Here is a 116781-nt window from a genome sequence, read left to right on the forward strand (position 1 = left end):
CCCATTACAGACGTCCAGTCATGTGTCGTCGCGACAGGTCAGTTAGGCGGCCGCCAATCGCACAAACAAGGTTCCGTGACGTCATAGAAAAGTTGCGGGAAATTGGCTAGGGGGTCGCGACTGCTCCACACGTTCTCTTTAATATCTCCGTTATTTGTTCGACGATTCCGATGACATTGGTATCATTGTTATCGGGACTAAGCAGTCTTTCTAATAAACCCAACTTGGATTTTGTCTTCGTGGCTCCTTTAAACGTGAACGCCTATTTTGCATGTTGCTTGGTGATGTATCGGTTAGAGCAAGCACAACGTGCTACCCGGTATGTGCGATATCTAGAAACGTTGGTATGTTCGGGTGACAGCCGTCAATGACAGCAGCGTCTTTTTTGTTTTTTGTTTGGTTTTATTTTAATCTGATCTTTGCGTACAAAGTACACGTGTAAAGGATGAGAAGGCAGCGCCGTCTCCTTCCGGCCAGAGCGTGTTTTTTGCTCGTTCAAGCGGGCAGCTCACAGCTCCAGATGCCAAATATTTGTATGGGATCTTTTGAGCCCATCAAAGCGGTTGAGGAATACTTACTACAACTACAAAACGACTGCATACTGCTAAATTATGAAAGTGCAGACCCCCAATGAAAAGTCCCTACAGTTTGCTGTCCTAGCTTCACGTTCTTCGAAATTTAAGCAAACATTAAAACATTTTTTTTTTCATCTGTCATTTACCTGATTTAAAATACAGCATGCATCAGGTACAGGCGTCCACAATGATCGAATTGATCGAAGGGTCTCGGCAAAGTACTTTTCGTCAGCTGATACAGCCGAAACTGGTATCGAATTCGAAGGAGATCGCAAAACACTTTGATGCATGGGTAATTATATTGATTGGAAAAAGTTTGCTAGCTTAAGGTCTAATACAAACGACGTACGCGGCACTGGGATGTAACTATCGTAGTGTTTTCGCAAAATTCAAAGAGCACCCCCGCGCGCACACACACGCTCACACATACGCGCGCGTGGACACACGCACACACGCGCCAACATCTAGTTTACACCACAAATCAACGTCATCAGCAACGAAAAGCTGTCAGAAATGCTGCCAGCTACCATCGACCACGAGTAAAGATCAAACTCCAAGCCTGCCTTGACCGGTTGTAGAGGGTAAAGAAACAGAAGCGCTTGCAGCACAGATCCCCAGAAAGCGCCGTAGTCAAAGATCGAAACCAGTCGCGAATATAAAGGGTTTGGGGGGGGGCAACTACAATTGCGAGAAGAGGGCAGCGTGGCGCAAAGGAACGTACGGGGGCCCGTCTCGACCGACGTCTTTATGTGTTTACTTCCCGTGAGCAGTAGGAGGAGCTGTCCCTGCCCCTGGCAGCTTCGGCTGGTGGAGAGCTGGGACCGTTGCAACAGGAGTCTCCGATGGAGTCCTGGACCGAGGACTCCACCTTGATACTCACAGGCCCTTTCTCCCCCTCTCTGTCAACGTTTGGCCCTTCACCAAAGAAGCCTACTGTCAAACCGACCATGATGTGCTGGCTTGAGCTGTCCATTTTCAGAGCGAAAGCACTTACGCGTGGCGAAAGTGTCCCTCAATGATTTCACTCGCTGTAAAGCATCTCAGGTGTCCGGAGTTTGAAATTGATTTACCCTGCTTCTCTACTTTTTTTATGGGATATCCTCAAGGGTATGTTCCGACCCTTCGATGTAAACGATAATTCGAAGTATGCGGGTTCGATATCAACGGGTCCGGCTGTACCCCGCGTCGTGCTTTGAGTAAACGAGTGTGTTACAGAAAAGAAGTTTCTTGTCCCGTTCCTTGAACGAGAGAGGCATCCTTGAACGCATCACCTCCTACCCGCACCTTTGCAAGCACTTGCCCCTCAGCCGAACCTAAGGAATATTTGGCAACGACGTACTTGACAACGCGGCCACTACCCGTGACATAATACACAAATGGCAGGCCCTCGTGACTAGAGGAAGGGCATATTGACACCTTTGTTCCCCCGAATAATAAAGCGACACACCGCCACACACACTTTCTCTCTATGTGCACCTTGTGTAACTCCGCCTGTGAAGCCAACACTGTCTCATGCTGCAACGCTCCGCTTTTGCCCTTCATCGATACGACCGTTGCAAGCCATGCAGTCGATCCTGTGCCCTTGCCATGCAGAAGTGTAACCGAAAGCAATGTGCAACCGTGCCTTGCAAATGTGGACAGGAAACTGAGGCATGTGGCAGCTTGTCACTGTATGCATATGCAACTATTTGATCAACTTGATGTTGTGCACGGATCAGTTTAGGGGAGCATGGAAGATTTATGATATTGAAGGCATGGTGGTGCGAGCTTTCGAAGTATTCATGTTTAAATTTACCGCCGGCAAGAGGACAATGGTCTGACGCTAGGCAACGCACCTTACGGTTTGCAATGTTTCGAAAAACTTTCTTTAAAATTTCGGTTCTCCTAAAAAGTTGAATCGCATTATTTCTGACTAGGAAAACAAACAAACAAACAAACAAGAAATAAAACAAATGTCGTTTTCTGCAGCTTTTGTGTTTGTACACAAGAGGGCGCCACATGCCGTGGCGATACAAAGCAAAACCTGTTGGGTGCGTCCATGCGCTTTTGCTAACAAGATGGCCGCGCCCATACAGCTTTCGTGAGGCCGCCACAACTTGGACTCGAGTTCAGGACCTGCTTGCGTCGCTTCTTTCCGATCCGTTGACTGTAGATCGGACTCCCTCGCTCTTGGAAAGGATAAGCAGATGTCATGAGTGTTGCCAGTGCCTCCTGTTCTAACGGCGCCGCCGCCGAGGTTCCTCCAGTGGATTTGGGATTCGGCACCTATCAATTCTCGCGTCACTTCAACGGGGCTGCCGTCCATTTCCTGGTGCTTCGCATGGATTCCAGTTTCTTCCTGTGGATCGGCTCTCAGAGCCGGACCATGAGCAACCTATCGGTGGCCATGTCTACGGCGTACGAGAAGGCGCCCATTGCGAGCCACCTCATGGGCGACGCTTCGGATCCCACTTCAAATGCGCTGGCGTCCAAACTGAGCAAGCGTACGGGCTGCCAGGTTTTTGTGAGCTACAACCTTGCCAACACAGACGCGGCGACGGTGAACTTCGTGCACGAGTGCCTCGTGGAAGAAATGACACTCCACCCCGAGAAATTTCATTGAAGAGCGTCTGCCAGTGCAGTGTTAATTTAACCACCGCACGTTCGTGTTGTTGAACGAGAGTTGTGGCTACGTTGTTCAGTGGTAGCTGAGTTTCCCAGAAATAAAATCGAAGTTAAAACCTGTTTGGGCTTACCGCGCCATTTCTACTGTTTACAGAAAAAAAAAAAAGTGTGACGTCATCGCCAGTGTCTCCTCTATTTACACTGGCTTTCGGTTGCTTATCAAAACCGCCAGGGGTTGTCGTCGCGGTTCGCAGACGGCGAAAAAAAAACGGAGTCGGCGGTCGGTACTGGACTTGATGCGCTGTTGGGGCGCTGTGTGAATTTGATGCCCGAAAACTGGCATCGCCGCGCAGCATGTCAGAGACCTACGGTGAGTAGCGGGTTTTTGCTCGCCCCCCATCTAAGCCTGCCCGGTCGTCGTTCGAAGTGAAGAAAACAAAGTCTCACGGGCGCTCGCTTTGCCCCCCTACCGCCGATTCCGCCAGCTGTGTGTGCGGAATCTCTCCGGAGTAGGCCTACACGACCGTTTTCGCTGTTGCGACGGCGGCCGCTGCGCCGTCTTCGGCCGGGATAACCTCTTTAGGACGCCGTTTTCTGTTCCTCAACGTCGGAGAGGATCCCCGGACGGCGCTTAGTCTGTTAAAGCTAAACCTAATACCTTTTTTTTCGTTCCTAAAGGGCGCGGTTCCTTCGTTCCTACTGCTGCGCTGAAACCGTGGCGTCGTCTGCGATGCTAAAGCGCAGGAAATCGGGTACGGAGCGTGTCTGTTTCTGTCTCCTCGGCATTTCCGTGCCTTTCCTTGCCCTTTCTTTCTCAGATTTTCTTCGATCCACGAATCATTTCCAGACATCGCGCGTTTTCTCTGTGATAGGTTTCTGACCCAGCGTGCCTCGCAGTCAGTTTTTCAACCCCCCTGTGGTGATCCGAAAGCGTGGTGTGTCGTTGCCGCTTTTGATGCAATAACACTCGCGTTATCACGTGCAGTATTTTCCCCCGTAGCGCGCAGCTGGCTGCGTAAAAAGTGCACCGAAGTCGTTGCTCACGCGGTTGTCCTTGCTTGTCAAAATCGCTAGTGACCGTCTCTTGTGCCTTTGTACGGGTATACTAGAAAGACGAATCGTCGGGGTGCCTGACTGTAGCGACAGCGCTTGCTTCTCTATCGTGCACCACTTGTGTTCAACCAGCTGACACGCTTTGTGACGTAAGAGCTAATCGCTTCCGGGGCCAGCCTCTCCGGATCCCGACCGGCCGTAATTGTGTTTGCGGGGATTAGGCGCTTTGTGCGAGCGTATAGCACCTGTAGTCGCGCCGGTATTTGTTGTCGCGTAAAATTACGCTTTCGTTTTGTTGCAGCTTGCTCGCGACTGAACGCGCTGTTCATTTATCTCTTTTCCTCGCAGACTACCTGTTCAAGTTCTTGGTGATCGGCAGCGCGGGGACCGGGAAGTCATGTCTTCTGCACCAGTTCATTGAAAACAAGTGTAAGTGTGCCCCTAACCACGATAGCATTCTTGTGAGAAGCTCCACTAGTGTCTTAACGTGCGGACTTGCCTATTTTTCTCCGGCTGCGAGAAACATGACCGTCGTCCGAGGGAAAAAAAAAAACTACGAAATATGTATTAACGCTAAGCAATTCAATTTCTGACTCTTCTTTCTAGTTTCTGATTCACGGGTCTGTCTCTCTCTTCGGTGATAAGAAAAACCTTCCTTGCCTAGAGCAGTGTCGAACCAATTCGTAGCAATGGTCGTTTGGCATTTTTTCTCTAGCCAAAGTTTGCGATAGGCACCCGAACACATAACATAATGATAGTGCTTCTTTTTAATGAGTGGCTTGAACAATTACAACATTCTGTTTCAGAAACTGTGTAGTGGTGTACGTCGTTGGTGCATGCAGTTGAAAATGGTTCCGGATGTGTCCGCTGGTAAAGATGAGTTTCCAGGGAATGTAAGATGAGGTTATGAAAAAGCTTAGCTAATCATGCCAGGACACTAATGTCCTGATGAAATGTTCTTTTTGGATCGGCAGAATGCTTTGAAAAAACAAGGCGCGTCGTGCATGGGGATATGAAGGTGTATAGGTCGCTTTATGATTGGCGAATCTAAAACATTTGTTCCCAGGTTGTCTCTAGCTAATTCTAAACTGGCTGCCAACGGACAGTGCGGAATCAGTAATTAAAGAAGCTGAGCGTAGGGAACTGCCCCTGCATCCCTTGTTCTGCCTTCTAAGCCCTGCAATGCATGTCTTGGGGGAGGGTCAGCGGGGATACTGGGAAGAGTTCTGCTATTACGCGCGTACTGAGGGCGCACATACAGCCAGGCAGAGACATTGGCAATGTGTGGCTCAGCCTATTATTGTACTTGTGAAGCCCTTACGGATGAGAAACTGAACAAGCATTGCTGGGACTGCATGGGTTTGTATCTTTGTGAAATTACTACCCGCCCCGTCTGAAGGTTTGAACAGATCCAGGATATTGTTTCAAGCGGACTTGCGCTTCCCACCCTCTATATGGTGGTGTGTGTGTGTTCTTCCTCCTGACAATCAACTTTGGCAGCTGGGTTGTATTTGGGGAGCAGTTCACATTAACCTAGCGATATAAGGGACCCCCCTGCTCCTAGGCTTTGGTGCTGCCGTACTTTTACCGTTACCATTATTGAAACCGTGGCTGCCCTTATGGAGGGACATCAGGCGCAGCTTGGAACCCTGATTGCCAGTTGAGAGTAGTGCGTCACTTAGCGAAAATGGAAGCCCCTTTGGGTGTGCTTGTTTGTCGCAGATGTTGGGCTGTGACGCCCAGCACGCGTGCTATTCTTTGAGTCCTCCTCGCTTATTTTTTGGTCCCCTTCTCCTCCCCCGGTGTGTGCAGTCAAAGCCGAGTCGAACCACACCATTGGCGTCGAGTTTGGCTCCAAGGTGGTGAATGTGGGCGGCCGGTCGGTCAAGCTGCAGATCTGGGACACGGCCGGGCAGGAGCGATTCAGGTGAGGCACGCCCCAGGCTTGGCACCGTACCGCGATTGTGGGCTGCGTGGGTCACTCTGGGACTGAATGGCACAATAGCGGGGAAGCTCACAGATGGTGGTTGCCTTCGTGCCAATCCTTTGTTTGCTGGCACGCCATCTATCACTGGTTTCAGTGGATGCGGCGTGATGAAACTACCGTTGCTAGCCAAGCAGGGAGGACGTTTAGCTCAAACGTACTTTGCTACTCGTCCAGTTGCTACTCCTGAAATTAGCATCCTCGAGTTATTCATGTAGGCCCTCAACACGTGTTGTGTTTCTGAGTCGAGGGCTGCTACACATTTACTAGGTCCACCTTGAACCAGCAACACTAGGATGAAGGCTGGAAGATACTAATTTACAGCAGACTACGATGGGTGGCAACAAAGAATGAGGAAAGCTCGTGGGATGCATACAGAATGAGTGCAAACCAACAACTTCTTTATTCACAAAAATACAGGCGGTTGGATAGGTAGTGTTGAGGGAGAAAGCGCAACAATGAAGCAACGTAACAATGAAGCGACGTAAAAATGTATGACTTCACTTCCTGACATCGTTAATAAGTGTTATCTTACACTGTGATAAGCTTGTAGCAGGTGTGCTGACGCAGTCGACCTGTTTGGAAAATTTGTGGTCACCTTCAGTTGGGCCAGTGAGTAAAGCTTGCCACATTTTTTCCGTAACGGACAAATGCACCAGTACATCTGCTGTTATCTTATCACAGTGAAAGATAACACTTACTGTAGAATAAAGTCGCACATTTCTATGTCGCTTCATTGTTGCTTTTTTACTCTCACTACCACCTTCTGAACCATTCGTATTTTCGTGCATACAAAAAGCAGTTGTTAGTTTGCACTTTTGTACACGTCCCACGTGCTTTCTGTCTTTTGTAGCCACTGAGCTGTCAAGACGTTAAGGGGGTGTGGTGCTCGTATCGCATTTCGGAAACCCGGGGTTGGAATTCCGTTCAGACCCAAATTTCTTTTCTACTCAACTACTTTACTTTGTTTTAGGGGGTTCCCCTGGGAAATTCGGCGTTCATTTGCACATTCTTTTATGTATGTCTTTTTATGTCAACAATTTTGTGCACCATCTCTCGCTTTAAATGTCGCATTTTCTACGTACTGAAGCACCAGCTTCTTTCGATTCAAAAGATCATTTAGCCATAGTGTACAAGGAACACATTCAGAGAGAAATATAAGACCGCAAAAGTGCTAGTACGAAGCGGTGAAAACAGTTGCTTGCTGATAAGCACCTGTCCGAACGATCGAGCGTTTTAACTACAGTATTGCAAGTTCTGGGAAAATGCGCGCATGCACATGACACAAGCAAGGAAAGCAGCTCATAAAAATATAGTGTAGCTGCAGCAGGCAGGCGATTAAGGCTCCAGCAAAGTCAAAATAGAGGACCAGGGAAAGAACTGTAGATCTACACAAAAGAAAAGGCAGCAGGATATCTTTAATGTCTCCATCAGAATCTCATGAAACCTGCAAGCCGTTCCATTCAGTAATTGTGTACAGGAAGAATAACTTCCATTTAACATTCGTGCATGCTAAAAATGGAAGTTAATTAAAAGTCTGCTGAGTATCCTATATGGTGAAATACATTATTGGCTGTAAAAATTTTAACCTATGTCTTATTTTCAATGGCCTTCTCAGCCATAATGTTCAGGTTCTTGGCCCAGCTGTCTTCGGATGTCTCGGTACAGTACAGCGACATTTTAGCTTAACGTCGGAGACCACCCAGACTTATCAGCCATTGGGAACTTTTTCGTTAGCTTATCGCTTCGCCCTCCGTTCATGCTATCAGACCTGATTGCGTGAGGCATATCTTGTTGCTCTAATCTGGTGGCTTTCCGTACTGGTGGCAGGTTGCTAAAGCAAACAGGTGGGCCACTTAGCTGTCTTCCGCCGTTGCTGCAGGACTCATTGAGAGCGAGGGTCTGTGTGCCGTATTGCGGAGGCAGTTTGTGCGCTACTGCCTGTTAAGCTGGCGGCACTGTCGCTTGGACAAGAGGTTTCTGATGCATCGTGCGTTGCAGGTAGCTTTGTAGCGCTGCTCGAGCAGGTGTCAACCACTGTCGAGTTGCTCGGCTGTTTGCTGTTTTGTGTCAACAACTTCACGTTGTAGGGGTGCTTATCTCAATTGCTTGGACTCGTTTCGGAGCAGGTCTTGAGCATTTGCCGAGCGGTGGTAGTGGCCTCGTATTTTGGAATGCTCGAGGAGCCATTTTTCTGTCTCATATGCCAACACCATTCACTTGATTTTTTTTTTTTCCCCGCACACAAGCCCTTCAGCGCTTTTGCATGACAAAGGAAAATACGTAGGGGGAATTCAGGTCAGGATGCAAATGGAACCTAGGGCCTCCAGAGCCGGTCATGCAGTTAGACACCACCGCAACTAGATAGCTTTAGCTGATTAAAGGTGGACCTGGTAAATACGTTGCGGCCTTTGACATAAAGACGTGTATTTTAGAGGCATGCCTTGTGGCCTGCATGACTAATTTGAGAATGCCAATTAAAGAAGTAGCAAAGTGCGTCCCCTTGAAGCGTCCTCTGTGCTTGACAATGTGATGCAGGTATGTCTGGCCTGACATTAGCAGCGCCATCATGTGGCATTCGCTGTCACCTGCGATTGTACAGTACTGGAAACAGGGGGTGTGTGTTTAAATGTTTGTCTATCATCATGCAGTTTTTTTTTTTTTAATAATAATTTGGAGGACTGACTGAATGGTTATGACACTTTTTCACTGATTGAACAACGCAAGGTGTGTTGTAGGATGATGTCAGGTTGGAAAGTTAGCTAACGTGAAAAAAAAGAAAAAGAAAAACGCCTTTGCAGGTACTGGCGCAGGGAATGAGGACAAGGGGCACAAGCAGTGATAAAAAGTGTTTATTCAGAGCAGGGACATTCAGAAGGAAATGAGTACAAGATGAAGCAACTGGAGCAACAACCAAATAACGGGCACTTTTACCCTGTGATGTACAGGGGGGGATTGAAAGAAATACGAACAAAGTAGGGCTGAGCATCTGGTGAGCAGATGCCTCAAAATAAATTACTGGCGTTGCTACCTGATCAAACACTTCCCCTAAGAGTAGGCTACCCTCTCAAGATATCAGCAAGAACGGCGCATTTGTGCAGGGTACCGAATTTACAGCCATACGGTACAATATAAGTCGAAGGCTGTGCGCATTCGTATTTCTTTTAATCCTCCCTGTACATATGGATTCCAGTAAAGCTTTTGCTGGAAGGAAGTTTCTTGATTTCGTGGCTCGTGGAACATCCCCCCCCCCCCCCCCCCCTTCCCTCTAAAATGAAAAGCATGTACATGTGAAAGTGTTCTGTGCAAGGAAGAAAATGAGGCCAGTGGGGAAGCAGGTATTGTAACTTGGGACTTGCATAACGGAAAATTTTGAGTTTTGCCCATTTCATCTCCAACTCGGACTGTACATTTCGAGCGTGCGCTAATGAGCTGCACAAGCAACGCAGGGCGGGGTGTCTTGTTTCTGTGCATGTCAGTGCAACTACGTCACAACTGAAATGAACACGAAATGGATGTTTTTAAAACTACAACTCGGAATTCTGCTCCTGGGAACATTTGTGTGGCAGGCAGGCAAACACCTGAGGTATTTGCAATTGATTGTTCTCTTGGGTGTGTACTCTTTTGAGGGGTGGGATTTGTGATGGGAGCAGCAACCCGTTCAGATGCATATTTTGGTGCCTGGTAAACTGTGGCTATTACTGGCAGCAACAGTTGTGCCAAAGCTGCTGCTATTGTCGGCACATTGTCAGGGAAGCAAAGAGCCCCACAACTGTTTAACCCATACCTTGTGCAGAGCCAAAAGAATTCACAGGCATTTCGTGTTCAGTTTGTGAAGTTACAACGCCAGCTACATCACGTGTGCAGTGCAAGCAAGATAACGGCTTTGGTGCCCACTTATGACCATACACTACGCTGTGCTAAATAAAAGATGTCTTAGTAAACGGCACCTAAAACGTGCCCGTTTTGCGAAACATGGAGCCTAAAAAAAGACTGTAGTGATTGAGTGGGGAATTGTGTTTTTCTTTGTCCCTGCTACCAGGTCTGTGACCAGAAGCTACTACCGCGGAGCTGCGGGTGCCTTGCTGGTGTACGACATCACAAGGTTAGTGTACTGTGTGGGTCGTGGCATTCTTTTGGACCGGGTGCGACTGGGGCGTGTGCATAGTCCACTTTTGGCGGAAGTTGTGTTGCTCTCTCCCCCCCCCCCTTCCATTTTCGGGGACGAAGGCGAAACACAAGTTCAGTTCGTCGGAAAGGCTGCGGTGTCCCGATAACAGTGGTGGCAATTTTGTCACAAAATTCAAACAAATAATCGAGATATCAAGGGAAACGGACAGTACAGTGGCAACTTCCCCAGTTACTTTCTGGCCATTTCTCTGGCATCGCAGAACCTTGTTGCGCGATCGGTAGCTGCCTACTTGCGCCACTGCCAAGAAACATTACTGGGCAGTTATGGTTGGGCCATTTGATTGCGTCACTTGAATGCTAACATGCAGTTAATGCACTGATAAAAAGAAAAAAAGGCTCAGTGGCTAAGGCGTGCTGCTGAGCACGAGGACGCGGGTTTGATTCTCGGCCGCAGCGGTAACTTTTCTTACGGAGGCGAAAAGCAAAAACACTCATGTGCACGAGATTTTGGCGCATGTTAAAGATCTTCCCGGGTGGTCAAAATTAATCCCGGAGCCCTCCACTACGGTGCGCCTCATCGCCTGCGTTGCGTCAACGTGTTAAACCCTACAATCAACCAATCACTCATAAAAAAAAAAAAATTCGTGCTGCTGACTGCTATTGCATCACCCCTGCCGGTATTACGTCTGTAGCGTGAAATTTGAAAGTTCTTAATATTTCTTGTGTTTTTTTTTTCTTCACTTAAAAGAAAATGCCTTTTGTGTCGAATGGAGCTGAGTGAGTTACCTTAGGCAAGTTGTTTCCAATTGAACACAAGTGCATTTTGTCCTGGTGGCCTCATTAATGGCCCAATGCCTCATTGTTCCTCAAAACAGAAATAAGCTTGGCTTGTGTGTGGGTGTGTCATAGCAGCAGAGGTCCTGCCTTGGCTGCTTTCTTTGGGTCTTTCAGCAGATTAGCAAAGCCACCTTGTCTGGATTTCAATGAGCTGGTGACGCTTTGAAGTTGGGGAAGGTTGAGGTTGAAAACCCTGCATCAAACCTACTTCTGCAGCGGTACATCGTATTGCCAGTGCACACGGTGTGTGTTAACCTTAGCTCTGTAGTGTGGGCAAGCGTGGTCACATCTTGCTGCTTGCGTGAAACTGCAGTTAGCGAAACATTCTCAGTTTTTTGTCCTTCAATGTAGCGGGTTATATGGTTCACTCCAGCTCGTAACAAAGATTCTTATTTTTATAAGGTGCAATGCAGCGTAATTCAAAATTAGGGAGAAGGGGGTTTTAGGAAGGGCTTTTATCTCTGCCAGCAGCCACCGCTGGACGTTGCGATGCCTGCACAACAAAAAATTTTCATGGGGCTTAACTTATGAGGGCAGGCAGGTTCTCAAAAAGACTCATTCGTGTACAGTAGAAAGAAGCCTGTTAAAGGGGTCCTGAAATACCTTCCGCCGATGCGTGGATGTACATGTAACCAAATAAAGCAATGTATTATCAATCTCTTGCCGCAAGAATTTTGTTGAAGCGATGAGTATTAGCTGAGAAATCGTAAATCAAAAACCGCGCATTATCTCCGCGCCGCGTTTCCTCCTCCTTTCAACTTACTCTCCGCTGTTGACGGCGAGAGAGCCTTCCCTCCCATGATGCTGCGCTCCTCGGCGGTGACGTACTTCCGCTATTGCGCTGCTCACACAGCCGTCTGCTACGGGCAAGCTTTGTTGACACCATGAATCCCACACTCCGCTCAAGGCTGGAAAAGCGAACGAAAAATCTGGCCCCATGTGTGCGGCGGCCTGGCCTTGCCCTTTCGCGGTGTACGTTGCTGGAGAACTTTGCTATCGGCGGCACGCGACTTTTTATCGGCGGCGAACTCGCAGCCGCACGGGGAGGGTCCTGCGCTCGCCCCCTTGGATGCACAGCGCACTGTTTATCCAAAAAGCGCCGTATTAGATGTGGCCCCGCTGGTGCCGGGTCTTATTTTGTGGCGGTGGTAATTCCTGCCGGCGGCATGTGACCGATACAGAACCCGTGCACAAAACGCCAGTTCAGCTTGGGGCGACGCGTGGTGGAGAGCGGCAACGTTGGCAAAACATGCTCCGGCGCGGCTCTGAGCTTTCTAGCGCTGGAGCGAGCACCATTTCTTTGACAATATCAAACATCGGTTGCCCTGGCAACAAGGCACAAACCGCTCTAGAAGTCAGTTACGGTTGCGTGATCCCGGTTCAGCTTGGGGCCCCACCTCGCGGCATATGGGCGCTGCAGGCATACTACTCACTCCCATTTGGAAGTGCGAGATGCGTTTGGCATTACAGGAGGCGATGGTGTGTGTGTTGTGGACGCCTTTGTTTCGCGATGAAATGCGACGTTGTGCTTCTGCGGGTGGATAGTGCTTCCCATGGTCTGGATTATCTTTCTCAAGCGGCGTACGACTCAACCTCGCATGGGGTATGTGCAGTGTGCGTGGCTAAAAGCTATCTCGGCTTGTGTGCTGTTCGTGCCCGCAAACCGCGCGCGAGGTGAGTGCCGAATTTACGACGGGCAGGAGGAGGCAACCCATCGTCTGTCAATCGCGGTTCAGACTTGCAATGCATGTTGTGACGTTGTGTTCGTTCGAAACGCATCTCTGGATTGTTTGGAAGTTGAATAAAATGTGTGCGTCAAACCCGGGCATTCAGCTCAGGGCGTTCTCTGCGATTGCAAGAAAGAAGTGCCACGGTGCTTCAATGCTTTCTTTATGGAACGTACTCAAGTAAGAGAATATTCATGTCGTGTTATGGCCCTGTTGCATTTAATACAAACGGTTAAGCGTTTGTTTACACTTGTTTCGTTTGTCGTAAAATGTCCAAGCACTCCGGCACTCCGCTGGCAGATCAGCCGGCGAGCCGACGCTGAGCAGACGACTCATCTCTTTGCCGGAAGTGCGTGAAAAAGCCGCCCAATAGCAGGATGTCTAGCTCATGACGAACATCTGGGAATCGATGATGTAGACGTGAAGATGGCGGCGTCCAAAAACACGAAGGAAAGGGTGAGAAAAAAGCGACTAACTTCGCAACAAAAGTGTGAGCTTTCCGCTGCGCGTAAAAGAGTAATACTTGGCACAGATGATGTTGACGACCCAATCTAACGATTGCGCTAGTCAATTTAGTGTGCTCAAAACGCCTTTCAGGGCCCCTTTAAAATGATTTCCTGTACCACTAAGCAAACTTGCCCCATCACGACTGAGGTATATCTTCAATTTTCTTGCAAATGCAACTGTTCTTCTTTGCGGCATAATCCTCTAGAAGATGATGAGGCCTCTGGTGAAGTGTAGAAACCGTAAAAACTGATTAGTGGCGCCAATGCATGCAGCCGGGAGACGTACAATGCTCTGACGAACTGGCTGACGGATGCGCGCACCCTGGCAAGCCCCAACATCGTCATCCTGCTGGTGGGCAACAAGAAGGACCTGGAGGACGACCGCGAGGTCACCTTCCTCGAGGCCAGCCGCTTCGCCCAAGAGAACGGTAAGGGGGGGTTCTCGAGATTTCGGGGAGCTCGGGGAGCATGCATAAAATCTGGGTTTGAACTTCTGCACAAACTGCGTCATTTACTGCACCAAAAAGCAGAGAAAATTGGTCGAAATCATGCCACACTGCCCCACGGTGGGTTCAGCATGTGTGCCCGGCAGTGGCCAGGAACATTGAGCGCATTCTCTATGCCAAGTGACGATGCCTCCTGCGCAGTTTTTCGTCATTTTCGCGCTTGCTGCGGTAGGCTTCTTGGCACTTCCAGCAAGTACGTGCAAAGCCACACCTGGCTGTCGTCGCTGCTGTCTGGTGGGCACGTACAAGAATGCTGTTGAGTTGCTGGAGCGGGTACTCTCCAAAGCAGAGTCGCAACGCGACGAACAGTAGGCTGAGGGCGCTGTGAGCACACTGGTCGTAGGGGATCATGCACTGCGGCGGATTCAGTGGGTATTCAGTGGCCTGAAAAGTATTGCAGTCTGTTCCTATGACCATATGGATGATGTAAGAGCCATTTTGACTTATCACAAAGGGCTAATGTCAGATTTGGAATGAAATTAATGGCAATCGGACCTCTTTTGGGTTTGTTTTGTGCTTTGTTACAGAACTCATCAGGGAAACCTTCAACACCCTGTGCACCTCTTTTGCACTGTGCGGGCTCTCCTATTCCTTCCCTCCACTTTTTTCTTTCAGTGTCTTTCCCTTCTGTTGCATTGCTGCTGATAGTGGATGCCGTGCACATACATATTGAGGGCTACCTGTTAGTCAATTGCTCCTGTCGCATTGTAGATGCTCAAGCTGCGGACCAAGGGTTAAGGAGAAGGTGCCCTTCACACTGAGTTCTCATAGTGGCGCTGGCTACTACCCCCAAGTGTGGGGTACTGTTACCTTAACATAAATACCCCATAAAGTGGGAATATATACAGCCGCTATGATAGATGAATTGATAAGGCGTTGACACCTGATCATAAGGTTGTGGTTTTGGGTCCCACCTGAGGCGCATGTTTGTTTCCCACTTGAACCCTTTGAAATTTCTATTTCCCAACAAAAGAAATGCCTAAATATATCCCCCTGTGCCCTACTTGGTGGTCTTGATTACTGGCATTCTTTCCTCCCTGTGTTCATTCAGCGCTCCCCTTGTTCTCAATTACAATCAGGTATATATATATACCAGCGTGTTTATGGCCCGCGCAGGTAGCCATCCCCGTCTTGCTACACTGTAGTCCATTCTTTGCCTCCGAATAGCAATTTCAACCCTCAATTGCATTAACCCTTTAACTGGCAAGATAAGAAAAAACAGCGGAAAATTTTTTTTGCTGGTTTGTTTCTTCTTTAGAGCAACCACAGAACCAACAAAACAAGTTTCATGATGTTTCATAAAAAACTAAAAAAGATAGCGGAGGTCAACAATTTTGTTGATCTGCCAGTTAACGGTAAAAAGGCGTGGCTTAAAAAACTTTTTTTGTTTATCGACCTTTCTGACGCATTTACTCTGGTGATTTTTTTTATCAGTTTTCACCAAATGGTAGCGGGCTCGAAAAGTCAGAAAGCAGTTGTTTCCGCTCTTCACACCGCATTTAGCGCACTTGAATCCAGAGACGCCCTTGCAGCACATTGGCGAAGCTACCTCTTGTCTGCTTTCCTTGGTGCGACGGAGAACCAAAGGCACGTTCTAGAGCTGCAACTGGCCAGTGGCTGGCCTTGTCGTAACAGGTATCACCAGAAGCCATTGCGTGTTTCCTCTTGGGGACAGAAAGCATCAGGGCTTTGATGCGAGGTCTTCCAACTGTGCTTGGTATGAGAACTTGGTTCGCTGGTTTCTGTGATTTGCAAACCGAGAGGCGAAAATCTTAGAGAGGCATAGTTTTTTCGTTTAGGGCAAAGCAGTCCCCCTTGCAGAGAAGCCGAGCGTTTCCTATGCTAACGTCCAAAGAATACGCAAAAATCGGAAAGTGCCATCTTTGTCGCAATCATCATCATCGTCCGAAACGGGCACGAGGACGCGATTGCGGCCATTTGCTTTCTTTTATGGAGGGCAGGAGCTACTACCGACAGTGATCATTTTGAGAGCCCTAGACTGGTTCTCTTAGAGCGATCAGGGCATCTGGTCAAGCCATCAGCGTGGTTTGGTGGCGCTTCTGAGGTATCCACGTGCACAGTTTTATGACTTGAGTCATCATCATTGGAGTCAAGTTCAGAGCCACTTGGATGCTGCAGAACAAGAGCAACACCCCTTTCTGTTCTCCGCTTTCCATAGAAGATGTCTGTCCATTCCTGCAAAGAAACAGATCACTGAGTTACACGAAAATCCACTGGCTCCGTTCCACTCTCAAACATACCATATTCGCGGCCCAAAGCTTTGATTGTGAAAAACTGCAAAGTAGTTATGGCTCTGAGTGCCCACGCAATAGCTGATCAGGCTTTATCTGCGATAAGAATATTACAACCACCAATAATTAAAATGATAAAAGCGCCCGAACTGAGGCATGCAGCAGCCAAACCCTTTATACAGCACGTGCGGCGTTCCTCAACCTTTGCCTAACAGGCCAACAATTTTGTGGACCGCGGTAGCGGGCTGCTGTCTTAGCGTCTCTGCTAAACAACACCACGATATTCATATAGCGGGTTCCTCGTACCTTGTTCTGCGTGTTTAAAAAATCTCGATTTGCTTACCTTGTAGGAGCTCTGGGAACCCGAGGCAGAATTCCGCCGTGGTGGTGAACGTCAGCAAACCGCTAAATTATTGTCAACAAGGCATCAACTGGCGCCGTCTGTCATCTTATTTACCAACTGGAATGAAGAACATGGGTCCTGTTGCCGCTAAACTTAGCGAAATAAGCTTACGTTAGGGTGGTTTTTTTCTTGGGTCTACAATATTGTTGATCTGCGGGTTAAAGGGTTAATGCTCTTCCTCTACCTCTAGTTCCATCTCTTGGTAGCTACCCTGTTACGCTATGTGGGGCACATCGACATACACGCACACACGCCTGGTTTTCTAGGGAAAAGCAGATCTTTCGTGCCAGCATTTTTCTGCAGCACCAGCAGTTGCATTTGTTTCACAGTGACACTCATTGCCGCTTCTCCCCTCCTCTCCTCTTGTGCAGAGCTGATGTTTCTGGAGACCAGCGCACTGACTGGCGAGAATGTGGAGGAGGCGTTCCTCAAGTGTGCAAAGACGATACTGGCCAAGATCGAGTCGGGTGAGTCGGTCGCTTGCTGCCGTGTTGATCACCTTTCCTTTCGTGTACGTTCATGAGCTTGGCGATAAGCATGAGCTGCGTAGAAAGGACCAAGTGCAAGAAGGCTTTGGTGTGTGACATTTCCAGCCAGCTTATTGAAAGCCTTGAAGCAGGCGTGGGGAGGAGGGGCCGGCTAGAAAAATGAGTTCGTCAAGGATGAAACGAGATTCTAACACCCAGGCAGGCTCGAGGACCCTCTGGTTTCTTTCTTCTTTTTTTCACTATCACAAATCGCATAGAAGCTGGTGGTGATGTCAGAACAGTGCGACATTCACCATGAGAGCCTTGGAGCACGGTATAAATGACCCCGCATTCCCTTCGTGACCTTTGACCTCCTCGCCAACCTAGTGTGCTGTGGGTGGGTTGTGCGTTTGCACCAAGCACACCTCACAGTGCAGTGGCAATCGTTGTTTCAAGCGCAATGTTGCCTGCACCTACTGTGAGCACCGGCCAGCTTGGGGGGTTTCCGCCAAGATTGCCAATAGCAAGCACGTTCAACAGTTTCGTGAGCATTGTACATTTCAGTTGCTGAAGCGGGCAGGGTTGTCTCGGGTTATTTATTCCTTTAGGCAACTGTGCTCCACCTTCAGTCTACTTGCAGGCAGGAGGGAGCAATGAAAAAGACATGAGGACATTTGTGATACAGACCGTGTAACCACTACGCCCTTTCAATGTCCAGCATTGCATGCATGTCGGGCCGGTTTGGCTTTGCTGCGCAGCATGATCCAGGAAGGACAGCGTAAAGTGGCTAAGGTCCAACTGGCTGAGGGAAGCCAGGGGTATGTTTTGCCAGCATTTTGCAACGAGGGGGCCGTACTGCAAGTGCGGTGAATCAGTCTTCACGGATAAAAAAAGTCCGTACGGTCGAGCCCACTTAAGGCAGTGGCATTACTGTATAAGCTCGAATATAGGTCGACCCCCTTACCTCGCAGCCGTGAAATGGGAAAAAGAAATTGGCACACAACATTGAGGCTATAGGGCTCCTGCGCTGAAGTTTGGCAGCGTGCAGCGTCCTCTCGTGTCCATGCCTCTGGGTAGTACATGCGGTTTCAATTACAAGCCAGAGCGAAAGTTGGTTGTGATTATTTTAATCATCTTGTGGCGTGTTTAAATGACGGCATACTGAATGAAATAGCCCTGAAAGTCGTTGCAGAGGCTAAACAAAATAATATCTGCTACAACAAGCCTCTTTTTTTAGCAAGCTGTCATGATCGTTGCGATGAAGGTCAGTATCACCAGTTCGGGTGGTCTAACTTCCTGACGATAATTATCGTTTGTTCTTCTTGCGTGCGGACGACAAAGGAAAGTTCACAAGCAGCATAAACAGAATGTTGCTGAGCCTGAGGTAGCTGTAAATGGTCGCTTCAGCAGGAGCATGCCAGCGCACGCGAGGAGCGCAGCCGATTCAGTGGACACTGCTGGCCTGTCAATGCCTTGAAAATGAGTGGAAAATTTGTTTTATATTTTCACAAACTAAATGATTCTTCCTTAACATTTTACGCCATCTGTCAACACGGGATCCCATGGGACTCCCACAGCTTTGTACTACCCGGAAGTACTGCCCGGAAGCCGGTTTCGCAGCGCCCCCTGGGCAGCGCAGGAGCCCTATAAGCACTTAATTTGTCTAAGGCTACTGCGAAATCTTGTTCTCCGAAATCTTGTGGGACGACTGCTTCTGTATGGTTGTCTTCCACATGGGAAGTCATACTCAGGGCAGTCCAGGGAGTTGTTTATGTAGCACTTCTGAAACACTCACATAACCATGTCATCAGGAAGCTAGCGCCAAGCAGGGGGCACCCATGTGCAGACCATCACGAGAGATGGTCTTGCAGGCGCCTTGGGGATGTCGCCGGCCATCCATTCGTAGCGACATCGCGCGATGCTTGGGGACGAAAATCGCCACCTTATTCCCCAGTTCCAGATGCACAGCGCAGCATCTAGGAAACAAGGTCTTCCAAGCATTGCATACGGAGAGGCGCCCCTTCAGCTTACGCCAGGAAGGTGCACTCTTTTCGATCACCTCGCTAATGTGGCATCTTGTTGGCTCGGGCATACGTATAATATTTCTTGTAAAGGCTGTAGGAAACTGGTGCAGAAACTGGCGCTGAACTTACCTTGAGCAAGAAGAAAATACACACGCCCTCTGACAGCGGGAGAAGCAACAAAACGAAGATGATGGCGCGTCTTATTTTGGTGGGAGTGGCGCCTTTGCGGTTTGGATGGGCCCGATGGGCTGCCTGGTTTCTAGATGACAAGTAATGTCAAGTCGATGACCGGTATATTGGTAGAGGGGTGAGTGTTCGGTAAAATATTTGGTAAAAAATCTCGACCTATATTCCGACTTATACGGTACTTTTCAAGTGTAATGAACGTGCGTGAAGGTGCAGCTCGGGCACAGCGAAAAAACGACCGTCGCTTTACTGTGGCAGCTGTCGCCAGTCACCAGCTCGACTGGCTTTCCGCGCTTATGAAGCATCCAATGTGCAGTCTAGTCCACTTATAACAATATCCAAGTTCCAAGGAAATGCCATCGTTATAACCAATAATTGTTATGAAAAAAAAAAAGTGGGTCGCGAAATAAAAAGGCTAAGCAGACCTCAAAACATTTTGTTCGCATGTGGGCAAGGTTGATAAAAGAAGCCATAGTCACTCAGCTTTGCTTGCTGCACGCAAAGCTGGCGCACATCTTTTTCAAGAGCATCTATAAGAGCTTCACCTAGCTGAGCGAAAGCAGCAAAAGGTCTTCAGCGGATACAAAGTTCCTGAGGACTCTATCGTACATTAGGCCTCCTGCGAAGTCTATAGGCTGCGCAACTGCCTCATCAAAGTCGTCACTGCCAGCGCTGTCCACAGCATGTTTCCATACAACAATAGCCTCTTCAGTGAGGCACTCGGACGTTTCCAAAACATCTGCCCTAATATCTCTTCCACAGAAAAACAGAGGCAGTTGAAGAGGCACCCAGTCAAATTCAAAGTGGCGCGCACGTGACGGAGCAAGCGAACGCACGAGCGGGTGTGGGGACGATGCCAAAGCGCCGGCGCCGGGAGGGGGGGTTCAGAAGGAAAACTGCTCTCCTCCCCTCCCTTCCTCGCAAGTGGCCCAGTCGACTCGTTTTCTGAGGGGTGGAAAGGATGCGAGGCGCATCGCGGCTCACAGCGCATGCCACTGGTGTGGTCGGTGTGGAGAGCTGGTGGCAGCTTGTATTTTTGGTGCACGCTGTAACCGGATTCAATTGTTCTGATATCGCAGTACTGGAGCATTGTAATAAGTGGTTTAATTTACCATAGAAAGCATTCAAAAGCGGACGGTGCCATAGTTGTTCATCATTGTATCCGATACATTGTTATAAGTGGACTTGACTGTACTGCAGGGGATCACGCTGTTGTTTTTTCAACAATATTGTATGGTACCAGCGAGCAAAAGCAAACAAAGGTGAGAGGAAACGTAAACATAAGAGGCAGGAAAGGGCAAAATGGTTTTGGTAGAGAGACTAAATAAGCGACACTCGAGTTTTCGGCATTTTCCGTTGATGTTTGCCCATGCACTTGTGTCCAGTTGGGTCAGGAGAGAAGAGATAGGAAAGAGCAAGACAAGTCTCTGAGAATACAGAATGACGGTGCATGAAGCTAAAGTATGTCGTGTGCCTCTACAGTGTCATAACCCCGTGAGCACAAAAGTGGGTATACTGTGACCGGTATTGCATATACATGCTATAGACACTTTGTCCTTTCTACACGCCTGCAGCACCTCTGCACAGTGTTTGTGCAAGGGCAAACAATCGCCTAAAGACCGTTTCCAGCGCCTAGCACCGGCACTTGGAAAAGACCTAGTGCGTGCGGTGAAGTGTGTAGAGACGCATGGTGAGCTGAGCAAATAAAGCAAGAATATAACCGGTACGTTCTCCATTGTGTGGTCAGAAATTTGCTCCATAGTGCAAAGGGGGCACGCATGGACTGTTTGCACCATCTGTCGAATCTTTCTAGTAGCTCGTATTTTCACTCACAAACTCTTACAACAGTATATTGCTGAGTACAGAGCAATAGCGCCCACCCTTCGTTGCTGGGGGGCATGGTTACTCCATGCGCTGCACTCTGTCAAGATGAGTGACCATGCAGCACTCGTGCAATTACGGTTGCAAGGATTGTTGTTCTGCCCGCAACGCGTTTCTAGGTGTGTATTTTTTTTTATTATTATTATCATTCTTTTCTCGCGTCTGCTGCGGCAGGCCAGGTTAGCCGCCGTTGCCTCTCCAGTAGACTGAAACATGACTCAATTGCGGCTTTCACTCACTCACCGTGTCCTCACTTGCCGCTGTCAGCAGCAAACGAGGTTGTTGTATCCCATTTTTACTTCTATCTGCCATCATGATTTCGCAGCGAGTCATTTCTATGCATTGTGTGGGCTGGTGAAAGTGCTCCCTCCATGTGTGTGGTTATTTTCGGTGGAGTGATGGTTCTTCCGATTCTGATCCGAGTACAAGCCGAGCTCGTATTCGCATACCGAGATTTTCTCATCCGAGGAAGGGGTGTGAGTTCCACCGCATCAGATTCTGATGTTGAAACAATGGGGTCGTCGTCCGGGAAGCGTGCGCGGCAATCTGAAAATATCTGGAAGGCAATTTCTCAGCCATGCTCTTTCCTTTTGACGCGTTACGTTCCGGACGCTATCATAGTCAAATAAACTACGATGCTCCTTCCCTGACATTCTAGAAACCAAGCTGACACTGGGGGTGCGTCACGGTCAGAAACACCCGACAGGGAAAGGGTTAAAGGCTGCGGATATAACGAACAAAATCAGTGTGATGATCGAGTTTGCTATAAGTGGGCTCGACTGTATTTGAAGGCTGTAGAAGCGCACTTGTTTAGACTGTAAGTTCAACGCACTCTTATTTTGGTATGAGTGCCTCTAGAGTAGCCTGTGTTGGGGTACTTGTACAGGACGCTCTCTGCTGTTGGTCGGTGCAGGCGAGCTCGACCCCGAGCGCATCGGATCGGGCATCCAGTATGGCGAGGCGACGCTGCGCAAGCTGAACCGCTCGCAGCAGCAGAGGCGCCCGGGGACCGACTGCGCCTGCTGATGCCCCAAGCCGCCTGCTGCTGCTGCTGCCCGCCCCTGGGAGGAGGATGACGACGACGACGATGATGATGATGGTGTCCCCGTTGCGCGCACACCCTCTCCGGATGCCACCGTTGCGGCGTCCACTGTTTGCCAGCTCTCTCTCTCTTCTTTTTTTTACCGCTGTGTTGTTTTCCGTGTACTTGATCATGAGCTGTCTGTCTTTTTGTGCCTTGCTCTCTCTCTCATTTGTCTCTTGCCTTTCTCGGATTCCCAAACATGGTTTCTGTTCAGTGATGTTCTCCGAATTGGGAGGTTTAGCGAGATTCTACAGAGGGCTTAGTTTTTATTGCTACGGCTTGGTTCGTCTGTAAGACTGAAGTCCCTGGGAAGGTTTGGGTTTGAAGCTGTTTTTATTCTCATTTTTTAACACACCAGAGATCTTTTTCTTTTTTAATCGAGTCCTTGACTGGGTGTCTTAAAAGGTCTCAACATTGCGGAAAGGCTAGCCCAGGATGTTTGTAGGAAATCGTAGGTCAGCCGTAACAATCCTGTCGTGAGGGTAAGTGTAGCACAGCCTATTTGTAGAAAAGGAAACTGTTCCGCAAGATTGTGGTCTGGCACAATTTTTTTTCTTTTCTGCTTAAGAATTGTAGCAGTTTTATGTAACTACCAAGCCCTGTATGGAAGATGTGGCATGGGGTCTGTGTGCTAATACTCTTTTGTTTCTACTCTCTCGGAGTATTTTTAACGGTGGTTGATGATGAGCTTAATGTGGTACTTAAAATTACCACGGTGGCTTCAGAAGGCGAGCCATGCTCTAAAGGGGCCCTCGATTGTCTGGCTTGTGAATTCTTCCTGGCTTGTCGTCGTGCTTTGGTTTGTCACTCCAAGAACTTGTGCGTCCTGTGTGACGCGCGGGGTGTGTAGTTTATATTGCCTGTCCCGAGGCAACCTTGGCGTGCGTCGAGGCCTTGCCGAAGGTATTTAATTCTTCGCCGGTTACTCAGTGTAGTTGATGCATGGATGAGCAGTCAGCATTGCCATTCTCGCGAGCTTTGAAGCTTTGTTACGAGCCACATATCACTGGATGCGCAGAAATGGCTTGCGTTGGAGCAGTGTCCAGTCAAGTTATATCTGCTGCGCGTGGTCTTGCAGGCCTACTCCTTATTGTATGTTATTGTTGGAAAGTGCAATGCTATGTGGCTACCGTACTGAAGCTCCAGCTGTGCCCCCCCCCTTTTTTTTTTCTTGTGTTGTATTATTAACCCAGCATTTCAGTTGTATTGGCAGTCCACAGGAGTTAAAAAGTTGAGCACTGGGTTTAGTGGGCGAGACTGCTGCATAGCTCTCTCTTCTCTTGTTGTCTAGTCAGGTAGTCCGTTAATTCCTTCATCTCTCGTAAAACTGGGTGCTGTCATCCCTAGCTTTTCCCCAGCTAGGTACTTCTCTCCGCCCCTAGCAGAATTTGGCGGTTTTATTATTTTTTTAACTGCATTTCAGTCGGGGTGTGCTCGATGTGGCTCCTCCATGTGCTGTATTTATTTTACACGGATCTGTGTGTGTGTGTTTTATCCGATTGCGTGTGTTCCGCAGTGATTTTGGGTATGCCTTGCGACTTTGGCCTCAGTCGGCGCAAGCACGCGGCAACCCGTAAGCTTGTGTGTGTGTGCTGCTTGGTTATCCTGTTTCCAAGTCCTCCCCGCCTTCGAGTCTGCAGTTAAATTTAAGTCTCTTTTCAACATTCCATTTGAACCAAGCGCAGGCGCTTCTTTCCCTTTTTTTCTTTTTTTTTCCCTCTGTTTTTGGGTGCGAGTGTCGGCAAAGCAAACCGTGCAATAATGTAGTGGCGCTTACGAGAGCCCAGGCTGGGAACGGAGGAGTTGGCATTGTTTTCTTTTCTGGCTCTGCCTCAAGCACTGGGTGCGTTTCCGTTTCCCGACCGCGGTGTTGGAGGGAAAAGTTGCCTTGGAGTCTTAGGAGCTCAACCTTGTAGCGTGGCGTTGTAAGAAAGCTGCTCTGATGTTCGAATGCACGCGTTTGTTCACAGGGGGTGTCTTGTTTGGTCGGTACAGATCGACAGACTTGCATTGTCGGTGTGCCGTTGCATTATGGAGGCCCTTTATGAGAGCGGCTCCATCACTGGATATCCAAACGTGATGCAATTCGAGGAAAGCATTCTCTCTGGGGTTATTGGCAGTCCTTTTCCAAAGGGAGTGTCGAGTCTTCCACTGGGGCTGTAACGGGGTGCGAGACGTTGGTCACGTGCGCTCCGTATAATTGGAATCTCGTGCTTTCAAAGCAGGCCTGCAAGCCTGCTCGAGCTGGCCTGATCTTTAAACAGTCGCACCAGTGCAGGGCAACCTTTCTGGAAACTGCTCCTGCAGTGGTAACAAAACTTGAGATCTGCTCTTTTTTTTTTAACCCTTTGTGGTGGTTGTTTTGTACCAGATGCTTCTGTAAGGGCCTTCATAGTGCACGTGCACAGTGCTGCTTGCCCTCTTCTGAGTGCACTCTCTCTCTCTCTCTCTCTGTCTCTCTCTCACGCCTGCTGCATTTATACGCTGCCGAGCACGTGTTTTCAGAAGGGAGTAGCATACCGCGTGTAGTCGTTGTTGCACTACTACAAGCTTGGTTGTGATCGATAGTGTGCCTCCAGGCTGTGATTTGGTTTTCAAGTCTGTTGTAGACCGCAGTGTCGGGTAGGTTCCGTTTTTTTCTTCCTTTGCGTACCGTCGTGCAGTTCTGAGAGGAGGCGAGGGGGGAGGTTGAGTTGTAGTGTTTGTGGCTGTTTTTTTTTTTTTTTGTCTTTCCCCTCGGTACTTGGGTACAACAAGCAGTCATTGTTACGAAGGCTACCAGTTTATTTTTCGGCCTGTCAAACACACACTTATACATATTATACATATATATATATATATATACATACACATGCAAGATACATAGGTAGCAGCTGACGTTCTGTATATAAGATTTATCTTTTAATAAAATGATCCTACAGTTCAGAGCTACTTGAATGTCGTGTGCTGCCTTTGTGTCATCTTTTTTGCCTCCAGTGTTTTAAACGGGCTGTGTCTAAAGTGCCGTACAAAGGTACAATCAGCACTCCGCCAAAGCAATGTCCACCATCGTCTTTCAAAAAAAAAAATGCAGAGTCTGTCCCTACTTTGCTCTCCCCAACGTCACAGAATGCACTGTAACTTAAGAGCACCAAATGAACAGAAAGTAGTCATTTAAAACGCTGAAAACTAACCCAAGCCTGGAAAATTAGTGAATAAGAGCCGTATAAAAGAAACATGGTTAGACCAGACTTAAAGTCCAAACTACTAATTTCCTTTGATTGCGCCTGAATGGTGCAACTGGATAGACGCTGGCTTGGTAACATGAGGGACCCACGTTTGATTCTGACTAATCGTAAACAGGGTCCGTTTGGGTCTTGCTTGGTTCAGGTGGTGTTGGACTTGGCTTCAGAAAGCTACCGGTTCCCCCATTGTTGCTTGCTGCAAAACACTCATCGCAGTATTTACCTTTTCAGAGCAAGAGAACTGAAAGTAACCATTGGAATTATTTATCACCCGTTATCTACAATGAAGTACTTAACCTAATTGGGCAACCTATCACTTTCCAGTGAAGTTGGCCGTGTACCTGCCACGGTGGCTAAGGCGTTGTGCTGCTGAGCACGAGGGCGCGGGTTCGATTCCCGGCCACGGCGGCCGCTTTTCTGATGGAGGCGAAAAGAAAAACGCCCGTGTGTACGAGATTTCGACGCACATTAAAGATCCCAAAGTGGTCAAAATTAACCCAGAGTCCTCCGCTACGGCACGCCTCATCGCCTGCGTTGCGTAAATTAAAATCAGTCTGCCGTGTGCCATATCAAGTTTGCTGAATTGTGCTTATGTCTAAAATGGATGTATGAAAGATGGCCAAAGGGTTTTTAGCGGTGGTGGATGATATTTAGCTAAATTTGCTCTATTGCAGGCAGTCTACACGTGTAGGTAGGTATGAAAGGAACGTCTCTGCGTACCCACAGGTGTTTAGATAGCACCTAATTCCAACTCCACAACATAGTGGCGGTGGTGGTGGCATGGTTGGTGGCATTAGACTGCTGTTCTGCCATGTACATCCATGTTCAGCTCGTGGATTCATGTGGATGTACCCCTGTGTGAAGTGAGAGGGCCATGAGGGTTGCACTCGAAACAGGCTTTTGTTGTAGCAAGCTTCCCGGCTGACCGCTGCACCACAAGGGAAGAAAGCCTGTTGCGCAGACCATTCAGACGTCCTAGAAGTGTGAATGGGAATTCAGCGTTTCTTTCCTCGGATGATTGCAACTGAGAAGGCAAGTGTTGGCACAGCTAGCGATCTCGTGCACCACAACAGCAGGTGTGGGTGCAATTCCCACTGCACATTTTAGGCTGCACATCCTTGCAGTGTGCCAACTGCCGTTCTGCCTGCACCTGTATTCTAAGTTGCCCATGAGCAAATTGGTATTTGCTTTATCACCACAGTGACTGGCACATATGTAAGCATCTCAAGGCAGTGCGCAAGCAACACAACACTGCACATTTTTTCAACTTTGCACCCTGCATATGTGTTCTGCGGTGTTCTGAATTCTTGGGGCACGCTTTACCGGCAATTCAGTGCAAGTGACTGAGCCAATAAACTATTTCGACGGAAGCAACTGTCCTATACACGGCGCCCCTTCAAAGCCGGCTTTGGTACTACACAGAACAATATTTCTGGGAAGACATTTTTAGTGGCAGTCAAATGAAAGTCTGAAAGCCGTATGGCATATATTAAACACCTTCGTAAGACCACAAGCTAGTGCGCAGTGAGCCCTGTTAAAGTTGGCCTCACCACTGAGCGTGAGTGTACTGCTAGGAAGATTTCATCACATATTCATAATAGGCAATACAAGGGGTCATGTATGAAAATGTGGAAGCCTTTCATTAAACATAAAACCCCATGTACAGTCATGGACAAATGAAATGAAATTTCGTAACTAAGCCATGCGTTATTTTGACAATGCATGGAAAGAAATCGTGCTGTTTGTACGTTCTTGTTCATATTGTGTTCACGTTTCATGCGGCCATGACTAACCCGACAAAGTGCTAGCCACCAAGCCCCCTTGATCGCCTTCACTACTACACACAAGTGCGTTGCTGGAACACATCTTTTTCAGGGTCAGTATAAGCAGGGTCATATAAGAAGATATCAAGGGTCATGTGCAATGAAAGCAGGACACATCCATCGCTACAGACGCGTGTTTTTTTCGTTGATCAGAGGGCGCGTAGAAATGTTTGGGCATTTAAAAAGATGTTGCATACTTCTCCGCTAAACTCGCTGCTGGAAGCATTGAGAAACAGGTGGGGCGACCAGATGATCAGCCCAAGGTGCTATGGTGACATATGACTCGGCAGTTTGACTGGAGCATTTCCACTGTGTTTGTGTTTTACATGTTTTTATTTAAATTTTTCTGAGGGCGCAAACAAAACAAAAAAACAATCCTAGCTGCTCTTCGAAGAACCTTTTGAATATGACTGTCCCCTCCATATCCAGGAAAATCACAAGGCGGACGCACATTTTGCCATGGTGACCATTTTGTTAAGAAATACTCTGTGTGATAAGGGAGGGGGGGGTCAGAGCTCCCCTGACCTCCCCCCCCCTGATTTACGCCTTTGATTACAAGGACGTATATTTTTACGCGAAAGAACATCCCGAGTGTTGGTATCGTTTGGACATTTGGGTTTCGGCTGGGTGCAGATTAAAGCCTGTGCACATACGTTCCGTCTGTCGGCGTATTCGCCATTTTAATCTGCCTACGCCCATCTGATCTAGATGTATTTTTAACAAATAAACTACGGCAATCAGAATATCGTGGCTATATATTCATTTTGTTGGCCATTCAGCACCAGAAAGCATAAAGATATGGTAAGCATTTTGTAAGCATACCTATTCCTTTTATTATTTGTATTTTTTTTTTGAAAATTTGGGTCCAAACATAGTTCCATAGTAATAAGGTGGCAAAATGGGCGAGTTGGATAGCATTCATGGTGGTCACCGCGAACGAAAACAACACACGAAGAAGTCTAGTCTATGTGTCGTCTATTCTCTTCTTCGTGTGCTGTTGTGTCTATTCTCTTCTTCGTGTGTTGATGTGTCGTCTATTCTCTTCTTCGTGTGTTGATGTGTCGTCTATTCTCTCCTTCGTGTGTTGTGTGTCGTCTATTCTCTTCTTCGTGTGTTGTCAGCGCTAGTGTCACTAAATAAGGTTATTTAGTGACACCAGTCAGCGCCTTGTGTCGTCTATTCTCTCCTTCCTGTGCTGTTTCCGTTCGCGCTGACCACCATGAACAGTTCCATAGGTCTTCAATTTTTTTCTCAGAGCTTAATTGCTTGTGATTTGTGCACTGTATTAGTTTATATTCTCTTACGTACATGCGCACATTCTCTAGCTGGAATTTGGTTGTTTTTGACATTAAAGCAGTGCCTACCCCTCCTTCCATTTCCAAATTTTCCTACTCTTGAAGAAACAAGATATTGTATTTTTATATGAAAAATGGCAGTTACATAGGGGCCAGATAGGACTCCAAAACTTTGTCCACGGTGCGCCGGACGGAGTAGAGAAAGGTCCCTGTTGGGTCATAAGTGTCGATTCATTTACAGGCCCTAACTAGGGCTGTCACACCGATCTACACTGGTCTTTAAAGGCCACATATGAGGGAATATATTTCAATGTGCTCGAGAAGAGTTAAAAAAAAATAAAAGTTAATGAACTGAAAGGAACACAGGAATCGCACATTTTGAACGGAAGCGCGGTCCGGCCGGCCTGACCATATGATTGGCTCTGATTTTCTCCAACGGCCAATCAGACACGACTTCTTCAGTAAACAAGTTACGCCGAAATTTTTGTCGTAGCCTTCTTATCCCAAGTTCTTGTCACAAAGAACTTTAGTCGTCTTTACTATTGTTTACAACACAGAGGAAACAAGATACAAGAAATGCAAGATTACTAAACGGCGCTGCGATCGCTCACACTCCACGCGCTCTGCATACCGGCTTCCCGGCTTGAAGAGCAGTCTGACAAGTTAACTCCTGTCAACGCAACACCTGTTGCTGAATGTGAAAGTAATCTTAAAACCTGCAACTTTTCGACAAAACTAAGCGCCAACCACGCAATGGTACGTACTGGAGCAATGTTCCGTGCTGTTAAAAAGCAGACTAAAAACTTGTGCCTTCCCCGCAACGTTATTTGTCGTCTGCAACTCGACCGGTAAACAGTTGAGTGGGCAGACGTGTTGCTTTTCTTTCTTTTTTCCCTTGATCGCCTGCTTCACGTGCACCCGACATGTCTGCTTCGTGAAGGAAATTGAACCATCCTCTGGTGTCGAAAATAAGTTGGACGACTCCTTTAGGACATGTAGTTATTCAGCCTGGCACTCGTGAAAAATGCCGTGTTCCCGACTAGTGGTGAAGGATGCAGGCCGCCGCGCACGTATCCATGTGGCTGGCTCTCAACTTACCCGAGTCTGTTCGCCTGTTTTCTTGCCTTTCTGTCGTTGATTTGGACTTGGTTCCTGGCGTTTTTCCAGAACGGCAGCCCGCTGAACGGTAAACATGGTGACTGCCCAAGCATTCAAGCTTCACAAAAGGCAAGCTTCACAACCTTTGCGTTTATTCGAAGAATAAAACGTGGAAAAGAACAATCCCAGGCTATTACATATGCAAGTGCAGACGTAGACAAAAAGTAACGAGATGGCGAACTGTGCCGTGGTCGCTAATGTAGACACAACTGTGACACCAGACGGAAACAGCACGCGTACATCGTAAATACTCGGTGTAACGAAGTCGCCTTATTTGAAATCCCTTCTAACCCTAACCGTAGTACATTTGTTCCTAACCTCGTTGTCCAAACTGCGGTGACTCCGCTTAGTACGAAAGGTGGTCGACCCAGAAAAGGACTGCTACGGCAGCACGCAATGGATCATAAAAGGCAGCATAGCTGTTTTGTCACTGTGTTGCCCGACTTTCCCCGTGTTTTGGAGTGAAAGCACCTTCTCAGGGTTTACACAAAGCAGCTGCTGACTTGATGGCCATGACAGATGTGAAGGGCACATGCCAAGACAAGTGCAGCTGCAATTGAGAACTTATTCCTAAAACGCATACAGAAAAGAAAGGGATGTGCAGTTAGCTCTTCTGGTTAAAATCTGACATGACAAAAGTGTTTTTGATCCGGTGAAGCTCTGTGGTAGTGGGGAAGGGATTTGCATTTTGAGGCGTGCCAGGCTGCTACCTTGCATTTTTCTAGCAGCGTTCATACTGCTAGGGTGCTGAAACCTTTTTTTCATATGAAGGTACAGATGTTGATAGTTAAAAATGGTTGTTTGCTAGAATGCGTGTTTCAAACATGTCAGATGTACTTAGGCACCTTATTTCACAGAACATTTTGAGTTTTAAAGTTGAAAATGCTTAATGACGGTTTTTTTGTCAGTCATCATGACTTCATTATATCATATAAATTATGAGAATGGTCCTTAAAATTTGTATACGCTCAAAAAAACATCTGCATCACCGTAAACCCACCCAATGCAGTTTGTGTGCCATTATGAACTGTATGTGTGCAGATGTTTTCTTGTATGTATACAACTTTTACCAACCATTCTCATAATTGGTTTCGTTAAAATGATGTTGAATGATTAAAATGTGCTTCTGTGGGGTATTTCGAAAATTGAATGTTTTTTGTAATGGCCGATTTGGCTCGTCCAAATCGCAGTCGCTAAACATTCCCATAAATATCCTGATATTTAAAAAAAAGTGAAAGAAAATGTGCCCTATTTTGCTTTTTCATTACTACAGCATTGTTGCATTTCCTACCTATGCAAAGAAACACGTTTTCCTGCCATCTTTGCTGCTTTTTACGTTTTGACACTCGCTGAACCATCGAAAGTCAAGCCAATTACAAAGCCAGTGAAAATTCGCACTCTTCCCATAATTCCCACTAACATGCGGTTGCAGTGTCAGCTTGCTCTCCAGGATACTTTTGTAAGAAACTGCTATATATTACGCAGTAGCCCTGTTACTTTTTTTTACCCGACCTACTCTGATGTGACATCATTATTATCATGATCTCTTGTCGAACTTTTGGGATCTAGTTATGACAGTAACTAAGTTTGTAGTGGACCTACTGAACTTGCATCTGTCAGATGCCAACAAAATCTGCTCCCTCTATGTGGTGGGCCTGTGCAGTTGAGAGCGCTGGGTTCTATACACGTAGAGAGTTGTGCTTCACAAAAAATGATTATGTCACCGATACGTCTAACTAAGGCTTTCCTTGTGTGAACATATCGCACAAATAAAAAATGCTTTGGAACACGTGCCAGTGTACAAGCAAGTTTAAAGAAAAGTCGCATTTAGGACGTACTCGATCGCACGGTTAGGTCAGGCGGTCAATAAAGCACTCAGTGACAGTGGCCTCGTTCAACGGGGATGACATCATCTCTTTAAATCAACGTTCCCGGTGAATTTGCAGCACTGTAAGAGGAGGAATAAACGTTTATTGTGCACACCACGATGTGCTCAGCCTCCCAAGTCCAGGAGGCCGTGAGTCCGAGCTGCGTCCAGAGCTCGTTGCACCAGGGCTTGCTGTCGCTCTGGTGCTGAGCTGGTCAGCTCGGACTCCCACTGCTCAGGGTTGGTGGATGGGATGGGGTTAGGGTGGTGAGGACAAGAGAAAACAAGGTGGTAAGTCGTGAGAGGTATGTGACAGTGCGGGCAGTTGTAGGGGAAAAGGGACGGCGAGATGTGGTGTAGGATGGGGTGATTATAGAAGGTTTCAGTTTGCAGGCGGCGATAAAGCGTGGCGTGGTGTGTTGGGAGGGAGGGGTGGGGCGGGGGGTATTTTCTTCGTGTGTGCCTGTAGTGGGACAGTATGGCACTGAAGGTGGAATCAAGGGCAGGGAGCGTGTCTTCAGTGGTGGGAGGGTAGCAACCAGTGTCGGTCCTTGAAGTTGGGAGTGCCCGGTAGTGCAGATCGCGGGCTGCGGCATGAGCCGCTTCATTCCCAACCAGGCCGGCATGGCCAGGAGTCCATACAATGGTCACTTCTAGGTCCGGAGGTAGGTAGCGTAGCAGAAAAAAAAATATTTTAGGTGTCGTCTCCTCAAAAATCTAGCCTTGATATGCACACAGTTTTCTGTTTTTACTTCTTCATGATTTCAAAGTGCCAGCCTGCATGTATGGCTGACCTACTCTGAAGTAAATGCAGTTACCTAGCACACAGTAGCAACAACAAACAAAAAAAATATCCCCGAAGCTGTGTAAAATGCAAAGGGAGACAGGGAAATACTAACATGGAGCCCTAATCTAACTTCGGCAGCCATTATTGAATGCCAGGGGGTTATCTAATGGAGGTGAAAAAAGAAAGCACCCATGTGTTGAGATTTCTGTGGACGTTAAAAGATCTCCAGGTGGTATAAATTAATCTGTAGCCATCCACAATGGCGCATCTTGCGGGTCGAATGTAGCTTTGGTGTGTTACACCTCCAAAATTTGAACCGTGATTTTTTTTTTTTGACTGAGTGCCAGGAAAAAGGAGCTGAAGTTATCGAAGCAAAAGCATGGGATACTGCCCAGAAAATTCTGCAACATGGTTGAAAAAAGCGACAGGCGTGAGATTGCAGTGCAAGTGACGCAACTGCAACAAATCAAAAAGACAGTGCTAGCGAGACATCTATCAACGAAAAATGCCATCTGTTGGTGACATATCCATCTCCACTCTTTCTTCCCCACACATTTCAGCTTGATCAGAGCTGTCTCTTGTGTGCAGGTAGGGCGGCCACATTTGCCTGATGTCATACGTGGCTACGGTACTTGCAGGGTTCACATTACAAGTCCGCACCTTGACGTAACCTACAGATCAGTTGCGGTTTGTTGCCAATGGCTGAACCGCAGTTACCTTTGTAAATATGAAGCTCGTCAGACAAATGTGACCCCACAACACTACGAGCATGACGCGAGATTAGATCACACTAAAAGGCGACCGGAGCAGATAATATGCCATCGCAAGTTACGTCTTTAAGGCAGTGTTTTCACACGTCATTCGTACCAGCAGCTACAGTTTGCATTGGGCCTGATGTGCACACTGTAGGGCACCATTGGAGACACGTGCAAGCACACACACATACACACGGTGACACATGTAAAAAAGAACACCTTTGATCACAGCCCTATAGGGACCGAGCGGCCGTTGTATGGCACCACCGTCGTTTCAGCGAACAGCGCCGCCCGTGGCGAACCGCTCGTCAGTGGAATGCCGGTGGCGGTCAGCGCAGCGTAGTTGTGCATGGCTTTCTGTCGTTTTTCTGCTGTGCGGCTTGCAAAGCGAACGTAACCACACGTGTATTTTTCAGATCGGTAAATCTTCAGTGTGGATGTGACGTTTACAAGGTATGCCATGTGTGTTATTTACGCCCATACTCAGTATTTACAAATAGCAGACGACGCTCAATGCGCCAAGCTGGAAGTCAAGCTGGAAGTGAAAGTTCGTTGCTTCATGAAATTTTTTCATGCCTGCATGCAGTTTTGCGAATCGAGAGTATATTCCCGCTAAATGCTCCCACAAAGCCGGTGTGCGCAACCGATCTAGGAATGCTGCGGCGCAGGCCTTTGGCAGTTGATGACGAAACGGCGCCGACGTCGATCGTGCACAAGCGAAAGACAAAGTTGGGGGGTGTCTTCTAAGATTTACCTCAAAACAGAAATTGTGACGGATGACGCTTCCGTATCTTCATTACCTACGGCTGAAACGTGCTTAATCTCACAGAAATACTCTTACTGCAGTCATCGGGAATCGTTGATATAATAAATACCGCATGATAGTAGAATGTTATTGCCTGTCGTGGAGAAGCATTGTTTTACAAGAATTGCAATGGTTTCTGGCTAGTTGGTAAATGGTTTTTCAAAAACCAATTCCTGCGTGACTGAAGGACGCAAGACAGGAGGGTGCCCGAAACCTGTACTCAGCTTCACACCTGAATGCTGTGGTCGGTTTACAAGCTGCCACCTACACTTGAAAAATCATGCACACCTCCGTCTAACGACGATGATGGTTTATCGCAAAGCTCTATCGTATGGGTTTCCTTGGTCGCCTTCTGGATTTAGTTAAGCGTCGAATTTGACCAGCACGCAGTTTGGTCTTTTGGTCACAGCGTCTTTGACTTTGACTATTTCCCATTCGATTTCGCACGAAGAAAGCTTTGTGTTCAACCATCATAATCATTAGATGATTTTGCTGTTTAATTTTGAACTTCCATGCCCCCACTCCAAATCTAAACTTTTTCCAGTGTGTCGGAAATGTGTCTGTGGTGGAGGACTCGGGCTCATGCACCCATATTTGAGGCAACTAATCGCGCGTTTTTGGTGTCTTCACGAGTCATCACACGATTTTTTAGGTACTCTGTAAAGAATACTTAAGCATTAAAAAACACCGGCTGACGTTAACACTGCCACATTTTTTAACTATTGGTGCCAGCCTTTATTCTACGCAGGGGGTAAAACGGGAAGGGGAGGAGGGATGGTTTGTAGCTTGGGCTGTTGAGTTGGTGAATAACTTTGGCTCTTGATAAAATGACTACCAGAAACGTGGGTTTTCCACTTCGGCTTTCAGGCTCCCATGCTGTCACAGTGTCGCTCACCAAAACCGAAGGTACAAAGCTCACGGTTACAGAAAGTGTAAACTACCGCAACATTTCCATGGCTACACGGTAATCCATCTCGTATGCAGGTGCCTTTCTATTAAAGCACACGTATCGAGGTATCGCAGCGCTAAGGCTGGCGTGGAAACCATAGTCATTGAAACCAGTGAAGAAAATGGTAGAAATGAATTCTAATATTGCTAATACTTTGATTCCTACTCAGATCGCCCGGAGCCAGGCGCAGAGCGCTCCAAAAGCGCTCGTGTCAATGTAGCCCTTCCCCAACCTTACAAGCATCCAATAAGTTTGCGTAGCCGTGAGTGCATTTAAAAAGAAAACAATACTAATAATAGTAGTTTTATTCGTACTCAGAACGGGTGGAGCCAAGCGAATATCGCTGCAAAAAGCGCTTATGCCATTGCAGCCGATACCCAACTTTAGACGCGTCCGACAAGTTTACGTAGTCTAAGAACCCAACACATCTGTTTAGACTTCCTTTAATCTCACATGTCTGCTCACAACGCTACCAAACCATACAAAGCACCGAAGCAAACACGACAAAAACAACGGGAGGCTGTGTAATCCAATGCACCGGCTCATTCCACTGACGAGGGGAGCGCCGAGTGGTGGCGCCACCCGTCCAGCTGCCCGGTCCCTATAGGAAAGACCAACTCCTACATCTCACATAATCTCCTACACTCCTACATTTCTCATTTGTGGCTACATCTCACAGATGAGCACTCTGGTGGTATGCTGTGGCAGTGACAGGGCTTGTGCTTATAGTAGCTGTGCTTTCGATGCAAGGGCAGAGCGTTTTGGGCAAGTGCCCGACTATGCAGATGCTTGTGGAATGTGCTTGTGGGAAGTGTTGCATTGGAATGTGCCTCACTCATAGCTGTCATAGTGCACGTCATTTTGAGTTGATATGGAATAATAGCTCGTTGATCAACCAGAATACACTCGGAGGAAATGGCCTGAAAATATTTGGTAGTTGGTTGGCCGCAGCTGCTCTTGTGTGTGGTGGCAACAGTGTGCTGAGAGCTTAGTGCTGTGTGCTACAATTACAGCTGCGTGGCATGGGTGCTCACCCGGATATAGCCATTGGATGCGACTTTGTCACGTCTTGGCAAAATGCCACTTCAGTTGCCCAGAGGTTGCACCGATGCACGTCTGATGCTACGATGTTTTGGTCGTGGTCGTCGGTACTTACTCGCCAAGTGGCCATAGAGCACCCATGATGGAAGTGACCGTAACCTAAGAGTGCAGTCCTTGAAGCATGAAACATGCTGACTCCCTCAGAGATTGTGCGAAGGGCATTGTGTATGAGATTAAGCTTTCGTGTGGCAAGAGTTGTGTAGAGCAGATGGGCCGCTGCGACAATTGGCTCAGGGAACTTGCAAGCTCTCCACAGTAAAGCACAGGCAGTAGTTTCACTACTGCCTGTGTTTTTCACTATGCAACATGCATGTGCTCTTTGACCTTCGATAGCACCGATATTGCAAGCAGCACATGAGAGGGAAGTTCGCAAGGCCTTCATAATACACGCAGTCAATGGGAGAGTGGTTGATGAGAAGCTCTCTCTCTCTCTCTCTCTAGATTTGTTCAAAATGGACATAAACTGCATGAAATCATGATGGATCTCTTACACTTTTTCTCAACTTCTCCTATTTGTAGTATATCTTCATTTTTCTTCAAAATAAAATTCAGTTTGTGTTCAGCGGAGTGTTCGTCTTTTCATTTTTTCATCTCGATTTAGCGTTTTTTTTTTAATTTTTATTTTTAATTTTTATTCGCCTTACCACATGACAGGGGGAGACCTCTGTTGTCGCTGTGGCGTGGCGGCCAGCGCTGAGGGGTGTACCTGCCGTGGTGGGGGGCCAGGAAAAACGCTCGGGTCAGCTTTGGTTCAATTCTGGCTGATCCCTCAGTGATACAAACTACTGTTACTTGGCTCACTGTGCAGCGATTCTCAGCGTTGGTTCAGTTAATGTGCCTGTCTCCTTGTAAAACGATTTCTGCACATGCAATTTCCAGATGGCTTTAAATGAAATTTTCTGGTGGGTCCTCAACGATTTCAGTTTTCATCCTTGCCCTCTATACTACCTTGATAGTGTCATTGGCAGATTTTAAATTTCTCCCCTCACCCTTGCCCTGCGAAGAAAAAGTTAGTTTGCCCCCTGCCACCCTCATTTTCACAAAACGAATGCACTCAGCCCATGGTGTTGCACACTATGAAGAATGAAGAATGTTTGGGCATTTGAGTCTTTATGCAAGGCATGCATTGGCGAGTACTTTTCCAAAGCAGTTGTCTGGCATCATTTGCTTTTTCCCATCAACGCATACCTAGCTTCAGCGCACATAACCCACTCTTTTTTTTTTTTTTTTTTTGTTAGAGACGCATTGCAATAGACCCTATGCGAAATTGCTTGGTGATCTAGCAACACTGATGTAAACGAGACCGTCGGCCATATTGGTACGGGCGCCGATCGGGAAGTCTCGTATTGTTTACTGTGGAAGAGTAGGTGACGGTAACGCGGTATGGCTCAAACTGGACGGTGTTTTCCGGCTCTCGACCGCGGATTGTGGACGAAGGACTTGCCTGCGCTGCCGACTGTCTGAAGACTCATACCACTCGGGGTGCCGCGCCAAAGACCCATCCGAGCGGCAGCGGAGCAGGGCATGCCGCCTAGCCACCGAGGCGCATTGCTCGCCTTCATCGGTGCGGACAAGCACGTGCGACTCACAGTAAGTAAATCCTTCTTTGTTTTTACTTGACGCGAGTTAACCGGTATGAGCATTTGTAGAGCACTTTGTTCATCGTTGTTTACCACGCCAATGCGTAGCGGCGACCCTGTTGCAGTAACCCTCAAAGAGGAGAGCGACAATCGCCAGACCGTACCGCTAGTGGGTGGATTAGGTATTTTCAAATGCTGTACATGGAATTTACGGGATGATTTTTGGCGAAGATGTTTACGGGAAGTTTGCGGCCGTTTTCCGTGACGGCCGTCCGCCCGCGTGTTTGCCTCAAAGCAATCGTGCTTTGCGGAGAAGTCAACTACAAAAGCGCACATTTTCTTTTTTTGTGTGTTCATTATTTATTGCGCATGCTCTCCGCAAAAATGTGTTTGTGTGTCTTTCTTCTCCTTTTTTGGCGGTGGGGTGGTTGTGTTTGTTTCTAAAGCGCATGTTTTTGGTGTGCACGAATAGATAATAGAATAAAACCTCGTTAGCTCGAACTCACTGAACTAGACGATTTTTTTTTAATTCGATGGGTCATCGGTATAGCCCGAATGTTTACCTGTTTATCTCGAAAGATTCTGGAAGTGAGTTCCAGATAATCATATTATTGCTTGCTTAAGTTATGACGAACACGATTATGCGGGTACTGGTATACAGGGTGTTGCAACGATAACTGGAACACTTTAAAAATTTTTCCTGAGCGATCCGCCGCTCTGTTCGCGCTCAAACTTCACACAAAGGTCGCATTTTGTGGTCTATTTTGTTTGACACCGGGAACAACAACGGTACTTACTTGTTTATTCTGAAAATAAATAAAAACGATTTTCGCCTATGGGAAAATGGCCGCTGATTTGAACGTGCGAGCCAGCGCAAGTTGATGTTGGAACGACGGAACCACCTGCAGAGTGAAACTCACGTTTGGGATTCACGTACGGAGCCAAATGGTGCAGCAGACGATCAGAAAATGCACCTAGAAATGAGCTAACAGACGATCAGAAAACCCGGTTTTCGGGCTCGCACGTCCAAATCGCCGCCATTTTCCCATAGGCGAAAATCGTTTTTATTTATTTTCAGAATAAACAGGTAAGTACCGTTGTTGTTCCCGGTGTCAAACAAAATAGACCACAAAATGCGACCTTTGTGTGAAGTTTGAGCGTGAACAGAGCGGCGGATCGCTCAGGAAAAATTTTTAAAGTGTTCCAGTTATCGTTGCAACACACTGTACATCATTACCCACGCTGAGGTTTTTAAATGTTAAACTTCCTTCTCTTGAAAAATGCATTAACAAAGCATGCAGAGATACTTGCACGCTCGAACTTGACAAACAATTTTGACATCATTGCTGTTTGAGGTGTAGATTATTGCCCTTGCAACAGTGTTAAGCAAGACACAAAATCTGGTCATTTTGAGTCTGTTCCTTGCGGCCACTTCTTTCTGCTCTGTCCCTTTACCATAAACTTCAGCAGACTAGTCCTGTTCTTCCCTGAGTGTTATTTACTGATATTCTCTCTGTTCTTGCAGGTTGGGCCTCATCCATGTGCTCAGCAGCTGCTTTTGCTCCCAGAAGAAAAGTGGCCGGCCCTATGTTGTGTGCCTCACCTTTGAGACGGACAATGGGGCGATTGGGGAGGCATCGTGCGAGTGCCCGGCGGGTTGCAGTGGAGCATGGAGTCACATCCTGGCTGCTGTGCACCTACTCGCCCTTTTGCAAGCCGAAGGTTTTAAGAGCGCCACCGGAGCTTGCGTGCACTGAGCCGCCACAACAGTGGGGACGTCCGAGACAGCAGGGCATCAACAGCGAGTGTCCAAAACATTGACTGGAGAAGCCCGCGATAAAATGTCCCCTCCCTTCCCTTGCCAATGCGTCTGTTCGATTCACGTCGAGTACAGGAGCAATGCGAGCAGCAACAAAGTGCCGTGCAGGCGCTTGGGAGAAAACTTGGTAGCCTTGAGAATGAGTTTTTTGCCCCAGTTGTGCTGGCCTCCCGCTCCTCCTCTCCCCCCCCCCCCCCCCCCCCCCCCCCAGTGGCAGAAACAAGGACTGGCATGGCACCTGAAGGGTCACCTATGAGCTACCAGCAAGCATTCATGCCACATTTCGCCGTGGTCATCTCGCAAGCACGCAGAGGCTGGGCAACGTCGTGTCTACTAGACCGCGACATGCAGGGGTGCGCGAATGCTTCTTTTTGTTCCATTTATATCCACAGTTATATCCACAAAAGCGCAAAAGCACTCAAGCTGATGCGCGGCGGCCTGATGCAACTGTGGCCGTTTTCTTTTTTTTCTTTTTGAATAAAACTTGAAAATTGTCTCAGCTACCTACATCAATGGCCACTATCATTACGTCGGAGGCATGCATGCAGCATGTGACAAACTAGAGGAGTGAGTGTATTTTAGTCGCAAAATTTTCGACAGTAAATACATCGTTGCTGGAATGACAATGGGCACCAAGTTAACTTGACGTAACAACAAACCTTTCAGCCCGGAAAATCGGGAACCAAGTGCGAAAGCTCGAATTTTCCACCGTTAGAGCATCATAAAACAGTGTTCGCCACTTCTGCAACGACACGCGGCTAAATGCAACGTAAAGAAATCAACAACACACTCCCATACCGTGCGCGCCCGCCACAGAGGAAATTTTCAACCGCGCCGTGACGGCGTAGTGCGGCAAGAAAAGTTTGTTTACAGCCCTAGGTAAGATAAAAGTTCGTGTAGGGGCTAAGCGGTACCATTTAACAATGAAATGAAGCGGGCGCAGAGCCACAGGGACGAGTAAAGAAACAGCCTAATTTTGGCAACGTGTGGTACTGTTTTCCCGGTCGAGCGCCGCTGTCAGTCGCGTGAATAGGCGGCGCACGCTCACGCTTCATTTAGAATACAAAGACTGGACAACAGAACTCCAACACAGCTGTATTTTTCATACGGACAGCGACTACGGAACCCCGCACTTAGCGAACCAACGACAAATATTCGCTCCAAGCGCACCGCGCCCAGCGTGTCACAGGTTGCTCGCGCCGGCACAGTTCGCGTCACAAAGTTCGTTCAAAAGCGTAGAACTTCACGTACCTTTTCTCCATTTGAACCGGTATTTCCGCATTGCGTGCTCTGCGGCACGAAGCAATGCTCCGGCATCGTAGTCCATCACCAAGAGCGGTCAATGCCCGCCTTCTATGTTTTGCTAATTGGTTTCGGTTTCAAACGACCGTACCAAAATGGCGGACCTAGTTACCGGAGTCGACGTGAGATGGCGGGGCGCATTTTGCATAGGGTCTATTCTGCTGAAACCAGCAATGCGTTACATGTAGTAGGAAAGAGGGAATACCAGAATAGTGCAGACACGTCGAACTGCCACAAAAGCCAGCAGTCTGCTTTCCTGCTCAAATTTTAAAAACAGCCGCAAAAGCTGGCAGATTCTGGACGTGATGGCACAATGCAAGCAAGTTACACATCTGAAACATCACTAGAATGTACTCAACTTTTCTAGAAACAGAATCGCGAGAGATCTCCGAAGAATGTCCAACATATGTGAAGCGGCCACCAGCTGCTGTTTTCAACACTCATTGTCTGAGGCTCGCTTTGCCCGCCACCCTTGAGTAGTATCAATTGCTTTACAGAAATACTTCACAGCAATAAAGCTGCACTGGTATACGTAGTGACTCCTGCTAAAATAACAAATTCACACAAATGAAAAAAAAAAAAAAGTGCCATAAAAAAAATACAGAAGTAACTAAAAAACAAAAAAGGTGTTGTGCATCATGCAATAGCAAACAACACAATTGCAGCACATTCATTTATACCTTGTCTGCATAGTCACATTAGTATATATTAGATCGCTTATTATGAGCCATCATTTCGGTGTTGTGCAATGCTGTGTAATGCTCTGAAAATGCCTTTGCCTGCTCTAAGTTATGCCACTACCAGCAAAGGCTCCTCCCATACGCTCATACTTGTGCACTTCACAGCTTTCGGGTTTGTGCCAATGTGCAACGTATTCTTCCTGTGCATCCTCTTTAAAGACGCTTTTCTCTACTTTTTTCTAAATCTTAAGTGCTTTTGGGACATAGTCAACCAACACATGCAGTGCTTAGAATAGGGGGTCACAAAGTACTGAGCCCGAAATTACTGCTCCATGCCATTCAGATAACTTGGAAGCCTGCTCAAATGATTTTTCTCACTTTTACAGTCTTGGCGTTCCTCCGAGTGCTCAAATTACGTCATTACAGCGGTGTATTGGTTATTGGCCAGCTTCCTTTCAGTTGTAGCGATAAATTATTTCGATGGCAACATTAAAAGAAAAGCCATGAAACCAAATTAGAAACGGAAAGTGAATCTGCTGCGATGAGCAAATCAAGCAGTGCCACTCTGTGTTGGTGATGACTATAGCTTTCCCAGTGCTTCCAGACGTAAAGGAAAGAGTGAAAGCGTTTATCGGAAGGGTTGCAGCGTCCCTTTAAAAAGGCCCTGAAGACAAACTACAACTGCTCTCAGTTTGAAAGAACTAGCCTTTGGCAGTCCGATGCTACTCTTTCTAGTTTCGGTTCTATTATTGCGCGCCAAACGCCAGTGGCGCTGGGGAAACAAAATGTTCTCTTTCTCTCCCGTTTTTCTCTTCGCTCGTTCACGGAGCGCTTTCCTTCACCCCCGCGTCGCGCCGTCAGCCCCGTCGCCCCGTCTTGCTGCGCATGCGCGATAACGGTTTCCCTGCGCGACGGCAAGGCCGACGCGCGTTTCATGTAGTGGGCTATTTCTCGTATGTGCTCCCTCGGACATTACGGTGCTACATAAGGGACGCCAAGAACACCAGGACGAATCGTAACGCGAAGACTCCGAGTGCTGTTAGCAAAAGGTGAGAACGTCGTTCGTATGCCGTATGTGAGCCTGAGCTGAAGGATAGGACTTGTGTTGTGCGTGTGCTGTGCTTGAAGACAGACAACCTTGTCTGTGTTGTATTGGTCATCGGTGTTTCTCGCCGCACGTAGCGTTCGCGCACGTTACGCGAATAAAGTGTTCATGTGATATTCGAGCTGGCGTCGTTACTGCTCAAGCGGCGTGGCTTCGTGCCAGCGGAGCGAGGCCGGCGAGGCTTGCCCGTGGAGGCAGCGGGGTGGCGGCGGCGGTTGCCGGGTGGGAAGGGGGGGGACAGGGGGTGGGGGGAAGGAATCCAACCGGCATGAGAAGGGAGAGCGTTACCCCTCCCCCACACAAGCTGCGCGCCCTCGAATTGTTGCCATGGCAATTATAACGCCTTCAAGGCCAACATGGCGGTGGCGTTGCTAGGGCAACAACAACGCAGTAATGTTTCCCCAGGCTCACCAGGGGAGAATATGCCGCATGAGTCGCAATTACCCCGGACGCTGGGTTGAAGGCTAAGAGTCCGCCTCCGCCTTTGGTAACTCCCTCAGTTCCAAGATTTCAGCAATGAAAGATGCCTTTTAACTGGAAAAATGCGAGCAATATTGAAAAACTTTTAGAATTCTGTGCTAAAGTGGCATAATATGAGCAGGAGTGGCGTAATATGAGCCCAAACTAAAAAAAATATAGTTATCAGTGTGTCAACTGCACATTACCATTCAAACAATGCAATCAAACAGAACTGGAGGCCCTACTACGATTGCCAAGTCATGCTTCTTGGTAATTCATTGGGTCGGTCGCTGGACAGTGGCTGGGGAGTCGACACTACTTCATCTGTTGTCCGCAATATCTGGTCTCTTTATTTGAAAATTGCGAGCTTCGTGGCCCCTTTTAAGGGACTTTGGCATTCAAAACACTTCTAGATGCCTGCACTAGGTGTACGTGCAATGACTGCACGCTAAGTAGCGTGGAGTGATAGTGTGGAGCAGCAGGGAACAGTGGTCACCTCGTCGGTGGAGGCAGCCACGTTGAAGGTTCTCTTGGTGGCTATCGTGTCGACGTCGTCCGCCCAGCCGTAGTTCTCGAAGGGTGCGCCCCACAGGCCGCAGCAGCAACCGCACCGCTCCGGTTCCTTTCTGGCAACGCCCCGGCTCCTGCCACCTTGTTGTGCCAACATGAAAATGCCGTTGGTAGTCTGTCTTTTCAATCTTCAAACATTAAACATCTCTCCCTAGAGAAAGTTGAGAGAAGCGCGAAAGCTAAGAGTGTGACCAACCTTCGCTGAAAGTGCAGCCAATCGATCGGCAAACCTTCAAAGACCCAAATCGCCAACGAAGAACGAATTCATGTGACAATGCACTCAGTCTTGGTGTTGCACACTATGAAGAATGAAGAATGTTTGGGCATTTGAGTCTTTATGCAAGGCATGCATTGGTGAGTACTTTTCCAACGCAGTTGTCTGGCATCATTTGCTTTTTCCCATCAACGCATACCTAGCTTCAGCGCACATAACCCACTCTTTTTTTTTTTTTTTTTTTGTTAGAGACGCATTGCAATTCTGCTGAAACCAGCAATGCGTTACATGTAGTAGGAAAGAGGGAATACCAAAATCGTGCAGACACGTCGAACTGCCACAAAAGCCAGCAGTCTGCTTCCCTGCTCAAATTTAAAAACAGCTGCAAAAGCTTGCAGATTCTGGACGTGATGGCACAATGCAAGCGAGTTAACACCCGAAACATCACTAGAATGCGCTCAACTTTTCGAGAAACAGAATTGCTAGAGATGTCTTAAGAATGCCCAGCTTATGTGCGGTGACCACAAATTGCTGTTTTCAACTCATTGTCCGAGTCTCGCTTTGCACGGCGCCCTTGAGTGGTATTGATTGCTTTACAGAACTACTTCACAAGACTGCAGTGGCACTCGCACAAGTAGTGACTGCCACTAAAATAACAAAAACCCATAAAAAATGAAGCAAAAGTACCATAACAAAAACAAGACAAATGTAACCGAATAAAAAAAATGATCTTGCTTGTCATGCAATGGCAAACAACTCAACTGCTGCACATCTATTTATACTTTGTCTGCGTACTCGAATTAGTATAAATTGGGTTGCTCATCATGAGCCATCATTTTGATGTCGGTCAATGCTGTAAAATGCTCTGAAAATGCCCTCACTTCCTCTAAGTAACGCCACTATCAGCAAAGGCTCCTTCCATAGACTCATACTTGCCCATTTCACAGCTTTCACGTTTGCGCCAATGTGCAACATTGTCTTCCTGTGTATCCTTTTTAACAGGCCCTGAAGACAAAGTACAACTGTGTTCAATTTAAAAAGAACTAGCCTTTGGTAACTCACTGAGCTCCATTCCAGTCACGAAAGACTCCTTTTTAACCGGGAAAAATGCAAGCAATATTGAAAAGCTTTTAGAATTCCATTCTAAAGTGTTTTAACTGCACGTTAGCATTCAAACGATACAATCGAACAGAACCAGAGGCCCTACTAAAATCGCCAAGTCATGCTTCTTGGCAGTTGATTGGGTTGGGCTGGACAGTGGCCAGTGCTTCATTTATTTTCTGCAATATCCTGTCTCTTTGAAATTTCTTAACTTCATGGCCCCTTTAAAGGACTTTGACATTCAAAACACACCTAGATGCCTGCACTAGATGTACGCAATGAGTGCACCCTAAGTAGCGTGGAGTGATAGTGTGGACCAGCAGGGAACAGTGGTCACCTCGTCGGTGGAGGCAGCCACGATGAAGGTCCTGTTGGTGGCTATTGTGTCGACGTCAGCAGGGAGGTCCTGGCGCGCGCTCTCGGGGCTTCCACCCCGAGAGCCCGCGGGAACCGACCGCGCGGAAGCCAGTGGGCCCTCGCGGGGGGAGGAAGGCCCTGCATGGCCCGTACCTCTCCTCGTTCGGAGGGCACCAATAAAGTCTCTCTCCGCCCAGCCGTAGTTCTCGAAGAGTGCGCCCCACAGGCCGCAGCAGCAACAGCACCGCTCCGGTTCCTTTGTGACGACGCCCCGGCACCTGCCACCTTGTTGTGCCAACGTGAAAATGCGGTTGATTAGTCTGCCTTCTCAATTCTAAAACATTAAACATCTCTCCCTAGAGAAAGTTTAAGAGAAGCGTGAAAGCTAAGAGCGTGACCAACCTTCGCTGAAAGTGCGGCCAATCGATCGTCAAACCCTCAAAGACCCCAATCGCCAATGAAGAACGAACCCATGCAACGACTTTTCGGGCACTAAGTAAATGCATCTGCGAACGATCGAAATGTGTACCGATTTATGAGGTACCGTGGTTTATGAGATAGAGGTATGCTGTTGGACTCCTTCTTTTTGATCAATGCGTGGATTGCCTTATCTAGAACCACTGCTTTTTCGTGACTTTCAAGAAACCGTTTAAACACAGTGGAAGTCCAGCTTCACGCAAGCGCCATGCGTCCAAAGATTTTATCAGAGCTTTTTGGTAAACCACCTGGTGCATGGGTAAACTTGTTAGTTTTTTGACAGCCAGACGCCATCGGCCCCACTAAGAAAGGTTTCGCTTTAAAATGCATACCTCGGTGTGCGACCAACACTATTTCACTTACTGGTCATACCGTCGCCCCTGGGGTACATGTTTAAGTGCTAAAACACATTTCAGGAAACATCACGGGCCGACATTTGCTGACACACCAAGTCTTGGAGGGAAACCCGCTCAAAAAAACTGTCCTAACCTTCCTTACGAGAGTGTCCCTAAATTTGTCATTTTGTGGGAGGCTGTGCACATCTTTCCAACCTGTTGGAGGCACCGGTATACACGATGGTTGCTGTTTGACACAGCTTTACTACTAAAAGGTTCCGCAGCGGTTTTCCCTTGTTCGCTCACCCGAAAGTGCATGAAGTGCTAAAGGTCGGTGGCACCGACATGAGTGGTAAACATTGTCTAATTAGACTCTCAAGTTAGTCTAGAATGCATAGGCCATGCTGCTTCAGCCAATTTCCACGTGTTTTTAACGAGAACATTGCTTTCGAGGGTGTTGTTTCCCTCAGCTTACGATCCTCCCTGGCGTTTTTTCTGGCAGCAGTTGCGACAACATGCTGGCAAATTTACAGGACTGAATATTGCAGGTTGCTAACGTGTTTAACCTGTACAGCTGGTGCACAAACAAACAAAAATTTGGCATTTGACGGGCGAAAATCACAATTTTGAAGGCTGGTGTAGCTTCAAAACACATTGTAAGCCGGAGTGACTTATTATAGTTGGTGTAGACGCAGCAAGGGGCACGTGGCATTTTCCCTTCTGCCGCCCAGAAAAATGCTGCAGACTTTCGGTAAATATACATTAGATTGCATGGATTCCACGGTGCAGTTGCAGCTGATTTTTCGGTGAAACAAGTTTAGTGCCAATTTAAGGTGAAAGTGCGTTTCTGTGTGAACTCTGTTCTTTTCTATGTGCAGAGCATCAGTGAATCGCAGTGGCCTGTGTTTGTACAGAGGGCAACACACTTGTCTATAACACCGGTTTCGTACTTATAGCCTTATCTTTCCCCGGCCGCAATGAATTTGAACAAAACTATTGTGTCATTCTGAAGTCTTTAACATATATTTTGACCTCAATGTTTTTTGTGAGAAGTTTGAGTCCGCATTTTTGAGAGGCAACTAGTTGAAGTTGAACTCAGTGTTATAGACAAGGGTGTTGCGCACCGTACTACATAATCATCCCTCTCTGAAAGACTTCTAATTATACGAATAGCTGATCTTTGCATAAGGGTTCGCACAGGTCCTTGAAAACCCTTGAATTTAGAAGTGTCAATTTCAAGGCCTGGAAAGTCATGGAATTTTTAAATGGTCCTTGAAAACCCTTGATTGTTCTGGAGAGAACCAATGGCCCTGTATTTTCACAAGAATTTAAAGTGCTTGTCGTTGATTTTAGGTATTAAAAATGTAAAGAAACAGTGCAACAATCAAGTTTCGGTGTAGTGCGTGAAATTACGAGTTTAGTGGATTGTCATTCTTACGAGGCAAAATTTGGAGAAGCACTCCTCAACAGACTCCATGTCACGATACAATCCAGTGAAAGCCGGCTTCTCTTCTCTACCTTGCACGTTCCATTTAGTCTGTGGACGACCGCTTATTGCATGTTTGCTGTGCCTCATACGCTCCATCTGCGTTTACTTTTATGTGCAAATGATAGACGTGTACATAGTTCATCCTGCCTTGCAGCAACACTTGCTGATTTAATTTCAGCTGATACTCTTGCTGACAAAGGGCAATATTATAGGCAACATGAATGAAGTTTTGAAATCAAACAGCCTCAGCAAAGCACCAAGAAAAAAGAAAAAGCTCTAAATAGCAACTGTGAAATAAAAAATAATGCTGGGGGAGCATTCACAAACTCGTTAGCGCCTATCTAAATGTGCACTAATGTGCTTAGGTATTGGGCAATAACAGAATTTTGCATTGCGTTGAAAAAGTTATAAATAATCCTAGATAAAACATTGGATGGGGGCCTTGAAAATGGGTTTTCTGGTCCTTGAAAGTCCTTGAAAACCCTTGAATTTTTGCTTTTGAAGCCCGTACGAACCCTGTTGCATGCTGTTACTTCTACAATAGAGCAGTGAGGCATGCAGCTTTTTTTGCACTCGTTATCATTAACTCTTTCATCTTTTTTTTTTTCTAGCAAATGTTGTGGGGTCTGTAGCTGGATGTAAATGTAGGCACTTGCTTCCTATTCTTGAATGTCAATTCTGGTGCTAGCCGGTGTCTTGAAAACTGTCGGTATCCTAGCGCTGCTTGGATATGTTGCATTCGGTGCTTGTTTATAAATTTAATACCAATTTACGTTGGAGTGTGCTTTGAGCAAGGGCTGTAGCCAAGAAGCTAATAGTGTGGTTGTGGGGTTTACACCCCTTTCTCCAAAAAAGATTTACACATTTAGTTGCATTTCTTTTTTTCTCAGATGTCTCAACTAAGCCTCCCCCAAAACTTTTTCCGAGTTTTTTTTCAATCCGCAAGTTTTATGTGCTGCAACTTATTGTGAGGTTCCAGGAGTCTTATGATGATTGCGAAAATTTGGTGAAAAACCTTATTATACTGCCATGCTTTAAGAAGCCATTAAGAGAAAATACAACTTCATTTAATTTGAAAGAACTAGGATTCAGTATCTCACTCAGCTCCATTAGAGCCACAAAAGATGTTTTTTTTAATGATAAAAAAGCAAGAAGTATTTAAAAACTTTCAAATTTTGCACCACAGTGACGTGTTATGAGCAAGAATGACGTCATACGGGCCAACAATAAAACATAATTTTCAGTGCGTTAACTGCACGTAAGCATTCAAGTGATGCGGTCAAATCGCACGAGAGGCCACATTACAGACGTCCAGTCATGTGTCGTCACAACAGGTCAGTTAAGCGGCCGCCAATCGCACAAACAAGGTTCTGTGACGTCATAGAAAAGTTGCGGGAAATTGCCTTGGGGGTTGCAACTGCTTCACACGTTTTCTTTCATATCTGCGTTATTTTTTCGAAGATTGCGATGGTATTGGTATTATTGTTATCGGGACTAATCAGTCTTTCTAATGAACTCAACTTGTATTTTGTCTTCATGGCTCCTTTAAGTAGGTGTTGAAACAGAAATGAATGCTGCCACATTCGTTGGCATCACATATGCTGCACAAAAAACAGTACCCTGTTGTGTATGCATTCAAGAGTGAACAGAAGTGCAAGCTGCTGTGGAATTTTCTTCTAGTTTTGACTAGAATGCATTGGTCTGTCAAAAGTCTTATTTTAAGGTATAAACAGGCCATGGAGACAAAATACAAGTTTGGTTCAATAAAGAGACTGCTTTTTCCCCTTAAAGGGCTACTGAAGTGCTTTTAAAACCGGGCAAAACTCTACTTTTTACAATTATTAGATTGGTCAGTTTATGCCTGTAAAGTTTTTTTCGTCATTTTTAGCTTGGGGACAGCGGTATTCGTCGTTAAAGTTGACCCTACGCCCCGCCCACCGCTCTCTGCCGCATCGCCGGAAGAGCGAGAAACTGAGCGGCAGCGACCGGAAGTAGCGTCATATTCGGAAGACGGCCAGCGACGTGCGCCGCCGCTTCGCTGTGTCCCAGTTTTTTGGGCGTCGATTTTTAACCTTAATGCTACTGCGTGATTCTCTAAAGCGACCTAGATACCAGAGATTTCCTACCCGAGCGCCCGTAGCTACTACATTGCCTTCACGAGTAGTCGCGGGGCAGGCCGTGTCGTCGGGTGCTCTGTGCTTCGTACGCGAAGCGACGGGCTCAAACAAATACGGAGGCACTCCAAGTTCCTGATCCATTATTGTAAGGGAATTAGAAAATTTGTGGGGCCACAGCGCTCTGGGCTTTCGTTTTCCCGATCAACGTTGTTGGCTGTGACGACAGCTTAGCTGAATAGCTAGATTTTAAGAAGAAATCAAGCAAGCTGACAGCATGGAGCGTTTTCTGCGCGCGGAAGCGCTCCCCACACTCGCCGGTCGTGCATGCCCGTACGGCGCACGAAACGGCTCGCACCACACATGCCGCGGCAGCGACCGCCCTTCGCTGCCATCCAGAATCAAGGCCGTCGCGAAAAGCAAGGTAAACGTGCAAGAGAGGATGATAGTGTGGTGAAAAATTGTGCTAGGGATTGTCATACAAGATGATTTCGAAAGAGGTGATCGAATTTGTATCGCGATGCAGAGCGCCGACCGGTCGCGGAGGCCACGGAGGCACGTCGACGGCCGCAAACGAACCTGCCCGAGCACGAGGCGAGAGGCCAATGGATGGCGTCACCTGCGCGCAAGAATGAGCACAGCACCGATCGCTAGAATTGGGGATGATAGCGTGGTGAAAAACTGTGTTAAGGATAGCCATTCGCAACTGTAGAGATAGCGGCGACCAACTAGCTCCCTTGGTGCTAAGCCTAAAGTTCCCAACATCAGCGGCGATCCGAGCAACCTGAGTCGGCTGGAGCTGTTGGGGAAGGCGTTCTAAAGCTCGTCGGGGACCAGCGTGCTGCGCTTGGGTTCCTCTACCTTTTGGGGGGCGACGAACGTTCGGCTCTCCTATTCTAAAAAAAACATGCGTATGTGCAGCAATGCCACGTTCCGCTGACTGTCCGAGCAGCTACCCGGCACCAGCACCTCTGCGCTACGCAGTGACCGGCGGCGGCCGCACTGCCTGTGCGCATTGCGGGCCGCTGCACAGAGCTTGTTGCCGCCTGTCGAACTGTAAAAACAAAGTTCCACATTCGAGGATGGAGATGATGGTGGGTTGAAAAATTGTGCTAGGAATTGTGGCTAGCGCTGGTAGTGAAAGCGGCGAACCAATACCTGTACAACTTCCCTGTACCCGAGAAACAAGTCGGCCATGAGTCGTCGGGGGTGAACCCCTTTCCAAAGCTCGCCGCGAGCGAACCTGCCCTCAGGCTCTCCTATTCTAAGGGAAGATTGTGTGAGCCGTCCATTCACCAGAGGACCTTCTAGCCCGTATCTGAACGGGAACAGAATGAGATCTTCAAGCCGAGCGGTCCCCGCAGCGCCGGCACTTCCGAATATGACGTCATCTGCCGCCAGCCAATCGTGAAAGGCAGCCAGGGCTCTCACCGCGCCCGCGGGCAGGGGTCGTTTGTTTTGACGAAAAAAGATGGTTTGGGTGTATTTACACATAAAATAAACATGTTTTTCGAATTCAGCGTCAGGAAAACCATAATGTAATGCCCCTAACAAAATTTTTTTGAAAAGCTCTTCACCAGCCCTTTAAGGGGGGGGGGGGGGGGGAACGCGGGGATCAGATTGTGAAAAGTGACCAAAAAATCGTTTTTTCGGAAGTCACATTTTCGGATTGCACGTTTTATATTCTATGCGTTCACAAAGTTTCCCTGCCGCAAACGATCGCGAAGTGCCAAAGAAAAATATTTATATCTGCTGAGGTGGCAAAATATTTCCTCAAATGGACGAAAACACGGCAATTTTCGCAGCGCTGTATCTCCGGAACGACGCCACCGGGCGCCGCCATCTTGGTCGCGTTAGATCGGCCGACTCTAACTTTCGTTTTCCGGTCGCTCCTTCTGTCATCGCTGGCTCATAAACGCACAAACGGCAGAAAGAGAAAGGTAGTGAAACGATGAAACCGATAGATTGTAACACGCGATTGGCTGTCCGGCCTCCTTGTTTGTTACGGCTCTCCTGATTGGGCGTCGCCATGACAGCAAAAACATGGCCGCCGCGCTGCTGCGCATTGTACGCTGACTGCGCTCCGCCGATGTTTTCAAAGTTTCCCGGTCGACTCGGTTGCAGTTTACTCGTTTTATCTGTTGCGGTACTGAACAGTGACATTACTGTTATTGCGGCGATAATGCTTGAGATCGTGCTCCAGATAAGGAAGTGCGCGGCTCGAAAGATGCATCGAAAACGTGCGCCGTGGTCTGTCCTTGAGTGGGAAGCGCGGTCCGTGCGTCTGCAATTGCGGTTCGTGAAGCGAACTTTTGGACGCATTGTGAGCACTGCGATGTTATAAAACGCCGAGTTATTGCTGTGTTTCACAACGAGCTCGCGAGCTTCGAGAATGGAATGACCGACTCAGTGGCGTTGCTGGGTAAACTGGCACCCGGGGCCCAGAAAATTTGTCTCCCCCTCACATATACAAAACAATTAATAATAAAACTAGTGTTATTGTTATTATTCATAATATTAATGTCTTCTATTGTTAGCGTATGAAGGCTGGTTCACACTTGCGACTGTAGCTACCGAAAGCGATTTTTGTCACTCGGCATTGCTCTCATCGCACGACAAGAGCGATTGGTCCCGACATTCATTTGGATACCAATGTAAAAAAAACTTTTTACAGTTACTGAATGCATGGGTTTCGAAACGTCAATGCTAGCATGCATAATATGCGACATGTGATGCGAAATGTAGCCACAGGATACTGGATGTGTAGTTATTTATAAAGAACTGGCAATATATTAGAAAAGTAAGCAGCAAGATAAGAAGCCGTGTGTTATTTAGGCAATGATAGCTACACGAGCTTGGTTTAGAGAACCCCAGACGACGACTCTGGTGCAGATCTTGATACACAACACCGACCTTTTCAGTGAATTAGGCATCGATAAAAATCCTAACAGTAAGGAACATCATGGTGTGTCACTCTTGAGCACGAAAACACCATTAGCGGCCGAGAAAGGAGTGGCCAAGAGCTGCTTGCGGCATCACAGGGTGTAATGCGCAAAACCAAAGTAGGGTAGGGGAAAAGTGAAGGCTGATATGTGGCAGTGTGAGAGTACCACATCTTACAGTCGATACCAAGCGAATGGATGCCTGCAAGAGCAATGGAGGTGTGAGAGAGTCTTGGGCCTCGTCGGAAAACGACACTATAAGGTGGTTGCCAGAGGCGTTCGGAAAGCTATGTAGCCCGCTGGGCCGACTAAATCATGCAGACGTCCCGCGGGCCTGGAGGAGGGTGGCCAGCAATGATAGGGCTGTTTAAAGGCAACACATGCAGTACAAATAGTCGCTTCATTCGCATCAATTTTCCTGTGTCTAGGAACACACCTTGAACAAATTATGCTTGAAGGACCACAGGCGGAGCCTGGTGAAAGAAGGCTGGGGGAGGAATAGAAGTTGTCCCAGCAAATAAACAACAGATGGACCTAAAAAAAGCTATTTCCAAGTATTGTGCAGGAAAAGTGGTATAAAATGTGAAAGAAACGGCCACCCCATAAATTCGGAAAAACCGCCTGCCGGTTTGTCACTAAAGGCAGCCTCTGTGGCAGCATGCAACTGCTGGAAATTTCTCTACGTGAGAATTTCAGTACGTTTGAAATAAATACATTGTCGGGTCTCTTTATTTCTATGGTTATGTGATTACTGAGAATGGAAGCAGATAGAAAGGGAACATTTAGCAGGGAAAGAGACGACTGGCCGTACATGAGTCGTCTAAGCGGCCAGTGCACGGCTAGTCGTGTGGATGTTTGTCTGCGACAATGTTGTCGTTTCCTTTCGTAAGTTGTAAAAAGATTCCACCACACATTTGCAAATAAGTTAATTGACATTGGCATCTTGGTAAAACCAACACAGTATAAAGTATAAAATGTGAGGTTCGGGCTTACCAGTGATGCAGCCACCAGCCAATGGAGGAAATCTGAATCGAAGGAGGTTACGAAGCGACAAAGAAAGAACTCTTGAGTAAAATATCAGATTCGTACGGGCCCGAGTGTATCAGCGCCACACGCTGCCTCACAACTGTTCGGTCGCGCCCATCCCGATGTGTTGGTGACAACGATTTCATTGACGTCGTACAGTCGACTAGCTCAAGACAGATCCTAGATGAAACAACTTTTTCCCAGTAGCTGAAGAAATAGTATCATCCTCTCCAACCAAAAGTCATAACCAAGAACAAGACGTTTAGGACCCATCTCGATTCCCTCTTCTTTCAGGGGTGACTGGGGTCGCGTTGTAGCGCCGGTCACTCACAAAGCGCCTCGCTGTGGAGCGCGGTGCCCGCATGTACACAAGTGGGAGGATTCAGAGGAAAGGATTTATGTTCTTTGCATCTTTTCCTCTAGTAGGTCACGCTTCTGGAGCGTTTCACCGAAGTCTCTTTTGCGGTTTGATGTTTTGCAGTACTGGGCGACAGTTTTGCAGCCGGACGTCGTCGTTGTGCTGCCTGAGTCATTCCAGTAGATTTTTCCTCCCCAATGCATGGGGAGGGGCACTCAGCTCAAAAATCTTGTATACGACACCGGGCGTCCTGTCCTTTGTTGCACAATCAAACAGGAACCGGAACTCGTGCCGAAACCGAGACGGCGGCCATTTTAAAAATACTAGTAAAACCTAGTGCACCCGCAGCCCTAGTCATGGAATCGCCTGATCCAGAGAACAAAACTCTCGCCAAAAAGCTCGGGCTTGCATTTAACAACCTCACACCACTTGAACGCTCAATGCTTCTAAGTACACGAGCGGCAGGAGTTGTGGGATACGCGGATGGACCGGAAAGCGACCATTCCGCGATAGCCACAACAGACGAACGCTCAGCCGTCGGCACCGCTGCCTCGTCAGCCCCGTCGCAACGGACGAATACAGACTGGTACGTATGTGCCATATTTTTATTATGGTTAATAATAGTTCAATTTCAGTAGCAGTATCACTTATGCCAGTTGGCCGGTGTCGTGTATGGAAAGCCGTTTGCGCGAGCTCTCTGCTTCGACCAGAAAGATACGAGCGTCAATGCGCGGTGTGTACGACATTTTTTTCCCCCCAAGGTCAGAGCGCTTTGACGGCGATTTGACGAAGTCGGCGACGAGTGCCAGCATGTCCCAGGATTGAGCTGACGTAAGGGTCCCTGCCGTAATCACTTCCTCGGAAATGAAGCGAGCACACTCGTACTTCCTTTAGCTCTCTTTCTCCTCCGTTTGCAAAGTTCACACAACGTTGCCACTTGCTTCGCCGAGGTTCGTCGTTGGGCAGCACATGAAAGGAGATCTCACCGGCGGGGATGTCGCACTCCCTCGACGATTTGCCCGTACTACATGGGCATTTCAAAATGTAGCAACGAAATTTCGTTCTAAAGTACTCGAACAAACTGAAGTTTTCAGTGGTTGTAGACTGGAAACGAGCTCCTGACAATAGCAGCAAGCCAACACCATTCCGAAACTGCGACGACTGTCACTATCTCGTCGCTGCTTGCTGTTCCTTACTCCCCTCGTTTCTATTTTTACCTTTGCTCGTTGGCGATATGACGGCCAACCTCCTGTGAAAGGATTACGATACCAAGCAAGGTCGCGGCTGTGCGTGCTGGGACGGTTCGTTGGCCCCGAAGAGCCTCTAACTCGAAAATTCGTCTGCGCGACGGTGGCGACGGCGAGATGTCGAGTTCGGCTGGCGATAGTTTCGTACGCATTGGCGTACACGCTTGCGTGTTTATTCGGAATTTCAACCGTTTACTCCACCGTTCTTAGTGTCATAAAAGGAATGTGCAGTATGTTTCACGGGCATATAGCTCACTATGCAATCTGTAAGCCCTGCCTAACATGCGTTTGCTTTTGCCGGCCTCCGCCAATCGCAGAGCATTCTCGTGTGACATCATAGGTTCTGTTGCGGGAAATGAGCTGGTGGGTCGCATGGTCATTCCCTTTTTTCCTAATTATGTAGCTTATTTGAGCGAAGTTTGTGTTAAAAGTGGTGTCAGTATGGTTCTAACGAGGCAATCTTTCGAATGAACCAAACTTGTGTTTTCTCTTCATGGCTCCTTTAAAGAACCCTGTAGGTTCCAAGCGTGCAGGCAAAATGACAACTGCCAAAGATTTATGGCAACTAGTGTGGCACGCTGTAGTCAGTGTGGCCGTAGCGTCTATAGGAACCAGGAGCCCGAAATTTCATGAACCTCTACGCGTACACACACAAACTCGTCTGCACTTTCCCAACAAATGTTTGTCAGCTTTTGCTTCCCTCAAAAGGAAATGGGCCGACCGATAGACCAGCTTGACCCACAGACCACACCGCCACCGCTGCATGAAGCTACAAGGGGAAGCGAAACAGCACAGGTGCCAGGTGCGGCCTGACCACGTGTTGCCACTCACCCTGGCATCCCGAGTTGCCACCGCCGTTGGAGGATCCCTGCTGCTGCTGGCCGCCCCAGCCGTCACCGCCGCCCCCAACCGTGGGCAGCCGGCTCTCCCTGGGCTCGGCCCGCTTGCACTCCACCTGGGCAGGGATCATGTGCCACTTCAACAGCCCTACAGGCAGCTCTCAATGTGCGACAGCTGAGGGCAGCTCTCAGATGTCCTAGTCTGCAGCTGAAGAAACCCGTTTCGCAACCACGGCCCCGGTAGCGCAGCATATGCACTGCACCACTTCCAATGTTATGGTTTGCAGGGCTGAGCTGGCCGAAAGTATGAAGCCATTATGCTACGGGCAGAGACTACAGTTTCCTTCTGCGCTAGTGATATTTGGTTGGTCTTTATTGAGCAAGCTAGTGAGCAGCCATGGGAGTACAATGTTGTTCTCCAATCTGCTTTTACACAAACATGTGCCCTTAGTAGCCCTAACAAATGTGTTTATTCACAGAAATGCTAACCAAGGCTGTGCACAAATGCCACCAGTGGGTCTCGGTCTCACTAGCACACGCACACCTGGGCACACCATCACATGCCACTGGCAATGCGCCGAACGTACCTGCTTGCCGCTTATGTGGACGTAGCGCTGACTGGTCAGCTGGTTGACGGGGTCTTCCGAATCAAAGGTGACAAATCCAAAGCCTGCAAACACATAGGGGCGGGCCTCAGCACAACTCTGCCAGCCAGGCAGCATCGGGCAGAGCACTCCGCGACCCTCCCTCCCCGCTTCCCTAGGTCTTACTCAGTGGCCAATACACACAGGTATGCATTGCTTAGTGGGCTAGGAGCATGCCTGGTTTCCAGTAGTTACCCTTGCAGCCCAGCATGTGCTGTCATTGCAAGCGAGTGCCTCTCCTGGGCGCGCCACTCCAATGTCCCGGTTGTCTCGCAAAGACCCATGTGCGGGGTAGGGCCACTCGGCCTTTGCTCTGCCAGGCACTTCCGGGTGCACTTGGGGGATGGGTGGGGGGGAACTTACCACTCAGCGACCCCCCAAAACAGAGCACACACAGAGAAAAGCAGCAAAGGGGAAGGAGAGGAGGAGACAGTGAGAGAACAGTTCAAGGGTGGTTGTTTCTGGGGCCCTGGCAGCCAGGCTATGTAGATGACAGAATAACTAAGAAATGTCCTATATGTTAATGCTCCTTATTGACTACAGTCTCACGCCATTTAGCGCCAGGGGGCGGTCCGTCCATCAAGAATGCATTTTGCAGGGGCTGAAGGCGGCGGCAGCACTTTTTCGTAGGCGCTTGCTCGCACACTGAAACAAATCGTTTTGGGCCTGCACCCTCCTGCAAAACCAGAACAGCAGCACTGTCTGGCTCCCTCAAGAGCGTCTTGGTCTTCACCCTAGCCGGCTAGAAAAGTTTCCGGCAAAGCAAGCCCCGCGTTGCGCTGCTGAGCACGAGGTAGCGGGTTCGATTCCCGGCCGCGGCGGTCGCTTTTCTGATGGAGGCGAAAAGCAAAAACGCCCGTGTGTACGAGATTTCGGCGCACGATAAAGATCCCCAGGTGGTCAAAATTAATCCGGAGCCCTCCACTACGGCGCGCCTCATCGCCTGCGTTGCGTCGGCGCGTTAAACCTTACAATCAATCAATCAATCAAAGCAAGCCCCGTCCACGGCGGGGGACACTCACCTCGCGACCGCTGCTCTTGGTCGTACATGATCAGAGTCTCTGTCACCTGCACAAGGAGGAACAAGGGCGTCACAACCGGGCGGGAACAGCAGCAAGCGCACACACAACCGAACACGGCGTAACGCTCACCTTCCCATACTCGGAGAAGAAGGCGTGCAGGTCTGTCTTCGTCACCGTGGCAGGGAGGCCCCAGACAAAAATCTTTGTAGTGCTGCCTTTGCTTTGACCACCCTGCAAAACACCCGTCACATCAAGCGACTCAGTGTTGTGGCACAGCCCACAGCCACACCCTTGAAGTTTGATGGGACCCTGTCCAAATGGGATCCCAGAGACACTCACCCTGCCCCCAAAACTGCCGCCGCCACCTCCGGCACGGTTAGCGCTGCGGGGAATACATGACTTGGGATCCACCTGGGCAAAGGACGCGGTGTGATTTACACTGCCAATGCACAGCAAGTGGGGATAAACAAGCAAAGGGGGAGGTTGCCACTGACCGTTCGCCCATCCAGCTGGTGTGGTCCACCGGCCAGCACAGTGGCAACACAGCTGGGGTCCCGAAAGGTGACAAAGCCAAAGCCACGAGAACCGCCAGTCTCATAGCACATAACCACACTTCCCACCACTTCGCCAAAGCGGCTGAAGTAGCTGCGGAGGCCATCTGGAGAACAGAGGAACGCCACAGCAACGCATTTTCCAGGTTAATAATTTACTTCGCAGTACAGAACACCACCGGCTTGTGACAGAGGCATTCTATTGAACGGACATACTGCGTTGAAACTCCCGTTCCGCCCCGTATCAAACGTTCATGTCATTTTCGAGAAACAAGTCTGGCTATGCTCGCAGCAGAACACAAACTGTGCTTTGAACACAACACAGCTTGCCATGGGCGATCAAAACTGATCCGCAGCCAGCCCTTTGGTATGGAGCACCTCGTTCAGCCCTGATGCTTCACGGGGGGCAAATATGCACACATTTTAAGAGCCAATGGACAGTCACAACATAGGCGGAAGTAGAATGGCGCACAGTTAATGCCTCTGAGCGGGGAAAAAATAAAGGAGCAATGCACATCTGGCTGGCAGGAAGCCGAACACACGTGCAGCCAGGTTCTAAAACAGCTGCCACACGTCAGGTGCTAGAGCCTGTACACAAGTAGGAATAGGCAGCTAACAGCTACACTGAGTGCGCACTGCATTGGCCCAACTGCAGCCAAGAACACATCTGGGTGGCTACATAGGACGCTCTAGCTGCTTTCGCAAGGGTGACAAATGTATAAGCCATGTAGCCAAACTTCAGGGTTATTCTCATTTTTTAAAAAGGGAAACAGCACAGGAATAGGAAAATGAAGCCCTTGCAATCGCACTGCAGTCAAGTCAAGACTTATCAAGCAGATCTGTTGCATGCCATACCGCGCTCTCGTTTTCAAAAACAAAACAAAGATTCCCCTTCAACTTATGGTGCTTTTGCTCATAGTAATAGATATACTTAACAAGTCCCATTTTTTTTTAATCGTGTATCAGGCCCCTTCATGTTTCTTTAACATTCCACCACACACGCTTTCTGCCTCGCTCACACACACCGCTGCTATCAAGTGCTCATCACATTTGGCAATATGCCAGTACAAATTGAGTTTTGTTGATTCAGCAGAACTGGTAAAACTTGGCTAAGAACAGCCAGATAGAAGTGGAAAGTATCGGAGGTGACTCCTTCGTGCACTTGTTGACCAGATGCTGTTACGCCATCGAATAAAGTTCACAATGCTTCCACAGCTGTTTTCGGACTAAACAATGTCAACAACAGAGCAAGAGAGCAGCAGTTGCTCATACAAATGGCAGCCCAATCAAGACTTCCTGTAATAGGCCATGCACTCGTGTCAGTGTTAAGCACTCAAGAGAAAGCACTGAACTAGTGCACACTGATTGCGCATAACTTCAAAGGGGACTAAAGATCAATTGAGTTGCTTTTAAACGAAGACTACATGCATGTCCTGTGGCCTTCTTAGCAACTGTTCACCAAGGAAGGCCTTTAAATCATTTTTCAAACCATAACGCTCTGCCAGTTAACCTTCTTGCACTTCCCTCTTCCTAATGTACAATTGAAAAGCAGGATCCATACTGCCTGATACATTGCCAGGCTACTTTGCTGTCTGTTAAAGGAGCCATGAAGAGAAAATACAACTTCGTGTAATTTGAAAGGATTCACTAGGATTCACTCAGCTCCATTCACAAAGATTCACTCAGCTCCATTACAGCCCCAAAAGATGTTTTTTAACGAAAAAAAAGCAAGAAGTATTTAAAAGCTTTCAAATTTTGCGCCACAGTGACGTGTTATGAGCAAGAATGACGTCATACGGGCCAACAATAAAACATAATTTTCAGTGCGTTAACTGCACGTTAGCATTCAAGTGATGCGGTCAAATGGAACTAGAGGCCCCATTACAGGCGTCCAGTCATGTGTCGTTGCAACAGGTGAGTTAGGCGGCCGCCAATCGCACAAACAAGGTTCCGTGACGTCATACAAAAGTTGCGGGAAATTGGCTAGGAGGTCACGCCTGCTACAGTCACGTTTTCTTTAATATCTCTGTTATTTGTTCGAAGATTGCGATGATATTGGTATCATTGTTATCGGGACTAAGCAGTCTTTCGAATTAACCCAACTTGTATTTTGTCTTCATGGCTCCTTTAACACTTCACATCATGATAATAAAACTGAAAAAAAAAGAATGATGTGCACTGAAGACACCAGCTTCCCTGTTTTTTTTTTTCTTCTCTCTTTTTTTCCCTTAGTTTATGAAGTGCTAGTGACAGTAATTGTGTCACATCTCTAAGCAAGGCACAAAAATATGCTGAGATAACAAACCTCTTCCCAAACCTTACTGCCCCATCAGGCACTAACATACTCCACAAATCACCTTTACCGTGTGTGCTTCACCCGCATAAAACTAGCGTGGAGTTTTTCCTTCCTTTCTCTGAATGGCAAAACTAGACATTTACGACCAGAAACTGCTCCAAACATTTTGCTTGCTTTCATTGAAGGCTACTGACCACTGTACTAAACGGGTGTTTGTACGGCAAAATACGTGAACAAAATGCACTCCACCGAATTTTAAACCTAAGAAACACCCCAAAGTCGTGCCAGACAATGCTAGTACGTATTTATAGCCCTGTTCTCATTTCCAAATGTGAACGAATTATAAAAACATAAACAATCGTCGTACACACAGCAATGCGCCAAAGAAAAACGAGAACGGTGTTTCGTGCTGAGCTTGCCAACGGTGTTAATGCACATTTACCTTGCGTGGTGTCCCAGCTGAGGCCCCCCACAAATATTTTGCTGGAAAAAAAAAGAAAAAAAGCAGAAAGTGTTATTTCTGTCAATGTAGATACTGGGGCTATGGTTAGTGTTGCATACCTCGTGAGAAAACAGCACAATTGACAGACAGAAACAAGATGACAACACAATGTCATTACACGAACAAAGCAAGAAGCTTAGATTAGAGCAGGCCTTGCTACATTCTTAAAAGTGATGCCACCGAAAGCCCATTTCTCTAGTACACAGCCGCTAGTAATAAATACAAGTACTACGAAATACGCTCATGCAAACAAAGATGGCTTCCCCTGGGCTGCTAAAATACCAGCAAATTAACATTTATGCACAGTGCAGAACCTCACATGACACGAAGAAGTGCCTATATGGGGAAAAATTTGCAGTGCACAGTGGCTTTTACTGCTTAAAAGCCCACACGTGGTCATCTGCATGTTTTTCGCAGCTAAATCGCGGCCCCAAGCCCAAAAAGCAGCAACCCCTTGAACATAACTAGAGTGTACTAGAAGTTTTAGAGTGGCCCGACCGGCCGCCCGGAGAGGTGCTCGTATCGCGCAGAAAATAGCGGCGGCGCTGTAGGCAACAACAACTTAGGGAGCCTACATAAGCCGCGCGAAGGCGCGGCTTATGTAGGCTCCCTACAACAACTGAAAGCGGCGGCTGGCCGCGCGTACGCCCGCGCGTCCAGTCGGGCCAGGAAACGCTGCTTCTTTATGCGCGAAGCGCTCGAAATTTGTTCTGCAGGACATCCAATTGCTTCAATATACTGTAGGTATAGTGGACTGTGGGTAACGAAAAGAATAATAAACGCTGCAGCTCATTTTGCGTTAGTTTTGCCTTTCCCGCTCGACAACAACGAAAAAATTACGGATTTTTCTTAATTGAGCGCAACATTCTTAGCGGATTGTAAATAAAGTATTTGCATCGACATTTTGGCTATTTCAACTTCCCATCAAAATTTATTTTGTGCGAAATTGCCTGATATGAACCAGTTCATGATTGCTTGATGAGTGTGTCCTTATTGTGCTGCTTGATGGACATAATTGGTCGACACAAATGACATGAAAAAATATGAGGACTGGGATGATGGCTTTTCAGAAGAATTTCTTATTTATTGTCACGCACTTTACGCTCCGACTGCAGTTATGTGGGTTAATATCATAGCTTGTGTTTGTTTTTTTATTGCGTGAGTTGTTATTTAAGTAGTGGCCCGCTTGTGACAATTAGGGGTCACCGTGGTGTTAATGCTGTCGCCTGTCCGAACAGAAAATTACACGCGCAAGGGAGATATCTTTTTAAATAAAAAAGGGATAGCCCAGCGGTTATCTCAGTTGTTCCAATCACCGTCTTTCACAGAACTATGCCCACAACATTCTATTAATCGCACCACCTTTCACCTGATTCGGTCAAGAAAAGATTTCAATCAAATTAACACAAATTTAATTCACAAGTATGCTGAGAGTATAATTAGACGCACATAAAACCAAAGCAAAGCATAGATCAGAAAATATATTGACCGCGACAAAAATGAAATATAACTCGGGAAATCATACACAAAGTCAAGAAAGCTAACATAGTGGTTCAAATAAACGGAACTAGAACAAAATACACATTGTGTTTTCATTTTCAATAGCCCAGCATATAAAATGTTACGCGGGAAATCATGCACAAAGTCTACACAGGTAACGGTACGGTTTGGGAATGACGCTAACAGGGAGATTTGAATTGACATTTTTGGCCAACGCATTTTCATAACTCGCCTGCAATCATTAGCGACGGCTAAGTTTAAGGTGTTGCTCCCGCCTTCGCATGTAATCACGAAACTTGTTTAAACCTTTTATATAGAAATGAATCCGTGTCACAATGTATACAAAATCAACCAAATTTGCTGCCAAGGTCTCGCTGTGCTGGTCGCAACCAACGCCGTTAAGGTGTTTGTTGTGAATAAGGGCTGCAGCACATCCATAACGCTGTCATGGTGGAGCTCCTTGTCGCTGAAGCAACCGGTAAAAACGTCCTAGAGATCGCTAATAAACTTTAAAAATACACGGAAGGATTGAGAAGTCCCCCAAAATTACAAGCCTGAGGGTAAATACAGCGGCATCTTCCCCTGGCATGCAGGAAGCAGTAGTTGGTCCTGCAGACTTATGTTGGCACTTCGTTTTCAGTACACACTTACTGACCAAGTGCCTGCGACATAGTACGTTAATAAAATAAGAAAACCCACTAATGACAGTACAAGCACCAACGTTAGGGGTATCTCATAAGAAGGCTCGTAATATTTTCGTTCCTAGCTAATAGGAACGAAATAAAACAGCAAACTTTTTTCAGCCTATGGAATGTGCGCCCCGCCGCTTTTGCTTCACGCGCAGAGTCAAGAAGGGCAAGGGAAAACATTCCTGGTGCCTGTCCGTCAAATTAATCCCTCGTTAACTTGAACTCATGCTATCTCAGAATATATTCTCGAAACTTTTTCTTACCGTGTGTTTACCTCCCATAGGCCATACGCATTTGCCCGCTTTATCTCGAAACGTCTTTTTTTTTTTCGGAGGACCACGGATATATTAAAATACTGGCAGAGAGGACACAAGGCAAAGTCCGCTAAAGGCAGCTGATAAGGTCCCCGTTCGAATGCTTGCTCCCCCTACGCACCGAACGCGGCCGTGAAATGGAAGTTTAATTACGCGGACTACGCGTCCCCATTACCGGAATGCTGTGTAACGCGTACATCATTGAGAAAGCTGTGGACGACGCAGCTGATCATGCGGAGGAGGAGGAGCCCCCAGAAGTGACTACGACGGCAGATACAACATACAACAACGGCCGATACAACATAGATGCTGCGTCTGCTTCGTAGAAAGGTAGAATGTAGCGGTGGCGACCACCAATTCATACGATGCACTGAGAAGCTCGAGTAGGCTTTTCTGGTATGCAGATGCGAACGCGACACAGCCGAGCACAAAAAGCTCTTTCTTCTGCAATAATAAAAGTTTCTTTTTCCTGCGAATTATTTTGCCTTTATAACGAAATCTCCCCTGTGCAATAGTGCTTCTGTTATAAGCACATAGCAGCTTTTCAGGGACCTAGCTACAAATTTCCTGCATTTGACTTAACTCGAAACTCCGCGCTTATCTCGAAATTTTCAGCTAATTTTACGACTTTGAGTTAACGAGATATTACTGTAGATCAACAACGGTCTCAGAATACGCATCAAAACATGGGAAAGTATTTGGGGGGGGGGGGGGGGGGGAGCGGAGGAGGGGGTTAGATAAATGTTGGGTCGTACTAGTTTAAAGTTTGATCAAGCGGAGTCATAACGGTCTGCGTCTACTTTCTAAATCACCAAAGTAGATCTAGCTGACCAAAGGTGCGGGTTCGAATCCCGGCCGCGGCAGCCGCTCTTGCGATGGAGGATAAAAGCGAAAAGCGCTCGTGTCTTCGAGATTTCGGCGCATGTTAAAGATCTCCAAATGGTCAAAATTAATCCGGAGCCCTCCACTACCGCTTGCCTCATCGCCTGTGTAGCACGGGCGGGTTAAACCTCATAATTCAAACTAAATCAGCAGAGCAAGCGCAAAACCCCACAGCGAGCAAAGCAAATCTTGCCGCGCGCAGGTGCCGGGGAGCGTCGGCTGTTCAGTTGTCGGCGACAGCAGCGCCGCCGCTATACCGGTTTTATTTTCTGCGCGAAAGTCGACCCGGCGGAGCAATGGTACAGTCAGTATATTATCTCTATGAATGGTAGTGTTCTAGTACACTGTAGCAATGGGAGAGGCCGCCGCTCGGGCCACTCTAAAACTTCTAGTACACTCTAACATAACACTGTAAAACGGAGAATAAACATAATGAAACTGAGGCAGCAGTTAGCACCACATTTTTTTTGTACCCTCTCCCTAAAGTGGTTCCAGCTAATGTAGTGAGCCATAAACTCCCACAAAAGTCGCTGAAAAAAAAAAAACTACAAAAATCACCGGTGTGCAAGTTCTGAAGCCGCAAATTTTTTGTTCCTTTTGCCACACCTCCATTCCAGCTTTTTTTTTTTTCTGGCGCAGATTTGCAGTTATAAACTGAATTTGCTGTGTACTTCACTGCTCATGCTATTATCCCTGCCCTTGCCAAGGTGCATGGGAAAATTCAAAACACCCAGTTTCGCGGGTACACGCTGAAATTGCAGCAATTTGCGCTCTATAACAAAAAAAAAATGCAGAGGGAATGCACATTACTATAAGCCAGTTCTTACTCAGAGCTTCTGGAAAAAAAAAAACAGAACATTTAGATAAGCATGACAAAGCTTTAATTTTTCAGCTTAGCCAAGCGTTGCATTGAGGCTTGCAAAAGCTGGCTTTTACAACACTTCACGCTCTATAAAGAAAGAATTCACATTATATTAAGTCATTTCTTACTCTAAGCTTCTGAAAAAGACGAAACACTTCGATCAGCACATGTACAAGTCTTTTTTGTGTAGCAGACAATTTTTCAGCCAGTGCTGCAATGCCGCTTACAAAAGCTGACGTTATGCATTACTGCGTAGCAGATAAGGGGCAAACTTTTATGTTTTGCACTATTCGCCCCGAGCGCGAACACAGTCGGCCCCTGGCGGCGGCGGGACGAACCGCTCCTAGTGTGGATGACGCTCTCGCGTCGTCTGCTTTTTCACGTTGCGTGCGGCGCAAGACGCGTGCTGCACACGACAAAACAACCAATATGTGTGCTCGTTTAGCAGTAAGCAATGACATAGTTACCTCTGCTTGCGCATTTCCTCTAGAAACGTAATAATCAGCGGCCGTTGCGGGTTAGTGCGCTGGTTTAATTCCACGAAACATCTTCGCCGTGGTCACCGCTTGAGCGTGAAACGTGTTATAAACATTGCTTCCACACATTGCACTTTTCTTATTTTGTTGAGTGCAGTCGTCTGCCGTTTCGGGAACACCGAAGGGTGCTTTTTGAAGGTGGCGTGGTGATTATTTAAAGGATAAAAGTTTAGTACGCGAAACGGGTAAGAAGCGATAAGACCTGTGCATACGCGTGCAAATTCCACACCCTCGTAAAATTGCGCTGTGCTCTTATAGAAAGAAGAAACAAACAAAAACATTTACACTGCACACGACCCGTGCGCTATCGCCCATACATTACCGGACACGTATTTTACACCCGCAAGCGCCTGTGTGACCGTGTCCTTCCCGTACCTTTTCTAAAATAAATACCCTTTTTGGACAGTCGTTGTTTATACTGAGGAGGAGGAATAAACATTTATTCAACTGTATCGAGTTGCTAATTTTACGTATTATTTAAAATACGTTTCTATGGATGCGCAAGAGTAGTTAGGCGGGAGTTTTCGGTAAAATTAAGTAGTTGTGAGTGTGCGTCTGCCATGTGGCATTTCGTGTGTCATTTTCATATATATCATTTTCAAATCCGACATGAATCCCCTTATCCAGAAACGTCTCACTCAGCATAACCAAATGCCTAATATGGTAAGTCTTAACCTCTTAAGGTGGACCTAAGTTTAAAGAAAGAGGAGAAAGCGCGTAATATAATGCACGTTGTTGCCCACATGTGTGAGGGGTGTGTGCCATGACTCGCTGGGGTTTTTTTTTTTTCATTTTTTCCCACAATGCTTGCTTTCAATACAGTTTTGAAAAAGGCGAGCCACAATTCCTGGACAATCTCGGACCAAAGGGGGGTTAATCAGTTTTGAAAATACGTGGTAAAGTACTGCTTTTTCGCCGCTACAGAACACGACGCCTAGTGTAGTTTCGATTGTAAGTAATACTGATAACCATAGTTTGGCTTTTCGCGGTACATGCGTTCTCTTCTCGCTGCTTTTGCAACGTTGGCAGGACCCCCCCCCCCCCCTCTTTCCGAAAAGTAAATGCACATAATTTCATTTTTTAACCAATCCTCAAGAATTAAAGGCCAAGACAAAGGCGATATTCAGTTTACAAAACAAAGTAGTTACCGGTAACCCGTTGCGCTGATTCGCAACGAGAAATAAAAAGGAAATGTTTTATTGCATCTGCAACAGAGCAACTTCTTTTATTGCCATCTTTAGGGTTCCTAAGCGACCTTATACGCAAGAATGCAAACACATCTCGCTGTTGCAGGCACCTGTTAGATTTTAAAAGGAACGCAAATGGTAAACAGAGCAGCCGTAATAGAAAATTTGTGCTCACTGTGAGGTCCCAGAAGCTTGGTTTGAACACTAAACCTGCTTGTCACTTTGCGAAAACCTAGCTAAATATGCGAAAACCTAGCTAAACATGTTGATTGTGCTGCGTGCGTTGACAATTCAATTCGCAAGTGCACTTGCGACGAAAGCCGTACAGAAGTGATCAGAAACCGTTATTCATCAAACCTTCATTCAGAGTCGATAAAATTTCATTTAGAAGACCCGTTAGAGCGGTTACGTTTATATATCTCCGCTTATCAAAATTCAGTAATTTTATGTTGCCTTTTGAACACACAAAAAATATCGTAAGCTCTTAGAAAGAATTTCGAGGCATTAATTAAGTAGTGTTACAATTTCAGGGCATCCCACAAATGCAAGAATGCGTCATGCTACCACTGAAAGCGATTGGGATTGCCGTTGTAAACTGAATTTTAGCGATCGAGGCTTCCTGATTTGTTTCTATTTATGCTTTTATTGAAGGCTCAAAGCCATAGTCTGGAAATATCGAGCTTGCTACGAGCCACAGCGTACACAGCGTACGAGCCACATTGTCACAATTACGGCCATTCTGAGATTCCCGATGAGTCGTCGCTTTTTTTGGCGGAGTAATGAAAACTGACTGCCGCTTCCATGCTATACATTGAACGTTGAGGAACCGAACTACATTATACCACTCTTGTTTGCACCTTTTGTGCGCACATACGGCGAGAAAAAAGCACGAAGCGCGCCCTCAGTGTGCATTCTTACGGGCCGCTCATCGGAGCATCCACACTAGCAGCGCGACGCTGTCGCCACCTACATGTCGAGCTCGCGGCGAATACCAGGCTTTGGCAAGTCTTTTTGTACAACAGATTTAATTTTTCTGCCTTTTTTTTTTCGTTGAAAGTTACAAGCTAGTTTTAAACTTTACAGAGTAAAGTAAAGTAGAATCGTGGCTAACTATTACATTTTACTGGGGTCATGCTTGATCAGCTCATACGTTACAACATGATGCCAAGGTGCACAACAAAAAATAGAAATATCAAGCAATAAAAAGAGACCGGGATGCCCAGCGGCAAACGCACAAAATTTCTAAAAAAAAAGGGGGGGGGGGGAAGGCGATTCGCAAAACAAACAAAAAAAACTTCTATATTCCTCTTTAATTTTCGACTTTTCAACAACAGTTTCCTTGTTGCAGCTTCATAGTACCTACAGGTGGCGCGTCACGCGTCGAATTAAGTTCAACGACATCCATTGGTTGCGACAGCTGCAGTTATCTGGCAGCCATTACCTCTGCGATGTGGACCGGGGAAGTGGGGCTAGCATGCAACAGAAATCTTTGCGCGCCATTTTCCCAGACCTCAAAAAACAAAATTTACGAAAGAAAAAAAAAAGAGAGAGAGAGCCCCCAATTTTTGCTACGATGCTAAGGAAAATCTTACTGCCCGTGTTGAGACCACAGAGCGCACGGAAAACACTAACGTCACGGATACGATACTGACAGCAATCGACGAGCCGGCAAAAGTAAAGAATTTATTCTGACACGTCACACAACAATTTTTGCGTCTCCGCCTTCACGTATGATCAATGACGCCAAAAACACTTCGTAAACAATAATGAACACTTCAGACCGTCTCAAGGCTACAGAATGCCAATTTCCGATCCTTATCTCAATGCTCATTTGGCTACAAACAGAATGCCGCATACACAACCCGACTATCACTATCACTAAACGCTGCCGCGGCGCATTCCAGCAATCCTCGCGGCGTCTTGCCACCAGCCAGCGCGCTCCCCGCGCAGATGAACCAACAATCCGGCCTCCCCACTGTTGACGAGGAAGGCTCCCGCCAAGCGACAACTCCCGCCTTCCTTTCGGTGAACACAAAAGACACAAAAAGTGAAAATATCCCATCCGCGGCGTGTACTACTTTCACAGCGCGTTCTAAAGTCATCTTGAGGCTAAGAAACGTGGATGTGATGATCGCGAGGAGGGAGAAAATGCTACAATGAGTCGCAAGCCTTCGTCATGCCGCGCCAGCACCATGGCCGCTGCTCGGCCGATAGGCCATGGAATGGCCGCCAAATAGAGAGTTATAGCAGATCGGAAAAACGGTTCCGATACGGTAACGTCTACCGTCTGGACGCCACCGCGCATGCGCAGAACCCTACCGTACCGGAGCGACTTGGCCACTTGGCCGCGCGGTACCGAGTAGAGAGTTTTAGTTTGGCGTTTTTACGCTCCGCTCAGCAGCTAAGCGGAGCGGGAGTGCGACTGCGCATGCGCTCTCCGCTTAGCGGCTAAGCGGGCTAGCGGAGCGAGAAGCACGGTCCGCTAAAACGCAGCCTTAGCGGACCGTCGCGGCCCTCTCCGCTAGCGCGGCGGGGCGGGGCGATGCGGGCGCACTCTCGCGCGCGTGCGACGACTTTGCTTATTCTAAGATGGCTGCCACGCCTCCGACGAGCGCCGCGGCTTCAAGGTCTTATTTGACGCGCAAACCGCGAAAGCGGTTCTGAATCGACGAGGGCTTATGTTTGCTTCGAGAAGTGGCGACTGCGAACCGATTTAAAAACTACACAGGACTATTAAAGTTCACTACAACAAAACGCCGCGTTGGATCCTTGCCATCGAAAAGGATTCGAATGGATCTGGAACGCAACTTTGTTGGCTCTTTTGTGGCTATCATCAAGTCGAAAATTTATTTTCATTCATTGTAATTGACCAGTAACGCAATACGATTGCACGTGTTAATACTTAAAAAAATAAGCTATAAGTACTGGTTTTACTTTGTTAAAGTGGCGAAATGGTTTTCGGTTCTGTTTCATTAGCCAAACTTGGCCAGACGGCGCTGCTAGTCCGAAAGGACACCTGCCCTTCAGGGGAGGAATTAACCGACCGTTTCGGCGGGTGAGGATGAGCGCTAGGCGGATGTGACGTCACGTTTGTTCCCAGCGCTCCCGCGCGGTATGTTTACATTTTTCCGAGTGCTGCCTACACGGCGTGCGCGCCGTAGAGATTCAAGTAGCCGCGTTGGACTTTTGCTGTCAACGCAAGTGTGATGGTTGTCGCCCTGGCAATCGTCGTTCAAGGGCTCCAGCGCCTTCTGGTTCTACGGCTTTGCAATCAGCTGTGGGCGTTCAACCAGTTCAACTGTCCGCCATCGGCCGACTCAGGTGAGCGCTCATTTTTGGCGGGTTTGCAATCAGTTCGCATATCTCCTACTGAAAAGCTCAATTGCTTTCTGCTCGCTTCAGTTATATTAGCGACGTTTACGAAATTCTTAACGGCGCGTTCTCACCGTCTTGCGTCATTGTCACTGTTTATGCTGCTCTGTTCGCCTCTGTCGGCGATCGCGAGCTGTTGACGGTTTGTTGCACGGCGCAGAAACTCGCTCTCATGCAAACCCGTCTCGCCCATGGCGTTTCTTTGTCTCTTCTTTAATGTGGCGTCATTAAAATCACTTGTTAGCCTCGAGGCTTTTTCTAGACAACGTGTCTTGTGCTAACCGTGTTGTAACGAAAATGAACTTGCAAAAACGACCTATTGGTGAAGTTAGGAGCGTGACAGGAGGCTGTTGGGAAGTTTTTCGTGTGTGCGTGTGGTTCGTGAGGGCGTTGTAACACACTGCTTTAGCCTGTTGCACTCGTTACTGCATCCAGCACTTTTGCTTGCCAGGAGTGCCTGCCAAGGGATGCTGACTTCGTTATGTGTTTTCATCTTTAATAGTGAGGCCAGTCGGCGTTCAAAACCAATGGAAATTCAGCGGGAACGACCCGGATAACGCAGGGCGGGCAAGAGCACTGCTTGTGTGGTCTTCTCTGTCGTTTGACCTTTTTTTACTCATCCTAGACTGTTTATTTACTGCTGCCTGAACGGTGTTTCATTCCTCATGTTCCATTTCTTTCTCTTGCAGCATCTCTTGACTGCAGTCACGGTACCCCTAGCCTGCCTGCAGCACTCATCCTGCCATTCCAGTGGGAACTAATGTTCGCAGGCCACTTGTCACAACCTAACGGGTTCCCGCACTTGCCTGGCTTATAATTGATGGTATACTTTAGATCCACCATTGCGTTCTCACTCTGCGTACATTTCAAGTGAGGGTTTACAGTAACACGGTAGTTGATAGCCATGAAGACAGCAGCGTGTGTACTGGAAATCAAACTCAGTTATTTAGGCCAATGTCAATACCACCCTGGTCTACGTATCCATTCCAGCCTGACATTTTCAAGCACAAGTTTTTCAGTAAGTAGTGAAACAATGAAGAGGTAGGGATAGCTTATGCACTGCTTATTTACTACCTTTATTTTTTTACTGTTGAAAATGTATGGACGATGCTATATGTACCACCTAGTGAAGTCCCACCAGAAATTGTTATATGCACTATCGATATCGCGCAATCTATGAGGCAGGCTGGCGTGACCTTCGTGCAAACGGCATCGTACGTGGTTTCCGTCACGACAAAGTTTGCACTGTAGTCTTGGATGTGTAATGGGTTATGGCTGACCACAGGGCTGTTTACGGCGCCTTTCACATTCCAGTGGAGGCAGGCACAGAAATTACGTGGTCGGCCAGGACACAATACATGGTGTTGGTCAACACCGTAGATATACCGTGCCTTGGCTGCCCACGTCATTTTTTTTTACTTTTGAGTTTTGTGTAAGCAAGTATGTATCTAGTGCCCCTATGCTGTCTATCCTTGGGTTTTGTAAACCCTCTAAATAATATCACACGGTAGCTTTATTCATCTTCACGAGATTTCTGAGGTGCCAGATTGCTCAGATCTCTCATGGTCTCCTGTGGCTGCAGGGATGTACAATGTCTGGGGCTCGATTCCTGGCTGCCGAGGCTGCATTGAATTTACAAAGCCAAAAAAATTACCTTTTGTACGCGATGTCTTGGTTTACGCTGAAGATCCTCGAGTGAGAGGTCTACTACGCTGCCCTGTGCCTCGTAGTGCGAAGTGCCTTCAGTTTTACTCGATTATGCAGCAGTCAATTAATGCCTGCTCATGCAAACTCTTGAGTGCAAACGGGAGAAGGTGCGCCTACCTTGCCTTGAGCTGCTAGACCAAGTTGGCTTTTTCACACGACGTCTAAGCTGTGCGAGAAAGCCATACAAGGCTAAGAATGTTGTAAAATACGCCTTTTATGTGAAGCAGCTCATCCATAGCATTTAAAAAAAAAGCTTAAAGGAGCCATGAAGACAAAACACAAGTTTGTGTTATTCGAAAGATTTCGTGTTTATAGGGCCCCCAGCGCTTGTCCGCATGCAAACGGTGCTTTATTCACTGAGAAATTAATTAATGCAAGTTAAAATTTTGATTTTCCCACTAAATGCGTTTTCGTGGTCTGCAATGACATCACAGGGCCTTGTTTACCGTTAGTGAACCCAGATGACACCACCACACCGTGGCAAGCCATTTTCTGCCCTTGGTTTGTTTGTGAACGTATTTGTACCTGGCTTGTTTTGTTAATGGAGACAATCGTTTCGTGAAACATGGTGCTCCCTCGACAAATACGGTCATGCAAGACATCATCACTTGCGTCAATCGGCCAATGTCGTCTGAAACAACCCCAAAGCCCCGCAGTCCTGTGCAGCTAGACCAAACATAGTGCAACAGCAGTACGCATCGGTACTTCTATGTTTACGTGTGCTTTCGTAACCTCCACTGTTTGTCCCACCATTCTTAGTGCTTTAAAAAGAATGTGCCCTCAATTTAAGCGCAAATAGCTCGTTCTGCAAGCTTATAAGCTCTGCCTAATTTGCGTTTGCCTTTGCCGCTCTCCGCCAATCGCAGGGCTGTCTGGTATGACATCATAGGTTCTGTTGCGAAAAATGAGCTAGTGGGTCACATGGCCATTCCCTTTTTTCCTAATTATGTAGCTTATTTGAGCAAAGTTTACGGTAAAAGTGGTGTCAGTATGATTTTAATGAGACAATCTTTTGAATGAACCAAACTTGTGTTTTCTCTTCATGGCTCCTTTAAGGCACATTATTTTGCAATGCGATCATTAAACGTTTTACACCCTCCTACCACCCTGCTTTTATTGTTAATAAACGCGCTTTGTATTGTAGACACAGGAAAATGAAGCAGGAAGACTTATAGATATTGTTTTCAGCTGCACAGTGTCCCAGGCTATGCACCTGATGTAATGCTGTTTCTTCATCACGGTTTGCATTGTGCTTTGAAACAGTTTGTTACCAAGATCCAAAGACTCAGTTGGAGATTTCATGTCATGAATGATACAAAAAGATCATCTGTGGAAGCAATGCCCATCTTATTCTTGTCATTTTGTAGTTTATGAGAGCTGCTGCATCCAAGCATTGTATGGTATATTTATGAACTAGAAAATACATGGAAAAGGCAGTCTCTAAGCTGGAGGAAAACTGTCGAGTAGCATCTGCATTTAGTTTAAATAGTGGCGTGTTGCCCAACTGCTGGGCAAGCGCTACTAATTTTATGCCATGTGAACTCTTAGGCGGTTACATGTTGATAAAAAAATTACGTGCTATCTTCAGTCATTCACTGCAACTCGTTTGTGCTCATGGGGAGCATTCGGAGTGTGACGCTTAGCATGACAAAAATCAGAACACGCCTAATCAGTTGGACTCAAGCTATACCTGGTCATGATGCGTCTACTTCTGAATGCTTAAATACCTGGTCATATATGAAAAACGGCCAACTTAACAAGCTGAAGGAAAAGAAGCAGCCCCACCCCTTCACTGTAAAATAAAAAGAATGTTTGCTGGTAACTAAAAATAGGTCTGCATCCAAAAGGTCCAAGGGAGGCTGTTGTTTCTTACGCATTCAAGAATACATCAATACTGTTATTGTTTTACAATATAAAGTGAATTTTTTTTACACTACTTCCTCGGCTTCAGTTGGTGTTGTCCTTTCTGGGTGACCTATGAGACCAAAGGTACAATGTAATTAACAGCACGGCAATACTGGTTGTAAACGTGATACAGAAAGAGCACAAAAATATCCATGGCAAAACTCAGGACTTTTGTTGTGTTGTTTTTAATTATAATTATTAGTTAATTTTGTTTCGTCCTATGGCACGATTCAATTCTCGAAACCAGCTTTCCTGCGAAACTTATTGAGCACATTTTTCATACCAGGCAATATTATGTGCAATGGCTGCACAACACTTTCTGCCTGAATATAAATGTGGCCAAAAAATGTCTTTGTTATTTTGAAGCAGGCAGTTTTCATTGCCAGTCAGACAAAATGGGGCCAGATGCCATCTGTGCAGAACCGCATGTGACCGCACCATGGGAAGTGTTGTCCAGTTTTTTGCAAATCACTTGTTAGCCCTATGGGAACCACAGCACGTCTAGTGACCGCCATAATCTTTTTCTCAGCCATATAAATTGACGTGAACCTTTCTCGTCCTTATTTAAAACAGATTTCCTTTTTTATTGTTAGAACCCTTTTTACAGTAAGCGCTATTTTTTTTTTGTAGAGAAAAGGAACTGCCACCTAAAGAAAACCACCTCTGTTTCGAAAATGATATGCTCAAGATTAGTATCATACTACACAATGAGAACATATAAATGTTAAAATGTAAAAAATTAGCCATATACACAAATAACTTATGAAGTGTGCCTCTGGGCAAATTGGTTTTCAATACATAAACAAAGGAGTGCTTCAAAAAGAAAGAATGGTCTGTTTCACAACAACCTAAAATGATGTTTTGGCTCTGAGGAAGATTAAGTACACTATTTATATGGTACTAGGAAATGTCTAAGCAGCATTCCTGATTCGCCCAGTCTTTCTCCGAGCATTACTGACAGTTTCTCTCTTGTTGATCGAAGGAAGTAGTGAAATGCACTGAAAGCATCAAATCTGCATTCGCACCGTTCAGTTGCATGGTCTGGTTCATTAACAAGGAACCACACGACGTACAGACATGCTCGCACGTCAGCTCAGAGTTGCGTATCGAGAAAGTCTGGGCGAGCTAGAGAAGCTGTTGAGGAAATATAAGCTTGCCAGTCGACACAGGTGTTGTACTTAAACATCAGTAAAGCAAGCATTATGGGCCAAACCAACGATGCCAGAAATAGCTACATTCATACTGGGCAAGTGTTCGAACCACTGTGGTGGGTTGACGCCACGATCATAAAGTTGCCCCGCCAGCTTGACAGCCCTGGCGCGAATTTTGTGTGTCAGTCCAGCCCACAATTGAAGACTTCCACGTTATTATTGTGATTTGTGGCAGCCAGATTGGTGGGATCAGCCCATGGATGATCGGTCAGAAGCAGTGACAAGCAGCCATGTTGACCCTCCGAATGCTTGAAAGTACGTGAACACATATAAAAAAGTGTTTCTGACTGCACCTAGATAATGCTATATTGGTGTTGGGTATAGCAAAATCTGGCGGGACTGTGGGACTTCACTACGTAGTACATATAGCACGTCCAAAATTTATAATAGGTTACATCAATACTTTTTCACACTTATAGGTTTTGATCATGGAGTATCCACAAGCTCGAATCCACACATTGAAAACTGGGAACTTTTTACTGCAAAGCAGTATATGTCTAATCCCCCCAGTTTTCATTCCGGTGTCATCGATTTACTCGGCGCTGCTCCGGGGTTCCTCCTCACCACCGCTCACCCCTCTTTCACAACTATTTTCCCCCTCGCCTCTGCCGATGCCCCTTTGGCAAGTTACACAGTCGGCAGCTAACAGCGGTAGTGCGGTTATCAGATGATTGCGAAAAATAAACAGAAGCAGGGACTGGCGTAAAAATGCACTCATGATTACTACACTCCCTAATATGAAATATGTGCGCAGCGCGAGCTGCAGTCTTTTCGGTCATGGCGCATTTCTGCTGAGTCTCAGGAAGTGTTCGCGTTATCAGTGAACATACGGTGGCGTGGGTTACTCTGCTGCTACCTCGTAGTGCGCCGCCGCCGCCGGCCACCATGTTGCAAATCATTTTCGAACCTCCCGCGCAATAGTCACATGGTTCGGATTAGCCCCGCACAATTGAGCAGCGAGCATGTTGCTGCATATGGTGTTTGAACCACCCGCACAAACGTCACGTGGTTTGGATTAGCGGAGAATGGAACAGCGTCTGGGGAAAGTGTCAGGGGGAGGGCACTCCTTGGTGGCGGTGCATAAGACGTGCGAGGGAAAGGCAGTGAAAGAGGTGACGCCATAGCCGCACGTGTCGTACTCCCCTTCAGCCTTCGCCAGACACTCTTCTCCGTTTTCTTCCTTTCGTCCCTGCTGTGTTCGCTCACTAGGATACGTGGACAAAAACAGACGCCGCTCTCGCGAAGCCCAGGTAGCGGTTACCAAAGGGCAGCCCCCTAAAACGACCGAAACTCACCGTCACTGTTGATGCTCAAATTCACTTCGCCAAATAGCTGCGAATCCCTGCCGGTAGAAGAGAAACTTCCCCAGTGGGAATGCCGGCTTGAGCCCATATTTCTTTTTGAGCTTGGAAGGCCTTCCGAGCGACATTTTCGCCGGTGTCTTTCACGCCTAAGTATGCGCCATCATCGGTGGCCGGTTTATGCGTGCACAGTTTGCGGGTAAAAAAGGGGGGTGTGCACGCACAGCTAGGCTTCTTGCCGCTGCTACTGAAATGCCGGTGGCGCTGGTGCGAGATTTAGATGTCAAAATTACATGGCTCAATGCAGTTAGTTGGCTGTCCACCTTAATCAAGCGGTTCGGGTGGGGGTTGATGTGTTACACATACATCTTACACACACAGGAAGATCCATACGAGCGGGAAGGAAAACGTACAGCCACATCTTTGTCCTGGAGAATAGAGCTCAAGGGCTTTAAGGTTTTAAATCGTTATGTGACGGATGCATGCCGTTTGTTTGGAGGACGAAGAGCAAGAATTGAAGCGTTGGCCCGATCACAAGCGCCAATGGGCACAAAAACAACAGAAAGCTGCTGGCGGCGCCGTTACCGAATCCCTTCCGGATGAACAACAGCTTGCCCGCTTGGAACGCCAGCGTGAGCCAATATCACTTCAGAGGGCTATCAGGGATATTTTCGACGGTGTCTGTCACTTTTAAGCACGTGCACATGTCTGGCTGCCGGTTTACGCGTGCGCAGGTTTGTAGTGAAGAATAGTGGGAGGGAGGAGGGGGGGCGGGCACGCGCAGCCATGGGTTTCTTGCCCGCCCTGATGGATGGAATGTCCGTTGTGCTGGTGTGAGGTTTAAACGCGGACGTTAAACGGCCCAATGGGAACTGTCCGGAGCCCTTAGTGGTACAGCGGATTGGGTTTGTATGTTAAGCTATGTTCAGACTACCGACGCAAAAGCCGCATCGGGATCTATGGACGAAAAAAATGGCATGTCACGCAGTTCGTTTGGCTGAGACGTGAAATGACGTCATTCTTTAAAGTTATTACGACAGTTGTGGCAACAGTCTGAACCCGGCGTTACACAAAGAGTAAGATGGTTACGACGCGGGAGGGGCATAGGCAGGACCATGTTTATATGCAAGAACAAAGCTTGGATCCTTCAGAGGTTCATTCAGCTAATTGGCTAGGAAGGATGCTCCATCGCAAATTACGACAAACGTGTTTTGTTTCGTGCACTCCGTGGACTGCATCCAGCTTTGCAGGTCATCCTTCACACAGTGGAAGGGCACTCATTTTTTAATTGAAATTCAGTGCAGATGAGGTTGACAGAAAACAAAAGGACTATGCTGCACTTCAAAATAATTAACACAGAATAAAGCTTCTTCCCACCACAACGAAGCATGTAAAGTTGAGCAGCTTTATGCGGCAAAAATGGTTTAATATACCAAGTAATTCAGAGTACGAGGAACTGCCTACAAGAAACATGGTAAACCTTTCGCCAGTTCGTACCTTTCGTGTCTTTCGTTACGTGTGGACTCTTCATGCAAGTACCAAGAATTTTATCACGGTAGTTGATAGGCACACTTAGCTGCCAATTGTTGCAGGGGTCCAAGCTGAACGGAGATGCATGCCTTCTGTGAACGAAAAGTTCAACCCTTCTGAAGTGCAGCCGTACAGTAACAAAGGAAAACTGCACACCTTTGTGGGAAACTTGGAAGTAAGGAAATAAGAAAAATTTGTCCTTCGGAATTGTTGTCAAGCATTTTCATCGCAGAAGCTTGCTCCGTCTTGGGTGTTACCCCGTTTGTCCGAGATGAGTTTTGTAGTAGAAATTGTACATTTTTTTCTAGTGGGTTTCACAAAGCGGTCAGGGTGATAAGCAAAAGCACATCAAGCACCTCAATAAGAAACGCTTCCCGTGGTCGTAATGGAGCCAGCATCCCTTGCATTATGAAACCATTGTCTGTCAGACTGCGCCATTCTGACACGGTCGAAGCAGTTTAGATTTCGGACTTTGACTCAAGTTGCAAGAGTGAAAGCTTCGAGTTAAGGAGGCACATCGGTCTTTGATCAAAAACATTATTTTTACAGGTATGACAATAAATTTTGGGGGACATGTAGTTTTTCATTCTGAATATAGCTATCAAATTTGTTTCTGTGTAATGCGATTATATACAAATTTATTTGGATTTTTATGTTTGATTTTACGACAGCCTTTATAAAAAAAACTGCTGGAGGGACGCTGCTGAACAAAGTACCGGTGAACTGTGCACAAGTCAAGGAGTGCAATAATACTAACATTATCATTCTGTAGCAGGGGTTACAACCATTTGAAGTTTGGGCCTAGAAGGTGGGAACCAGAAAAACTGATGTTGCCGTCCAGGCCCAAACTCCAAACAGCTGTTACTTCTGCTACAGACCATATATTATGATAATGTTAGTCTTATGGCAGTCAGTCCTTGATTTGTGCACAGTTCACCGGTACATTGTTCAGCTACATCCCTCCAGCAGTTTTTTTACACGCTCTCTCTTTACCTTCTTTTTTTACTGCTTTTCATCTTTTTTCCCATTGTTCCCCTTCCCCACGTGTAGGAAAGCAAACTAGGTCACAGCCTGGTTGACATTCCTGCCTTTCCTTTACTTTTATTCCTTCCTTCCTTCCTTACAAAGGCTGTCAAAAAATCAAACATAAAAATCCAAATAAGTTCGAATATAGTTGTTTTACACAGAAAGAAATTTCATATCTACAGTTTCAATGAAAAATCACACCTATCCCTCGATTTTTATCGTCCTAACTTTAAAGCCCATGTTTTTTTGGTTTAAGACCAGTGTGCCCCCTTAAAAAAATAATTTGATTTTTGGTAGACAGCTCGGTAAAAGACCTCCTAAAAGCAAAGATTGAGGTGTGTTTCCACCATACTACTCTAGGGTGCTGGTGGCAACTGCCCGGGATGAACGTCTTTTAAACTTTATTTCAGGAAATGAGTGAAGGTCAATCCCCTTTTACGGTGGGGCGCTACATGAATGGTTCATTTTTAGCCACTAGATCCAAATGTCATGTCTTCATCTTCTCTTTAAGGGGTTTTGGCACCTCCCCTTAAGGGTGATTGACCTTGACTTGTGACAGCCACGCAGCACTTTTTCCATTTGTAACATCCTGCCGATTTGCAGCCCCACTTCCAGTTTGGTTCCTCCTACTGTGCACTGTGGAGTACAGACTACTGGGTGGTAGTAGTGTCGCCAGCAAGCAGTCCTCTAGCTCCCACGTTGCTGTTCATCTATTCCATCCAGCCACACGCCTGGTTGACGGGAAAGTACAGTGGCTACTAAGACTCCCAACCCTTAATTTCGTCCATTTGCCTTATTCTCCCTCCCTGTTCGGCTGTGTGGGAAGGTTCAGACGCAACTGCTGTGCTCCTCTACTGCTCCCTTTCCTGTCCAGACAGTGCCTCTCCAGATTTCCTTCTCTGCAATAGGCATGTGCAAATCTGTGGCTGTTGTCAGTTTCATCATTGCTCTTTGCTCTCCGTTACTTGTTCTTTCATGTGTTCATTAATTGACATAATTACAAGTAAAAAAACATGCACCCCTTTGTCTTACGACAACAATGGTTAACTCGGTTTTCTCGTGAGGGATTCCTTGCTTTATTGTCATCTGAGCTTAAACATTGACTCTTTGAGCTATCACTTTGACTTGCACGCAGTTTGGACTTTTGTTCGCAGTAGCTTTGAAACTTCGCCGCTTGATTTTGCATGACGAAAGCTTCGCATTCAACTGCCGTCGTCGTTAGATTGCGAGGTACACTATTTTTGTCTAATTTCAGGACCCTCACACCGCAGAAACGAATCAGGACCCTCACACCGCGAGGGTCCTGATTCGTTTCTGACTACAGGAAGCGTTTTATCTTCTGCACTTCTTCACCCACGATCACTATCATTGTCAGAAAAAGTTGGCTTTTCTGCAATGCCTTTTTGGCATGGCATATTCCACTGGTGAGACATAAAAAGTTTTGCTTTAAAATCAGGGGTCTTCCAGGACTTTTGGTCCAGTGAGTAGCAATCTGCACCTATTTAGAGCCATACAATACTGAGCAAGCACCCTTTGGTCCTTCCTGTCTTGTGCTAGCAGTCTCGTCATCTAACACATAAAGGTGCTCTCGACTTTTGTCCACACTTTTCACTTATCCCACAAACTGACCCAAACTCTTTTGTTGATTTCCAGTTGTGCACGTCACATTTGCATTCAGGGTCACCTTGGGGCAGATAAGTGCCTGTTTGTATTTTTATCAATTGGTATTAGCCACAAAGCATGCTTTGCACTCTTGCGTGAGCAGCGTTATGGGGCCTTGTTGCATGTCCACCAAGTGATGTGATGCCATGTCAATAAACATTCTTCAGTGTTTGTGACGACTTTGGTGTTTTCTTGGCTTCACTTTCACATAGTAAGAGTTCCTATCCATCAAGAAGCATACACTTACAAATGCTAGGTATTCTTTTTTTTTCTTGGAGGTGACATTTACAGTTTCCTTGGCAACACAGCATAACATCAAAACAAACAAAACCAACTAAAATGGCAAATTTGGCATATTTTTAAAAATAATAAACAGTGCAAAAACAACAAAGCACGGGAGAGAGAGAGAGAGAGAGAGCACGAAAAGTGACAGCACTGCCTGTTTGTACAGTTTTGTTGTTTTCGTGCTAAAAATTTTCAAATAAATAAATATGCAAGTAATGCAGATAAAGAAGGGTAACTTTTTATTCGAGCTCGTTCCTTGGACATACAAGTACATTTCTTGAATCAATTGCTGGAATCCTGGATGCAATTTTCGATATTAGGCAAGCACTGGATTCTCGAAGGGATACAACAGTAAGTTGGTTCAATTCTTATTTGCAGTTGCATAGTGCAGTTTCACCCGTACAAAACATTTTGGCCAGTCCAAAGCATTGGTTTAGGTAGAACAAAAAAATGCCTGTGTGCCAAGTTTTCGAAGCATGTCAAAAGATTCATAGGTGGCCTGACTTAACCTATAGCCCTCCATTGCAGTACACCTCATAGTTGGCCCAAGCTATGCCGAGCTTTGCCATGTGAAACCTAAAAAGTCGAATTTTGACGTTTACAGCTATGCTGTGCAATGTATAAGCCAAGCATAATTTACTCTTCAGTATTTTGGCTCTATCCAGGTTTTCTGTTTTACACCACAATCAAAGTGCGCAGTCAGTGTTGAATTGATGAGAGTCAACCCATTCAGGTTGAAAGCACGTAATGCTCTCCAACAGAAATGGCAGTCTTCACATGTGATCAAATACATAGTTCTTTAACACTAAACAAGGGCAATGCAGAATGCCAGGAGCGTAAAATATACTCAACGAGGTGCAGTTGGCCAGTGTGTAATTTAAGCAGCATTGTTTTAAGACAAACGGGGATTGGTGAAACAGCCGTGAGCTTCTGACAGCAGCTATCATCGTGACTGGCCAATTCACCTGAGTGGGGATGTTATGGCTATGTGTTGTAGCTTGAGCGTGTGACCTAATGAATCGCCAAGAAATTTCAAACTCGTAGTATCTCGGGTTGCTTGTACCTCTGGACGTTTTTTCAGTTTAAGGTCACAATGCGCTCCCTGGGTCCACCTTTAGTCAGCTAGAGCCACTGAGCTATAGTGGTGTCAAGGATGTAATGCTGGATTTGCACTAGGGACGTCCTGGGTTTGGTTCCTATGCGGTTTCAACTCTTCCCAAAGTTGTTTTGAACTCAATTCACTCTTTGCACTGCCGGCCAATTTAGGAGCTGTTGTGCTAGCACAGACAGTGGATAGTGGCTGCTTAGTCAATGGGCCACATATTGCTTTCGCGTTGATAAGGTAGCGTTTTCAAGATTATGTGTTATGGTCGGCTACGGTTGCTACATTTAGGGTGCTTAAATCCAACCATGTGCAAGTTGCAGGCCTGTGATAAATAGGTACAGGTGATTATCTAGATGCACAAAACTGCGCTTACTGTCAAGGCATGCCGTGAATTTGTTGGTGGAATGGACATTTACAAACATGCATTGGCATGGTTTACACTGCAGCATAAAAATTGAGGCTCCCTATATGACGACACAAAAGGTGCATTGTACGATTGGACTACGGTAGCATTGTCTATGGGTCAGCCACTAAAACATTCCTCAGAATGCTGGACCCTGTGCCTCATCTAGGGCTCCGTTTGGCGTGTGGTGCCTTCCGGACTAGTCCAGTTGAAAGCATGTATGTGGAGTGCAACAAATGGAACCTACAACGCCAGCGAGCATACACAGATTTCCTTTATGCTTTTAAAATTTCATCCATGCCTCGCCATCCTTTTAAATCAGTTTTTCATGACACATCGATGACTGAACTCCTTTAAAATCAAACATCGTTCTCTGCGCCCTTCTCTTACGGAGTTAGAGAGGAAGCGTCAGAGCTTGCTGTCTCCTTTTTAGATACAATCCAAAGTTCTCTTACATATTTTATAGCACCATGGCATCTCCGCCCTGTATCATGCGACACATCTTTCACACACGTAGATAAAAACCGAGCTCCCACATGTGCAAATCTGCAGCACTTCTTGTATTTGCAGCAGAAGCATCAGTGTTCTGAATTTTATACGGATAACATGACAATTCCAACAGGGACAAGACCACTTTGTTTTGGGGAGCTTTACCCAAAAAGACCATGGCACTTGGCAACGAAAAGAGCCCCAGCAGAAAACAGAGCAAGGCCTCACGGCTTGTAGAGGATGCCCTCATGGTAGAATGAATGATCCAGCAGTAACTGCCTGACATCATGTGATTTCGATTGCCGAGGCGTCTTCGCCGCTGTGTTGGCATTGAAGAAAGGCGACAGGAAAGTGTCCACAAAGTCGTGCGCCAAGGCTACTATTCCTGTTGACAATGTCCAGACAAAAGCCAAAATTACTACTAAACTAGTTTTCTGCACAACAAAGAGGTCACTTTCTTGCTTTGCCAGAGTTAATAACTTGCCCTTAAATAATCCATGCACAACGTATCTTCATCACAGATGGGTTTGGGTGCATCAAATTATTTGTTATACAGAACCTTTTTTACTGCACTAAGCAGTGCGAACTCACAGGAAGCAGTTTTATTTCGTGTAAAGTATTTCCAAGAGCAACGCAATCACTTTGTTCTCTGTCTACCTTACTCATACTATCAATTCTTAAATTTATACCAGCAAATAGATAACAAATAGAAGGAAGAACACAATTCTGCACACGAGATATCCCCAGCTGTTCATTGCTTTGATACTCGCAGAAAGACTTGTAACGGTCAAGCTGGCATAGATCCGTAGATCGTTTGGTTTTGTTTTCACTGGCAGGCATTTCCAGTACACACGCTGCTGTCTTCATGGCTATCTACTGCCACGTTAGTGTAAACACTCGCTTTAAATGTACGCACAGAGTGAGAACGCAATGGTGGATCTAAAGTATACCATAAATTACAAGCCAGGCAAGTGCGGGAACCCGTTAGGTTGTGACAAGTGGCCTACGAACATTAGTTCCCACTGGAATGGCAGGATGAGTGCTGCAGGCAGGCTAGGGGCACCGCGACTGCAGTCAAAAGATGCTGCAAGAGAAAGAAATGGAACATGAGGAATGAAACACCGTTGGTTACAACGCCCTCACGAACCACACGCACACACGAAAACCTTCCCAACAGCGTCCTGTCACGCTCCTACTGCAAGTTCATTTTCGTTACAACACGGTTAGCACAAGGCACGTTGTCTAGAAAAAGCCTCGAGGCTAACAAGTGATTTTAATGACGCCACATTAAAGAAGAGACAAAGAAACGCCATGGGCGAGACGGGTTTGCATGCGAGCGAGTTTCCGCGCCGTGCAACAAACCGTCAACAGCTCGCGATCGCTGACAGAGGCGAACAGAGCAGCATAAACAGTGACAATGACGCAAGACGGTGAGAACGTGACGTTAAGAATTTCGTAAACGTCGCTAATATAACTGCAGCGAGCAGAAAGCAATTGAGCTTTTCAGTAGGTGATATGCGAACTGATTGCAAACCCGCCAAAAAGGAGCGCTCACCTGAGTCGGCCGATAGTGGACAGTTGAACGCCCACGGCTGATTGCACAGCCGTAGAGCCAGAAGACGCTGGAGCTGTTGAACGACGATTGACAGGGCGACAACCGTTCACACTTGCGTTGACAGCAAAAGTCCAACGCGGCTACTTGAGTCTCTACGGCGCGCACGCCGTGTAGGCAGCACTCGGAAAAATATAAACATACCGCGCGGGAGCGCTGGGAACAAACGTGACGTCACATCCGCCTAGCGCTCATCCTCACCCGCCGAAACGGTCGGTTAATTCCTCCCCTGAAGGGCAGGTCGAAAGGACCGGTCCGCTGCGCATTACGCGTAACTAAAACGAGAAAATCGCTCGCCGCTCCGCTGCAGCTTAGCGGGGCTATTCGGAGCGGAGCGTAAAAACGCCAAACTAAAACTCTGTGTCCGTCGTTCGGAAGCGGGCGGCCGCTTTGGAAGAGTTTAGGATACGTACGATTGGCTCACGCCTAGTCGAACGGATTGTAAATATGAGATCGTATAAGAAAATTGAGGTTGCAGCAAGTGAAATCCACGCGATTCTGACAGCTCAAGCAGCAAGCGAAACACGGTCCCGGCCCAACTGCCGTGGTTTGTGTCGTCGAACGACGCATGCCCGATAGCTTCTTTTAGGTTAAATAAAGGCGATACGGCTACTTAACTAGTATTCACAGCAACATGGGGCCCGTCTACAAATGGGCGAGTGAGGAACAGGCGGTATCAGTGCGAGGGACTCTCAAATACAACGAAAAACTAGAAACAGCCAGCCGTATGTACTGAGCTTGACCTACTGGCGCCATCTATTGAAATGGCGTAGAGTTAAACTGCCGCTCCATGTTCACGCAGTCGCAGTTCGAATCTCCGTAGGGGCGTTGGATGGTTTTTTTTTTTTTTTTTTTTTTCCCTAATACTGTCTTTAGCGCTTTTGAGAACTGATAACTAATATTTCAGCACAGGAAGCGCCACAGACTCACGAAAAATTGCCAAACGACGTACAACACAAGTCGCTCCCAGTCACGGTAGCATGGCCGGTAGTTACGGTCTGCTAAAAACGAGCCTTCCCGGTACCGTCCCGTAGCGGCTACCGTGTACCGTACCGGAACGATTTGTACACGCGATTCGCATGCGACTGATCGTCACGACTGTCACCACGACTAGTCGTACGCGTGAATTTGAGACACATGACCCGATGCGTGCATGCGATGCGTCGTCGGCGTCGCTCCGCCCACCGTTTTTGCTCCATGGTCAACAACGACTATCGCTGAGCTGAATTTGTAGATTCCGCGAGTTTAATCGCAAAAAATGGATAAAGCAGGCAATCGTGAAGCGTTTCCTGCCTTCGGAAACAGTTCGCGCACACGCCGGCCGCGCCTGCCAGCTCGGACACTCAGCGGCTCGAACCGGCGCAGACCACGGTAGCAACCGCTTGTCGCTGCTCTTCTGAATCAATCTGGTCGTTGAAATGAAGTTCCACATGCGAGAAAGTAGGTGTTAGTGTGGTGAAAAATTGTGCTTGAGATTGTTATCAGGGCTTATTTTAAAAGCGGCGATCAGATATCTGCCGCGATGCAAGCGTATACGCTGACCGGCCCCCGCGGCGCGCGGCGGGCGGTGCGCCGACCGGTCGAGAGATGGCAATACCTGCGCGGAAGCATCGAAACAGGCTACGCAGATGTTCAACTACGACGATCGCTGAGCTGAATTTGTAGATTCCGCGCGTTTGTAAGCAAGAAATTGATAAAGCAGGCAATCGCGAAGTGTTTTCTGCCTTCGGAAACAGTCCGCGCACACGCCGGTCGCGCCTGCCAGCTCGGCACACTCAGCGGCTCGAACCGGCGCAGACCACGGTAGCAACCGCGCTTGTAGCTGCTCTTCTGAATCAATCTGATCGCTAAAACGTTCCACATGCGAGAAAGTAGGTGTTAGTGTGGTGAAAAATTGTGCTTGGGATTGTTATCAGGGCTTATTTTAAAAGCGGCGATCAGATATCTGCCGCGATGCAAGCGCGGCGGACGGTGCGCCGACCGGTCGAGAGATGGCAATACCTGCGCGGAAACATCGAAACAGGCTACGCAGATGTTCAACTACGACGATCGCTGAGCTGAATTTGTAGATTCCGCGCGTTTGTTCGCAAGAAATTGATAAAGCAGGCAATCGCGAAGTGTTTTCTGCCTTCGGAAACAGTCCGCGCACACGCCGGTCGCGCCTGCCAGCTCGGCACACTAAGCGGCTCGAACCGGCGCAGACCACGGTAGCAACCGCGCTTGTCGCTGCTCTTCTGAATCAATCTGATCGCTAAAAAGAAGTAGCTTATGCGAGAAAAGGGATGATAGTGTGGTGAAAAGTTGTGTTACGGATTGTCATTCGCAGTTACACAGATAGCGGCAATCAAATATCCGCCAGGATGCTAAGCCTAGAGTTTCCAACACCCGAGCCGACCAGAGCAACGCACGCCGGTTGCGGGGTGTTGGGGCTCAGCGGGCTCTCATTGGCTGTGGCCTCACGACGATTGCAACGATGGCACGACTGCATCTGGCTTGCCAGACGCACGTCGTGAGCCTCCTCCGACCAGCGATCGACGCCAAAACGGGTCCTAACGATCAATCGTAACGATCAGTCGCATGCGAATCGCGTGCACTAGTCGTACATGTGTCCAGCGCTTTACTCTCTAATGACGATCAAGATTCCCCAAAACGCTTACCCGTGCTCTTCGTTGTCCCGGCGAGCCATTTTCTGCGGTGTAGCAGCAAAATCCTCCCTGTTCTGTGGTAGCAGCGACGCCGCAGCACCGAACCTGCGACGTAGCACCGAACCTGCGACGCGTGCACACGGGGTGTGCACTTTTCAACCTAATCCGAAGGGGACAGGCTGGTTCACGGGTCTGTGTGAGGGGGTATTGTTATCCCCCTGTTCAATTTTCACAGCCTGCCTCCGCTCCCGTAAAGGGCCCCGCCAAGAGCCCCGTGTACATGGACGCGACGGGGGCGGGGTGAGTTGAGTGGCGGGTTCAGCTTACCTCGACGCGTCCGAGAACCCCGTCCAAAGAATCGAGGTGAGGGGAGCGGCGGGGTTCCCGGAAAAGGGGCTACCGTATCTTCACGATTCTAACGCGCACCCTCTCTTGCTAAAAGGTAGCTTAATATTTGTGTGCTCGTTACAATCGGGCTCAAAACCGAAATAGGCTTCAAATCGGCCAGCAGCATTCCCATGCGCAACGGACACTAAGTACCCGCAAACTCCAACTCAGTCCAATAAAAACAATCCGTCAACACCACGTGAGTGAATTTCGGTGCACTGATTCCTCAATGGCATGCCGAATACCCTGGTCAGCTGTTGCACATTTTTTTGTGCTTCTGCTTAGCCCCTAACGCTTAGAATTATGAAGGCCAAGGCACTTGAAATCGCAGGCAGCTTCAGTGTTGCGCGCTATAACTTTATTTCCAGCAGCAGCTGGATAAGCAACCTTGTGAAGAGCGGCATACGCCAAATAAAATCTCCCTCTTCCAGGTACGTGGTGTCATGTCTTTTCCATCTGCGCAGTACCGTCAGTGTCACATTTTTTTTTTAGAATTTTCCTGCGCGAAGTTACCCGCGCGCTACGACTGGGGGCGTGTTAGATTCGCGCAAATACGGTATTCTGCTCCCCGCGGCCCTCCGACTCAGCCCGACGAGCGAGCTAACCCACCCCCTGCCTCCGAGTTGACTGGACTCGCCGCGACGGCTCTCTGACCCACCCCGTCCGCTTATACATGGGGGGGTCGAGTCCAAAAAACCTGTTTATTTCGATTCAACGCGCCCTCGTCGGGTCAATGTAAACGGGGCTCTTCGATGCTCCGGTACCCTTTCCGGCTGAGTCAATCTCTTCCTGGAAGCATTATTTTAGAGTGTGTAACGTCCATGGATTCGTGTTTAAAAAAAAAACAATATATTAAAGTCACCAAGTAATTATAAATTAACTGTATGTGCTGTTTACCTCACAGCAGAAAATTAATTGCAGAACTCTCTCGAAATCATAACGTAACTCCCAGAAACGTAACGCTCATTGCAGCTACTTTTTGAAACACAGTTCGGAATATCAGACTTTTTGCCGACGTAATTACATCCGCTTCTGCCATTTCAATTTTCATTATGAAACATTACGATGATAGCAACCATTGCTTTAAAATATGTAGAAATGCAGACAAATGTGTATCATTCTTAAGCCGCTTTTCCAGAGTGAGTTTTTGAGAGTCGAATACGGCTGCGAGTCGCAAAAAAACGTTGTATTATTTTATTCCTTTAAAGTTTCTTTTGTTTCTTTTCGACAATGATGTAAATATATACGGTCATAGTGATGAAGGGCCTCTACTTCGCTAATGGTGTTTTCTTTTTCGGATGATGCAAGGCGTACTGCAGCGTTGGTGCGTTTACGTTATTTTTTATTCGTGCTATATTTCCACCTTTAATTTGCGGATTGTTTTGTTTGTTGTTTGCTTTTAGGGGGAAATGTATAGGATCCATATATTTTTGTTTGTCAGATCATTTTTGTTAAAATTGTATTTTTTCTATTTTATTTTTGTGATATTTAAAACTTATGTCCGACCAATTATCTCCATTTAGGCCATTATAACCAGCCACTAAAGGTAAAACTTCCACCAAATCTGCATTTTTGTGGAAATGCAGGGCGTTACACGGCTCGCAATCTCGTAATTTTTATTTCGTATTTTGAGTGTTGTTCAGAGGACTTTTCTTCTCTATTCTTCGGTTTTGTAGGGTATAATATAATATGCATATTTTTAACTTGGTCAGATCACTTTCGTTAAAATGTTAGGTTTCCTGCTTTTATTTTTTTGATATTTAGAAATTCTGTCCGACCAATTATCTCGCTATAATCTATTATTTCGAATAAAGGTATAACATTCCGCCAAATCTGCATTTTTGAGGGAATGCAGGGCAGTACACGGCTTCTCGTTCGTTTCGCCGCTTTTATTTCCTATTTTGAACGTTCTTTTTCAGACTTCTTTTATTTATTCTTGGGTTTGGGGGGGGAGATGTATAAGATGCATATTTTTGATTTTGTCAGGTCATTTTTTGTGAAACTTACATTTTTTCAACCTTTCTTCCGTTTGGGTTTTCAAAATTTTGTCGGAACAGACATCTCGTTACGCTATTATAACAATTACGGGTCCACCGAATCTGCGTTTTTGTGAAAATGCAGGGCGTTACATGGAACCGGTGGTGGGGGCACTCTGCAAAGAATGCTACGCATTAAAAAGAGCCGCTTGTTAGCGTTTTACTGTGTACTTGGTAGTGCCGGCCCCGCAGTTACAGCCACCCGCATTGCGTACAGCTATTATGGAATGGGTTCCTCCAATGACAGTAAACACGTGATAAACATGCAAACAAATTTTGAAATGAACATTACGAATCATTTGCTATTAGTAGTGAAACACTGCCCAGCGGATAAGCCTTCGGAAACTTCCGAAACCCAGACGCAAGGGTTGTGCACTTCCGGGGAGGCTCAACGGAAACATGACCGTGGCGAGAGCCTCTTAATAAGTTCCGCTCACTAACACGGCCATTTCAATTAAGAGAGTTGCTCAACATGAAAGAAGAGCAAAGACAAAGGGGAAAATTAAAAAAAAAGGAAAGAAGTAAAAACGCGAAACAAGAAAAAGACGGACATCATATGACACTAATCAACCCAAGTAGCACAGAACATTATAATAACGTTATCTGGAAGTTGCGAAAGTTTAAATAACGTTAAATGTTACGTGGTAAAATGTTTATGTAACGTTTAAAAAAAACATTCAATGTTTATGTTATGTTATAAACGTTATTTTTACGTTGAAAACAAACATGTACGTTAACGTTTTGTTCCCGACATTTATTTAACGTTTAGGAAACAACTTAAAACCAATGTTAGAAATGCTAATGTTATTACAATGCTTATGACTCAACATTAAAGTAATGTAAATATACAAACATTATAACAACGTTCAGGGCATGTTCAGGAAACAACTTATGACCAATGTTAGAAATGGTAACGTTATTACAATGCTCAGGACTCAACATTAAAATAATGTAAAAATTCAAACATTATAATAACGTTCAGAGCATGTTCACGGCAGAACATTAATGGGATGTAAAAATGTAAACATTATTATAATGTTAGGAAGCAACCGCACAGCAACGTTATAGATAACACCTTTATTGCAACATTATTGCAATGTTCAAGGCATAACGTTGAAGTAACTTTAGAAATTTAACGTTATTAAAATGCTCGAGGTAATACTGTCAGGTAACATAATAAATCTGAACATACGCATAACATTTATGTTACAACGGCAGGGTGATGTTATGCTTGAAGCATTAGCGAAATGTTCAAACTAATTGCACAATACAACTGGCTTTTACCAAAGTCTTCAGGGGTACAGGGGGTCAAAACAAGTCCTCCCCCCGAAATTTCTCGTGAGGGAAGTAGGGAGGGGGGGGGGGGGGCGGTCATCTAGGACGGGTATTTCGTGTAAACGTGAATCGCACGCGCCAGATAACGCTTCCAGGCTCCAGCGCGTACCGCTCGGTTCTTCTGGCTCCCTCTTCACCATTTTGACATACTAAAAGGATAAGGATATTTCAGGTTATTTCCTTATTTCACATTTATGGAACTTTGCATCTCGAGCTGTCGGCGTGTCGCCACCGATTCTGCTATCTCTGGCGTGTCTTCCGCGGCCAACTTCCGGCTCGTTTGAGCAGCTCTGGCAGCTTGGGCCAACAATTCCTAACAGCATATTACCAGTTTTAAGCTGACAGACCACTGGAAGCCACATGCTCGTTCAGCCAGTCACGTATATATTTTTTTGTACCAAAGAGGCCACCTTTTTATCTTCTTTCCCGCGATCGACGCGTGCCTCTCTCAGCTTTTCGTTTTAATCTTTTCCGCAGCCTTCACGCAACCTCCGTTACCTCCCATCACAGCTCCTAAAGCATGCGTTGCGCCATGGAAACTAGGTTCGATGAAGTGTCACAAGCCTTGGTCGATGATTGGAGAGACAATTAAGGAGGACAGATGTCTGTTTGGGCCCCTGACATTAGAAAGATCAGAGCTCTAGTCAATGCGCAGGGAGAGGCAGCTGTTTGAAATTGTTCCGAATGCGTAAATGTGCCGCGCTTCTTGTGTCCGAACCCCTTCCACTTCTTCAACTCGCGAGCCCTGGCGTAACTTATATGTTATGACCTGAAATAAGGTCCCCGCTTGTTACATTGTTAAATTGGTTGAAAGAGTATACACAATCACTTAGCTATCTCGAATTAGGCTTGAAATAAAGAAAAAGGACGCTCTGGGCGAATGAAACCAACTGTCTGTTCTTAGCAAGCAGACATCGTGACGAAGAGACAGAAAGGCAGCTTAGTGGGTAAGCTTTGCGGGTGAGGGCGGGAAGGGAGGCTAACAAACACCTCCCCCCCCCCCCCTCCCCCGGTTTAAAATCCTGGCTATGCCAATGCTTTTAAAAATCGCAGCCACATTATTTCAGTGCTTGACTGCAGTTTGACGCCGGAGATGCGTTGAGACAACGGTTGTAAGTGTGTATGCGCGTGTGTTTATTTTGTGTTATGAGCCCAGCGGCCAACGTGTTGAGGAGGATAAATTACAGCCCCAATCGGGCACCACTTGTGGTTTTGGGCCGCTGCGAGTCCGCGCTAAACATTTCCCAGAGAAGGCGACTTTCCCCTCAGTTGCCTTTGTTCCCTCAGTTCAATCAGAGACATTGAAGGGCCTGAATAGCTCCGTCAACAACCGGTCCTATTCATGACCAGTCTTATTGTTGCCCACCGCCCCTCCCCTCGTTTTGCAAGGCGTGTTTCATGGGGGTGCACGCGGTGAGTGGAGGCTTGCTCCCCCTCTCACGACCCGCAGGGGAAGTCCGTCAAAAGCCTGTTCTTGTCTGTCATCTGCACCGAGCGCAAGAAAGAGCGACAACACAGAGCAGCAGAAGGTGCTTTGCGTCATCGAGAAACACACTTGTTGCCGGGAAACAACGATTTGCAAGTAAAATGCAGGTTACTTCAAATATACACGAAAACACGCTTTTAACTATTTTCAGTAAGCATCATAAGGAGGAGGAGGAATAAACGTTTATTGTGCACACCACGATGTGCTCAGCCTCCTAAGTCCAGGAGGCCGCGAGTCCGAGCTGCGTCCAGAGCTCGTTGCACCAGGGCTTGCTGTCGCTCTGGTGCTGAGCTGGTCAGCTCGGACTCCCACTGCTCAGGGTTGGTGGATGGGATGGTTAGGGTGGTGAGGACAAGAGAAAGCATCATAAAGCTAAATTTATTTTAAAAAACAGTAACACTGGAAAAATGAATAGGAATTGATAGTTTTATGTGTAATTTTTACATCCCTGTCACGTTTGCACCACAAATTCATGCGCTCTTGAAACAGAAAACAAAAATGTGAGACATAATTCTTATCAATGTGGCGATCGAATTAACACCCATTGCATGATCTGGTAGATTTGCAACGAACTCACACCTACAGTGAAACCCAGAGTTGCCCTGCGCATGCAACGCGAAACTGCGACACCGCAGTTTCGCGTTATTTTGTTTCGTATTAGCCACATAAAGTACAACAGTATTGTTATGGTGCGTCAGCCACAGAGGAAGGAGACACGAACGCCAGTGCCTAGCCTGCTCGGACCAAAACAAGACGCTGGGCGCGCTCAGGTCGACTCTGAGGTGTACATGTATTGAAAAGGAAGTAGACGAAGTTCTGGCGTTCTTGGTCTGGGCGGGGCCTTCTGTTCTGTAAATACGCCTTGTTGGTTGATGGATTGTAGAGTTTAACGCGGCGATGCAACGCAGGCGATGAGGCGCGCCGTAGTGGAGGGCTCCGGATTAATTTTGACAACCTCGGGATCTTTAACGTGCGCCAAAATCTCGTACGGACGGGCGTTTTTGCTTTTCGCCTCCATCAGAAAAGCGGCCGCAGCGGCCGGGAATCGAACCAGCATCCTCGTGCCCAGCAGCACAACGCCTTAGCCACTGAGCCACCACAGCGGGTGTGAATAGGCCTTGTAAGTACATCTTCGTTTCACGTCTTCCTCTCCGTAACATGTTGGTGGCGGTTGCTAACCATACATCCGTGCTCCTGCTTCGAGCCTATACGAGCGCGTAAGTGCTCACAAATGATGATACCCTACGCTCACGCTCGCGCTACAAACGGCTAGCCTCCTGGTTATAAGCTTTGTCGGGAAATAGACTGCATGATGTCGATGGGCGCTGGACCCAAGGTGAAGTCCAGCACCGGAACCCTTGCGAAGTATCTAACCAAGCTGTACAGCCTTCCTTTGTAGCCGCATAACTGTATTTCTCAAGTGGATTTCAACTTTTAACGTCTACGTATATAAACTGCACTCCGCTGTTGCTCCAATTCCTCCCCATAGCGCTGCGCTGGCGGGCACGATTGCTGCCTAAATATTTTGATGACTGCTGCTGCGGTCTTGTTAATTTACTGCAAAAGCTATAATGTTTGACAACTGCATTACCTTTGATGAAACTTCATAAAAATATTTAGGAGACGAAATTGAAACTTTGAAATGTTTCCTTTGCGGCAGACGTAATCAATTCGTCAATTTTGATGCAAGTCTACGTTTATCCGCCATGCAAAAGCGCGCACCACGTTGAATTGAAATACAGAGTTACCCGTAAAGTTAAACCTGGATGTAACGAAGTTGATAAAAATTCAATTTTTCGTTACATGCAGGTCTTCATTATATGCAAGTTTCGATTTAAGGCACGCGTAAATGAAGCAGAAACTAAATCAAAATACTTACATCAGGGATCGTGAACTCTCCCTTCAGGAATTTATTTCATTGATAAAATGCGCTATTTGCGACCTCTGCTTTCCCACGAAGTTTTTCAGTACAGGGCAGTCCAAAGAATCAAGGTCATTTACCCCTGTATTCGCAAGCGTAACTTAAGTATCAATTTTGCCTTTTGACATTCTTCGCTGCCTTAACCAGTTTCAAGGAGCAAACGTATGCTGAAAGGGCGCCTTTTCGCGAACTTGATGCTATTTAATTGCTGCACTCCAACGTTTTGAGAAGGTGTTAGCTGGGATATTGTACTGGACGACAACGTTGATCCTACTTGCCGGCGGAGACGGCACCTGAAATTGTGAGCTTGTCTTAAAAAGACAAAGCTTTTCGTTTTCTAGTAGCAGAACTCATCACCAACGAACCTACACCTCAGAAAGCAGTGGAGACGCGCGACTATACACACCGACAGCTGGGCTAGCACCTAACCGACACCACACACACATTGGAAACGCACGGTAGTTTGCAGTGCGGGCAATATTCTCTAAATTAGTGCATATCTCCATCCAATTTTTCAGAAAAAGTGCAAAAAACAATGGCTCGTCAGCGTAGCAAATTCGTTACATCAAGGTGCACTGGCGTTCCTGGCTAAACTTGCACCCGGGGCCCCAGCAAATTTGTCACCCCCTCTCATACGAAATGTCAGCAATAATCAGAACAAATCAGCACAGTTTCCACTATTTTATTTGATATTAAAATAATTTACTTTATTTTATTTGTTCTTTATTTTATTTTATTCATTTTATTTATTTTGTATGCCTTTATTTTATTTATTTTATTTTCCTTTATTTTCTAAATTACTCAGTTATTTTGTTTTTTTAATAAAGAGTCGAAATAACAACAACATCGAAATATCCATTTTTGCATAGAAATGAACAAACTTTGCAGATTTTATTTAAAGTGAGGGCTTTGGAATACACAATACACGAATACACAATGCAGTTCCGGTGAACGTCTAATGGACAATATACAACGTGTGTAAATACATAAAAAGGAGACAATGTGTAAAAAAGAAGCAACAAAACAGCAAGACATGCTGTACATACACAAACCAAGTCATAATCGCTACATGGGGTCAATCTGTACACGTGGAGGGCAGCCAACGAACCAGATTTGGTATGACGAATACACGATCACAGGAAAAACAAGACTTACTTCCCCAAAATTTTGGTTTGTCTGTGTCACTTCCTTCAACCACTCAGCCAAAAGTTGCAACAACTGTTCAGCAATAAGTATACACAGAAAAACTGCTACCTACAACTGCTACAAAACTACTAAAGACCAACGTACTAAAAGCACTGGCGTGGGTGATGCTTGTTCATCTTACACAGCGCCAAGAAAAAAAATGCCGCAAGATGTTCGTACCCAACCTACAGAGCAACACTTAATTAAAGAATACACTGTAAATAGTTTTTGCGGTAGAAAACAAATGCAGTCAGAACAAAGGAGAGTTCCGCACGTTCTCACTTACGAGGATATCGTATTGGAGAGGACACATGTGAGGAGGACGTCGAGTTGCGGGAAAATTTAATTGCAATGAGAAAACAAACATGCATTAACTGTTGGAGGAGCAAGAGAGGAGGGGAAGAGCCTGAGGGATGGAAAGGGAGAGGAGCTGCAAGGGATGTAGCAAGCTATTGTCTTTCGGCAACATTGCAACGCAGCAAGAATCTTGTGTGGAATGGGGGCAGAGTATATTTTAGTGTTTTTAAGTAAGTTGAAGTTACTAATGGAGGCCAGACGATGAGGATAATTTCGAGTTATCAATAATATTCACAAAGCCGTTGTAATAACAAATAGAAATAACTTGAAAGTTGGATCAGTAATCAAAAGCAGGTAGCTGTCTCTTGGGAACAGGAAAAAATGTTTCTGGACAAGTTTCGTTACAAGTTGTGGCGCAGTCATATTCAGCAAATAGCTGAGATTGCGAGTCAAAAAGTGGTGCATTGGAGCGTTCGATACAGTTAACCACGATGTAGGTAGAGCTTTTGAGGATATTTTGGCAATAGTGAAGGAAGAGTGGTGTTAAAGTAAGCATGCTTTGCATGTTTTAATGTTTTTTTTTTCATGAAAACTCGTTTTTTTTTCTCGGAAGGATCCAGGCTTGTGGATTACCTGAATATTTACCCTTACAGAAAAGCCGTTTGTTCGGGTTTTTAGAGCGGTAATTATTGCATTAAACCAATGCGAACTACGGTTCATTAAAATGATCTTTTCGGGAATATACAAGAACTGCTTTAAACATATACCAGTTTTCGTCAACCAAACGATTTTCAAAAAGTTTCATACGTTTATTTATGAATCAGGTTGCCAGTGGCAGCAAAAGTGGCTTTTCCATAGTCGCAAATAGTTTTTGGTTGTTGGACGAATGATGGGACGGAACATAGCGGGACAAAGGCAATACAAACAATACAGAGATCGCTAATGTCAGGCATGCGATGTGGCTAATACTTGAAACAATGTCTGGGACACTTAGTATTAGGTCGAACACACAGATGAAGACGTTGTCCTGTTTAGCTGGGTAGTCGCTTGTGTTAAGTAAAAGGCGCATAAAGATCGGAAAGTAGAGGATTCCGATAGCGTTGTCACAGGCGTAGAGGATTTCCAGGTAATGTGGGGGAAATTAAAATTGACAAAAACAAACATAGCACGATTAGGAAATTTTGTAATAAAATACATATAGTGCGTCGAGCAGGTCATTAGAAAATCCCGCGTTAGCGGATGGTGTAAAATAGCAGCAAAAAATATTCTTCTGATAGCCTGCAGTTATGCGAAAGGAAACAAGATCGAGCTTTGTAAAAACATTCATTTAGACACATGCAAAGATTTTGGCAACATCATTTATAACGCCACCTGAATGTTTCTTCTCTCCTTTTAAGTTAGGGCAATGCGTACAATTATTTTAACTCTTTTGACGTAATAAGATGTTCTGGTTCCCAGACAGTTTATCGAACGCCGTTTTATCGAACACCGTTTTATCGAAAAAATGCCAGTTTTATCGAACGCCGTTTTATCGAATGCCGTTTTATCGAACGACCTACGTCCGTTTTATCGAAAGTGTGGTTTTGCGGCTTTCATTGTAATTTTCTGGGTTTATTTTGTTTAACTGGCCATCGCACTAACCTAATCTGCAGATAGCCTAATTCTACGTTGTCTCTGCCGTGCATTACATACAAAAACCTGCATATATATGTTGACGCGTCTTTCCTGTGCTTTCGATCACCTTTGTTTTATTAGATTTTTTTTTTATTTTTTCGTCTTCATTGATTGCCTTCATGCATGTATACGTCCCCATTGTTTATATTACAGAATTTGCCACTATAGTAGCAACCCTAACCCCGTGCGCAGTATTCCTTATATGTGTATCGGTGTATTCGGGTTGGTGTTGCCAAATATATACCTTGCACCATGGTTCATCATTACGTGATCAAAGTCTTGTCCTCCCCAATTGTTTTGGCCACGTGGTTTGCGTGCGACTCCTACTCGGACGATATGGTCACATTGTTTGCACCTGGAGAAATATCGTGCCAAGAACTTCGGAAAGATTAGTGCTATATGAATGGAACAGGCGGGGTTCCGACAGTCGAAGTGAGGCCCTAACAGAGAACTCATCACAAGGGATCCCGTCACAGCCAACTCCTCATAGGTGAACTCGCCAAGTAGGACAAGTCGTCATAGGTCATCTCGCACTATTGAAACTCGTAACCTAAGACAACTGGACAATTGCCCATCTCGTCACAATTTATTTTTTCGTTAATCATGCTGAAATAAAAAATACAGCATTTCATATGATTCTCTACTAATGCGTCAACACTATTGCGCCCCTCCATCGATTCACCAACCCTATACGTTTACTTGGTGGCCTTTCAGGAAGACGCCAGATCAGACAGCACATTTTGTTGGTTTTTTGTGTGCTTTGTTCAGCTAATCGCACGGACCATATTAGATTTTGTTTACTCGTTCTCAATTTTTTTCAATTTTACATTTTATTTCCAGATAATCCGGTGACGGCGCTGTATTGAGTAAAGCTTCACTATTTCTTTATTTTTGGTGTTTACTATTTTGATCTTACAGTTTTTTATGCCTTATGATAACAAGGTAGAAGAGTATGAGCTAAAAACTCCGACATGCTGGGGTGCAACGAGGGGGGTAGATGAAAACGAGCCAGCCTGTTGTAGGTGACTAATTTTGTAACTAACTTTTTTATACTTAGTTCTGAACAAGGCATCGAGAACAGTAGGATAAGGCTTGGTAGCCTCTTAGCAACCGAACTCAGTGCCCATTAAGAATTACGAATGCAGAAATCGGGAGAGGCCTTTGCTAGCGTTCCAGTTAGGTTTTTGACACTGGACTCACAAGCGCCAAGAAGTGCCTTTCTGATGTAGAACATACGCGGTGAAATAATTAGATTGTGTGTCGGCACAAAAGCGGTTTATACAAAAAAGTACGAAGCAAATGGAGGCATTATATTCTATACGCCACTATGCCGGGATATGCTTCGGATCAGAGGGGGGGGACTAGAGAAACAAAGAGACTCAATGGCAGTACCACCTGCGCAATGAACAGAATAAAAAAAATTCTGGAGACAAAGTTCGCGAATCACAAAAATGCACGCAGGAAATAAAAGACAACTAGTACAGAGACTACAAATTCTGTTAAATAGGCTCGCTGTGGAGACAAGATTGGCAAATTACATAGCTACGAGGGAACTAAAAACGCACTGCAAATTTCGTTACACGAAAAGGTCGGGAAAACACTTTCGATAAAACGGCTTCGATAAAATGTCCGTCGATAACACAGCGTTAGATAAAACGGCGTTCGATAACATGACGTTCGATAAACTGTCCGGACCCCGATGTTCTTTGACATCGTGAAAACTCAAGCGTGGCTGTTTTGTTTTGCCTTTGGTGGTAATGGTTGGTCTTTGTTGGAGTGGAAGCCTGCTACTGTGACATTCAAGGTGGGGGAGGGATTGCAGGACCAGGATATTTTGTGCACGGGTTCCCCGAAAGCCAGACATTTCTTGGGGCGTACCTTACTGCCATTTAGGTTCGCCGTGGCGGCTGCTAAAAGGACCCGTACTGGAAAAAGGTCCATTGCAATTGAGAAACGAAATTTTCCACTTCCCCTGAACCGGGGGTCGAAATAAGGTTTACGTCTCCCTCTCTCTCCTCGAGAACGCTTTCCTGAGAGAACAGGGAAGGGATGTCTCCACGTGCAGGTGAAGCACCGACGCTACAGTCCACAAGTTTCCCCGTATACATCTTTGTCAGGTCTCACGGAGGGCAGAGGACAGCAACCCAGAAATTATTGGAAACGTGTGTGTCTCCCTTTCTTAGATTCGAGAGGAGAAGCACTCCTTCGTCGTGCCTTCATGCGCAATGGAATGCAGACACGCCCAGCAGCAGACGCACTGCGTTACCGTGAAGCGCTGGGCTTCAACTGAATTCTTGTGACAATGAAAGCCCTGCTGGGGTGGCTGCTTTTCAAATGAAAGCTAAACGCCAGTGAGTCGAGATTTCGGGTGTAGCACGTTTCCCCATGTCGCATTTCCCCCGTCGCAGTTTTCCCGCCCCGCTTCCCCCGTGTCTCAAAATCCCACTGTCCGTAATCCCTGTCTTTCTTCCCACGTGTTGCGCCTCCCCCTGCCGCGAAAGCCCTCTCCTATAGAGCTGGAGAGGGGAGTGACCCTTTTAGTGGGAACGAGCAGGGGAGCTTCGCCTGGCATTGTGCGAGATCGGTCCACCTGGGGGGCAAAGGCGGTCGTGCCAAAACGCTCTTGTGTACGAGATATCGGCGCACGTTAAACATTTCCACGCGGTCAAAATTAATCCGGAGACCTCCACTACGGCGCGCCTCATCGCTTGCGTTGCGTCGGCGCGTTAAACCCTACAATCAATCTATAATAGCATGGAACTTACACGTTAGCGACGCGGCCTAAATACCGGCTAGTTGCTAAGTCCTGAGGTTCCCCCCCCCCTCCCCCCGGTTATAGCAGGGGAGCAGTCCTTGTACGTCCCCGCGCACGCATTGTACGCTGTGCGCCTCACGGCAGCCATTGCCCCTTTGTTCGTCTTGACGGCAACAAAAGCCGACCCAACCCAAGGTCGAGGGTACACGAGAGGGGGAAATTGCTAACATGTGCATTTGAGACGAGGGATTTTGAACACAGGGGGAAATAGCCAGTTTATTTCGAGAGTGGGATTTTGAGACAGGCAAAACGCGTTCGGGTTGTTTCGTGGTCCACCCCGAGATTTCGGCGCAGAAAAGCGCTGCCGGGGACACGCATCTCTACTGTCACCCCCCCTCCCTGGAAGGAACAAGGTTGCTCCCCACACCCTCCGGCGGCATCGCGGTAACTCTTTAATAATCCCCCACGCATTTTTGAATGCGTCACGGCGAGGTCTGTCGCCGATCTGGGGGGAATGCGTCGACATGAGTACAAGGTCCTTTTGTATTGCACGGGGCGTGTTGACAAAGGACAGGAATTTCGTCATTGTTGGGCATATTTTCGTCGCGTACCATATGGACGGAACGTGGATGGCCAGCTTTCAGAGGTTCTTTAGTGTGTCGGTTTCAACCTGTGCTTTGATAAACGTGTAAACGTTTTTAGTGTAAACGTGCTTCGCGTCCACATATTTGGCTATCTTTGGTTGTCTCCTTTATCAACTACCCTAATTGTGTTCAGTATACATTGCAACTCTTGGGCGTAGATTTCATGGGTGACAGAGCTGTTCACTTTTATTATTTTTTTTATTGTTATCGTCTTCCGACTTAAACTTGTATTGCGAACCTCGTAGCCATTACCTGTCTGCTGTGTTTTGTTACTCGCCAATTTGTGCTTTATGATCCTCAAAGCTTCACTTTTGTAACTCCCTTACTCAATTCCCTGCAAAGAGCCTGTAAAATATTTTAAATAAACTGCAATATTTAATAACAATTTATTAAACGTCTATCTGTTGTTCCTTTCGACACAGTTTCTTAAGCAAAAAATTTAATTATGTTCCTGCATGTGAGTAACTTTCTATCTGCACATCTGAAGCGCACTAACCTAAATGCGCATTTGTAAGACCGAAGTGGAAAGTGCCATATGTGTTGCACCCATAATAGACGAGCACCAAAATCTTTGACATGCATGTCTGAACTTTGTGGGGTGCTCCCCGAAAAATTTGTGGGGGGGGCGTTTCTTCGGATTCTTTTTATCTCCAGATAAACTGCTGCCAGCGGTGTTCCTATTCGTATAATATACGTAGTTAGGTGTGAGTTTTAAATTTCTCACTGTATTTTGCCTAGGATTATCCGACACCACATTTGGATTTAAAAAATTAAATGTAACGTTAATGTAACGAAACGTTCCATATTTCGAGGTGGAACTCGAACGCATTCCTTACGCAATAAAGGAACTTGTAACGGGAACTCGTTTCAAAATTGGGAAGGAACGGGGAACGAGCTTTCGTTCCCGTTTTAGAGGAACGTGTACAACACTGTTTGCAAATTCATTTTAGCACGACAGCGCAGCCTAAATAAAACTCTTCGTTAGATTTTCTGCGTTTTTAGGGGGCTGCTCTTGGTGGTTCACGGACGGCGAAAGATACCTCATAATATGCACCATATCATCTATCTATCTGACATGTGCGGCAAAATTAGATTGCTGGTTATCCATTTGGCCAGTCACAATAGCGCACAGTGCTGGATAAAGCAACTTCGAAATACCTGGAAGCCAATGCTTCATATAATTTCTAGAATGTCAAATAAGTACAGAGGGGCCAAACGATCGGCTTGCACGAGCAGTGGCTCTAGGCCGCCTCCTCTATGGTGCCCCTGTATATAATAATAATCTTTATTTCATGTTCCAAGTAGTACATGAGGGGGCGAAAGAAAAAGCTGCCCTTGGCAGCTTGACCAGCTCCCGCCCCCTGTTTGCAAGGACAGCATACAGCAACACAGCATACAGCAACACATGTTTCACGGGTAACACTCGGTGAAGGGGTTATAAATGCTACACGATACCCGGCCGGAAACCCCTCCAAGCAATAACACAAGAGAAATAACCTGACAATGCGCATTGAATTACAACAGTAAAATAATTATGCCTATTAGCGCACATGATCATTAGGCATTTCGAACAATACAATACAGTTGCATACAGTAAAGTAAGCGACAACAGTACACAAACAAGAAAAAATCGAAAAAAATTCTGAATTCCACACACAGTATAGAAAATGACAACCATAAAGTTTACAAGAACAATTCATAGATCTCCTTTGCAGTAAGCTTGTAAAAATCTATACCTTTTTCATGGAAGTTGTTCAAAGTCTTCGGAATTACAGTTTGTAACATTTGATCTCCATAATTAGTTCTATTTAAACGCACCTTCCAATACTCTGCACGACGTGTTTCATGGACATGTTTATTTATGACTAAATTACCCAGACTGAATAGGTGGCTGGAATTCCGCTTTTTTCCCATGTTCAAGGCTCTGCACAAACGGTAGCTGTAAACGAAAATTGTTCAACAGCGCGTCTACTTCATGATCCGATGGAACGTTAGCAATTATCCTAATTATTTTATTTTGCATCCTAGTCAACCTTGCAATATTTGTTTGCGTTGTAATGCCCCACACTAAAAAACAGTTCTGTACATGAGAAAGAAATAGGGAATGGTATATAATAAGTCTGATTCGAACTGGAAATACATCACGATTACGGTACAGCAAACCCACGACTCGCGATAATTTGTGTATAACGTGATCGCATTGCATATCCCAAAGTAATGTGTTAGAAAATATCACGCCTAATGTTTTAAAGCTCTTTACGATTTCAATTGGAGAACCGTTCATGTATAGACTCTGGCTGGCGCTAGCTTGCTTGCCTTTTGCACGGAATATTACGGCTTTCGTTTTTTCTGTATTGATAACCAAGCCATTACAAGAAGCCCATTTCGTTAATTTACCTAAAATTTCATTTCCTTGGTTGATTAACTTGTCGCAGTTGTCATTTGAAATGAGCAAGGTCGTATCATCTGCATAGATGATGACTTTTACACGGGGGTCAATCTGTACAATATCGTTTATATAAATATTGAAAAGAAAAGGTCCTAAAATACTCCCTTGTGGGACACCATAGACAGTCGACTTAATGGAGGAAACATACTTATTTATAGCTACATACTGACGACGATTAGACAAATAGCTTTGGATAAGCTGTAGGCCAGTCCCTCGGATTCCATAATATTGCAATTTCTGTAACAGTAGTTCACGGTTCAGAGAATCAAAAGCCTTTGTAAAGTCTACAAATATTCCAAGTACAATTTTTTTGTTTTCAATTTCTTGAAGTAGAAATTCTTTTTGCGTAAGCAATGCAAGTTCTGTTGAACGCGTCTTTGGGAAACCATATTGTGAATCAGTCATTAGGTTGTATTTGTCTGTAAATATTGAGAGGCGTGAATGCAGAAGTTTTTCGAAGGCTTTTGAGATAACAGGTAATATTGAAATTGGTCTATAATTTCCCAAATTATTCTTATCACCTTTCTTATATATAACTGTAACCTTGGCTCTTTTCAGTGCTGCGGGAAAGATACCAGTAGAGAGACAAATATTAAATACATGTGGCAGCGGGCGTGCAATGATATCTGCGACAAATTTTACTGGACGTATTTGAATATCAAAAGAATCCGTACTGCTACTGTTTTTTAAATGCATAATAGTTGAGTACACCTCAGCTTCTGTTACAGCGTGCAAAAAAATCGTGTCAGAGCACGAATTTGTTAAATATCTTGAAATATCCCCAGTACCGGTTGAAAAAGACAAGCTAACGAAGTAACCATTAAATGCCTCTGCAAGCTCCGTCTCGGTAATCGTTTTTCCGTCAATGACCACTTCAGTGATTGTGTTTGGCGAGCTGGCTGTAAAAAAAACCGAGTTAATTTTTTTCCATGTAGCGGCTGTGTCGTGACCACTTGAATTAAATTGTTGGTTGAAGTACTTATTCCTGGCCTGTTTAATTTCTTTATTAAGGCGATTGCGAAAAGTTTTAAATCGTTTTAGCACCTCGGGATCACGCTCTTTCAGAAATGTGTTATACATCGAACACTTTGCTTTTATTTTACTCAGAAGCTCACGATTAATCCAAGGCTTGCGGCTTTTTTTGGCTGGCATAAAAGTTTTGAACGGGAAATTTTTATCGTACGAGTTCTTAAATATCTGAAGGAAATTATCAAGAGCAATGTCTGCGTCATCACTGGATAGAATATCTTTCCATGACGTTGTTAATAGTTCATCACGGAATGTGGTCAGGTTCACGGGGGAAATATTACGAATTGTGTAAGACGGTTTTGACACTTTACCTTTCCGCTGAATGGCCATAAAAATTGGGAGATGGTCGCTTAAATCAGATGCTAATACACCAGATTTTACATTTGCGATAATTGAGCTAATAAGAAAAATATCTATAAGGGTGGAACTGGTTTCAGTAACCCTTGTTGGCATTTTTATGGGATTAGTAAGACCAAAACTTTGAGACATATGCACAAGTTCTTTCGCTGCATGATATTCTGATAACATATCAATATTAAAATCTCCACCACAAAGAACGTTGAGCATGTTGTTAAGGCAATAGTGAAAAACTGTTTCCAAATACGAGAAAAATGCGCTGTAGTTTCCAGTGGGTGGTCGATATACAACCGAAACAACATAGTTATTCAATGAAAGGGACAAAATTTCGAAATCGTTATTTGTAGCACTCAAATCATGCAACAACTGGCAGCGATAATCATTTTTTACCAATATGGCGATACCGCCGCCACGGCGAGACGAGCGGTTCATATAGAAGTTATTGTATCCAGGCATCGAGAATGCTGGATCTTCACTGGATAGCCAAGTCTCCGACAGCATAATTATGTCAAAATCAAATCCTATCTGACTAAACAATAAGTCCAAAGATACCTGTTTGTTCCTTATGACTGTACATTTAAGTGAAAAACCTTTACTCCGGCGAGGTACTTCTTTCCTGAGTGGTGCCTAAGCTTATCAGGGGCAATGTACTACATGCAACTGGAAGATGCGAAGAACGCTGGTCTACGGCCTAAGCGATAGCCGACAGGTCATTTCGTGATCTGACGACCACCGCGCGCTCTCCCTCGCATCGACGCACGAGAACCTTGCCATAGCTATGCCAGGCAAAGCGAAAGCCTTTTTCCTCTGCCCACTTCTTCGTTTCCCATAGAAGGGTTCGCGTCTGTTTCGTCAGATTTTCTTGAATGAACACGTCCGACTTAGCTTCCAATAGTTTTTTCTTGTTCTGAAGCCACTTGTCTCTCACGGTTTGTCGAGTGAAGCGAACGATAATCCCAGGCGTCTTATCTGGCTTCGATGGCAACCGATGCACGGCTGTGACGTCACTTTCAGTGAGTTCAGGAACCTTGAGCGATGCAGCAACCGCATTGACTTTCTCAAGAAGGTTTTCATGCTCTGTTTTTTGCATGTTATGCAGCTCAAGATTCAGTTTACGGTTGTGCCACTCGAGTTCATTGATGTCTTTCTTCAGGTTGTTTATCTCTACGTTGCCTTGGCCTGTTTCCATTCGCTCCACTCGGCGCCTAATGTCAGCCATTTGCTTCTGCTGGTTCGTCATATCTGTTATCACCGTGTCGTATTTTTTGGACAGCAACTGCATGCTGCTTTCGATGGCAGTGACTGTTTCAGAAAGGCTTTTCACTTTCTCATATACTTTCTCAAATAGTCACAAGAAGCAATTATCAGTACTGCACAAGGCCACGCTCCGAACAATAACTGGATTGCCGCGACATATATACCCGTATCGACGCCCTCGAAAAGGCGGCTGCCTCCTATGGATGCCCTGCTTTCTGAAGCTACCCTTCAGCACGAATAACGCCGATCTCTTACATGTCAAGGAGCGGCGCTCGCTGCGTGGAATGATCGAACCATGTTGCCGCCACCACTGAGTCAGGCACCGCCTGCCCCGTGGGAAAGGCCACTTCTGACATCGCCACATCACCGACCTGGCATTTCCAAAGCAAGGATGTGTCCCCGCCAAATACCCTTCGTCGCATCCTGGACCAGAAGCTCCCAGATGAAATTGACATCTTTACCAATGCCAGCCTGGGCCAACACCACAGAACAGGGAGGATTTCCAACACCGAATGGGCCTCGCGTGGCATTGTCCAGCACGTCCCGAATTTGACAGTTACTAAATATATACTTTATCCGTCTCCCACTGAAGCTGAACTGCATGGCATTCTCCATTCACTGGACCATCTTGCCTACAACGTCTCTGCTCCACTACCTGCCCGCATTCACCGACTACAAAACTGCTATTGAGGAGTTCAACAAGGCTTTTTCTGACCATCCTACTGTCCACCATGCAGATTAAAGCTATGGTCGACATACTCGCCAAGAACGGCACTAAAACTCGCCTGGCATGGATACCGGGACACATGATGCAAGGACATGGCAACCAGACCGCGCACTCCGCGGCTAGGGAGAGCCTCCTCGTAACCCCTCCGCTGGATGACCAATCCCTGCTGCTGTCTCGCCCGGATCATTTCACCTGCAACTGGACCACGCTCGCCACGCGCGCCGATGCCGCCTAGCATCAAGCACTCCGCTTGGCTACCTGCACGGTGTACCACCTCTACCACGCCCAGCCGAAATTTTCATTAATAAGACTCTTGCCAATGCTGCTCTCACTCCTCACATCATAGCCAAATGGATTCACCATGGGATTTACTACTACTACTACTTCGTGTGTTGTTTCCGTTCGCGCTGACCACCATGAATAGTTCCATAGGTCTTCACTTTTTTTTCTCAGGGCTTAATTGCTTGATTTGTGCACTGTATTAGTTTATATTCTCTTATGTACATGCGCACATTCTCTAGCTGGAATTTGGTTGTTTTTGACATTAAAGCAATGCCTACCCCTCCTTCCATTTCCAAATTTTCCTACTCTTGAAGAAACAATATATTGTATTTTTATATGAAACATGGTAGTTACAACATCGTTATACTCGGATAGGACCCCAAAACTTTGTCCACGGTGCGCCGGACGGAGTAGAGAAAGGTCCCTCTTGGGTCACAAGTGTCGATTCGTTTACGGGCCCTAACTAGGGCTGTCGCACCGATCTACACTGGTCTGTAAAGGCCACATATGAGGGAATATATTTCAATGCGCTCGAGAACAGTTAAAAAAAATTAAAAAGGAACATAGGAATCGTACATTTTGAACGGAAGCGCGGTCCGGCCGGCCTGACCATGATTGGCTCTAATTTTCGCCAACGGCCAATCAGACACGGCTTCTTCGGTAAACAAGTTATGCCGAAATTTTTGTTGTAGTCTTTTTTATGCTAAATTCTTGACATAAAGAGCTTTAGTCGTCTTTACTATTTCTTACTACACAAAGGAAACAAGATACAAGAAATGCAAGATTCCTAAACGGCGCTGCGATCGCTCGCACCCCACGCGCTCTGCATACCGGACCGGCTTGCTTGAAGAGCAGTCTGACAAGTTAACTCCTGTCAACACAACACCTGTTGCTGAACGTGAAAGTAATCTTAAAACCTGCAACTTTTCGACAGAACTAAGCGCCAACCACGCAATGGTACGTACTGGAGCAACGCTCCGTGCTGTTAAAAAGCAGACTAAAAACTTCCCCGCGATGTTATTTGTCGTCTGCAACTCGACCGGTAAACAGTTGAGTGGGCAGACGTGTTGCTTTTCTTCCTTTTTTCCCTTTATCGCCTACTTCACGTGCTCCCGGCATGTCTGCTTCGTGAAGGAAATTGAATCATCCTCTGCTGTCGAAAATAAGTTGGACGACTCCTTTAGGACATGTAGTTTGAGCTTGACACTCGTGAAAAATGCCGTGTTCCCGACTAGTGGTGAAGGGTGCAGGCCGCCGGGCACGTATCCAAGCGGCTGGTTCTCAACTTACCCTAGTCTGTTCGCCTTTGTTTTCTTTCCTTTCTGTCGTTGATTTGGACTTGGTTCCTGGCGTCTTTCCAGAACGGCAGCCCGCTGAACGGTAAACATGGCGACTGCCCAAGCATTCAAGCTTCACAAAAGGCAAGCTTCACAACCTTTGCGTTTATTCGAAGAATAAAACGTGGAAAAGAACAATCCCAGGCTATTACATATGCAAGTGCAGACGTAGACAAAAAGTAACGAGGTGGCGAACTGTGCCGTGGTCGCTAATGTAGACACAACTGTGACACCAGACGAAAACAGCACGCGTACATCGTAAATACTGGGTGTAACGAAGTCGCCTTATTTGAAATCCCTTCTAACCCTAACCGTAGTACATTTGTTCTTAACCTTGTTGTCCAAACTGCGGTGCCTCCGCTTAGTACGAAAGGTGGTCGACCCAGAAAAGGACAGCTACGGCAGCACGCAATGGCATACAAGGCAGCGTAGCCGTTTTGTCACTGTGTTGCCCGACTTTCCCCGTGTTTTGAGGTGAAAGGACCTTCTCAGGGTTTACACAAAGCAGCTGCTGGCTTGATGGCCATGATAGATGTGAAGGGCACATGCCAAGACAAGTGCAGCTGCAATTGAGAACTTATTCCTAAAACGCAGGGATGTGCAGTTAGCTCTTCTGGTTAAATTCTGACATGACAAAAGTGTTTTTGATCCGGTGAAGCTCTGTGGGGTAGTGGGGAAGGGATTTTCACTTCCAGGCGTGCCAGGCTGCTACCTTGCATTTTTCTAGCAGCGTTCATACTGCTAGGGTGCTGAAACCTTTTTTTCATATGAAGGTACAGATGTTGATAGTTAAAAATGGTTGTTTGCTAGAATGCGTGTTTCAAACATGTCAAATGTACTTAGGCACCTTATTTCACAGAACATTTTGAGTTTTAAAGTTGAAAATGCTTAATGACGGTTTTTTTGTCAGTCATCATGACTTCATTATATCATATAAATTATGAGAATGGTCCTTAAAATTTGTATACGCTCAAAAAAACATCTGCATCACCGTAAACCCACCCAACGCAGTTTGTGTGCCATTATGAACTGTATGTGTGCAGATGTTTTCTTGTATGTATACAACTTTTACCAACCATTCTCATAATTGGTTTCGTTAAAATAATGTTGAATGATTAAAATGTGCTTCTGTGGGGTATTTCGAAAATTGAAAGTTTTTTGTAATGGCTGGTTTGGCTCGTTCAAATCGCAGTCGCTAAACATTCCCATAAATATCCTGATATTTTAAAAAAAGTGAAAAAAAAATGTGCCCTTTTTGCTTTTTCATTGCTACAGCATTGTTGCATTTCCTACCTATGCAAAGAAACACGTTTTCCTGCCATCTTTGCTGCTTTTTACGTTTTGGCGAAAGTCAAGCCATCGAAAGTCAAGCCAATTACAAAGCCAGTGAAAATTCGCACTCTTCCCATAATTCCCACTAACATGCGGTTGCAGCGTCAGCTTGCTCTCCAGGATATTTTTGTAAGAAACTGCTTATATTACGCAGCCCTGTTGTTACTTTTTTTTACCCGAGCTACTCTGATGTGACATCATTATTATCATGATCTCTTGTCGAACTTTTGGGATCTAGTTATGACAGTAACTAAGTTTGTAGTGGACCTACTGAACTTGCATCTGTCAGATGCCAACAAAATCTGCTCCCTCTATGTGGTGGGCCTGTGCAGTTGAGAGCGCTGGGTTCTATACACGTAGAGAGTTGTGCTTCACAAAAAATGATTATGTCACCGATACGTCTAACTAAGGCTTTCCTTGTGTGAACATATCGCACAAATAAAAAAATGCTTTGGAACACGTGCCAGTGTACAAGCAAGTTTAAAGAAAAGTCGCATTTAGGACGTACTCGATCGCACGGTTAGGTCAGGCGGTCAATAAAGCACTCAGTGACAGTGGCCTCGTTCAACGGGGATGACATCATCTCTTTAAATCAACGTTCCCGGTGAATTTGCAGCACTGTAAGAAAAAAAATATTTTAGGTGTCGTCTCCTTAAAAAATCTAGCCTTGATATGCACACAGTTTTCTGTTTTTACTTCTTCACGATTTCAAAGTGCCAGCTTGTGTTTATGGCTGACCTTCTCTGAAGTAAATGCAGTTACCTAGCACACAGTAGCAACAACAAACAAAAAAAAAATCCCCGAAGCTGTGTAAAATGCAGAGGGAGACAGAGAAATACTAACATGGAGCCCTAATCGAACTTCGGCAGCCATTATTGAATGCCAGGGGGTTATCTAATGCAGGCAAAAAAAGAAAGCACCCATGTGTTGAGATTTCTCTGGACGTTAAAAGATCTCCAGGTGGTGAAAATTAATCCGTAGCCATCTACAATGGCGCATCTTGCGAGTCAGATGTAGCTTTGGTGTGTTACACCTCCAAAATTTGAAACATGATTTTTTTTTTTGACCGAGTGCCAGGAAAAGGGGCTGAAGTGATCGAAGCAAAATCATAGGATAACAATACTGCCCAGAAAATTCTGCAACGTGGTTGAAAAAAGCAACAGGCATGAGATTGCAGGGGTGATTTTGCAGTGCAAGTGACGCAACTACGACAAATCAAAAAGACCATGCTAGCAAAACATCTATCAATGAAAAATGCCATCTGCTGGCGGCATATCCACCTCCAATCTTATATTATAGGAAAGACCAACTCCTACATCTCACATAATCTCCTACACTCCTACATCTCTCATTTGTGGCTACATCTCACAGATGACCACTCTGGTGGTATGCTGTGGCAGTGACAGGGCTTGTGCTTATAGTAGCTGTGCTTTCGATGCAAGGTCAGAGCGTGTTGGGCAAGCGCCCGACTATGTAGATGCTTGTGGAATGTGCTTGTGGGAAGTGTTGCATTGGAATGTGCCTCACTCATAGATGTCATAGTGCACGTCATTTTGAGTTGATATGGAATAATAACTCGTTGATCAACCAGAATACACTCGGAGGAAATGGCCTGAAAATATTTGGTAGTTTGTTGGCCGCAGCTGCTCTTGTGTGTGGTGGCAACAGTGTGCTGAGAGCTTAGTGCTGTGTGCTACAATTACAGCTGCGTGGCATGGGGGCTCACCCGAATATAGCCATTGGATGCGACTTTGTCACGTCTTGGCAAAATGCCACTTCAGTTGCCCAGAGGTTGCACCGATGCACGTCTGATGCTACGATGTTTTGGTCGTGGTCGTCGGTACTTACTCGCCAAGTGGCCATAGAGCACCCATGATGTAAGTGACCGTAACCTAAGAGTGCAGTCCTTGAAGCATGAAACATGCTGACTCCCTCAGAGATTGTGCGAAGGGCATTGTGTATGAGATTGAGCTTTCGTGTGGCAAGAGTTGTGTAGAGCAGATGGGCCGCTGCGACAACAATTGGCTCAGGGAACTTGCAAGCTCTCCACAGTAAAGCACAGGCAGTAGTTTCACTACTGCCTGTGTTTTTCACTATGCAACATGCATGTGCTCTTTGACCTTCGATAGCACCGATATTGCAAGCAGCACACGAGAGGGAAGTTCGCAAGGCCTTCATAATCCACGCAGTCAGTGGGAGAGTGGTTGATGAGAACTCTCTCTCTCGCTGGATTTGTTCGAAATGAACATAAACTGCCTGAAATTACCTATGATCGATCTCTTACACTTTTTCTCAACTTTTCCTATTTGTAGTATATATTTTTTTTTCTTCAAAATAAAATTCAGTTTGTGTTCAGCGCAGTGCTCGTCTTTTCCTTTGTTTGTCTCGATTTTAGCGCTGTTCTTTTTTTTTTTTCCTTTTCCAAGTAGCTGCTTGCCAAGAGACCGCAGTTTGCCCGCATGTGCACCGACTGCAGTTAAATGTGACCAATGCTACCTTGACCATAACTGAGGCTGCCCGTGCAAGAGGAGTTAGTGAGCGTCACAGGTTTTAAAGCGGCTGTTCCGTTACTTGACATGCTGCATCGTAACTGCCTCGCCTACGTCACACAAGATGCTGACGTAAGCTCTCTGGGGCTAGATACCTATGTGTCACACTCACTTTGGCTTCATGCTTCCATCCTGTAAGTGTAAAAATCACTTTGAGATATAGATGCGTGCAAACTAGTTCTTTGTGGAAGACATCCATATGCGTGCGTGGAAAGCGATTTACGCGTTCATGTCAGCCTTGAAATTTTGTGCCAGTACTTCCTCCAGCTCATTTAAAACTGAGGCACCTGATAGCTTAGACGCACCTCTTTTCGTAGTAACGCTGAAACGTTCGTGGTTTGGTGGAAATTGTTGTCAGATAGGCTCCAGGAGCAACTGGTGTAGACGGATCTTTGCTGGCAAGCTCAGTTTTTGTGTGGACATGTCGGAGGGGATTTCTGAGAATTTGTTGCACTGTGAGTGAACGTCGCATTCCACACGTAAAGAAAGCTATGTTCACTCTGTGGCAGTCACAGGACAGTGTTAAATGTGAAAGCACTGGTGACTTTGCTGCCGTGCTTTCAACTTCTTCGGAGGCAAGTCAACGTTGGGACACGGTCTGCATGATTGTGATAGCAGGTTTAAGGATAGAGAATAGTAAGATCCGTCCGGGGCGCATTGTTGAACCAGTGGGTTCAGGGGTTACAAATGCAAGCAGATTTTCATAAATACTAAAAGCCCCTCTGGAAAGTTTCTCTGCACCAGTCTTGACCTGAGGTAGTGCCCACAAAGCTGGATCCGTTCGCGCAAATAGTAGCGCAATGTCGCCTGAGCTGTGGCCCTTGAAGCATCTTGACCATTACTGCTGCTTCTGTGTTCTACCAGTCTCACGACTTGTCATGACTCCTCACCACTCTCACATGTCTAAGGGGAAACCAAGCCAACCCAGGGGTGTGACCAGTGACTGGCATATTCTGAAACCCTGTTGTGTCGCCAAGCCCCTTTCCCATCATATGGCCGTGAGGGGAGGAATGGTTTGTTGGCCAGTATGTAGAACATGATTGGACAGCTCGTGACAAAATTGCATAGTGCTATGTTTCGGCGGGCACGCCGCCAACAAGCCTCGGCGGGCACGCCGCCGAGGCTTGTTGTGCAGAGCGCCCAGCATTGCTTTTGTTAGCACCCCCGCTGGCCGGTTGGCGCTTTGAGAAGCCACGAGGTCGCTGAAAGGCGCATAGTTCAAGTAGGCGCAAAGTTCGCCACTGTGAATGCGCCGGTTCGTGGTAAGTCGATGACGGAGGGTCACCGGCAGGTTTTCGGGGAATCAGCGTCGCAACAGTACTCAGAGATCCAGCGGCGGCGGTCCTCGGGCGAAGGCGCTGAATGAGGATAACCGGCCAGCGGGGGTGCTAACAAAAGCAATGCTGGGCGCTCTGCACAACAAGCCTCGGCGGCGTGCCCGCGCCTCATTGTCTTGCCCTTTTGTGGCGTGTTGTGTTCAATAGGCCACTCGAAGATTGCCACCGAGGGATGCAAGGCGTCTTCGTGGTAGTGCAACATCGCCAGGACAAAGGGGGCTCTGACCCACGGCGGATTGCCACGGCGGGAGCAACCTGGCGCTCACCTGCCCAGGAGAGGAGGGGTCTCTCGTGCGTGTGCGCGTGTGTTTTGCATGGTGGCGCTCCTATCAGTGCCATGAACTGTGTGATTGGTGCCTCCTGACGTCAGCCGGAGAAAAAGGGTGAAGGGGAAGGAACCCAACGTGCCTATTTAATCTCTCGCGCGCAGGAGCGCACTGCCCGCTCTCATACCAAAATGTAAATACTTGTATATAAAGTTTTCTTCTTCGTCAACTTGCCCGTCATGACTGCCCCGGCACTTCACCCACCTCGGCCCACATCGACCACGCTACCATTGTTCGCAACAGTGGAGTCAGCGGTGAAATTCCCAACAGTGGAGTCAGCCCCTGGCTTCCCAACAGTATATGAGGATAACAGGGCGCATATTACATGGGAAGGGCGTACAGGCACAGAGCCCGTATACATTCGAAGAGGTTTAAAGCAGGGGTGCCCCCTTTCGCCATTGCTGTTCACACTGTACATTAGAGGAATGGAAATACGATTGGAGGAGAGTGGACTAGGCTTTGACTTGTCGTACCGAAGCAATGGAGAGTTGGTGGAGCAACGGATTCCGGGATTGATGTACGCGGACGATATAGTGTTGCTAGCAGATAATGCGGAAGACCTTCAAAAACTGGCCGACATTTGCGGTGATGAGGCAACGTACCTAGGACTACATTTTAACCCACAGACATCTGCAGTCATGGTGTTCAACGAGGAAGCTCATACAGCACCAATAAGAATTCAACAGGAGGCCATACCATTAGTAAATAAGTACAAATACTTGGGGATCTGGCTTAATGAAGGAAAAGGCTACCTGAATGCCCATGAAGAACACCTCAAACTGAAAGGGAGGCGAAATGCAGCAGTAATGAAACATAGAGCACTTTGGGGTTACAATAAGTACGAGGTAGTGCGAGGCATCTGGAAAGGGGTAATGGTGCCGGCGCTCACGTTCTCTAATGCAGTATTATGCTTAAAGTCCGATATCCTGTTGGGACTGGAGGTTAACCAATATCATGTTGACGCAATGTTTCTGGGAAACATTGCACTAACGTTAAAAAAAGCGGACATTAGCCATGTTTTGGCAACGTTAAGGGGAAACGTTGTGGAAATGTTCGGGCAACATTCTGTGCTACTAGGGCAGTCGGCAGATTAGCACTGGGAGCTCACAGTAAGACTACAAATGAGGCGGTACAAGGCGATATGGGTTGGGCTTCATTTGAGGTGAGGGAAGCGCAAAGTAAGATACGTTTTGAGGAGCGGCTGAGACATTTAGATGAGAAGAACTGGGCAGCCAGAGTGCACAGGTACCTGTACCTTAAAAGTGTGGACACCCAATGGCGGAAGAGGACGCGAAAGCTGGCGACTAAATATACCTTGACCGCGGCAAATAAACAAGGGGGGGCAGTTAAAAAGCAAGTGAAGGAAACAGAGACGCTCATGTGGAAAGAGAGGATGGAAAAGAAGGCGTCGCTGGGAATCTACAAAGCAAGCAAAAAAGAGATCCGGAAAGAGAACTTTTATGACAACAATAAAGGTAGTGCGTTGCTCTTTGAGGCGCGGGCTGGCTGCTTGAGAACTCGAACTTACATGAGCAAATATTCGTCCCAGGATGAGACATGTGTTGTATGGGGCAGGGATAAAGAAACAATCGATCACATTACAATACGCCTCGAGCGCGGCCTGTAGGGGCGCCACTGAAATCCCCCTAGCGGCCCGTTTCGAAAGCAGGCGCGGGAGTCGGCGTCCCGCTCCCCAGTGCCGCCGCTGCCAGGCCTCTCAAGCTTGGACGTTCCCTGTCTTCCCTATAGGCGGCGTAAAAATCGACGCCCCACGTGACCAACCTAAAGCGCTGTTTTCGACCATCAAGCCCACCAGACGGCGCAGGCAAAATGTTACTTTTGGTATAGAATACAAAACATTCATTCCGTGACTCAAAGAGCCCACACAGTTCGCTTACAATGTGTTATTTAAAAATACTATTAACAAGTTCCGCATCAAACATCCGTTGAGCAAAAATGTACGCAACTTTTTACGAACAGCCGACTGGTGCACCACCTCGTTTCTGAATTCGCAACCACAAAACCGCCAATTCAAATTGAAACCGCTGCAACGGCCGACCGTTTCAATGTGCGCGGAGCACCGGTTTCGTGACTGTTATTGCTGTTATGTGCTTTTGCGTCCATCAGTTGTTGAGAGGACTGTCAAAACACGGGAATTGAGTGCTTGTGGAATGACAAATGTGGGAAATTCCGCATCGGAAGGCAGCTGTCGAGGCCAGAATATTCGATTCTTCCAACAGAAGGTGAGTGTTATGCACTCCGCTAGAAAGACGGTGCAAAGGAAACCGTTGTCGCCGTCAATACTTCATTTGTGCCCTTCGTTCGAAATCTTAGCGCAAGTGAACGAGTTGTTATGGCAAAAAAAAAATGTTGTCACGAAAGCGACGTACAATTGCAGCGATCGAAATGAAATGATGTCCTGGCCTCTGTAAACTTGCGGATGTCAATAAACGATTTGTTCTCACTTGCTGCTCACTGTGGTCTGTGCCAGTCGAGGCCATCTGGTCACCTGGCGTAACATCACTTCACTAGCGCGGCGCAAGTAAACACGCGACCAGCGTGCCAGCCAGGAGCCAGCAGGAGCAGCGACGGCCGGACTCGACGCCCCTTTCGCGCGCGGGAGGAGGAGAGTCGAGTCCGGCCGTGGAGCAGCGAGCCGGCGGCCGCCGTGCGAGGGCAGCCATGTTATTAAGGAGCTCAAGCGGCCTGTGCAAAAAGCATCCGCCTGGTTTACAAAGCCGTGTTTACAGCGCCATCAAGCGGGCGTACTGGGTAGTTCACGACGCCGCCACTACGCTTTTTCTGGCACTACAGGCAAAGCTAGACCTTTGCTTCTCTAAAAT

General features: G+C 46.6%; 3 protein-coding genes and 1 long non-coding RNA gene across 6 annotated transcripts; 2 read left to right on the forward strand and 2 right to left on the reverse strand.

Moving 5' to 3' along the window:
* The first annotated feature begins 2609 nt into the window (after positions 1-2609).
* LOC144149595 (proteasome assembly chaperone 4-like) lies at positions 2610-3303 on the forward strand. The gene has a single exon (XM_077681235.1). It carries the CDS (start codon positions 2767-2769, stop codon positions 3175-3177), a length of 411 nt encoding a protein of 136 aa, XP_077537361.1. The 5' UTR covers positions 2610-2766; the 3' UTR covers positions 3178-3303.
* An 87-nt stretch (positions 3304-3390) lies between these two features.
* Positions 3391-25151, forward strand: Rab4 (RAS oncogene family member Rab4). 2 transcript variants are annotated; one of them, XM_077681233.1, is made up of 7 exons: positions 3391-3549; positions 4581-4661; positions 6045-6159; positions 10259-10321; positions 13691-13845; positions 16950-17045; positions 22050-25151. In XM_077681233.1, the coding sequence occupies exons 1-7, from the start codon at positions 3534-3536 to the stop codon at positions 22160-22162; spliced, it is 639 nt and encodes a 212-aa protein (XP_077537359.1). In that variant the 5' UTR covers positions 3391-3533; the 3' UTR covers positions 22163-25151. The 2 variants fall into 2 exon arrangements, with proteins under 2 accessions (XP_077537359.1, XP_077537358.1); XM_077681232.1 differs by lacking the exon at positions 3391-3549 and adding an exon at positions 3704-3931.
* Positions 25152-36609: 11458 nt separating this feature from the next.
* Positions 36610-87730, reverse strand: LOC144148712 (heterogeneous nuclear ribonucleoprotein 27C-like). 2 transcript variants are annotated; one of them, XM_077680231.1, is made up of 11 exons: positions 87564-87730; positions 87249-87360; positions 60954-60994; positions 58159-58322; positions 58004-58075; positions 57794-57895; positions 57665-57710; positions 56586-56668; positions 55991-56114; positions 45152-45456; positions 36610-36690 (listed from the first exon to the last, which is right to left on the reverse strand). In XM_077680231.1, the coding sequence occupies exons 2-11, from the start codon at positions 87275-87277 to the stop codon at positions 36625-36627; spliced, it is 1032 nt and encodes a 343-aa protein (XP_077536357.1). In that variant the 5' UTR covers positions 87278-87360; positions 87564-87730; the 3' UTR covers positions 36610-36624. The 2 variants fall into 2 exon arrangements, with proteins under 2 accessions (XP_077536357.1, XP_077536356.1); XM_077680230.1 differs by lacking the exon at positions 36610-36690 and adding an exon at positions 43275-43580.
* Positions 83030-84785, reverse strand: LOC144149054 (uncharacterized). Its single transcript, XR_013318151.1, has 2 exons — positions 84535-84785; positions 83030-84063 (listed from the first exon to the last, which is right to left on the reverse strand). It is a non-coding gene; the product is annotated as an uncharacterized LOC144149054 (long non-coding RNA).
* Positions 87731-116781: the final 29051 nt, after the last annotated feature.

This window comes from Haemaphysalis longicornis, unplaced genomic scaffold (genome assembly GCF_048455015.1).
Source record: "Haemaphysalis longicornis isolate Haplotype H1 unplaced genomic scaffold, Haemaphysalis longicornis Haplotype H1 scaffold_8, whole genome shotgun sequence".
NCBI classification, from domain to species: Eukaryota; Metazoa; Arthropoda; class Arachnida; order Ixodida; family Ixodidae; genus Haemaphysalis; species Haemaphysalis longicornis.

Bases quoted from the DNA above. Each gene is read 5' to 3' on its own strand.
- Rab4 (XM_077681232.1), top strand. From the start codon at position 3,910: ATGCTAAAGCGCAGGAAATCGG. The intron at 6,160-10,258 runs GTGAGGCACGCC...CCCTGCTACCAG, and splicing joins GCCGGGCAGGAGCGATTCAG to GTCTGTGACCAGAAGCTACT. The intron at 13,846-16,949 runs GTAAGGGGGGGT...CCTCTTGTGCAG, and splicing joins CCGCTTCGCCCAAGAGAACG to AGCTGATGTTTCTGGAGACC.
- LOC144148712 (XM_077680230.1), bottom strand. From the start codon at position 87,277: ATGGCTCGCCGGGACAACGAAGAGCACGG. The intron at 57,896-58,003 runs GTGAGTGTCTCT...GGTGTTTTGCAG, and splicing joins GCGGCAGTTTTGGGGGCAGG to GGTGGTCAAAGCAAAGGCAG. The intron at 56,115-56,585 runs GTACGTTCGGCG...ATCCCTGCCCAG, and splicing joins TCCACATAAGCGGCAAGCAG to GTGGAGTGCAAGCGGGCCGA.
- LOC144149595 (XM_077681235.1), top strand. From the start codon at position 2,767: ATGAGTGTTGCCAGTGCCTCCTGTTCTAACGGCGCCGCCGCCGAGGTT.